The sequence below is a fragment of the Sander lucioperca genome, chromosome 5, assembly GCF_008315115.2.
Source record: "Sander lucioperca isolate FBNREF2018 chromosome 5, SLUC_FBN_1.2, whole genome shotgun sequence".
NCBI lineage: Eukaryota > Metazoa > Chordata > Actinopteri > Perciformes > Percidae > Sander > Sander lucioperca.
Genome location: NC_050177.1, coordinates 17167259 through 17289154, shown reverse-complemented (window position 1 = coordinate 17289154; position 121896 = coordinate 17167259). Strand labels below are relative to the sequence as shown.

General features: G+C 42.1%; 4 protein-coding genes and 1 pseudogene across 6 annotated transcripts in view; 3 read left to right on the top strand and 2 right to left on the bottom strand.

The window, feature by feature from the left end:
• Positions 1 to 4604: 4604 nt before the first annotated feature.
• Positions 4605 to 22866, top strand: LOC116067523 (myosin-16). Its single transcript, XM_031324002.2, has 18 exons — positions 4605 to 4712; positions 6306 to 6362; positions 11249 to 11335; positions 11925 to 12170; positions 12265 to 12382; positions 13216 to 13343; positions 13452 to 13648; positions 13731 to 13863; positions 13941 to 14157; positions 14248 to 14384; positions 14506 to 14609; positions 17120 to 17312; positions 17391 to 17594; positions 17687 to 17812; positions 17924 to 18094; positions 19340 to 19540; positions 19911 to 20057; positions 20874 to 22866. Exons 1-18 carry the CDS (start codon positions 4677 to 4679, stop codon positions 21021 to 21023), a joined length of 2652 nt encoding a protein of 883 aa, XP_031179862.1. The 5' UTR covers positions 4605 to 4676; the 3' UTR covers positions 21024 to 22866.
• Positions 22867 to 26532: 3666 nt separating this feature from the next.
• On the bottom strand, positions 26533 to 86539 carry LOC116067528 (growth arrest-specific protein 7-like). The gene is made up of 14 exons (XM_031324012.2): positions 86024 to 86539; positions 61737 to 61854; positions 52116 to 52193; positions 51405 to 51493; positions 47847 to 47900; positions 45935 to 46024; positions 41202 to 41317; positions 40935 to 41009; positions 37849 to 37927; positions 35945 to 36073; positions 35231 to 35354; positions 29718 to 29797; positions 28826 to 28924; positions 26533 to 27918 (listed from the first exon to the last, which is right to left on the bottom strand). Exons 1-14 carry the CDS (start codon positions 86201 to 86203, stop codon positions 27805 to 27807), a joined length of 1425 nt encoding a protein of 474 aa, XP_031179872.1. The 5' UTR covers positions 86204 to 86539; the 3' UTR covers positions 26533 to 27804.
• An 8151-nt stretch (positions 86540 to 94690) lies between these two features.
• Positions 94691 to 103101, bottom strand: LOC116067453 (annotated as a pseudogene).
• Positions 103102 to 109639: 6538 nt separating this feature from the next.
• On the top strand, positions 109640 to 117498 carry rsph1 (radial spoke head component 1). 2 transcript variants are annotated; one of them, XM_031324020.2, is made up of 8 exons: positions 109640 to 109791; positions 109878 to 109991; positions 112513 to 112618; positions 112719 to 112809; positions 113354 to 113489; positions 114842 to 114913; positions 117082 to 117190; positions 117357 to 117498. In XM_031324020.2, the coding sequence occupies exons 1-8, from the start codon at positions 109741 to 109743 to the stop codon at positions 117389 to 117391; spliced, it is 714 nt and encodes a 237-aa protein (XP_031179880.1). In that variant the 5' UTR covers positions 109640 to 109740; the 3' UTR covers positions 117392 to 117498. The 2 variants fall into 2 exon arrangements, with proteins under 2 accessions (XP_031179880.1, XP_031179881.1); XM_031324021.2 differs by having other exon boundaries at positions 117082 to 117249.
• A 1108-nt stretch (positions 117499 to 118606) lies between these two features.
• The window catches only part of adprm (ADP-ribose/CDP-alcohol diphosphatase, manganese-dependent), a 9442-nt gene continuing 6152 nt past the window's right edge, over positions 118607 to 121896 (top strand). Inside the window, exons 1-3 of one of the 2 annotated variants that reach the window (XM_036000991.1) lie at positions 118607 to 119218; positions 119252 to 119459; positions 120734 to 120856. In XM_036000991.1, coding sequence (XP_035856884.1) covers positions 118802 to 119218; positions 119252 to 119459; positions 120734 to 120856 — 748 coding nt within the window. In that variant the 5' untranslated portion in view covers positions 118607 to 118801. Of the gene's footprint in view, positions 119460 to 120733; positions 120857 to 121896 lie in introns of both variants that reach the window. The other variant, XM_031324018.2, reaches the window with a different exon arrangement.

Here is a 121896-nt window from a genome sequence, read left to right as displayed (position 1 = left end):
GATGTACGTTGCACTTGACACACCACTACAAGACGACTCGACAGATTCGGCGGCATTCTGCATTCATTCACGGAAAATCATTGCGTCTTGATGGTGGTAACGTTAGCACATAGTAGTATGGATGGCGACATGATTGAAAATGAAGAAATCGGCAGACAAGCAGCAAGACATCCATGGCCTTATCTGAGAGAGATGTTTGAGATAATAGGCATCAAGAATTACTCCTGGCCAATGTGCTGCACAGCTATGGGGAACTTCTTAATTAATGTATGTTTAGTAATTCATATTTTAGCCTTTATTTTCTTTCCAGAAGCCATATTTGAGCACACACACACACACATACATGTAGATTCCTTTAAATGTTAAGGGGAAGATTAAAAAAGAGAAACTGGATCTGTGAATTCTCACAGAATCACAACTGAATTAATATCTTGCTACTCAGTCAGAATCTTATTAACCTGAAGTCCCAGTCTCTGTCACAATAATCATATATGTGATGTTTTAGGCATATTGGCAGACACAAGTGTTGGCAGACATCCATTTAAAATGTAGGCATTGGCATATAGAGAGCCTTTTTTCCATGTCCACTGAAGTTTCTCAGCTTGCACTCTAGTAACATTTGTGTGGTCCAGGTATCTTTGCATAAAAAAATGGTTGTCATTCGCAAAGCTACTTTTACTTTTATACTTTAAGTAAATTTCCAAGCCTGTACTTTGTTACTTTTACTTGAGTAAATAAGTTAAATCAGTACTTCTACTTTTACCAGAGTATTTTTTAACACAAGTATCTGTACTTCTACTTGAGTACGGGAAGTGAGTACTTTTGCCATCTCTGGTGAACAGCACATTTTTGGTTGTTTATCCTCACACTTAAGCACTGACCTGACCGGCCATCTGAGAGCACTTTCAAAAAATAGTTTCCGCCATAGTTGTTTTGAACGAACAGTCTTGGCCGCCACACACAGCTAAACCACGCTGTAGCTGCCGTAGCTACTTACCGGACCCTGATTGGTTCAGTAAGCTGCTGTTCGGACACAAACGCTAATACAAGCCTGACAGGATGGATTTTTATGTGATATGTCATCTCGCGATTCTCACATGATCTTGTGATGCACAGTATGTTACATATGTAATGTAAAAGACTTAATTTCCTGCATTCTGGTTATTTTTATTGCACCAACTTATGTTAGAAATGTCTTTAATTATTTAAAGGAAAACACTAAATTCAGATGGCAGGTGACAACTCAAATGCAGAAAGACTCTCAGCCATTCTGTATTACTATTAAATATGTATCCTGTATATGTAGCAGGGATGACTTTGGTGTTATCTCTGCTGAGTCAGTACACATGTACTACTCTTCCCTCCTCTTTTGAGTCTTTTTTTGGAAAAGTAACCTCTATAATGTACATGTGGCACCTGTTCATGTCAATGATACATTAGTTAATTTTAATTAAATTATTATTATTGCTCAGCTGATATGGTAGGATCCCCTTCAGACTGTCTGACAGACAAAGAACCCGGTTGGGACTCAAGAAAAGATGACACAGTAACTACAATATTCCAGACCATTCAACAAAATAGTAACAAAACAGACAATAACCCATAAACCAAATCAACATATGTATAAATTAGGGCTGTCAAACGATTCATTTTTGTAATCGCAATTAATCACCAAATTTCTATAGTTAATCATAATTAATCGCATGTTTTATCACATTAATAAAATTCTATTATTTTGCATTTCAGAACTGTTTTTATGTACATATTAACAATGGAAAGCCATTCTTACTGGTGTATCTTAATTGGGAATCAAATGAATGCAAAGAAAGTTACTTTATGAACTTGACTTTAAGACTTTAACACTAACACTTTGCTTATACAGTACAAACAAAATGATCCAAAAACCGGATGCCACAGCAGGACATTTGTAACCTTTACGTTTTTCTAATAAGGAATGTAAGGGGGTGGACAATGTCCCAAATGACAAAAACAGTCAAAAAAACAATACAAACAACACAGTCCTAAAACCGTATGCAGATATACATAGTCAATATAGTGTGCAGTAACTTCTAAATAATTTTGGTTACTCACTGATGTCCAGTGATCACCGGTTAATGAGACAGCGTTTGCAGCACTTTGCAGCAGTTCCAGTTGGGCTGCTTTCTCCGTGTCATACAGGCTGTGTATGCATGAAACTACTGTCCCCCTCCTCGACAACGTTTTAAAAGTAAACTTTGCATTCAGAATCTTATTGGCATCCATTTCGACGTCTTGCGCTCGCCATCCACTCAAAACATAACGTTAGCCTACTACTCTTTGGCCGGCTCGCAAGTCCAAACAAGTGTGTGCGGTGTGCCTGTTGTTTTGTTTCCGGTCTAGCTAGATCCGGTGTGGTGTTGTAGTTTTTCTAACGTTACTAGTTGTTGCAACAGCATGTGAAAAAAACTACAAGGTTTGCTAGGCCAAAAAGAACGTTAATCTCGCGATAAAAAAACTGACGCCGTTAAAATGGGTTTGCGCTAACGCTGTTAATAACGCGTTTAACTGACAGCACTCGTATAAATGACAACACCATAAGCCTATCATACAGTCTCTCCTCAGCACAAAGCTTCTTAGGAGCCCTCCAAAAAGTACTTTCCCCATTTTCTAGTGTAGACATCCAACCTGACAAACTGTTTATATGACAGCTACCGTACCTGTTGGAATTCTTGACGGACAGAGCTAGGCTAGCTGTTTCCCCCTGCTTCTAAACTTAGCACAAAAAGTAAGGAAATTTGTGTTTGGTAGATTATTTCTCTGTGGTAACAATGCTTTTTGGCAATACATCTTATTTTGTTGGAAAGCCTGTTTAGTTCCCCAACCAGCATTTGTCGCAAGTCAGCCAACGTGGTTGTGTTGGTCACTCTGGCACGAATAGCACGCCCAAGCTGATCCCACAAGTGTTCAATGGGGTTGAGGTCAGGACTGCTGGTTGAAGAATGGGACACCATCCCACGGCAGAGTGTGACCAGGCTGGTGACCAACATGAGGAGGAGGTGCCAGGCTGTTGTGGCTGTGTATAGTTCTTCCATATGCTGCTGAGGCTCCTGTTTGTAAAATGAATAAATTGTTCAATTGCCAATATGTCTTGTTTCTTCACTTCAATCATCCAATCCACCAAACACCAAACGAGTCAATGGCAGAATAAGCTGTTTGGCATTGGGAGAGAAGATTTGGCAAATTTTTCATGGGCCACATACTCAGAGCTGCTGCTCATCCCACAAATGCATGTTCCTTATAAATGGGGCACCATTTGAAAGGGAACTAAACAGGCTTTCCAACGGTATAAGATGTATTGCCAAAAAGCATTGTTACCACAGAGAAATAATCTACCAAACACAAATTTCCTTTTTTTTTTCTACTTTTTGTGCTAAGTTTAGTATCTATGCTAAGCTAAGCTAATTTACTCCTGACACCAACGCCGTCCTTAACGCACAGAAATGAGTAGTATCTAAAAGCGTGTCTACACAGAATGCTTTTTCCGTCTCATACGTCTGACAGAACAGATATGCTAATATTAATATCAGTCCACACAGGCTGCGTAAAGGCTCATGTTTCGTATCGCGATGAAACTTATTTTTACGCTCCCAATCTATTTTCTTGGGTTTTAAAACTCCTCTGTGTACAATGCACTACAGTGACCTGGGAGGAAACTTTGGCGACAGCATTGAGATCCGTCAAAAATCAGGGAGTGTATTGTATTTCCTGCAGTTTGCCTGAAAGAGTTTTGAAAACTTGAATTCCTATAATATAGTCTTCGTCAAAAAGGACCCAGCTCATGTTGCAGGGTCACGTTATTCTCATTCAAATGTCTTTATCTCTCTCGTACAATGAGCACCTGTCACGTCATGTTTAATGCCCCTGATGACCTGTGTCGTCCAGGCTTGGACCAGGTCAACAGGATCTGCTAGCACCCGGCCCATCAAACAGCCATGTTAAAGCAACTTTTGGAGGCTGAGCACTGCCATCTCAATGATGTGATCATGTGTGGACAAACTGACATCAGCAGGGGGTCCATAACGCTGTGTCTGTGCAGAGGCGGGACCTGGAACTCTTCCAACTGACCTGAGGGGATCTCACAGGATAGAACTGCCCACGCTGCTGAAAAGCCCCTCAGACTAAAGCAAGGAGACATGAATCCACATCTGATTGCAATTTAAGGACAATTATTATGGTTTCAGGGTGCAGCGGGGAAAAAGAAAGCTAAAACTTTAAGCACATACAATTATGGAGATCAAACCGTGCAACCAGTCTCAGCAATGATGGGCTAATTTTGTTATTTCCCTACGTGATTCAAAGAGTGCTTCTCAGCAGAGACGCTAGTGTGGGATCATTTAGAATATAATACATTTCATTTAGAAAACTACACAAAATCAATGTCTTTCTACCATAGAGAAGTAGTTTATCCATGCAGCCTGGCTCAGGCATCTTAACACTGTTAGTACACTATGTTTTCCTCAATTGTATTAGAGCCACAGTATTTATTTAGAGGCTTAGCAAAGTAGGAATTTAACAAGAAACAGATCTGTGAGTGGGAGCTGTGAGAGACAGAAAAAGGGGGTGTGGACAGTGAAGTGCTGGAGGGTGTGTGTGTGTGTGTGACAGTCAGTCAGTCAGTTGGCTGCTGCTGCCTCACCATGGCTGTTCTCTCTGCAGAAGTCCTATGCTGGCATGTGAGTTTTTATTTCCCTTTTTAGTCTTTCTGTTTGTTTTTCACTTTAAAATGACTGTGGATAAAGTATGAAGTTATGTGTTATTTTTAGTATAAGGCTATGGCATGCCTGAACACACGTTTGTGACGTTTTGGAGAAAATGTAGACAAAGTGCATCAATAATAAATTAAAGACAGTACAAGTGTCAATACGTGTTCATTTAAACGTGTTTGGGAGCTTTGTTAGCCGTGAAGCCGTGATCACCACATCAGTGAGTTATGGCTGTGTGGCTTTGGGCTACATGCCATGTCAGACACACATCCTGACACTGAGACATTGATAGATGCTGGAGATAGAGCAGAACATGACACAACTTGGAAGGATGCACCCATGTTAGGACACTAGCAGTACATTTTTATTAGCAGTACAAACCACAGCTTTGACACCACATTAGTGGAACAGAAATGTACTGTGGGTGATATATTCATCTCAGATCATTCTTGTAGTTTTGGCTGTTAGAATGATATTAGGAGTATTTAAACATATGTACGAATACTGTGACCACCGCAGTATTCACATCAATTACTTTAAAGTAGAAGTACTGCTAAATATACTCCAATAGAAGTCAAAGTCCTGCATGTTAGTTACAGAGTACTATGTTTAATTATTCTTACCATTACTAATGTGTAAGCAAAATTTTAAAAAATGTTATTATGTATTGTATTTTGATTATATTTAACTACTTTATATCCTGTGGGGTAACTACCCAACAGGATATAAAGTAGTTAAATATAAGTTAAATATATGTTATAAACTTATAACATTGCATCATATTTCAGGAACTGATCATATATTTTATATGTCACTTTTTAATCTGTAAAAGTAACTACATCACCTCATCATGACTGTAAGCAGCACTGGTGTGTTTTTGAAAATAATGGCTTTCTTATTTGGTTTACAGAAATATGATCTGTCATATTATATTTATTCATGCATTCATATATAATGCTATGACGAGGGTTGTATGGATGTATTTTTTCAACAACTCTGACTGTGAAAGATCTTTAATTGTGTATAAACAGTGATTAACACATTAGTAGCTGATTGGAACAGCTGTAGGATACAGTAGGCCCTCGCTGAGCTCCAGAATCTTTTACAGGAGTGGCAATGTTAGCAACACCACATAGAACATTTAAAATATGTAATGCCTGATGCTGCTTGGGAAAAACATCTCTGACTTTCAAACCAAAAACCTTTTCAAACTTGAAACCAAGAGAAAGCACAAACATAACACAAATTCCTGGAATGTCATGAAAATGGCATGATGCATTTTGGTCTCTCTGAGCGGACACAGCAGAGCCAGTCCTGGCTCACAATGCAGATCATCATGGTGGCTATGCACATTCTTGCTTTAAATTGCTACTTGAGGAAAAAGCCAGAGGCATGCTGAATCTCCAGAGAAAGCAGGCTGTCTAAAAGTGCTGCCCTGAAAAACCAAACAATCTGCAGAGGTGCCACCCCATTGCTTCTCCGTCATAATCTTACAGCCACTGGGAAACCATATTTAACAATTTCTCTGAAATCCATTTTAACATCAGCTTTTTCTGTCTGTAGGCTCGCATTGAGGAGCTGGAGGAGGAGCTGGAAGCAGAGCGGGCCATCAGAGCCAAGGTATGGTGCTATAAAAGCTATATGAAACAAAGAGCACAAGCTGTCTGTCAGAGAAGTGACAAGCTGCTCTGCTGTAAGTCAGGCCGGAGGTTTGAAGAGAGGAAAAAAGAAAAAAGATTGCTGATCTGATGGTACGTGTGCTGCTGCTGCACCTCAGGTCACCCCAAACTATCTGCACCTGTGATAATAAACCGGGGGGGCACCCCAACATCCTTTTAAAGCGTAACTCTCACACTCCAAATGCAAATGAAATGAATGGACTCCATAGGAGGAAATGTCATTCTTATATGAGGCTCCTTTTTCAACTTCAATATTGTTTTTCACTAACGACAAAACAACAAATTATCCGTGCATTTATATGGAATTAAGCTTTAGGAGCTTTCCATCTTTACTCTCCTCCCTGTTACGTTGCATTCGGAAATCGACACTTTTTGACTGACAAGATGGTGGATATTGTAAACAACAACTGCTAAAGCAAGTCGTTCAAAACCTTCTTTTTAGTAAACTCTGTGTACACAATGTTCTCAATGCTCGATTTCATGTCTAGAGCCCCTGCTGATACTTCGAGCAAAGTTTCATGTTGTGTCGAGCCTTCTTAGTGTTTTAAAAATAGTGATTTTGATGCTATCATAGTAGTGCCCCTAGCACTCCCATTCAAAAGGCCATTTGACCGAAAACGAGGATACGGTGAATCTTAAAAGTGGCGTTTCCATCCTAATTATGCTTTTAAATGAAAGTTTGACTCACAAAAAGACCCTTGGTTGCATTTTGGCGAGAGTTACGCTTTAACTCTTCTTTTACAATCATTCTCTATGCCACACACACACACACACACACACACACACACACACACACACACACACACACACACACACCCTTCGCCTTGCTCCTCGAAGCAAATCAGAAGAACAGGACTTTTTTCCATCACAGCAAAGTTTTCCAGACATCTTGTCAAAATGTTTCTTTCTGTTCCATAACAGTATACCTGGTTCATATGACGCTAATCTACCAAGGTGGGTGCTTTAAGTGCTTGTTGTTTTCAAACCAGACGCTCTTAAAGCGCTGTGTATTTAAGCTACAGAACCTATCTGCCCCTCTTAAGACCTGCCTACAGTGTCCCTGTTACAGTATAGGTGAAGGCAGAAATGTAAAGGTACATATTTTTGAGTGTTGAATAGAGTGACAGCGGGCCCCGAGGGTGTGTTTTGCACACTTCTCCCCACTCTGGGTGGCATTCCTAATGGTGTTAGCTGGGTCTTCCCCCACCCCAGGAGTCTCCAGAGCCACAGAGCAATGAAAAAGGCAGGCAGAGGCAGGCAGAGACCTGCAGGTCTTTATCTGTTCCCTGCATCTTCAATACAACATACCTCTGCTGCAGACAGGCGCGCTGTTGTTAACTCGACTGCTCGGCTTGCACAGGGGAGATAGCATCAGGACAGACAGCACGCTTTCCATCGGATCTTTCCCCAACTGGAATGCCAGCCGCTCACACACACACACACACACACACACACACACACACACACACACACACACACACACACACACACACACAGTATGCATTCTTTAATTTAATTATTTCATTGTTACACCCATGTTTGCTCTGCAGTGAGAATCCCCACCCTGTCAGGAGCAGTGGGCATACAACTTGCATTCTATGAACCGTGGGTAATGTGACAGAGATCATAGCAGTGACACCCCACAGAGAATGATCACTCAGCTCTGCTGAGCTTCTTTAGCTTCTTAGCTCATTGTTTTGGATTTTCCAGCTGAAACTGAACTCTTTGGATAGTCTCTTCAGCATGGTTTTCAACAGCAGCTATGCTAAGTCAAGCAGCAGACAGTAGACAAAGTTAGCAACTAGCTGGGAAGGCTTGGATAAAGTGAAGTGGAGCATCTAGTTAGCGAAGAGACAGACCTTTCCCTCAGGAGCTGCTGGAGAGCTAAGAGAGAGACAATGTTGGACTGCCATTCATCAGGCGGACACTAACACAACTCTGATTGCTTGCTAATGTTGCTTTCTGTCTACTGATGTGTAAACAGCCAACTGTTTGCTAACCTGTTCGCCATATCGGGAAGATTCACCCCAGAATGAAATGTTGTCATTAAGACTCCTTTTAACCAGATTAATAATAAAAAAACACATTCTCACACTAACCTCACTACAAGAGTATGGTGATGCAGATAGTTTTTTTTTTTTTTGCGTGTCTGCGATGCCTAGCTCCCCCCCTGTTCGATAAAGATGAATGCCATTTTATTTGAAATATGTTTGTTGGGAAGCAATGTCCTGGTTACTCTGAGAATCAGTTTTCGGTTCCAGAACAGCTAATTTGAGTTAGTTCAATCAACTCAGACTAGGTTCACTCAGAGTTAAGCGTGTGCACCACCACTATAAAAAGGCAGCATGAATGGAGCCATGATACTACGATTCACCACATACAGCGAGTTTGAACATATATTTTGTTAAAAAAGCAACACGGCTGCTACTGCAAAAGAGAGAGAATTGGTGTGGGAGAAAATTGCTGCTAGAGTCAATGCGTAAGTTCCAATATAGTGTATTAATTTCATATTTAATCACAGGTATAATATTACTGGTGAAAACTGGAATGGTATTAATTCAATTCAATTCAATTTTATTTATAGTATCAAATCATAACAAGAGTTATCTCGAGACACTTTACAGATAGAGTAGATCTAGACCACACTCTATAATTTATAAAGTCCCAACAATTCTAGTAATTCCCCCAAGAGCAAGCATAGTGCGACAGTGCGACAGTGGCGAGGAAAAACTCGGCCAGACCCAGGGTCTTGGTAGGCGGTGTCTGACGGTGCCGGTTGGGTATGTGATGAACAGTGGCAATAATAGTCACAATAAAGATAATGGAACAGTGACTAGAAAATGGTAGTCGTTCATGTCATAGCAGGGCACTGCAGGGCGTTACAGTATGTAGTGTGACACAGAGTAAATTCCGCCGGGCTAGGTTAGTAACAAGCATTGCTGTTTCTCCTCACTCCCTAACTATATGCTTTATCAAAGATGATGGTTTTCAGTTTATTCTTAAATGTGGTGACAGTGTCTGCCCCCCGAACCCAGACTGGGAGCTGGTTCCACAGGAAAGGAGCCTGGTAGCTGAAGGCTCTGGCTCCCATCCTACTTTTAGAGACTCTAGGAACCACAAGTAGCTCTGAATTCTGGGAGCGTAGTGCTCTAGTGGGACAATAAGGTACTAAGAGCTCTTCTAGATATGATGGTGCTAGACCATTTAGAGCTTTGTAGGTCAGGAGAAGGATTTTAAATTCAATACTGGATTTTACAGGAAGCCAATGCAGAGAAGCTAATACAGGAGAAATATGATCTCTTTTCTTAGTTCTTGTCAGAACACGTGCTGCAGCATTCTGGATCAGCTGGAGAGTCTTAAGGGACTTATTTGGGCAACCTGATTACACCTATAATTTCATTTAGGTGCAATTCTGTGGGCGAAAAAGTAAGCTAATCCCATTCTGAGGTTGCAGCACACATTAACAGAATTATCATTTATAATATATATTTTTTTAATGACTCTTACTGGTTTGTGTCCAGGGAACTCTACAAAAACGTTTAAAAAACGTTTCAGAGCGAGTCACATTCTTCTGATGGTGCTTTGCTACAGTGGCTTTACTTATATGCTCCACATCACCAATGTTGTAAAAAAAAACTGCTGTTTGCAAAAAAACATAATGTGACACAAAGAATGTGCTGGGATAAGAGCATGTCCACGATGGGTGACCTTAGTGATATGAAGATGGATAATGTAGGCTACATAACTGATAGACTGGGAAGAAAAATGAAGATGGAACTGCTGGTGTGGCTGCGCTATAAACTGTCTCAATGTCAGAGCGTGAGAAGGGAGTTTATCATTCAAACATTTCTGAAGTTTTATGTATTTTATTTGTTCTGCATTTCTATGAAACAAATGCAGTTTGTAATTCTTTTGAAGGCATCACATTATCCTGCATAATATTATACTGTAGGATACTAGATCAGCCAGTGTGGATTCTGCGTGTGACCCAGATGTCTATGACGCTGCTGATTTTTCTATTTATTTATTATATTCATGAGATATTGAAACCTTGACTACATTGTTACATTGAGTCACTTAAAGTGAGACTAATAATATGTATACAAAAATATGGTACATATTTAAAGCTGCACTATTGTTTTCATACTATCAATGGATTAAATGTGTACTGTGAAAGAGCGCTGTGGCATCTTTCAGCCATAGTTTTTCATTCTCAGTGCTCTCATCATCCCTGTTTCCAGCAGCAGCAGAAAAGTGAGGGTAACGCCAGTGCACCACCTGCTCAGCTAGCTGGTGAACACAGTGGAGCATTCAGCAGCTGAACTGAGGAGACAGATACGTTTCTCAGGAGCTGGTAGAGACAAAAAACAGCTAAAAAAGAGAATATGGGGCAGACATTCATCAGGACACAAATATGCATTCATAATAGTGTCTGCTTCATGTAGAGTAGGAAACTGTTTGCTAACATAGTTAACCATAACAACCTTATAAGGTGATACATGTGGTGTTAACAGCTTGTGAAGCTGCCTCCACTAGTAAAACAAGTCAATGAATGCAGCTGTCAGGAGGAGTTCACAGATAAGACTTGGACGTATTGCTCTGACTGGATACCTCTGACCTCTGAAAGTTCACTTCCCCTTATAGGCTGTCAATCATCCTGATCCCCTGCTGGCTGAATATCCTGTCCTGCTGCAGGGCAGAACAGTGGAAGTCTGCCTGAGCTTTAATACAGTGGAGCTGTTCATCAACCAGGACAGAAAAGACTTATTACAATGCTATAATAAAATGGTGTAATATAGAATCCCAACGAAATGTGTTTGTTGGCAGGTGGAGAAGCAGAGAGCAGATCTAAGCAGAGAGCTGGAGGATCTCACTGACCGGCTGGAGGAAGCAGGAGGTGTCACCGCCTCACAGGTAAACTACATGACACACTTTGGACCGTTACTGGTTATAAAACTGCACAGATTAGGATTATACACTGCTTGCTTTCCTCAAAAAAGTTAGATAACAAGATTTATAGCATTCTCAGCTTAGCATAAAGAATTGAGAGGGGAGAAACAGCTAACAAAGTGTACAAAACCCACCAATCAGCACTTTTGAACCTCTTTGCAGTCTTTATGCTAAGCTAAGATAACTGTCTCCTGGCTCCAGCTTCATATGTAACACACAGTGTTTATCTCTCAGCAAGAAAACAATTGAGCATATACAATATATGTGCATTATATGAATTATTGAATCTGTGAAGCTGGTGAAGACTCGCTGTCTGGACTGGGCCCATGGACTCTAGCATGGACCATTCCTATAATAATATCTAGCCAAATGTGTCCAGTTTGAGTGCGTGAGGGAATTGGGGCTTTACCATAATTTTGGTTTTCAACAAGCTAGCAATATTCATTTATGTTGAATTTAGAAATCCAAAGAAAGGAAATACATGTACATTACAATTTGTGGAGGATACAAGTCGAAATACAGACGTTGACATGCAGCCTGCGTGTGATTACAGATGGAGGTGAACAAGAAGCGAGAAGCTGAGCTGCAGCGCCTGAGGCGAGACTTGGAGGAGACCTCTGTCCAGTCAGAAGCGCTGGCTGCGTCTCTGAGGAAACGGCACAGTGATGCCATGGCAGAGCTGAGCGAGCAGTGTGAGGCTCTGCAGCGGAGCCGGGCCAAACTGGAGAAGGACAAGCAGAACCTGAGGATGGAGGTGGACGAGCTGGCTGCTTCTCTGGACAGTCTGCAGAAAGCCAAGGTCCGGACGTTAGCCCTCAGGACGTTAGCTCACATGTTTTGAGGTTGACAGTTTTGAACATGTTTAACTTGTGAGTGTAACCTGTGTGCTGCAGACATCCTCAGAAAGCCAGATGAAGAAGCTGGAGGAGCAGCTGTCAGAAGCCAACAGGAGAGCCGAGGACCTACAGAGGGCCCAGGCCGAGCTCAGTGTGGCCAGGAACAGACTCTCAGGTGCTACACACCTCTGACATGTCATGACATGTCTCCTCAGTTGCACTTAAAGCAACACTAAAGAACTTTTCCGCTTTGGTCCCCCTACAGGTTGGAGGCGGAATTGTCCATTACATTACATTGTCCAGTTCATTCGAACTACAGATCCGCTACCCGATCTGGCAAACTTGCATAATGTAATGTAATGGACAATTCCGCTTCCAACCTGTAGGGGGAACGAAGCGGGAAAAGTTCTTTAGTGTTGCTTTAAGATCATCACACATTCACGTACAGTTTCTCCCCAGGACACCTCTAAAGAACATGTCAAAGATTTATTTTGTGACTTGCAAGTGACAGATGTAAAAGAGAAGGGTCACAATCAATGCTCCGTTCTCTACACTACCCATAATGCAACTCAATAGTGTCTTTACGTTGCCCAATTCTTTAAAACTCTAAGTATAAACCAAGATTAGTCAAGTGGTGTCCGTCAGTATTTTCAGAAACTTGAAGCAGCTCTTCTAGATCAGGGAAGGCAACTGCATTCAGTGGCTAATATAAAATGAGTGGTGTGCCCCTTTAACAGAAGAACATGACTTTACCTTGTTTACAATTGCATGCAAATGTGTTGATTTTATTTATTTCCCACAGAGCTCAGACACAGATATCAGTGCTGCTTTCTATTGATGCTCCATTTCATCCGTGCTACTTAATTTATGTATGGCTACAGAAGCTGGCATATGTACGCCTTCTGTAAGCTACTGTATGATAACCAGTGTCCCTGTGTGTCCCCTTGTGTCACTGTGTGTCCCTGTGTGTCCCTGTGTGTTCCTGTGTGTTCCTGCGTGTCCTATCAGCTGATAATGCAGACGTGAATCGACAGAAGGAAGAGGCAGAGAGCAGAGCCAGCCAGCTGAGCCGCTCCAAGACTCTACTCACATCGCAGCTGGAAGAAGTGAAGAAACAACTGGACGAGGAGGCCAAGGTGTGTGTGTGTGTGTAGAACTCAGAATGGAAGTCTTAAAAATAAAACATCCCCTATGCAAAAACATTTAAAAAACGTTCCCACGTGTCTGTGTGACGTGGCGGCCAGTGTAAGCAGGCGGTCAACAGCAGTCTGAGCTCGGTGCAGCAGGAGTGCGAGGCGCTAAGGGAGCAGCTGGAGGAGGAGCAGGAGAGCAAGCAGGAGCTGCAGCGGCTCGTCTCCAAACTCAACAGCGAGGTGACACACTGGAGGAGCAAACACGAGGCGGACACCATCCAGCACGCTGATGAGCTGGAGGACACCAGGTCCGTTGTGATACCAGCGGTCATCCGTCACATTTTGCGCTCTGAATGTACCTTAAAGGTCCAAATAATGTGTGTGTCACAGGAAGAAGCTGGCCATCAGGCTTCAGGAGGCCGAGGAGGCTGTGGAAGCCACCCAGGCCAAATGTTCCTCGCTGGAGAAAAGCAAACAAAGGCTGCAGGGAGAGGTGGAGGAACTCTGCATGGACCTGGACAAGGTAGGAGAGGACACGGTAGCGCTGCAGTGCCATGAACTTGTTTCTGGGTGTCTTTGAGCATGTGTTCCCTGTCCCAGGCCAGCAGCTGTGCTCAGGCTCTGGATAAGAAGCAGCGCATCCTGGAGAAGTACCTCGTAGACTGGAAGCACAAGTGTGAGGAGCTGGTGGCGGAGGTGGAAGGCTGCCAGAAGGAGGGCAGGCAACACGCCAGCGAGCTCTCCAAAGTCAGGACGGCCCATGAAGAGTCTGTGGAGCAGCTGGAGGCCCTGCGCAGGGACAACAAGGCCTATCAGGGTTGGAGAGTACACGCCATGCCTCTTGCAGGTTTGAAGGAATAGTTGAATAGTAACCATGGTTTCATGAATGAATGTGTTTGTTTGACAGAGGAGGTAGCGGACCTCACAGAGCAGCTCTCAGACGGAGGCAAAAGTGTCCATGAGCTTCAGAAGGCAAAGAAGAAGATTGAGATGGAGAAAGAAGAGCTACAGGGCTCACTGGAAGAGTCTGAGGCAGCTTTGGAGGTACAGAGCTGCAGTTAGCTGTAAGCTGTTAGCAGGCTATCTGCAGCTGCTGTGTGTCAGTGTCTGCTACATGCTTACTCTTCTTTCTTTCTTTCTTTCTTTCTCTGCTTCTCCCCCCCAGGCTGAGGAGACCAAGGTGCTGAGGCTGCAGCTGGACGTGTCTCAGGCTAGAGGGGAGCTGGAGCGCAAACTTCAGGAGAAGGAGGAAGAGATGGAAGCTGCTAGGTAGCTCAGCTTCCTCTCAATCCTTCATTTTTATCATCTTCCTCCACATGCCTTTTTCAGTGCTATGCAGACATACCTGTGATTCTAACACACCTCATTGCATACAGTGAGGGAAAAAAGTATTTGATCCACTGCTGATTTTGTACGTTTGCCCACTGACAAAGAAATTATCAGTCTATAATTTTAATGGTAGGTTCATTTGAACAGTGAGAGACAGAATAACAACACAAAAATCCAGATAAACACATGTCAAAAACATTATAAATTGATTTGCATTTTAATGAGAGAAATAAGTATTTGACCCCTCTCAATCAGAAAGATTTCTGGCTCCTCCCAGGTGTCTTTTCTACAGATAGCGAGCTGAGATTAGGACCACATTCGTAAAGGGAGTGCTCCTAATCTCAGTTTGTTACCTGTATAAAAGACACCTGTCCACAGAAGCAATCCATCAGATTCCAAACTCTCCACCATGGCCAAGACCAAAGAGCTGTCCAGAACTACACGGGAGCATCTTGTCAATGATCTCAAGGCAGCTGGGACCAGTCACCAAGAAAACAATTGGTAACATACTACGCCGTGAAGGGCTGAAATCCTGCAGCGCCCACAAGGTCCCCCTGCTCAACAAAGCACATGTACATGCCTGTCTGAAGTTTGCCAATGAACATAAGAATGATTCAGAGGAGAACTGGGTGAAAGTGTTGTGGTCAGATGAGACCAAAATCAAGCTCTTTGGTATCAACTCAACTCGCCGTGTATGGAGGAAGAGGAATGCTGCCAAGACACCACCCCCACCGTCAAACATTGAGGTGGAAACATTATGCTTTGGGGGTGTTTTTCTGCTAAGGGGACAGGACAACTTCACCGCATCAAAGGGACAATGGATGGGGGCCATGTATCGTCAAATCTTGGGTGAGAACCTCCTTCCCTAAGCTAGGGCATTGAAAATGGGTCGTGGATGGGTATTCCAGCATGACAATGACCCAAAACACACGGTTGATTTGCCAAAAGTCAGCCTCGAAACCTTAATGACTTAGAGAACATCTGCAAAGAGGAGTGGGACAAAATCCCTCCTGAGATGTGTGCAAACCTGGTGTCCAACTACAAGTAATGTCTGACCTCTGTGATTGCCAACAAGGGTTTTGCCACCAAGTACTAAGTCATGTTTTGCAGAGGGGTCAAATATTTATTTCCTTTTATGAAAATGCAAATCAATTTATAACGTGTTTGACCTGTGTTTGTCTGGATATTTTTGTCGTTATTCTGTCTCTCACTGTTCAAATGAACCTACCATTAAAATTATAGACTGATCATTTCTTTGTCTGTGGGCAAACATACAAAATCAGCAGGGGATCAAATACTTTTTTCCCTAACTGTAGCTGCTTCGATCACATAGAAGACTGGAAGTCCTATAACTTTCAATCTAACAAGACCGAGGTCCTGATCATCTGCCCTTAACCTCTAAACATCTGGAAATGGCTTTATGAAGTAAAAGTCTAGTCCTGTTATTATCAACTGAGGACTATCTCCAATAAAAAAATCCAAGATCAATGCTGTCATTGTAGAAACACAGAGATGATTATGAATGCCTTATATCCTAACAACATTGAGTCTATTTACTGTTGCTGAGTCCAAGTTTAAAACCTCTTAACATGAGGTCAGCTAAAACTGTCTCTGCTTTGAAATATTGTCTTAAAGGAATAATGTGACATTTTGGGAAATAGGTATATTTGCTTTTTGCCGAGAGTTAGATGAGAAGATTGCTAGCACTCTAATATTTTCTGTTCAATGTATATCTACAGCCATAGCTTATTTTATCTTTAAACACCTCTAAAGCTCAATAATTAACAAGTTGTTTCTTGTTTGTTTCATCTGTACATAAAAAGATGGAAAGAAATCCTAAATTGTGTTTTAATGTGTGTGACGATTTGTGCCAATGAATCTCCAGGAGATCCCGGCACCCAAACAAGAAAAGACTCCTGCAGAGATAAAACAAACCAGATATGAAATGCTAATTAGTGAGCTCACTTTTGGTCAGAAGCAGGCTATCTGCTTCCAGTCTCTATGCTAAGCTAAGCTAACCAGCTGCTGACTGTAACTTATTATTTAACGGACAGTATATTTGATTGGTATCGATCCTCTCATCTAACTCTGAGAAAGAAAGCAAATGAGTGTATTTCCCAAAAAAAAATTGCTTGAATGTGACTTTAATATTGGTTGCATGGTTTACTGCTGCGTATGCCTCATTATCTTACTTTCCTACTTCTGGAAACCATTTTGTGTCTTGCCTGGAAAGTGCTCTATCATTATTACCTATGGCACTTATGATCTGTTGTTCTCTAACTCTAACTGTATTCATCCTGTCCTTTGTCTCCCCTTATTCCTTCAACAATGTGATGGTAGATTGTCTTTGGAGGTGAGGCCTGTCCCATTTAACCCATCTGACTGGCTCTGCAGTGATACATGCATAGTTCACCCTCTTCTTTACAACCATCCCTCCCCTCCTCTGTCAGAAAAAGCCACCAGAGGGCGCTGGAGACCCTGCAGGCCAGTCTGGATGTGGAGGTCAAAGGAAAAATAGAGGGGCTGAAGCTGAAGAAGAAACTGGAGGCGGCCATTAGCGAGCTGGAGCTGCAGGTGGACCTGCTCACCAAGAACAATGACGAGCTAAGCAAGAGCAGCAAGAAGATGCAGCAGCAGATTAAGGTGTGATCACTGGAGACAGTGTGTTTTTTACTCTGCTGTCCTCCGAGGCTTACTGACAGAATGACTGCCCTGTCCCAGGAGCTGCAGGCCCAGCTGGAGGAGGAGGTCCGGAGCCACGAGGAATGCAGGGAGGTCCAGGGGGCCGTGGAACGACGCTGCATGCTGTTAGTCAGCGAGGTCGAGGAGACCCTTGCATCCCTGGAGAGCGCCGAGCGGGCCCGACGGGTCTGTGAGACGAAGCTGCAGGAGGCCAGCGAGAAGCACAGCCACCTCAACAACCAGGTGATCACTGCCGGGGTCCTGCAGAGGCTGCAGCTAAAGTTCTAACTGCCATAGACTAATGACTTACTCAATATTTTCTCTTGTGTGTTCAGTTCCAGTTGGCTGTGAGTGGGAGAAGGAAGCTGGAGGGGGATCTCCAGACTCTGCAGCAGGAGCACGAGGAGCTGCAGGCAGAGCTGAGAGCATCCACAGACAAGTCCAAGAAGGCCACCTGCGAGGTACAACACAGACAAGACCATTGGTGTCGAGATATTAATGGCAGCAGAGACAGGCCACATGTTCATTTATTTGGAGTATAATTGAAATGTGTGTGGGTGTATTTGTTTCAGTTGGAGCGAGTGGGGGAGGAGCTGCGTCTGGAGCAGGAGCACACACTCCACCTAGAGAGAGTGAAGAAAGGCCTGGAGGCTCAAGTCAGAGACATGAGCAGCAGGCTGGACCAGGCCGAGCAGATGGCTCTGAAAGGAGGCAAGAAGATCATCCAGAAGTTAGAGGGAAAGGTACGCAATCATGCGTGTCAGTCCGCTGTGTCAGGACTTTGGTCCAGAGCAAGACATTTTGACATCTACTGGCTGTGAAAGCTGTGATGAATATTCATGACTCCTACAGGATGATGTGTTGGACTCCTCTGACCTTTCCAACAAATGGCCAACATTTCTACTTGTACACAAACAATATTAAAATGTGGGAAAAGCAATGCTTGTAAAGCAACAAGCATTTCTTGTTGTAATTTATTTTGAGTAAACAACTAGTATATTGAGCATCAACATCCATTGGGAAGAAAAAAATACGTCCCAGGAAATGGTCCACGTGTGTGACGTTGTGTTGTGTTCTTTAACCCCCCCCCCATTATAGCACAAGTAGACTTTATATTTCACAGTTCCTGTTTTCCGCCAGGTCGTTTATAGATCTGGCCGTTTCCAAGCGCACTTGAAAGCAGCTTCATTTCCCGGAGAAAGAGAAAGAAAAGAGACGGAGGGATGGAGGAAACAGTCAGCTGTTCCACAAACTCCCGGGCAGTTCAGAGCTTGTGTTTAGAAACTTTCTTGTGGCAGCGATAGAGGCAGTGAAGTTTCCTGTTTCCTGTACGGGACTCTCACACTGCCTTAAAACCCAACGATTGCTCTCAACTTTTCGCCGCAGGCCTGCTGCATTTCTTTCCCTGTGTTCCCCCTGTGGCAACTTCCACCGCAGCCTAAACACACTACCCCTATTCAAAACGAATGGAAAGACCTGCGTTTTTGCTGGAGCGTCTGACAGCAGACGCAGGCTGTGTCAATGCAGACTGAAAGGAAACCTGTGGTTTTTTACATATTGTGTTTTCTTTTTGTAGTTCTAGCCATCTCTACAGTATGTTATGATAACATTACCTAGTTATTGCTGGGATCCGGAAATGCAGAAACATCACTAAAATAGATTAGATGAGGCAAGAAACACGAGCCGTGAGACAATCAGACAGTTTAGGAGAGACAGTAAAGGCAAATAGTACAAGTAAAACTGTCCTTCACACTTTACAGACTTTGTAATCAAGCGTACTTTCTTTAGTTGAGGGTTAGGGTTAGCACAGTTTTCCTGTGCAATGAGGTATTATTAGCAACATTACAGCTGTTCTCACTTTCGGGTTAACTACAACTTTGGCAAATACAGAAGAGCGTGTACTAGTTTACCCTTTGAATACCAACTAGGTCAGCTGGAATACTTGCTGAACACTTGGAGTGAAGTCACTGTTGCATGTCTGTGTGCAGGTGAAGGAGATGGAGCTGGAGTTGGACTCGGAGCAGAAGCGGCACACTGAGACGGTGAAGGCTCTGCGGAAGAACGAGCGTCGGCTGAAGGAGCTGCTGTTTGAGTCCGAGGAGGAGCAGAAGAACCAGCAGAGGATGCAGGAGCTGGTGGAGAGGCTGCAGAACAAGATGAGGGCCTACAAGAGACAAGTGGAGGAGGCTGTATGTCACGCAGAGCCCTTTTTTTATTTTATCTTTTTATTGCAAGACAGAAGACACAACATTAACAGAGCAGCAAAAATCACACAAACAAGAAACATCACACAGCCAGTTGTGTGCGTGTGTGTATGTGTGTGTGTGTGTGTGTGTGTGTGAATATATGTGTGTGTGTGTGTGTGTGTGTGTGTGTGTGTGTGTGTGTCTACATGATCAATCTGGGATATAGTAGGATGGATGGGTGGGGGTGATGGGCTTGAGAGGAATCACAGGAGAGCAAGAAAAAATAAATAGGGCTCTGCGTGAGCCCTGACATGTGACCTGACATGTGACTGCAGTGCACGTCACTGTGCTGATATTCTGTCCGTCATTGCAGGAGGAACAAGCTACCATGAACCTGGCGAAGTACAGGAAGACGGTCCATGAACTGGATGACGCTGAGGAGCGAGCGGACATTGCTGAGTCAGCACTCACCAAGATCAGGACCAAGAGGAGAGGCAGCTTGGGACAGGGCTACTCCTCTGTAAGTACTTCCTGTTTCCTTCTGCAGCAGCCAGGTGATAGGCCGACGACTCAGGCGTCCTCTGCGTCAAGGGTTTTTAGGATTGTGTTGTGACAAATATGGTGTGTACTAGATTTAGTTGTTATTCAGAGTTAGAATGTAATGGTAATTGTATGATAATATAATATTGTATTATAATATTATCAAGGTTGTGACGGTTATGACCCCCCCACCCTCCGTTACAAAGACACAAACTAATGCTGATAATAATTAGCTAAGGATTAAAAAGTGGTTTCAGTAACATTACATCTTTTTAGTGATGTATAAAAGAGATGATTTTTGATTATTTCTGCCTTGATAAATTTAAGTTTATAGCTGATTTACAAAGTATTTCTTAACCATTAACAATGTATTCCAATCATCAGCTTTATAATAACCATCCTAAAATAATTTAGTAATCATTAATATATATTTTTTGATGTATGCAACATAAAATTAAATTAAATAACATCAAGCATAGCATTACTAATTATTAGTAACAACAACCAAGTTTACCATTTATTAGTGATGGTTATTATAAAGTGTTACCTTAATGCCAACAAAACATCAATGTTGTGTCTATTATCAGCAGGCCAGTAATGGCCTGCGTTACCTTTCACACATCTTGTTACAGTCTGTGTGCAGAAATGTTTGCATGTGATTACTCCCACTTTAGGAAAATTGTTTGATTGACTTAGATGTTTCCTTAAAAATCTTTTGTGGTAGTGCTAAAAACAATGTGTAATTGTGGCGGGCTTTCTCTGAATGTGACTGTGAACGGTGTGTGTGCTCCCCCAGGGTTACAGTACCCCGTACCCCGGCCTGATCCGCTCCCCCAGCTCAGTGGGGTCAGAGGGCAGAGGGGAGAAGATCCTCAATGATGACGAGTCTGTCAGCTCCCTCATCCCAGCGTATCTCAACTCGCTCAAGAAGCTCATGGTGGATTAGAAACCCAGCGGGGCGTCATCACGGGCCGAATGTCAGAGCTCCAAATGTCTCCAGCCGCTACGGCACTCACGCTCTGACTGGACAAGTGCTACAGTATGACGTCTCAACACATACAGGTCGTTAACAAATCATTCAATGTGTGTCACCTGTGTGTGTATACTCTACATTCCCATTGAACTTTTCTATAATGTACTCGTTCCTTCCTCTCTTTGTAAGGACTGCAGTCTGTAAGATCACAGCTTTGATGACACACTTCCAACACACGTTTGTATACACTTCATAATGTTATGTTTGTATGTTAAAAACTGATTAAATATGGAAACTGTACTGTAATTTTGTTCTAAAATCCCAAAAGGTAGCACTTTATTACAAGCAGTAATCCATATAATCTAGTGTATGTGTAAGTATAAACTATTCACCATTTATAAATGGTGTACTATGGTAAACTGTCCACTTAATGTTGTCTCTTCTCACAAAAATGAAACCGTATAGTCACTACTGCCTCGGCTTCCCTAGATGATGGAAAATCTAAAACTGCAGTGAATGCAGGCTTACCTTATTTGTAAACTAGTTAAAAGTTTCCCAACTGCTAGGAACTGGGGGGAGGGCACAAAGCAGAGACTGTAATAACGGCAGTGGACTGCCGTTCTGAAGCCTCGATCTTGGCCATTTGGCCGTCGCCATCTTAGTATTTTGAAACCAGATCTGACCATATTTGGACAAGTGGGTGGAGCTGGAGATGCTGGCTAAGCGCTAAGCTAAACGCTAAGCTAAATATAAAGAGCAAATCCAGTGGAGTTTTTCCAGCGGGTAAACACAGACCTCTGGGCACTGGCGCCATTCATCTGCATTTAGCATTTAGCTTTGGTTGGCTAATGAACGCTAAACAAAACATTTTTAGCCAACCAAAATGTTCAAGTGAACTTTGCTGAAGTGAGAACACACAGTGAGAGGATAAAAGTTTAAGACGAAAAACATGCATATCAGCTAAAAACAAGTTGAGGTTTATTTTAATGTCCCCAGTGTTAGCATGATTAGCGTTGCTAAGCCGCTGTCCTGATTGACAGGTCCTAAAGCATCCACTGCTTTATTGTGTATTTTAAAATAAATGGGAGCATCATTAACAAAACATCACACTGTGTTGAAGAAGACTTAGAACTAGCGATTGAGATCATAAACTAATTATGAAAATGTTTACGGAGTGTCTATTTGCACCCCTGGTACGAATAGCCTAGGCCACACAGCTGAGCTATTCACACCCTGTGTGCCACGCAAGTGTATGTATCATCTCTCTGAAGTGTGCAAAATATTGGACACTGCAACGATTTTATTTAGGCCACAGAGCAATATTCTAAAAAGGTGTAATACATGAGTAGTATGGATAACTGTGTGTTAGCCAGGGTACAAATATCATCCACTTCTAATTTATACACTGGTACGAATAGCATACATTGATAATCATACCCTGTAACAACAAACACGTTGCGCATGCCCAGAAAATTGGCAGACAGACGCTTTTATCCAAAGTGACATACATATAAAAACACCAATTTATGTAAAATTATAATTACTTAAGTAATGAATAGATGTGAGTACAAATAAAGATGTTAATTTGAAATTTATATAAAACCCTCTGTTGCTGCGGCAACAGTTAAAGATACAGTCTGTGAGACTGTGACAAACGGCAATCATAAAAATAAGATGATCTTATGATATTTCTGTCTGGATGAAACTGTCCTTGGAACTAGCCTGCCTTTGAGCAAGCTACCACATGACCATGTGTTTTGTACGATACAGTTTAACAGCTGTATCGCCATGTATTAGGCTATTATGTACTATTAGGCATTAGCCCATACATGGCGATACAGCTGTTAAACTGTTAAAAACGGTTTCAAAACTAAATTACTGTACAGCTGGTAAATAAACCCATGCACTATGATAAGCATCAGAACAGGACAAGTGTGAGATTTAAAATCTGTGTGTTTTACAATGCTTCTTTAACCTGTTGAGTACGGTCACAAATATGTGATCAGCTGCTTCTGGGCCCCTGGGAGTACAGTCACAAATATGTGATTAGAACATTAGCGCATTATTATTATGTCATAAGGAAAAATTTTGAGAGATTTCCACATTTTTCTTTTTTTTATTACATTGTGTAATCAATATGCTAGGGTAAATGCACAGGGGTGCAAATAGCATATATTGATATTTGTAACAGATGTGTGCACTGGGATAGCATTCACTTCTAATTGCACCAGGGTACGAATAGCATACACTGCTAATTGTACCAGGGGTGCAAATAGCCTCACCCAAATGTTTACTGAGGTAAAGCAGGTACCCCTGCTGGAAGTTAGAGAGAATGCAGCTTTAAGGAGCTTCAGCTTTGGCTTCACTTCTTAGACCTTAAAGCTTCGTCCAGTATTTTTTACTGTCTATTTTACAAAGACAGCACCATATTCTGTAAATTTAAATGGCTAACTAGTAACTTTTATAACACTTTCTACTAGCTAGTACAGCAGAAAAGTGAGGCTAGACAAATACAAGACTAGGCTAGCATGTTAACGTTAGCCCAGAAGTCTCGGCTGGCAAGTTAACTTTTGTTGATTCCTTATAGTGCTAATCTGAAGAACACAATGTTAAACATTTCAAGCTATAATGTACAGGTCTACGTGCTAAATACTGTATTAAGCCAATACTTCCTCCCTGCCAGAGAGATATATAAAAACCTTTGGATTTTTACAGTTAGCTACAAGAGCAGCTATGTGTCCAGTCAAACCTGTTCTAACTGTTGAAGCTTGCAGCATACACCAATCACATGTGAGTGTCTACAGTACTGTGTAGTGTGCTGTGGTATATCAACAAAGGACAAACATAAATGATTAGTTTTTCATTAACTAATGGCTTTTAAATGACTTTTTGCCAATCATTATAGTGTTACCAAAGAAGATATGCAACACGGTGCTATTAATACATGAGTTATTTTAGGTAATAAGAAAAAAAAAATTATTTTACATAAACTATCTGATGAAGTCCAAGTATATCTTTGTCTGAACTTGTAACCGCATCTTTATTATCGCTGCCTAAACCTGTAACATGGCTTGGTCAAACCATTTTATTGTTGAATCTGAAAATGTGTTTTTTAAGAAAATAAAATTCTTTTTTCAATTATATATGCCTTTTCCAATTTTGTACTCATACAAAAACATCACACAGAAAGCAAAAACCAACCCGGAAAGAAGCATGCTATGAGATAAGATACATATTTTGCTTTTATTGATGAAAAATGTCAACCTTTAGCTGTTAATGTACAAAAGCATCTGAGTCCTCTTCTCCAATAGTCAAGTAATACTAAGCACTAATACTGGACAAGACATGGGTGTAAAAGAGCATTTTGTACAACATTTAGCTTCGGCAGACAGCGGCACTGACACTGAATCCAACTGAAGCAATTGACTTATATTTTCAAAACATAATAAGAGGGCTGTTATTTGTATTGCATAAAAAACACTTTGTATGTTCCATATATTTTCAGTACCAAAACACAATACTGTATTTTACATCCTTCCCAGGCAGTAGAGCCTTCTTTCATTGCAAATCAAATCACACATCCCATGTATTTACACTTTAGTAATAAAATGGGTAAGTAAGTTCTCTTTAAAATACTTTTCATATGAACAGTAACTTACAGTATATCTTCTAAAATCATTTGGGTATAAAGTGCAATTGGCTGATTCTTAATTCTTATTAGGAATGAAGTAAAACACAGGTGGAAATCAAGTTCCATAGTGTTACATGTGTCCCTCCCCCAAGAGAAAGCAACGTTTGCTAAACCTCGGCGGAGACCAACGTTAGCTTAGCAACCGTAGCTAGGTGAGGCAGGCCTGCCAAACTTTGGATTTCGCAAACACACAAAAAAAAACAATACTATCAAATACAATAGTATCAAAACCGCTTGGAGGGTGGAGTCTTTTTTCAAGAACCAAGAACTCAAAAGAGCATAATTGTAATGAATGTTTTATGTGCTCTAAAGTAAGCTGCACATGTTAGCCTGTACTAGCTAATGTTTGCTTTATGACCTTCAGTAGTAACTTGGCAAAATTACAAAAGACAATGGGCATGTCATTAGATAATTATATTATTTGATTTTACAGGTTACATGAGAAAGAAACCTGCTCAGGACTTAAACATCCACTGGGTGGGGGGTCGATGGTGCCATATCAGAGTTTTAAGGGAATGTTTATGGCCGTGTCCTGCTCTTTATATGTTTTGGAAAGGTTTACACTCCAAAAAAATCCAGCGAAACCTATGTTTGATAGTGTTACGAACTCAGATTATTTCTCATTCGTACATCCTTTTCTCTCATGAAAGTGAAGCATACTGTTAAAATAATTTCTATAGTAAGCATCCAGACCAAAGTTACATTAGATCAAATACCATTTGAATTGCATTTTGAATTATTATACTAGGGTTAACTAGCTCTACCCTTCAATACAAGAACAGTTGTTTCTTTATTTCCATGTCTTCTTCATAAATCATCAGCTGGGGGAGGATGCTTACTTTTGGTGGGACTTGTTAGCTTTAGTCTCAGTCTTTGAGCATCATGTATGTGCATATTTAAGTCTCGTTTACAGGCTTCTCGTTTTAAAACAAATTGGAAACTTTTAAAAGTCAGCTGACACAAGCTAATTAAAGCCCTTAGTCTGCCATCAACAGTTGTCATTTCAGCCAACAAAATCCAGAAATGAAAAGCTGATGTTTACTTCTGTGTGAAATCAAAGACCTATAGTTTCAAAAACATAATATTTTTTTTGTAAATGGCAGCATGGTACGCTTGACAGGTGTAGCAACAATAATGGTGCGTTCACATCAAGGGGGTTTGCCATAATTTGACGGCGCGATTACACAAAAAGTAAATGCAAAGACGCAAATGGACATGACACGATTGGCGCTGCGAGAATGATGCAGAATTAGCGCCAACGCCGCAAATTCACGAGTTGAAATATTTGAACTTGCGCGAAAAATTTGTGTGACATGAAAGCCAATCAGTGTTTAGATCGTCCTGAGGTCCTGACGCTGAATCAGAAATGGAGGAACAGACGATTGTAGCTCTGCAGCTCCTCGTTATCTACAGACAGCGGACGGAAAGATGATTTCTTACAAAAAGTAAGAGAGGAAGTTGGACTACCAATTCAATTCAATTAGTTTTATTGGCATGCATGTATCAAAAACAATATTGCCAAAGCATCACGCAAAATTAAAACAGATACAAATTCAATTCAACAATATAAATAATCAAATCAAAACCAAAGTAACAATACTACCTGGTAAGGTCTAGAACAGGGGTCTTTAACGTTTTTCAAACCAAGGGCCCCTGAACTGATAGAGAAACAAATCAGGGACCCCCTACTACATATATTGTATTAAATGAAGTTGCATATTAAACTGGGCCTACAATATGGTGTCGGGCGGCCTAAAGCCTTTATACATACCTTGTTTTGCATAGAATACTACTATTAAAATAATAATTGTTGGTATGATTTTATAAATTATGTTTTAGTGTTAAACATACATGTGGAACAGTGAATCCTTAGACTTAGCTGTCTCTGTGGCTCTTAGTGACTACCTTACCTATAGGCCAATAAGTCCACATCAGTGGGGATTTATATTTGCTAATAATATGTTGGATTCATGTTAAGACTTCAATTTTTGAAAAAACTTTCAAAAATTAACAATAATTTGGAGGCCACCCTGCAGTGACTTTGAGGACTCCCTGTTGAAGATCTCTGTTCTAGATTTATGTCTGGTGTTGTGTTGATGGAGCAGCTTTAATGTTAGCATAGCGCTGATAAATCCAAACTTGTATACTGTAAATTAACTTACAAAAAAGCAAAATTTTAACCTCAGGTAGCGCTGGAATTGGCAGTCATCCAGAACATTTACTTCCTTGAAAAAGGCGGTGAAATTTGTTATCTGGACATGACGCCGTTTGAATTTCTGACGTAGCCTACCTGGGACTTCCACAGCAGGAACAAAGCAGCCACAGGGGTTATTCGGCCATATTAATGACAGAAAAAACATTGTTGGTGCCTGCAGCTCTACACCGACGGGTAACGCGAGGAAACACAAATGATCAATACGACCAAACTCCTGCGATTAAAGCGGTGTGAATATTCGCTCCGCCTCTGTGTGAACGCGCCATTGTGTGGGCACAATCAATCAATCAAACAATCAATACCTGCACAGGGGGATAGCAGTATTTAAATACCTTAGTCTTATTCTGGGACACGGTAATATCACTCTTATGTCAGAATGCATTTTGCTTAGCAACATCTGTTAATCATTTTTGCCAACAACTTGCAGAAGTGAATCAGAGAATTACCTCACAGAGCAAAAGCACAAGCAAACTGCCGCACTACACTGCTGCTTGACACAAAGCTATTAAAGATTTACAGGTGTTAAATGTTCATGTTGGTGCTACTTGATCATTCGCCTCACCTTTTGCCTCACCATTCACACTACTTGATCCCATTTCCCTGTGCCGTCTCAGCTGGCCATCAGCTTGCATAACAGAAAATTACGACCTGTCACTATCTGACATCTTCATTCATCGCTTAGGTTTCTCACAATACTCCCCAAATACTGACAACATCCTCAGCAGGCTGCTGTCGGGCGGTGAAGAGCCAGTGAGCGCTGACTGATCCTCCCTCGATCTGTTAGGAGTCAGTCCTGAGCCATGCAGCCTCAGGTGTTCCTGAGTGTGAGCATAAGCACAGCACTGAGGTCAGATCTCTATGTCCACTGGCCTAATCTCTCCGGTCTGATTCTCCCGCACCCACAGCTCTCTGTCTCTGGCCGGGTCCACCCCTTGCAGCAGCTGGTCCACCGGCTCCATCGTCTGGACAAACAAAGGACAGCTGATGTTAATGCTGACAGTGGTCAGTGGATTTTTGGTTCCCTCTGCTGGGATAGCTGGGGTAACCATGGGATGGATTCAACTCCAATGTTGTGGTGTTTTTCCGTTGCCACTTTTGGCCGTGCCGAGTGAAACTGAGCCAAGCCAAGTCAAGCCAGCACGTGAATGGAACAGCCATTATGAAAGGCACAATAGTGTGCAACAGAAAAAGTCAGTTGAATGTGCAAAAAACTTTTCTCCAGCCAGCCAGGCATAAGACACTGTATCACTTCGAAGTGTATGCAGCAAATGTAGCAGCAGTTAATAATTTAGTCTCTTAGATTTTGCATCCAATGTATATATTCTATATAGATTTTTGAATATCACCTCTTTCCTCCTTTGTCTGTTATCTTGACTCTTGGCCTGTCTCTGTACTGCTGTGATCTGAATTTCCCCTCTGGATTACTAGTCTGTTTTAGTGCCTCCCGGACATTTTAATTGGTCCAAGGCTTTCACTTAGTCAAAGTGACATTTTCCTTGACTTTGACTTGCAAACGTATTTATCAAAATGTCTTTTGACTTAACACACCATAGTGGAATTTTAGAGAGCTCCAAATGTGTTAAGGTGTTTACCAGTGGCCTCTGAGGATCCTAGGTGTCTGCAGTGCAGAGCCAGAGGCGAGCACAGGCCTGTAGCATTGGCAGGGATGAACAATGCTTTAAGTCTAATGATATACATGTCTTAGTTAGGGAATGTTGGCTCTCTGTAAATGAAAGAGTGTGGTCTAGACCTGATCTATATGAAAAGTGTCCTGAGATAACTGGTATGATTTGACACTATAAATCAAATTAAATTCTCAAAGTTCAGCCCTAACCTTTTAGTTTTTTTAAGTAGTTAAGGTTTACTTACACTTTGGTTGAACATGTCTGTCTCATGTCGGAGGGTGGTGTACTGACACAGATGCTGTCTGATCATCTCCACCCGCTCCACCTCCAGCCGCTCCAGCTCCTGAGGAGAGAACTGGCTGAGTCACTTCCATCTGCCTACACCGTGCAGAAGACATGCTCTACAATGCTAACAGGGGACTTTCAATGACTTAAAAAGAATGACTGATACATTCCTTGTTTGGCAAACACTGTTCAGGGGATCAAACGTATGACTCTAAAGTGACCAAATGGAAATGAACTTTCAAGTTTTGTAAATACATGTAAAAATTCAGAGGGAACCCTATTGCATTGCTTCTGGGAATGTACATCCAGGCCCCTAAACATACATAATGGGTATTAGAGAGGAGTTTCCCATTTCTATCGCACTCTGTAGGTGTATTTTGTATGTGGATTAAAAGGTCCATTAATTACCTAAAAGGAAACAAAAATATGAAGCTTTTTGTACAAAGCTGGAAAGAAAATATGAAATCCTTTTTTTATTATTTGACCTGAGAAATCATAGACACTACATGTGGACTAAGAGTGAATAGATATAGTGTACATGGCTGTGTATATGAGCACATGGGCATGTACATTATTATTACAGGTGTAATAAATACAGTATGTTTGTGTGGAATAGCTGACTGTTATATTTCATGTTTATCCTTGTTTCTTATTTTTAATTTGTTGTTTGTTAATTATGTGTCAGACTATGAGTCTTTGAGCGACCCTAATCTTACACTAGCACACAAAATGAAAAGTCTGTTTGATATTTACATTTGCACACTGAAAATGAACTAACGCAAGACTAAAGAATGACATGTACCACCGCGGCACCGCTTCCAGTCACACACATGTGACACATTCTTTCTTACCAGGCTCGTAGTGACCATCTCCTCGAACCATTTGGACTGAGACTGGTTATAAAGGTCGACACAGCGCATCAGCTCGTCTCCTGTTAGAGAGAATCATGAGAATACATGTTCACTCAGGACTACATGAGACCTGACAGAATGCCTCTGCCAACTGGTATCTAGGTATCTGCACATCAAAATGTATATTGCACAATTTCTCCACTAGGTGGTGCTACTGGCCAACTATTCCCTCACAGCGGATATGTTGCCACAACGCTCATGCACCATATTTGTTCCAGCTCACTCAGCTGATGCTATCATCCTTAACAGTGCAGACAATCCGGACAGATGATAGATCATCTTTTATGATAGCATCAGCAATGATAAACAGAAAGGCTAATTCATTAATGTTACTGCCTGTATCCTGCTGACAAGAAAACAAACACCAATCATCTGTGAGATTAGATCAATGAGGAAATGATGTAGATTAATCCGTTTCCAGCAGATGACTCTCAATCTTCTGCAGTAAACATCTGCTTTTTTATTGTGTGAATGCTGCAAAACTTTGAACTATTCCCAAAACCTCTAGCTATTAAAAAAAGGTCAGCTTTTTGATATCTTTTACAGTTTTTGTGTTGTAACTGTATAAGTTTAGTGCTTTTCTGCATTTTTAATGGGTGTAAATGACGTGACGTAGACTTTTGGTGTTGAGTTTGCATGTTCTTCTAGACTCTCTTTGACAAACAATGCTACTAATTTTTATGACTTTTTGCAACTTACAATACCATGACTTTTTTATGCCTTTTATCAACATTGACTATTTACGACTTACCATACTATGACTTTTTCTTTAATTTATTTTTGGCTTTTAGTGCCTTTATTAATAGGATAGGAAATTCGGAGAGAGAGGGGAAATGCCATGCAGTAAATGGGCAAGGACTGAGCCTTATACATGGGGCGCACGCTTAACCAGGCACTATGACATAGTTTTCGATGTATATGGTGGCACGTTTTTCGACACACTATACTATGGCTTTTTTCACTTCTTTCAACATACTATATGTAACATATGCCTCTTGCATGTTACATTAAAACACAATTTGAGTTCTAATGAATTTTGTTAGTAATTTTACTTTTATTTGGTAGTTGTAACGTGTACATATTTATCATATTTTTGTTTTTTATACTGTTATTTCATATTTCACATTTAATAAGTTACTACAGGTTACAGCATACTATGACTTTTTTTTCGACATACTATACTATGACTTTTTAGTCACTTTTTTCGACATACTATACTATGGCTTTTTTTCGACATACTACACTTACTTCTTTTATAACTTTTTTCGATAATCTATACTACTAGCCTGGTAGTAGCTCAGTGTGTAGGGAGTTGGGTTGGGAACCGGAGGGTTGGCGCTTCAAGTCCTTGACGCAATTGTGGACTGGTAGCTGGAGAGTTGCTAGTTCACCTCTTGGGCACTGTGACATACTATACTTTGACTTTTTTTATAAATTTTTTTGACATGCTATACTATGACTTTTTTTCCCTTTTTTCGACATACAATAATATGACTTTTTATCACTTTTTTCGACATACTATACTATGACTTTTTATCACTTTTTCACAGTTTATAATAAACAGGGTCTTCGATACAGCTCAGAATATGCTTTTATGAATAGAGAGTTTAAAAAACAGGAAGAAATGCAAATGAGCTGCTGTTTATTCTGCAGATGAACACATAACAACCCTCCATCCCTTAAAAAACTAAATAAATACCAATACATTGATTTTAGAAACTCTGGACAGCAAAACATTTTGATCCAACTATGTTGGGAGGGTTTTGAAATGCGATAGATTCCATGCTTCAGCTTCCCTCACTCTGTAGTCATTAGGCTCGTTGAGCCAGGTCTGCGCAGAATCGATCACCGGCGAACGCCGCCCAATGCATGCCGGTTAGATTTGTGTCTGACTTGATCCCGACTTGCTTTGACGTCATGCACACGTGGGCAACGATAACCTCACGAGATCAAGACGGCCGCAGGTTTAAAACGCTGGCAGCTTTTCACCAACTGCAAGACCCAGGGGGACCCAGGGCATGCTGGGAAATGCTTGGCTCTTAGCTGATCTAACAGCTGATTAGCTCAGAATCGAACATGATGACGTTTTATATAAACTTTTTATTGTTTTTGAATTAGAGGGATTTTGATTGCTATTTGTCTGATTTAAAGGCTTATTCTGTACAGAACCCATGTTGTGTGGCTGATAGTTAAATTTAGAAATCAGAGAGACTAAATCTGTTGAGATTACGGATCATCTACAGTGTGTTGTTAATTAAATTCAGCAACAGATCACATGTAGAGCATTTTGAGAGCTACTCTGTCATAATTAAAACAACTGAGACTGTGTACAAGCTGATATATGGGTCTGATAACATTTTATTAAATCGGAATCGGACCTAACAGGATGTGAGTGTTTATGTGACTTCCTGAAGGCTGCTGGAAATGGCTGTAAACTGTCCGACTTGACAGCGGATTTTTGTCACCGCCCCCGGCTGCTGCCGCCTGCTCTCATCCACTTTACAGGTGAGGCGCAGCTCATCTTGAACAAGCCTATTGTGGCAGCCAGATGCCATTAGCAACGTCAACAACTACTGCTGTTTTTCTCCCTGGATTTGTGTGTGTGTTTGTAACTCTAGAGTCATAGTGAGAGACACAAAGTGTCTCCCGTTATTTCTGACCACGGTGGCAAATCTGTAGCAGGAAAAGTTAACCCTCTCCTTGATTTCATGTTGTTTATGGAGAAGGAGAACCAGGAAATGAGTCGGGGGGGGGGGGTTACGGTTAATAACTGGTTAAGGTTAATAGCCGATTGGTCAGGGGATAGGACCTCAAATGGGGTTACGTTACCTTGCGTAAACATGGACGCCTGGCCAATAAATGCTATTGAAGGGCGGGTCTTAGCGTGGCCATGGTGGGATTCGTAATATCGCTCGCCGCAACGTGTGGTTACATTTTCCGAGAGGTGACATCAGGCTACGGCGTAGGGTCGGTATCTCCACATACCTAAGTACATAGTTATGGCGTAGATTTAACACAGAAGCATAAATCATGCTTTACATCACATACTCCAGTCCAGCTGTATACCAGCAGACCTAATGTTTTGTAGCTATTGAATCTGTCATTGTACAGTAGGGAGATATAAATAAAGCTTATTTTATGATTGTTTCGCAGTGATAACGTTCTAACGCCCAAATAAATAACCAACATTTCTCAGATGATTTTGTCCAGAGTGATTCCTCCTCTGTATATTTATTGCAGCAACTGGAAAAGGAGGTAAGTTACTCAAGTAGTAGTTTTTGATAATTTTAAGGCGAGGGGAGAACATTTCTCTTTGTTTGATTTCATTTAAAGTAAAGTTGGGCTTTGCTGTTGGTTTCATGACTCAATTTTAAAAGACTGAGAAAAAAAGAGAGAGATTCGTGCTACCCTGCAGCCGCACTGAACTGCAGTTTGCAGACAGGTGCCTGACTTGAGTGAGACAATTAAACAAAACTTTTTTTTGCATACGTTAACGCTGGGTTTTTAACCCTTGTGTCATGTTTTGCCTGTTAAACTCCTACCTCCTACCACTTTGCAAAAGGAAGACTAGTGAACATCCGGGCACCCACTGCCAGCAGACCGAAATTAATTGAACCGCTCCTCCCTGCTGTTGTTGAAGCTGCCTGTGAACATCCTAGTTTAATACAGTATATAATGAAAACTCAGCGTAAAGCACAGTGGGACAAAATGTATGTTATTTTTTCAAAATGTGCGGCGAACAGAGCCATTGGTGTGAAAGGGGTATCATCAAAATATCTCTATAAAAGACTGAACTCATTTTAGTATGATGGATATATCTGCAGGCAGATTATTAATGTGCATGTATGTGTGTGTACCTGGAGTTAAGTCCATGCCCACGCAGAATGTTTCTGACCCCCCTTCCCCTTCTCTCCCATCCCTCTATTAAAAAACTCCCAGTCTGGCTCCAACTGCTGAAAGAGCTCACGACTCATACAAAAAGACAAACACAGCATCTCACTTCAAAGCCGATCTCAAGTGACCGCTTCAATGAAGGGCTGAAGAAACTGCCGAATTATGTCCATTAAGGTAACCATTTACTAAACTGTATGAGTTCTGCTGTCCGGTGAGGTCTGACTTCTGGCTGGAGTTAAAGCAGCACTGACACAAACCACTGCTGATCATCCTCAGATCATCTCTGATAAGGGAGAATCCTACATCTGGTGGGGAGCGACTTTTATAGGGTGAATGATGAAATCCAGATCCCCATATTCAGAGGACTGTATTGCCTGTTTGTGCAACATGATTTAAAAGGGAAGGCCAAACAAGCTAACTCTTTGGTCAAGAGTGACATATCATGTAACTGTTATGAAATTCGTTTTCCCCATAGGATGATTCCAATGGTTTTAGTGACATTCCAGGCACGGCGCCAGGATTTAAATTTTTGATGGGTCGAAGTAATTTTGTTTGCTGGTAGTCTCGCTAAAACAGAAGGTGAATGTCTGGTTGATTATGACAACTTTTAAAATCTTTTTCTAAAACATTTTCAATGTGGAGACAGCATACAATTTAGTCTTTATTGGAAGCAGCACACACGGGATATTGCTCACATTATGTGAAAATGAAAGAGTATCCTTTCTTTCATGTATGTTGTTTCATTGCAGGAGGAGAGAGAGAGGTCGACTGCTGCAGTTTGCACTCAAAAACCTGCCAAAGGACTACATATCCAACTGAGCATACTAAAGCTAAAGCCCGGCCCAACCCAACCTAGCTGGGAGCTACCCTTGACAAGAACATCTGAAAGGACAACAACCTGCTTGGTAAGCTTGTGGGCTCAAACTAGGGAGCAGCAGATGCTACACTGTGCACCTCGGCAATTCAATTCTGTTTTTAATTCAATTTTATTTATAGTGTTAAATGTTAACAGAAGTTATCTCAGGACACTTTACAGACAACACTGTAATTCACAGAGACACAAATCATATATTTTCCCCAGAGGGCTTTATAATCTGTAAACCCCCCGAAACCCTCCTTTCTGTCCTTTGACCCTTGCATCAGGACTCTGCATTCACTGAATAAAATGATAACTGTCAAATGGCTTGCTATCCATCACCAGCTCAGGGAAGTACAAATTACTTTTGCCTACAAGAATCCCATCACATTCTGGGTTTCACTGTACAGAAGAATTTTAGTGACAGTTTAATTGTATTTTAAGCGCCTTTCCCTTCTGTAGTAAATCTGGGGAAACACTTGAAAGCTTGAAATCTTTTGCCATGACAATTTAAAAAATGGAAATTCAAAAGCACTTAACATAATAACAAACTGTAAGCAGTGTTTGATCAGTATCAGCAGTCAACAGCTTCTTTTGGTCCCACCATATCTTTTACATTCACAGACATATAAGAGCTTGCTGGGCAGTGAGACTGTGAGCCCACAGTGACCCTGGAGTGTGACCTTTGACCCCTGGCTCTGACCTGCTTGTGTGGATTTTCGGCGGGCCTTCTTGATGTCTTCTTCGATCTTGTTGCTGAGTTTGATCTCCAGCTGCTGAGTCTTGACCTCCAGCTCTTTCTGTCTGTCAGCCAGAGCTTTACGGGCCTGATGAAGACAAGGACAGGAGTCAGAGGCACGCTCACATCGCACAGCTGCACATAGGAATTTATATTTATGCTAAAGACCTCCTATTATCCCTTTTTTATGTAAATGCTTTTACATTTCCAGCAGAGTTTCAGGCAGCAAATCTTTTCTAAAAATATATATGTAGTGTTCTGGGAACAAACATCATTCTAGTTCAAGTGATACAAGCTTTTAGAATGTTACAGTCTGCTTCCACTTATCACAGTGATAATGCATTCTGCCACACACTGTCTCAGTATCAACCATCGTCCAGTGACTTATGACAGCCAACATAGCCAGTATCTTATTTCCTGTCCTGCTTCAAATGCTCTATTCATCCATCAGATGAGTTTATCAGTGAGAAACTGGTTTGTCCCAGATTTGACAGATGGTGTGAGACAGATTTCCAGTTGCCTTCAGGCTTCAGCCAATTGCTTTTCATTGTACAAAAAGCAGAAAAACAGGCGTCTGCTTATGGAAGAGATGTGGAATTTTAATCACCAGTGATTGTGAAATCCTACATGGACAGAAGTAACACACTTCTGTGTCAGAGTTTGTGTGTTCGTGTGTACCTTCTCCACCGCTGCATAGCGACCAACCAGCTGCTTCCTCAGGTCGGCGATGTGATGGTCGAACCTCTTCATGTCCTTCTTAAAGTTCTCCCTGAAGGCCAGGAAAGGCTTTTCCACTTCACTCTGGAGCTGCTCAACACAAACACAAGCAATCATTCCACACCTCCCTCCTTTGGACTGAGTGAAGCACAGGGGCAACACGAGGGAGAGGCGTCACTCACCTCAGCAGACATTTTTCTTCCCAAGACATTTATTTAACAAGCTTGAACAACACCCACAAGGTGTAAACGACTTAAAGTGCCCATATTATGAAAAAAACACTTTTTCTGGGATTTGGGGTGTTATTTTGTGTCTCTGGTGCTTCCACACGCATACAAACTTGAAAAAAAAAAACATCCATGCTGTTTTGAGTGAGATACGGGTTTCTGAATGTAACCTGCCTTCAGTCTCCGGGTGAGCTGTTCAAAATCTGCAGGGTTTTCTACATCACTAGCCAAAACTAGGGGGCTAAACCATGCTAGCGCTAGCATGCTAGCGGTTAGCCCCCTCGTTCTCAATGGCAAAACACTGCTACAACACACACAAGTTCACCATAATCTACAAAAGAACTACTTACATCTCCCTATTCTGCAGGTATTCCACGCAAAGTTGGAAGTGCACCCTCGTTTAGAAGAAGTCTCCCGGCTAATCCTGCCTTGTACTGACTGCAGTTAGAGAAACAGCTAGCTAGCAATTGCAAGCCTTACGAATCCCAACAAAGATGGTACAGAAGTAGGATGTCTCACTCTGTAGCTAAAATAGAGACCTGAAGACGGGGTGAAAAGAGGAGCTGCAGCAGTATGCAGTGCAACAAAAATATGGGTTTTTTTGATAATTAAACCATGTAAACCTATTCTGGTACAACCTCAAAATACAATTATGAACCTGAAAATGAGCATAATATGGCCACTTTAAAGTACCGTTAACACTTGTGAGCCAGCTAAAAACAGCTTCTTCTAGTTTGTTAGTTAACTAGGTGTTTTGGCTGGAAAGGGTGGGCGCTGGGTGGGCGGAGGAGGCGCTGAGTGGGCTGGAGGAGGTGCTGAGTGAGGGGGGTGGGCGCTGAGTGGGCGGGCTAGGCGCTGGGTGGCGTAGGAGGCCGTGAGAAGGTTAAGCTACAGAAGGTTAATAAAAAAAAACAGCAAAGGAAGTGACACTTGCCTCCAAGGCCCGGGACTAAGGCAATGATGTGAGGCTATTGTAAAGTAGTGGCCACAGTTGAAATTGCATGTCACGTGACATTGCACACTTTTTTCTGCTGTCATAACACAAAAAATTCTGTAAAACAATGAATATCTGTTTGTGTCACAAACACAATTTGAACCATAGGTCCAATAACAATTGCCAAAAAGGCCCAATAATGTAAAAGCCTTAAAAACTTTACCCAGTTGTCTCTGGTGAGCAGCTTTTATTGGAATAAATGTGGCGGCATGTTGAAACACAATATCCAATACTCTAAATACATCCACACTTCACTCTGGAAACAGCGATGCTACGCTCTTCCCATTGGCTCGCGGGCCAAGTGTCCCCAAGAGACAGGTCTGCAGTTGGACTGTTTTGGCAACTGTAGACCAAAACTTTGCATTCTTTGGCAAACAGTATGTAAACAGCGCCAGTATGAGCTTGTTGGTCTGACCCCCTGATGCTAAAATAAAGAAGGCTCCTCAGCCACATTCACATTCAGTTGAACAGTCATGTGACGACAGCCAGACTACAACAAACAGACCAAACTCTATAAGTCACAGAGAATCCCAGGAGCAACAGGGGAAACTCTGCTTTAACGGGAAGAAAGCTCCAGCAGAACCAGACCCTGGGTGTGGGCATCAAGCAGCTGATTAAAGGTGGAGAAAAGTCGAAGGAATTACCTTCGAGGAGAACTTTAGGTGAACCTCAGCTTCGTCTGCCAGACTCTTCTTCAACTGGGCCCAGGCCTCCCCCAGAGTCCTGAGGACAGATAGGACACAGGCTGTTTAATACAGACACAAGACAGGACACACACACACACACACACACACACACACACACACACACAGGGTTCAGCAGAAGAGCTGGTGCAAAAGTTTACGGATACTAAAGTAGCCAGTAAATCTGTAGAGCAGTCCAGCAGATGATTAGGATGTATGGGACATGAGATATGGCTCTCAGTTTTGAACACAGCTGGGGACAGTAACACTGAGAAGGATTGTATTGTTTTGTAGATAAGCGTTAAAATGAAGTTAGCCGAAGCACATAACAATTTAACAAAACTTGTCTTTTAAATAGGTCACACGTGTGTTTTGATTTGGAGAAATTGAATGATTCATAATTAGCTGTGAGGAGAAAAGACTGCAGACAGGGTTTAGTCACCAGGTTTCAGGTCCAAGACTGAATGGAGACATGTGAGGAACACCTGAAACATTCCTGACACTGTCGGAGTAAAGTCACCTGCAACAATACGACATCCAAATAGGTCTAAAAGATTTGTAGTTTTTAACAATGAAACTGTGAAATATTTTCACATCCTATGGTTGATGATTACCTTCTATTTTACAATACAGTTAGAATACATCAAACCGGGCCGGTTATTCAGGCCGATATGGTTCTACTTGTATAGTCAGATTTAGTCATGGGACAGCCAGATGAGAGACCTGCATATGCATTCATATAACAATGAAAGCCTGAAAGTGGTGGTGTATGTTTTACGCAGGAGAGAGTTGTAAGCTTGAGCAGAAACAAAGACAAGAGTGCGCCTACAGAAACTTAAAGTGGAGTTTTCTGTTTACAGTCAGTGTTACTCACCAAAACACTGTGTGTATCCCTGGGGTCTAACACATGGTGAATGGATCTTCCGTATACAACATTTTCAATTTGATTCTTTGAATCACGTGAAGAGATCTATAATGTGGTTAACTCAGGCCAGCTCATACAGGTACGGCAATTTAAAACATAGGAGCTAGAGGAAATTTAAGCCTTTGTTCACTTCCCATGACTCCAAGCTCTTGCACCACTCTAACTGCTATTCACAGAGTAAATGACATCCGTCGTATCGCTACAGTCTCACAGTCCCAAGGGACAGACAATCGCTTGGCTACAAAATACTGTAACTCCCGCCATGCAGTCCCTCCATCCAACAGAAGTGACACAGAGCACGAATGGTAGCATTAAAAGTGGTCACATGCCTCACGGTCACATCTCTACCAAACAAATGGTAAATTCAGGAATAAATAGATGGTTCTGGGCTGGGCTGGTCGAATGCTAGGAACTGAGCAACAAAACAGTGATTGTCCTGTCTGACAACAGAGAAGAATGGAAGGATTGTGTCGCACTTTTCTGGGTGTGGGCAGACTGAGCTGGGTGGCATAATCTGGATTCTATATGGGACAACTCCATCCCACTCGAGTCTCTTTCACCATGCTAAAACCAAGAGGGCTTATTGTATATGCATGTAAACAGTGGTAGGGGGTGGGCAGCTAAACATGGCTTGCACCACGTTATGGTCTGATATAAATGTCTAGAAAGGGAAATCAACTAATCATTTCTATGAGGTCAAAGTGAGCCTATGTAACTTTTTCTGAATTCAGCAGCTAGCACCACAGTAGCCCATGTACAGAAGAGTCAGCTAAAGTTAGCAAACTGACTTTCTGTTAGCTAACATTAGCTAACCAGCCACCATACGCAGGCATAAGGTCTGTTTGATAAGGTAGTGTCATTAGAATTGTCCCACTCACCCTAAACTATTATATTATATTGATTTATTCTGAAACACCTATTTCTCCATGTATGCATGGCAGATAAATTGAATATCTCACTTGGCCTCTTGTTCTTTTTGAAGGTTATGTTGCAGCTTGTGATGCTGCAGTGATTCTGTCTCGTTGCTACACACTCTCATCCTTGGAATCTCTTAATAAAGAAGAGGTAAATAACGATGCTGAATCACAGCTTCTTCTCTTAGCGGGTGTCTTCAGTCGGCCGGGCCCCTTCTCAGCTGCCTGTTAGCTTCCTGTCCATGTTCCTGCATCCCCTCGGAGAATCAGACAAAGACTTGTCCTCAGCATGATGTCCCCTCTGCTGTCACACTACAGGAAACAGGAGTAGTAGCAAACTCTGTCTCGCTGCAGGGTTCCCCTAAAAGCCTCTACACACACAACTCAATGTCTGCCTCCTCAACTCAAATCTCACTTGGGAACCCTCCGGTTCCCAAGCAAAGTCCCATACAGACTGAGCTACTGCCACGGCTGGAATTGCTGGAGACTTTTCTTTAAATATTATATTATAATTTTGAATACATTTATGTTGGGGACATCAGTAAATCAATTTTTCACTTTGAACGCTGACATTATTTGGCAGTTTGCTAACTTTATGACTTCATGACTATGTTTCATCATGATCCTGTAACTGTCACGCGCACAGGCTGCACACGGCCCCTTTAAATGGAAAGTAGCAGCTACATCTGCTGAAACGCCTGCTGCCTTCTAGGACTGATCAATCATTCACTGTATTTCCAGATGAAGTGTTTTGTTGATAAAATGTCAAAAAAAGCAAAGAAAAATGGCCATCTCAAGCTTTCCACAGCTCAAGATTTCATATTTGACCAAAAACAGTCAAAACATATTCAATGTCCAATGATATAAAACATAGAAGGGCAGAACTCTGGAACCAGTGGATGTATGAAATTTGTTCTTTTCAGCCATTTATATATTTTTCCATATTGTCAATCATCAATACTGATCCTCTACAGCTTCATGGCTGAAATATGCCCTCTACGGTGCAATGAAGTATCACATTCATATTATTACACACTATACTGTGAAGGAAGAAGCCTTAAAACACAGAATTTACAGCCTCCTCATCTCCAAACAGCTGCATAGTGTGGATCCAAGTGTTGATGTGTAGTTTTTTCTAATTTTTAATGTTGATTCATATCTGTCAATCCGACCACGTGTGTGAGAGGCTACTGTCCTCCTTCACTCACCCTTCTTCCTGGCTTGCCAGAGGGTTCTGGGAGAGCTTGGAGAGGTTCTTGGCGTAGTCCTCTTCTATCTTTATCCTGAGAGGGAAGCAGAGAGTTTCATTACCACACAGCCTTTACGCAATCTGACTGCTTCCATGTGTGTTTCCTGTGTTGTGCAACACAGTGATGAGCATGAATGAGCACAGAAAGGGGAAACGGTTTGTTTTAATGACAACTGTATGGTTTTCATGGCAACCTGAGGCTGAAGTGTGAAAAAAATGCTAATACCTTTCTCGTATGAACTCTGCCATCTCTTTCTGCATTTGTTTCCCCTTCAGCTGTTTCTGCAGCAAAACCTCAAATCCTGTGACGCAGCCGTTACCCTGGGGATCCTTCTTATCGGTCTACGAGATAAACACAGCAAGCACACGAGAAACACATTGAACAAACAAACACTTAGCAATGAACACAAGAACATCACACCTTGACCAAATCAATCGCCTGTTGCATTCTGGGAGAGAAGTCATGCAGCAACATCAGATAAAAGATGCATTAGTGGGCATTCACACCAAAAAAAGTGATCCGGTGAATTTCTGCAGGGTGATGCGGCGGGGGGAAGGTCAATGAAACGAATAGTCGGACGGCCGACCCAGGCAGTCTAAACACAGCCTTAAACAGACATTTTGCTGATTATAAACCAGATTCCAAACCAAATCTATCCAACTACATTCAACAAGTCAGTAATCAGATTTACCCTACATATGACCTTATTTTTTTTAAAGCTGCACCAATCATCATTTTATGTCAACAGTGGATAAATAAATTTGGGTAATATGAGAGGTCTGCAGAGTGTTTTAGCTTATTTCAGCTTGTAGTTTTGGCTTCAAACTAAATGAAGGTGGTCCAGCAGAAGCAGGCCGCTCTGATACAACACTGTACACTACTAACCCTAACCCCTTACCCTAACCCCTTACTCTAACCCCTTACTCTAACCCCTTATCCTATCCCCTTACCCTAACCCCTTCCCAGGCCGAGACCAGCCGGGGAGCACAGTGCAGCGTTTAGTAGCTAGAGACAGAGATCTGCCCCAGGAGTTGGTGGTGACAGAAATGCAACATAAATGAATTATTAATTCTCAGCGTCTGGAAATTCTTTTCTAACATGTTAGCCGTAACAACTTTCACAGTCATTTTTATGTTTTCAATTTGCTCCAATGCCCCAAGTAGACCGAAATATGAACTCATTTAGCGCATATACTGTATACCTAAATTGTACTGTTTACCTGTGAACAACAACCCATGTAGAATCCTAGAATCAACTTTGTGTCAGGACCAGTTAAAGTTTGAATTAAATCATTTGGAATGCTAGGAGGATTCGCTACAAGTGTTAGCTGGTTGGGACTCCTAGCAAGAGCCTTCAAAAACCACGAAACATCCAAAACAGGGCAGCCCTGATTCTTATGAAGGCAGGTAAATATGACCACACCACACCCATCCTTCACTCCCTCCACTGGCTTTCTGTCTCATACAGGATCAATTACAAATTGCCACTACAAATTGCACTCATCAGTGCATCCACGGAAATGCTTTTCTAATCCCAATAATGTTTTTTTTGTTTCCATGATTTTTAAAACAATATGATCTGATTTAATGCAGAAAGGGAACAGCACACTGGTTATTTAAGAGCATGTGAACAGACTGATCATCATCGCATCAGTCCGAGTCCCAAAGCAGGAGGTTTGAGAGTGACTCTCCTGGCTCTGGTGTCCACTCTTTCCACTGGTTTGTCACCTCAGTGTGTATGACTACAGTGTGTTAGCCCCACACACCACACCTGGTAGAGATTACACTGCAGGGGTGGAGGAGCAGCAGAGGTCAGCTGGCTCATTGCACACCAGCGGCTTACATGTAATCTATTACATGTAAGCTCTAATCTATCTATCTATCTATCTATCTATCTATCTATCTATCTATCTATCTATATATATATATATATATATATATATATATATATATATTATATTATGCTACTGCGCTGTCTGTTGGATTTCATTAAAGTCTATACTGATTGTCAGCATGCAGCACAGGCAGTTTTAGATAAATATGGAGTCATGTTGAAAGACGAAAAGGGTCCGGTGACGTTTTCATTCATATTGACTCCAGATGTTCATTTAGTGATTTACTGGGGAGAGCAGCAGAGTCAATAGAGGTAGAATCGACTTTTAAAAGGATTTGTTAAAGCTACATTGTGTAAGAATTTCACCCATCAAGCGGTGAAATTGTATATGACAACCAAATGAATATTACTTTCTAGCCCATCCCATTCCGAGTGCGTTTTAACCATAGACTGTATATAAGAATGGACCAACAGATCCCGTTGCTCTGGACGGAGACCAGTGAAGGCCGTTAGAAGCACTTTTCCGGTGAGCGCTGAGCGTTACTGCGCAGCCTCCAACTGAGAGAGACGACGTAAATGTGCCGTGAGCAACGTGTCTGAAAGTTGTAAGTCTTCTGGTAGCTGTGCCAAGAGAAATCTCAATCATTCCCAATCTTGCAGAGACGGAGAGCATAGGTATATGTAAGGAGATAACATAGGCACAGGCTAATTAATGCTAACTAAAATGCTAGTTAACATTAGTAATTACACTTAAACAGCTAATGTGAGACGAAACTGCCTGCGCGCTTCTCCTGTACTATACGGTAATTCCTCTACTATGCGACAGTAAGTCGCGTGGTTATGACACAATCATTAGCATATTTTTACAAAAACGTCTGCTACGGAGCCATAACGTGAGGTACAAGGTAATGGAGCCTTTTATACATTGTCGTGTTTCTTTAGAAATAAACAACGGACAAATAGAGTCTTTAAACGCTTCAGATGTAAAGTTATTCGCTGTCAAAGTGACGTCAAAATGAATGGCAGTCAATGGAATGCTAACGGGGGGTGATCGCTTTGTAGCATTAAAATGGCTCCATAGGAGGTTCGCGGTCCGAGGAGAGGCTTACCCCCTTGGTTTTAACTCCTACGGTGGCCGTATTATTCCAAGAAGTACGACTTCGTCCGTGAGTTTTCCTTCCAGTGTAATAATAGTTTTACGTTTTTGTTATTTTGGTACCATTTCATTGCTAACATCAGCTATCAGGTTCCCAAACATATGCAAGCTAATGTTAGTTAAGTATCAGTGCTATCGTTATTCTGTATATTGTACGAGATTAATAGTTAAGGCAATGTTTACAGCGTAGGAAAGAAGCAACGGAGGTTTGTGTTTTTAATATTTTTCTCTGAGCAGAATGAACAATGTCAATAAAACCGAAATTAGCTCTTAGTATCTCCATCGTTTACACACAGCTGTTCTAGCTGTAGCTAGTCTGTGTTACAACTGCACATGACGTGAGCTGCCAGGGAAATCACGACACATATGATTACGTTTATGTTACAAGGTAGACAATTCTTTTTCATCATTGACGCAAAGAAACGTATCCTAGACGTCGTTCTAGCGTTATGCACAACCATGCTATAGTTAGCCAAGCAACTATAAAACTTTGAATTTACACAAATAGGCAGAATTACCTTTTGAGAAGAAAGCAGGCAACTTTGGTGTTCCTTTTTAAAATCCTTGCTCCTTATGAGCTCTTTCCATCTTGGAAAAACCACTCCAATATTAACTTTGGTCTTGTTGCTTTGCCTGTCGCGTTGTCGTTTTAATTCTCTTTTACATGTTACATGTCCTTGAGAATAGGTGTGATCCTCCATCTTCAACAGGCTTTCAAATCTGCATTCGCGACTAATCTTCTCCCCCTCCCTGGCATTCGTCACGGTGCCACTGAGTGTAAAAGCGCGAAAGGCGGAGGTATGTCCCTCTTTGGCTAATGTATTTTAAAGATGGAAGAGCAACATGGCGGCTGTCATTCGAGCAACTCGCTTGTATGTATTCTGAATGATTCTGAATGGCAGATTCTACGCTTACGAAAATACTTTGATTAGTTGGTGGAGCTAATTACACATGAATGAGCACATATTTGTGAAAGAACAAAGGGTTTTTTGCTAAGAATCAACTCAGAACATTACACAATGGAGCTTTAACACTTTCTCTGAAGGGGTGTGCATAACCATGACAAGGCACTGTCATAACTATTCAAATAAGGTAAAGTCCGCGCAACAGTTAAATGCTCCGAAAAATTATTTAATAGTGCAGAATCAGGCACACAACGTTTCGGCCCAAAATTGTCATAACTATGACATGACACCGTCATGTACATGAAGGAGTGTCAGAGTCTATGAATGTTTATGACTGTTGTCATTAGGTGTCATTTATTGGACAGAAAGCTTTATTTGTTGCTAAAGTAACCGCTAACTGTTGCTCATTGTAGTTAGCCGCTAGTTCGCTCTGTTAGCTGTACAGCTGTGCTATTAGCTGACTCAGCAACCTCCTCCGTCTAATGACAGTCCTGGTCTGGAGACTCTGGCTGTGTTCACTGGGAGCTCCCCGTCCGGGCAGAGTCAGCTAAACTGCTAGCCTGGCTGCTGAACATAATGCACATTTGGCGCTATAAGCTACTGTAAACGCCAATCAATATCCGCAACGCGACGAGTCCCTCTCTAGCTTCCTGTGTTTAAAGGAAGCTAGGAAGTATTTCTAGCTTATATTGTTTGCATAGACATAAATAAGATTGAATTGAATTTCAGCACTGACATAGTGCTGGAGTAGATAGTCTACTGTACACGGCTAATCTTCGCTGGGACAGGTGAAAGCGCTCTGGCTTGTTTGTATTTCTTTAAAACAATCCCAACCATCCTGGGCGGAGCTTAGCCCCCTGCAAAATAGATAGGAGAGATAGTGGAAGGGGAGGAAAATCCGGTGCGTCAGGCTTTACCCCAGCAATGTACATCCGTTAAGCCGAACTAGACAAGTTCCCTGAGAAGACACGTTACAATTGCTGGTCTTGATCTAACCCTCAGAAAAACCGCAACCAGTTTCACACAGCAAATTTACAGCCTCGTAAATGCTGAGGTGAATTTACCCAGAAGAAGTCACAGTAGCTCCATTCGTTTGGTTTCAGCAGCTGTTGCTCCGGCATGCATGCAGGAGTTGGGAATGTCACACAGTTAATCTGAGAGAGAGAGGAGAGAGAGAGGGGGGAAGAGGAGAGAGGGAGGGAGGGAGGGAGGGAGGGGGGGAGAGGGAAAGAGGGAGTGGGGAGAGAGAGAGAAGGGGAGAGAAGGAGAGGGAGAGAGAGAGAGAGAAGGAGAGGGGGTATAGGGAGAGAGGGAGGGGGGAGAGAGTTTTAATGGGGCACTTTAAAGTATCATGACAACTTTGCTTTGATGCAACTGTACAGCACACACACACACACACACACACACACACACACACACACACACACACACACACACACACACTTCAGCTTTGGTATTCAAGGCATTCTGCAGTCTGTACTCTCATCTCGGCAGCTCTGACAACACATTCAAGGAAGACATTTCCAATCAACCCAGAATCGTTGATTCACTTCTCTCTATCCGGCCCGTCCTTGGGGACATTTGGTTCACTGATTCTCAGCTTTTTGGGGTTTATGGTTCAGCTCTCTACCACAACACTCAGAATTTCTACTTTGGTTTACAGCAATCAGCAAAATGAATTCCCAAAAGATTGCCTTTAATTATCTTGGTGCTCAGATTCTTCAGCTGCCAATTCAATTGGTCATGACAAGAAAAGGAAGAAAGGAAAGCAAGAAACAAAAAAGGGAAAGAAAAGAAACACATCTCAAAAATCAAATGAATCAAAAGCAATATGTTCACAATAATGATACAGACACCAGTTTTAGTGAAGACTCCAAGACAAACAAAAGGAGCTTTGTCTTCTCTCACATTCATTCCAATTAACCTCAGGGGTGAACAGCCTGCAGAGAGGATGCACTTTTTTTAGTCAATAGTTTTTAGTTCAAAAACTTTAGTGGCACCAGAGAGCACCCTTGTCTAATGGTAAAGCCACAGCAAATCAACAAATATGACGACTTTTCCAGAGCTAATATTCAGATTAAAATACAGGAAGAAGAAGAAAAAGGCCTGTAATTCAACTTTATCTTGGCTTAAGAAGCTTATAATTAGTTTGTGGGATGGCTTCTTATTTAATCACTGCTTAGGTCCTGCTAGAAAGGCTTTAACTGACCCCCGCTTCCTTTGGTGGAGATGAGGGCAAGGCTACTTTCAACAGCCTCCAATGAAGGGCTTAGTTTGTTTGCATTGACACGCACACACTGGCACTTTCTTTCTGACCTTCCGTAACCTCGACCAGTTGATCATCCATTAAACCCCTCCTCCAAACGGTGAATGTCCAATCTCAGATTAACACTCGTAACAAGGCACGGCAGTGTCCAATCACAACAGTACACTGCTCAGAGCAAGTCTAGATCACACTCTATGATTTACATACACCCAACATCCTACCTAGCTAAAATGCATTACACAAATACTTCTTCATGACTTTTTGCCTTGTCCTGTAATTTTAGCCTCATTATTATAGCATTATAGCATGTATAGCTATACAGATTATTTAAGGCTAGCAAATGCAAACACATCAAGTTCTCACAGGAGTGAATGGATAGGAAACTCTGAAGAGGAAAATCAACTCATTTCCAGCTGTCACATAGTCAAGCTATAAATTGTATATTGTCCCAGTGTGTTTAATATGTGTATTCATGTATGTTATACCAACAACTGATGCAGCAAACATCAAACTAAATTAGTCCCATGGCCAATCTGACTTGACTGAAATTGCATTTTCCCTTTCAAACTTGGGTGACAATGTGTGTGTGTGTGGGGGGGGGTTACTCAAGCTCTCCTCTGCTGGTATTAAATGTGTTCCTTCAGGGCTACTGTAGAGAGCCAGGGGGAGTTCCCGGTTAGGTAAGAGTTCCCGTTAGTTGTCCCACTTACCGTGACCGTGGTCTCCTTGTTGTGTTTCCTGGTGGGTGACATTGATCCCGGGCTCTGCGGAGAGAAGAAGGACGCTCCGTCAAAATCTCCGTCCTCCATGTCAGACATGACTGCTCCACATACACACACTGTCACTCGCACGCACACAAACACAGTTGTTTTCTGGTGAGTGCTGTTACGTCTGTCTGGTTCTCTCTCTGCTGTTGCTGCTGCTGGTGTGTGTGTGTGTGTGTGTGTGTGTGTGTGTGTTTGTGTGTGTGTGTGTGTGTGTGTGTGTGTGTGTGTGTGTGTGTGTGTGTGTGTGTGAGTGAGTAGGGAGGATAGTTTTGCAGAGCAAAGCATGACTTTCTCTTTGTGTGCGAGAGTGGATGTATGCATGTGTGAGTTTTAACTCTTAAGCTTAGAATAGAGTCATAGTAAACCAACAGCGTGAATGGAGGGGACAGAGATTAAAAAGAAAATGAGAAAAACTAAATATGTATAGTATAATAATAATACATTTTATTTAAAGGCGCCTTTCTCGGCACTCAAGGACAACGTACATAAGACATTTAAAAGCAGCAAAAAAATATAAATAAAAATAAAAATAAAGAATAAAACAACAATAGAAACAACAGAAAGAGGCAGAGCAATTGACATCAAGTGGAATAGGCAGTTTTAAACAGATGTGTTTTGAGTTGCAATTTGAAATGGGGGAATGAATCGATGTTTCTGAGTTGGGGTGGCAATTAATTCCAGAGACGGGGAGCAGAGCGGCTGAATGCTCTGCTCCCCATGGTGGTGAGATGGGCGGAGGGGACAGACAGGTGTATGGACGAAGAGGATCTGAGGGAGCGGGAGGGAGTGGGAACCTGGAGGAGATCAGACAAATATGGGGGGGTGAGGTTGTGGATGGCCTTGAATGTAAACAGGAGGACTTTGAATTGGATACGGAACTGGACCGGGAGCCAGTGGAGCTGTTGGAGGACAGGAGTGATGTGGTGGATGGATAATGTATATACAGTTTATTTTTATATTTTTTTCGAATGATGGGTGTGTGTGCACAAGTGTAAGAGGCAGCAAAGGAGAGAAATGAGGAGACAGAGATATGTTGTGGGTGGATCCTGTATAACTGCACCCTGACTGCCTGGTTAATTATGACCAAGGGAGCAGATAGTGTAGGAGGGATTAATCTGCTCTAACTGCCATCAGCCTCTCCCTTAATGATGAGAGACCTAAAGAGAGAGATGTGAAATGTGGAAGACTATGTCATACATCGTTATTATCAAACACAGGCTGTGTTAAGATGCTAAAGCTGCACTACTCCTTATTTTTTGACCAATGGATTATATGACTACATGTCTTGTTTTTAGTCTTATGGCCAGCTGTTGCTATTGATTATATTCCAAGAATGCAAAAAATAGCTTTGAGGGAGAGTTTTTTCTTGTCAATTTTTTTACACATGTTGAACCAGAAGTCATTAATAATAGCACATTAAAAAATGCAGTGGAAATATGACCCTTCAGTAATTTTACCCTTATTACAGTACTCTGAAAGCACAGTACATTTCACTGGAGTAATTTGAAGCCTGTGTATAACCCTGAATTGCATTTTCCTGGCTTTTTAGTAAATCAGCAACCCGGTGGGGCCGGGCCCGGCCCGTAACAGCCCAAAAAAGCTACGTAGCATCCCCCTCTCCATCCCATGGGAGGAACCGCTGGGGTCGGGTGCGCTGCCACACAGGTAGCAGTGAAGGTCAGGGGCCTCAACAGCCCAGCCTTTTGACTAGAAGTTGAGTAAAATGTAATAACTTTCCGTCAACTAAAACTTTGAAGAGCCCCTATTATGCTTTTTGGATTTTTCCCATCTTTTAGTGTGTTACATCATTTTTTGTGTTAAAAAAAAACAACATATGACCCAAAATGGAGCTTTCTCTCCTGCCTAAAAACACTTAGCCCATATTCCGGTTTGAAATTCCTCAATAGTGATGCTCAGCGGCTTGTATAAATTTGGTTAGTCTATATCGACGACGATTCATTTAGGGGATTGCTCCGGTGCTGCCGGATGTCCCGCTGGATGTCCCTCATTTTCCTCTTTCTTTGTGTTGGCGTTCTAAACTCCGATGGATTTATGAGGACTATGGTTAACTGTTCCTCAGATCTCTGCAGGGTAAATCCAGACAGCTAGCTAGACTATCTGTCCAATCTGAGTTTTCTGTTGCACGACTAAAACAACCTTTGATTGTACACGTTCCACCAAAACAAGTTCCTTCCCAACACTATTTTGCAGAGGCACTGTGGCTCTGTCCGGCGCTTAGCACCGCCCAAGATGATTGTGATTGGTCTATAGAAATGCCAATAAACCAGAGCATGTTTTTCTCTGGCAATGCGAGACTAGAATTTGGTTCTCCAATCACAACAGAATGGGCCAGCTGACCAATCAGAGCCGACTGTTTTTTTTTAGGAAGGCGGGCCAAGAGCTGTTCTAGGAGACCCCAAGAGTACAAATATGATGAATCAGTTGGACCGGACAATAAAAACCTGTAAAAAAACAAACATCCAAGGGTAAATAAGAGTGGTTTATAGGAAGACGCTTGTGTCAGGAATGGTGCGTGTGCACTGTCAGCGTGATTTCCACGCTTCACATTCATTTCTATGGGAGCAGCCGTGCAATGCATTCTGGTACTGCGCAGGTAGAGAGAGGATCGACACCTCTCAAAAGCTGACGGAAATCTTTTAAACTGACCGTTGTCGATCTGAAATGAGCAACTGCGTGGCCTATTTTCGCTTACAACTGTGAACAATTTTTAAAAGATTGTATTCCAAATGATCTGCCACGTTAGTCGGTTTTGAAATCCGGGAGCAGCCAGCCCCACGTGACGCGTTCGTCCAATCAGCTGCAGCCATCACGGTTGTGGGAGGGTGTAGCCTGTTTTCTTTGCTTGTCATTGGTCAGTGAAAACTGGTGGCAAGCCCACTAGCGTGCAATGCTGGGAAGCGGGGCGATCCCTGCCGTGAAAACCAAATGTACCATAAGGGTTGATGCTGAAATCCTCAGACAAGGAATGGAAAGAGACTCGGTTGTTATTGACCAAATTAGGAAGCGGCTCTGTAACCGCGCTGTAATCTGCGTCATGCCCTGCCTCCTGCACGCTCTACCCAGGAGCAACCCCTCGCCTAACCAAACAGAGGATTTCCAGGGAGTGAGAACACGTTTGACACGGACAATCTCCTGTTGTGTGTTCGATGTGACGAAGGGAAACTCCGTACAATGTCCAGACCTAGTTCATCTGACATTGTCTGGAGTTAATATGAAAAAACGTCTCTCTCTCTCTCTCTCGCTCAGGATTATCCTGTTAGTTTGATGACATGATGTCTGTTTTAGTTCAAATGCAAATAAGGTGTACTGTGCCTGAGAAATGACATTGATATAAAAAAGGAAGTAGCATGACGTTGATATGGTTTAATGGAAACCTTTTTTTCAGCCAGAGTTTATGCTCACGCTACAAATGTCTTAGACTGCAGTGGGTGTGTAACATGTTGTACAGGAATAGGAATAACAATAGTCAGACAGCTTTACCTGTGGCTCTGTACTGCTCTTCCTAACCAGACTGCTGTGTGAATGTTCCACATGATGCAAGGGACTACCACCTGAGTGAAATCCATTCACTGGAGAGAAATAAGAGAAAGAGGGAGATGACAAGACAGAGAGAGAAATAGATGTAATTAGTTCTTTGGTGTTTGTAGATAAGGCTGTAAACCTGTACTGATCCACGGACAATTCACGTATCTTTATCAGTCAGAGTCAAACCAATCCAATGCTTAGGGCAAAAACAGAGATCTGGGGTTGGGTTACAATATATGTAAATCCATGACTAACTTTATCTACAAAGTCCTTCCTAAGATCTTAGTAACTGCTAGTTTCAAACTTACAAAATTGTCTTGCACCATTAAAACTCAATGAATGTCTTAGCTACTATGAGTTAGAGTGAGTGGGAAATGTCCAGTTATGCTAACCAACTTTATTGAGTGGAAACCAGCACACAAACCTTAGCCTGCTGGCTCTTTCTGTTCATCTGCCTTTAGAGATGGGCCAAAAGAAAGACAGAGAGCCTTAGTTCTGCAGTTGAGGCTAAAGATAAAATGAGTCACAGGAAGTGTGTTTGGTGTGCATGAGCGGGTGCTTCGTGCCACTGTGAAATTTTAGGAGAATTCACAGCCCCGGAGCACTGACACTTGAGGAGGTTGAAATGATAGAGAGTTCAGATGGAGTGAGATAGATTTGTAGTACCTGTCGGCAGGGAGTTCTTGTGTCGAAGAGAGGTCTTGGGGGTCCCAGGTGCACTGGACGGCCTCTCCCATGTCGTCTCTGGTGAAAGGGGGGGGGCAAATGACATTAGGAGAGCACTACAGGCTGTCATTCAGTGTTGGAACTTTAGTTCCATTTGGGCAACAAGAAGAAGAAGTGATTCTATCTGCGGGTGCAAACTTGGCACTTATTGTAGTCAGCAGTTAAACTAGCTTACAGTCTCTTACGGCACAGCTGCTGGGATGACTAGCCCAACACTTCCAAATGATATTCCTGTGTCAATTCCACTATGCATGCAGCATCTGAAGGCAGCAGGACCTGTTCGATGATCAGGACTGATGTGTTGATAAATCTGCAGGCTGTGAGAAGTGCCGCGCCCTAGCTCAGTGCCGTTATGCACGGCCATTCACTCAGTTAAACCTTTATTAAGTCACCTGGAAATGACGCAAGGCTGCTACAGTTTAACCATACAGACCTTTACACCAGGGGTCTTTTTTTAAGCCAAGGACCCCTTAACTGAAAGAGAGACGGAGCAGGGACCCCTTACTACATATATTGTATAAAATGAAGTTGCATATTAAACTGCATTTATAAAGGCCTAAAGCCTTTATAAATACCTTTTTTGCATGAAATACTAAGCTATTAAAATAGCCTAATAATTGTTGGCATGATTTTATAAATCATGTTTTAGTGTTAAACAAACATGTCGAACAGTGAATCCTTTGTATGAACTGGATCTGTGGATGTTAGTGACTACCTTACCCATAGGCCAGTTAGCCTATCATCAGTGGGGATTTATATTTGCTAATATGTTTTATCATTTTAGGACTTTTTAATTTTTGAAAAAACTTAACAAGCACCCCCTGCATTGACCCCCTGTTGAAGATCTCCGCTCTACACACATCAGACTGCTCGGGTATAACTCATTATTGTGCTTTTATATGAAGGTGACAGTGTATGAGCAGAGATACATGAAAGTTATTGCCAAAATAGCATCAATAAGATCTGACTGAACGAATCATTTTATTATTGTGACATGCACACAAAAAGTATGCCCTGCCCAAATGGGCTTACAAGACACCAATAAGTAGGGACCAGATACCAGAATAGCAACATAAATTAAACAAATAAACCTTCTTGTCTTCTTTGCCATGCTTTAGAAGCAAAAGTCGCCAACTTATATATTTTAAATCTAAACAACCACTCCATTTGCTCATCATCAGTACACCAGAACATTTCAGGATTTTGAACAGACATTTCATGTAAGATGGGTGTTCTTAACTCATGATAATAAGGACAATACAAAAGTAATTATATAGTAAACTACCTGCTCATAGGGCTGGGCGATATGGAGAAAATCAAATATCACGATATTTTTGACCAAATACCTCGATATCGATACCGCAACGATATTGTAGTGTTGGTGCTTTCACAAAATATTTACACAATAAGATTTTTGATAAATAATCATCAGTAATGTGGATATAATGACTAAGTGGGTAAAGGCAAATAATAGGACAGTTACAACATTGTGGTAAGTTCAGAAAATGACATAACCTTACTGTAATGCAGCCTTTAAAACCAGGAAAAGACACCACTTATGCCATATTACGATTTCCAAAATCTAAGACGATATCTAGTCTCATATCACGATATTGATATAATATCGATATATTGCCCAGCTCTACCTGCTCATACTCCCTTCAAATGGGTATTCACTACTTTTGTCATATCATGATCCGAATTGACAGCAATCCCATGGTGGAAAGCTTTGAAACACTAGTCGTTGGTTGGAGAGCCTGTCCACATGCCCCTCTTCCCCTCAGTCATTTTAAGTGACTCTGGATGAACTCAGCTTCTTTTCATCAGTCACCTGTTGTCTTTCAGGGTAATGCCAACTGAATATGACAAGTGCAAACTTTTCACAGTTAACTGAGCTCCATAGATGCATTGATACTCCTCCATCATCATTCTGCTGGTACAGATGCTGAGAACACAAGAACGACCGACACGGACCCTAATATAGAAGGGCTCTCTTTTATACTGTCCATTCTCAGCACAACACTGAGCTACATTAGCCATTTCCTGTCAGCATAGAAAGAAAAGGCACGGACATGTAAAGAGCTCTTATTTCATTTGGGTCTTTTTGGCTGCCTCTGCTCCGTTTGGCGCTGCTTAGCAGCGGAGACAAGTGTGCCAAGCCCATCGGCTCAAATGACACGCATGGAGGGGCTACTCGGCAGCAGGCTTATGGACAGAGGCTGGGCCTTCACGTCTGATGTTCAACATCAGCGCACAGCCTTTACTCACTGGCCCTAAATGCCTCAATTACTCTCTGTTAGCTTGTCATGCACAAATCAATACTGGGAGAAATATAGGATATTAATGCAGAAAAATACAGCATAATCTACTTACCGAAAGGACATTGTTATTGTTACTGTCTGCCTTTAAAAAACAAATGATTTATATTACATTAGACATGTGCATAATACCCAATTTGCCAGATTGAAAGCCAGGAAACTCAATTGAAAGGACAAATTAAGTTATACAGTATCAATATATCAAAATAATTGTTGCAGTCAAATGAAACATGTTTTTATATTTCTAGTGACTTTAGGCATGAGGTGTGATATTTACTTTGATGTTTGAAACCCGAGTGGAACAGGTTAAGTTTCTAGGCAACTGGCTCTTGAAATGCAGACTGCTGATCATTTCCAGTTTTATAACAGGTGAGTGATCAGACTTGGCCCCTGTCAGATTCAAAGCTCCGGATACAGTGATACATATACTGCAGCAGCAGCTGGAGGGATTCTTGTCACAGACCAGCTGGAGTCTAAAAAGTTATCAATCACTCTAAATTGCGTTCATAGTCTTGATTGTGGAATCAAAACCCAAGTCAGCGCAATTTACTCTCTTTGCCATTGGCGGAATAGTTCATCATCCCTTTTCAGGGCTGTCATGGATCCTCATGATGTCAATTCATGAGATCATATCAGATAGCGTGTAGCATCCAATGACGATGAGGGTCTTTTATTGAACATAGAAAAACATCAATTCATGCTTCTCTGATTCACCAAAGTCAGTCCTAACCACATTTCTATTCTGCAAACATCACTGGTTCAGAGTCCCTGGAGAGTCGCAGCATCTCAGTGGCTGACAGCGGACAACACTGTTGCAGTGTAGCAGATGTGTAGAAGTGAATGTATGAATGAAAACAGTCAACAGCAGGTCTAAAAGGCATCAGCTGACTGTTCGCCAGCCATCCCACCATCGATGCGCGACTTCCCTGATTCTGAGCGGGGAGAAGAAGAAATGGCCTAGTTAGCACTGCTATGTTTAATTCATAACCATATGACACCATATGGCCTTGATGAATTAGCTACCTCCTGTCTCTGGGTTTTATCAGTCAAAACAGCCCATTCACACTCACAAAGAGCAAAGACAGTGCTCAGCGGGATCTCCTCTCATGGAAATCAAACACACAAGGAAAAAGCAGAAGATACACTGTAGCTGTTGTGGAAAAAACGTTTCCAGTTGTCTAAGACTATGATGGGCCTGCTATGAGTTTGAATGACAGCTGAGCAGACATTGGCATTGAGACCCAACGTAAACACTCGTTCACCAGCCAAGAACAGACGGCATTTTGTTATCAGTGAAATTTAAGAATAAGGACCACCATTTAGTGTCTAAACTGAACAATGTTGACATTTGCAGGAAAGATAACTGAAAGTAAACCACAACGTCCAGGTTCTGTTGCCACATTTTTCATTTGTCAATGTAAATTGGTGAAGCAAGTTACTAAAAAAGGTGGAGAACAAAGCCATGTAAGCTACAAAGCTGCTGTTCAAAGTCTGAGGCTCTGTTTGAGTTGTGGGGCTATTTGGCTGGGCTAGGAAGTAACTGTGTTGCTTTATGCAAACAAAGGTGGAAATTAAATGATTTGTGAGTAACTTATTCAACCAGAGCATACCAAATGTGAGTCTCTTCTGAATAGTGTAATCTACAGGACAGACGTTTTTTTTTTATAGTTTATTATGAATCCCACTTCATTCAAAAATACCTGTAAAGCAAAGGGCTGGTCTGTGTGCTGTGGATCTACAGTATATATGTTGAGCAGCCCATTGGCCAGGCGGGGCGACGGCTGGTACAAACCGCAGCAGTATGTGCCGTTGCACACAGGAAGGAAAAGCTGGAGAAAAAAAAAAAAACTCCAGCCCTGACACAAGGACATGCAGCCCTTACCCACGCATACTGCTCTGTTACTATGGCAACGCAGAAACACAAACACACACATAAACACACACGCAGGACTGTATCTAATCTCGCTGAACTTTAGCGTAACAAAAGGGTTCAGCGAAAAATAGCAGAGATGGTATAAATAGCAATAGTTTGAGGAAAACAGTTATCAGATGGGTTTGTTAGGAAACAGTTGCCGGGGGGAGGACTGAAAAGAAGCACAGGCCTGTAGCACAGTGAGTGTGTGATGGGGCTGAGCACTCTCTTACCACTCTCTTAGTCACCGTGCAGCCAAGACACAGAAAAAAAGTTTTTTTGAAAAGAGGTTTTCTGCGGCATCCGAGGCCAGATTCACAATGCCACAGCAACAACGAGCCAGGATACACATGCTGCTGTTGGCTTTTTTTACACGCAGAAAGTTACGAAAAATGACTAATTTTCACAAAACTCACAGACCTAGGCACGGCATGGAAGAGAGTTCAAAATAGAGTTCAGAGTTTTAGTCTTAAAAATTTAAATATCCACCACTGAAGTAGAAAACAAAAGAACAGAATAGAATAGAAGAGAAGGGAGACCTTTTGATGCTGCTGCAGTGTTTATTGATGTATGTGTGCATACTGCTGATGTGGGTACTGATTTTAATATTTTTATCCTGCTACTTGCTGCTGAGTGCTGTGTGTGTTTGTGTGTCCTTCGCATATAGAGAACTGTTCATCCCATCTACTTCACACTTGGCCGGTGCGAAGAATGTGTTGTGTCGCATTCGGTGCAATTTGGACATGTTCAACATTAATAAACATTAAAGAAACAAGCAAACAGCCCTCTAAGAGGCAGTGGGGGCGGGGCTTCAGGGCTATGCGGAGTCGAGCATGTCATCAGCAGCCGGTTACTGCTGTAGTTTCCTCAGAAGTACAAGTACATCGTAAGTAAGTAGGATACAGTGGCGGCACTAGAACAAATATCCAAGGGGAAATGAACAGATAATTTTAATTTATACTGTTTATTTTTTCCCCAGTGGGGAAATTACAATTTACACTCTTTTGTGTAACTGTTTGTTAGAAATCACTACACACAGGCCTGAAATACACACACACGTGCTCAGGACCTATTCATGCACTAATGGAGAGATGTCAGAGTGAGGGGGCTGCCGGTGCTGGACCAGCGCCCTGAGCTGTTGGGGGGGGTATGGTGCCTTGCTCAAGAGCACCTGGCAGTGCCCAGGAGGTGAACTGGGATCTCTCCAGCTACCAATCCACACTCTGTACTTTTGGTCCGTACTGGGACTTGAACCAGCGACCCTCCGGTTCCCAACCCAACTACCTACGGACTGAGCTACTGCCACCCCTTCTTTATTTTGAACATGATGAACATATACTTATTATATATCTATATCTAGAAAACTAAAAAGAAGGTGTTTGGTGTTGTTGTTCCCGGAAACTCCCCCCTTTAGTCGCCAAGAGCCGCGGCCATTAACGTTGGTACTCTCCTCCGCAGCTGAAGTGACGCACCTGCATGGTGACCATATACAGCTCTTTGAGACAATGAATGGGACATAGAAACTCATTCAATATTCACTCACATGTACATATAATCACTTCTAAAAAAAAAAAGTACGTAGGCCCAGAGTATTCATCCTTTCATATGTGTAATGAAATAATGGCAAGTTGTGTGTAGACTGTTGAATTGAACGACATGGGAGAGATGGAGAGACAAAAAGAAATGCAGAGGGGGGCTTAATGTCGTTCATTCGTTAGTGTGATAATGTCATCATTTAGTTTACTTGCCAAAAGAAATTGCTGACATTGTTTACAGTGCTTCAGAATTAGTTTCATGCCTTTTAGGTTTATATGCTGCCTACAACTCAAACAGCATCAGGTTGTTCAGCTTATCAAAATTTTGACATACCACTTTGTGGCGTGACCAGGCCAGGGATACAAAAACACCTGCTGTCACGCTGTGTGACAGGTAAACACTGTGTCTGACAAACCTGCACTTTCTTACCTTCCTAACTTCCTGAACTCAAAGCAAGAACTGTTAAGACAAGATATTAGTAACATCAGTCAGGTTTTACAGTGAGTTCACTCAGGGATAGTAAAAGCAGTTGCTGTGTCTGCGGAACAGAGGAGGGTATTAAGCTGTCTCTATGCCAGTGTGTGTGTGTTCAGGGAGACACTGAGTGGTGATTGTGATGACAGAAACAAGGCCCTATCAGCAGTATTAGTTCTTCTACGCCCCGTGTCTCTCACTGGTACCATCACTGCCATAGAGACACAGTTTAACTCGACTACTGACAGATGAAATTCGCTCACGTATCATTTTTATGATAAATACAAGCTCCTGTGTGGAACATTTTTAATGAAAAATATTGTTTCATTTTTCAATTTAAAGTGTAGTTGGGGAGCAAGGCAGGGAATGTTTTTTGCGCAAAGTGACAGATGGGAGGAATTATCTCACGTGTCACCTCAGGAGTCATCTCACAGAAACATGTTTTAGTCTTATTTTAGTCGTTTGGGTCATCATCTCTATTAGTCTTTAGTTATCCTAACAGTAATATCAACCACTTCATTTAGAGCACCAACCAAATGTGCAGGGGGAGAGACGTGAGACAAAGGTTAAAAAAAGACCCTTCTCCACAGCGTTGTGGAGGAAGGTCTGGCTAGTCCACACAGCATTCTGGGTTTTGGGAAGAAAAAAAACATGCTCTGGTTTATTGGCATTTCTTTAAACCAATCACAATCGTCACGGACAGAGCCACGCTGCCTCTGCAAAATAGTCTCGGGAAGGAACTTGTTTTGGTGGAACACGTGTGCGTTCAAAAGTAGTTTTTAGTCGTGCAACAGAAAACTCAGATTGGACAGATAGTCTAGCTAGCTGTCTGGATTTACCCTGCAGAGATCTGAGGACCAGAACCATAGTCCTCATAAATCCACCAATGCCAACACAAAGACAGAGGAAGGGGACGGACATCCAGCCGAAAAGATGGACATCTGGCGGAATTTCCAGCAGCAACGGAGCAATGCCGGAAGTGGAATGTTGTTGTTGTTGTTGATATAGACTAGTCATTACCTTACCTTCTGGTAAATTAAAAAGTAGCCTAATAAACTAATAAGCAATGGAAACATTTTGGATTACAAGACGAGGAAAGAAGCGCATTAACTGGAGTCGCTGAACTCATTATGTTACGCTCCCTCATCAGTCTCACTTGCGAACGGCTGACTCAAGTTCGACACCTAGTGGTAACATTCCGTACACCGGTCCGGTCTGGTGTTTGGCTTGATATCAAACTGGTTTGAAAATGTTCACACCGGACCAAGCCTAGTCTGTAGACTGCTCTAACAAGTCCTTCAAAGCCCTTTGTTTGGTCTAGTTAAGTGCCAGCAGTCTTTTGAAAGCCTTCAAAATATCCTGTTGCACTCCTATCCTTTCTGCCCCAGATTTTCAAGCGACTTTGAGTCCATGAAAAGCGCTATACAAATTCAATTTATTATTATTTTTCCTTGCCTTTCACGTTGATGACTGCAGGTGAGTTGGGGGTAGTCTACCTGTTCCTTTTTCACACACAGGTAATTTTTGTCTAGATAGACCAGTTTTAGTGCTGGGGGCCAGCCCTGTATCATACTTGTTTTGTGACTCTCTAAACCTTTTGTTATGTTCGCAAAAGAAGCTGTTAAAAAAACACTTGACCTTTCACTTGTACTCTGGCTCTTACAAATCATTGATTGTCATGTTATTGCCTCGGTTTTCCCTCATATTTTCAAACGGGAATGTGACACTAATGATATCATTATATCTGATGACTATTGCGAATATACATGTGTCCATAAATCCAAATAAAAATCAAGTTATCTTCAGTAATCCAGTAATAGTTTTCTGTACATCAATGGGTACACTGCACCAGGAGCTGCATATAGATCATGCAGCAAACTTTTAATGCTGCCAATTTTCAAAAATGTAAGCAAATATTAGCTAAGAAAGGCGCACCTTGTAGCTTACATTTTACATATTGTGTACAAATGGAAAGAGGGGGGAACAGTTGTCTCAATTTTGTCGGACATGGGCCCCACAGGCCTGATGCCTTCTGAATGTGGGCAAAGCTGAAAACCCATTTCTGAAGCCTAGAGCTTAGGATTAGATACATTATATATACGTTACACATATACATACCTTTTCATTATAATAAACATTAAAAGGAGAAGTTCATGATTATGGGAAATGATTTGCTGGTGTTTTCTTTCTGAGAACCAGATGAGAAGATCAGCCTCATGTCCGTGCATTAAGTACGGAGCTGGAGTCAAGAAGCGATAAGCCTAGCTTATAGGGGTGGAACGGTACACTGAAGTCACGGTTCGGTTCATACCTCGGTTCAGACATCACGGTTCGGTTCAGTACAATGGAGGGAAAAGCATAACAAAAATGCAGAAGGCAATTGTTTTTATTGTGCATGTCTCAGGCTGTACCACCTAGTGTCATCTAGTCTCTCCCCTGAGCTAGCTGCAACAGCCTGAAGGGTATAAAGTAAGATAAGTAAACAGTAAACAATAAGTAGGCTACCCCACATCATCTCCAGACTCCATCTGGAACTTGTAAACAAAATAAGACAATCAGCTAGTAGTGTGATATGGGAGACAAGCGCTGCTCTCATATGTGAACGCACAGAGCAGGGGTGTTAAAAGAGCAGCTTCGGTTACACAGAGCAGTTGGCGAATTGTGGCGTTAGCTTCACACGCTAACAGCGGAGCTAGCAGCAAACAGCGAAGCTAACGGCGGAGCTAACAGCTAACGGCGGAGCTAAAAGCGGAGCTAACAGCGGAGCAAACAGCGAAGCAAATGGGCCTGGAAGCCATTTGTGGTCGAGGCAAGAAGGGATACAGCTACAGTACATCCGTGTTTGGTTGTATATGGAAGGAACTAGTTTGCTTCGTGTGGACCAGAGTGATAGAGAAAGACATGGCTCTGGTCTGGACTCACTGGACCGACTTGACATGTAGGCGGAGCTTGGGAGCGTCAGAGCTAAGGCGGGGCTACAGATTAGGTGTCCCTAAGAAACGCGTATGTAACAGTAGTTCCACATTACATGAATTCATTTGCACGCGAGTTTTATTTATTTTTATACGGTGTATTCTCCGTGTAATTTCATGTACCGAACCGAGACGCCCGTACCGTTTCGGTTCAATACGAATACATGTACCGTTCCACCCCTACTAGCTTAGCATATAGACTGGAAGCAGAAGAATAATAATTAACACGTATCTTTTTTACTTAACCCGTACATAAAAATAAATGTAGAAACTGCAGATTGTGGTTTTAGGGAGAGTTATGTTCTGGAACAATTTCTTCAAAATGTGTTTTCATTTCACTGGCTCTTACCGTTGCTTGTGGTGTTGACGTAATATTGCCGCCCTTGTGGAGACATGTAGCATCTCCACTGAGGAGGCAGGGGGTCTCGGAGGTCCTCGACAGGGAGCTGACTCAGAGATGCTGTCCTCTGTCAAAACACACAAAGCAAGTTGGTGTCACTAACCACAGACAGGCTCAGCTGCACAATGGAGGTGAATTGAAACTTCTTAAGGGTCTGTCATAGTTGAAATAATTGCTGGAGATAAACAGATAAAAAAGACCAAACAAAACCACTGAAGATCAGGCTTCACATGAGATGAAGACTACATGTACAGTATTCAGAGTTCAATGAGGTTCTCATTTCCTCAAGTATTTCACAACCGGCAACCAATGACATCATAGCAGAGCAGGCTGCGCTACCACCGCTGCCACACAAAGAACAAAAAACTGCCTGAGCGCCTGAGCTCCAGAGGCAGAGTGTGTGCACACAGCATACAGCTGAGCAACACAAGAGAGTGCACACATCTGCTACTGATTAGCAGGAAAACAACAGACTGAGACCACTGTTACACATTGGGGAGATGCTGTTTGGAGACTTGAGAGAGCCAAATGAAACTCCATATCAGCTACAGTTTGGTTATTGGGGTCCACCTTGGTGGTGGCAAGTCTGACAAATCTCAGAGCCAGCATGTATAGGCATACGCAACGTTAAATAATGCACCATTCCAGATGGTTAACCTTCTAAAGCCCAGGCTGCCTTTGGCTGCACATTGACAGCATGCCAGAAAAGCCCCTGGCAGAGAACACAAGGACCATCTAGGACTGAGGAGCATCCACAACACTCTCAGCATGTCTATGAGCTCTGCAGATGCTCTCAGCATGTCTGTGAGCTCTGCAGACTGAAAGGTGACCTTTCAGTTGAACCTGTATTAGTCATTTGAGAATAATGAAGATAACAGTTTTAGTTTAGTCTGAGCGCTCTCAGGCAGACAAACTCCCATAAACCCACTCTACCCTACCCAGGGCCAAACAGCAGACAAAGTAATCAACTGGTTAGTTGAACTAGTTTTAACTAGCAAAGTCAGCGACTAGTTAGTAGGGGTGTGAAATTTCACTGGTCTCGTGATTTGATTCCATTACAATTATCCTGTCGACGATTTCAATCGATTCAATATGACGATGTGTCACGATGCTTCACCTCCTCAATATTATTATATATTGCTACACATGGTTTTCATCAACAAATTCAAGCAGTCAGATATGTATCAACTCCCCTTTTAATTGTATCTGCGTGAAGTTGATTTAGCAGCCAGAGCCGGATAACCAATTAACCAAAGCCGAGCTGAAAGGAGAGTGAGTACTGGACGGTCAGAAACACGACTCCAGACCAATGATAGTCTGCTCTGCTAGATGTGGAAACTGGGAACTGCTGGCTAACAAGCCATATAAGGTGATAATATGCCACTGTTGTGTTTACAGCTTGTTGCGCTGCCCCTAAAAAATGTTACAGCAAGTTTAAGGATTATAACTTTAAAATAAAATTCAAAAAATGCTTACTAAATTTGCTTAAAGTGCTGATATTATGCTTTTTGGCTTTTTCCCTTTCCTTCATAGTGTTATATTTTTGTGCACGTTATAGGTTTACAAAGTGAAAAAGCCCAAAGTCCATCCCAAAGGGATTTACCATCTCCAACAGAAAACACTGTTCACAAACTGCTCCAAACAGCTCTATTGTAGTCCAGCCTTTTCTTCCGTGAAAACGTGCGTCACTTTGTAACACACGTTACAATGCTCGCCTAGCTGCTAGCGTGGCACGCCCTCATACTCTGCTTCTGACTGGCTAGTAGTCCTTACCTAGATACTGAGCATGTGCAACTCCCAACAAAGTTGGAACAGAAGTGTGATGCCTCACTCTGTAGCTAAAACAGAGAGCTCAACACACAGGGTGAAAAGAGGAGCTGCAGCAATGTGCAGTACAACAAAAATATGGTGTTGTTTGAAAGATTTTACTTGAAAATGAGCACTTTAATACACCTAAAATATAAATTGACATGTTTCAAAGATAAAAAAAACTTTTAGATAGATAGATGGATAGATAGATAGACACACATATATCTCACATACATAAAAATCACTCACAGAAATGTAAAGAGTTATAAAAAGTTATAAAAAAATCACTCACAGAAATTTAAAAAGTTAAAGGTGCTATGGTAGACTGTGTGCAATGGTGGTAGTGCAAAAGAGAACAGTGCAGGGATTGAACAGTGCAATAGCTTATTATTAAATATTAACTATGACTATGAAAAGAATGTAAACATAATCAAATTAGAATTGCTTGACAAATACAGTATATATACCCTAAGAACAATATTTAACAGGGAATAAGTTATAAGATGTTGATGTTATGACCACAGTCCAGATTGTGTCATCCAAAGGTTGATAAAACAGTCTCAAATCACTGGTTTTTACAGTGGTAAAATTCCTATTTCCTAATTTATAAAAGTCTTTAGGGTACTTGGACCCTTCCTTTAATCAAAGTTAACTTGGCTTTAAAATGTTGTGGCAGAAGAGGAGCTGTATATGTCAAATGTTTATGATGGTATTACATCATAAACAGACCCCCCCCTCCCCCAAACATAGACAGCTTATCATGGCAAAGAAATTACCTCACGCTCTCTCTATTTTAGTGACACAGGCTCCCTGCCTGGAAACCCAGGATCATTTTTTAGCTTCCCTAGGAAAATGCCTCTACAGTAAATAGTCAATCTTGTGTTGAGGTCACCTTCACCTGGATCTGAACAGCCTCCTCTGAGACCTGCAGAAAGGATTCTGCCTGTTTCCTCTTATAGACATTACAGGCAGTTCAAACCCAGGGCATTATCTAACTTCTAGGGAAAATTTGGGCATAATTTAGATAATTTACATTATAATAGGGAACAGAAGAGAGAAGCTCACTTTAAAAATTGATGTCAGTTAAAGGTCGGAAAAGGGGGGGAAATTACTCTGTAAAGGGGTAAAAGGGTCCATACATAAACATAACTTGTGAGTAACTATCATGTTATTTGAAGAAATGCATTGTATTATAGAATTTATCACCAGCGCGGCTCACTGTAACACAGAATAACCTCATTAAGTTCATTCCTCCCCTGATCGTTTCTAGTAGGGCTGTTCCCTCTTAGTCGATTAGTCGACTAAACGGTCGTTTTGGTCTTAGTCAACTAAGATTTCTTTAGTCGATTAGTCATGTTTTATGCTTTTTTCATGCTGAATGACTTATTTCCAACATACGAGCACATCTCTGGTAAACACAAGAATTAAAGTGGTGCTTTTGCATGACTCTTTGCGGAGAAACTCAGATTTACAGATCTGTCGATTAAATCAACTAATCGATTAGTCGATACAATTGAATGAGTGTTAGTCGACTAAGAATTTCTTCAATCGAGCACAGCCCTAGTTTCTAGCTGTAAAGATTGGGAGCAGTTTCCACCGTTGAGCAACAACTGACTCACAATCCCTCCGTCAGCTTATAGAAGGTTAGCAGCGTTAAAACACACACACACACACACACACACACACACACACAAAACACACACACACACACACACACACTGATGGTCCAGAAAAGGTGAGTCATAAGATGCAACTATCGCTGTCTGAGATCCCTTGATTGGTGAGAGCTGTGTGGAGTGAGTGGGCCAGAGTTTCAACACGCTGGATTACTGGACACCACCAACTGCAGCTGTCCTCACACAAGCCTCACACAAGTGACTCAGCACCCCGTGACTGTGACAGGGCGTGTGTGTGTGTGCGTGCATGCGTGTATGCTGAAGCTGAAGATGACCTCTGGTGACTCTGTGGAAACAAGTGGATTTGGGAAGAGGAGAGTCTGTAAGGTTAGGGTCTGTCAGAGCAGCGCTCCAGTTTCCAGAGGTTCCTGAACATGACCCTGCGGATGTGGAAAACAGGATCCATGTAAAAAAAAAAAAAAAAAAAAAAAAAGGTCTTTATACTGTTTTGGTGACTGGGAAGGATTATAGTTTTATACTCTAGGTAAAATATCAAATACTGGCTTCCTGCAGGCTTTAAAGGTCACAGAAAGAAACATTTCAAAACATCTGCAGAAACGTTGCCAATAAATCTCTAAATACACTTGTTCAGAGCCACTCTATCCCTTTAAAGGACCACGCCACCGTTTGTTGAAATAGGGTTATTCACCTCTCCGTCCCTCCTCTATATTTATATAGGTGGGCAAATGCATTTTTGTCGCAGTGCATGCATTGTCTTACTCCGGCAGCGACGCCGCTAGCTTAACTTAGCGTAATGAATGGAATCCTTAGTTGCCGGTTAGCATGTCGTGAGTAAAAGTGAACAAAAAACAACCTAATTACTTCTTGTGGCCTGCGTATTCACAACGAGTACAAATAGCAATGCAGATTAAGACTAGACGATTTCCTAGGCAGATACTGACTTGGGACTATATTGGGTGGAAGCACAGGCGAAGCACTGCTACTTGGGCACAGAGATATCACGCAGCACCTGAAACCCCCCAACTTCCGTCAACATACCGGCGTGAATAGCTGGCTATTTTTTTCTACAGTAGACAGTGAATGGCAATGAACATGGCAAATTTTGTGAGAGACGAAGAGGATGACTTCTCAGACAGTCAAGATCCAGAAGCATACCTCTATGAACCAGAGTTTTCAGAAGAGGAGCTGTGTGCTTTGGAAATAGAACAACTGGAGGAGGACAACAGCCTGAAGATGTGAGGATGAGAGCCGACACATGCTGACTGAAATAGAGTCTGTGCTGTGGCGAGTGGGACAAGGTAGAGCCATCGATGACCAGGCTCAACGTGTCAGATGAAGATGAGCGTGCCCGCAGTTGTGTCACAGCTACCGAGGATTTCTCGACGTTGATCCACCCTGCAGTCCTCGACTTTTTTTTCCGGTGCGATAAAGTCAACTGGAAAAAACGGCGAATGGACCCACTAAACAGCTGTCCACAGAGTAAGTGATTATTGTAAACATCACGCTGGCTGAGGTGGGATCCCGGTCCCTTGGGGTCGGGCACACCACCGGCCCGTCTCGCCCGCACCCTCGGGGAGGTGGAGCGTGAGCGCGTGCAATAGGACCGGAAAGATGGTGAACTATGCCTGGGCAGGGTGAAGCCAGAGAAAACTCTTGTGGAGGCCCATAGCGGTCCTGACGTGCAAATCGGTCGTCCAGTCACACAGACCTCTGTAGTGACTGAAAAATGTAGTGAACCTCCATAACCTCCCTAACTTTAGTGCAACAGTGTGCTGCGTCTGATGTCATTGTTATTGTTCTTTTGCGCATGTGGGTCAGTTTGAAACCGCAAACATTTCACACTGATATCTGATATAGGCTACATTTTAAAAGTTAATGTGAACAGCCAAACAAAAAATCGGATCTGAGCAAAAAAAAATCTGAATTAGGCATTAAGACTTGCGGTGTGAACGTAGCTAAAGAGCTAGCCATCTTTCAAACTCGAACGAATTAAAACTTAACTGTCATTCCTTTAAATAAATCTGAATTCAGCCCACAAAGCCTTATCCTAAACTATGTTGAAGACTTTCCATAGTGCTGAGCTAGCATTACGGAAAGGGAGTAAACAGCTTTACCTTTAGCCAACAAATATGATGTTGAATCCAAAATGCCTCTAGGTAATTCAATGAAATGAATGAAAGGTTGCTCCCTTTATTACCAACCGGTGTGGCCCCTATTGTTAGGGTTAGGGTTGATCATATTCTGTCAGTACCTGAGATGAAACATTTCAAATGAGGCTGTAGGGGAAAGCTGCAAGATGATCTTAGTGCAAACCTAATCATTTCTTCATTGCATTAGTCCTACCTGAAAAAAATGGAGTATGCTTGTCTACTTGACTGTTTCCTCCTGTATACAGGCATGCATGTCTTGAAGAGCAACCAAACTCAAATTCCAGCTGTATACATACTGGAGCAGAGCTGTAAACAGCCACAAAGCCTTTCATGATGGGATGCAGACGGAGAGCGTCTCCAGTATGGAGTGTCTGTTAGAATAGTAGTGAGGTACACAGTGTGCTGAGATGTTGTATTCCCTGACTCTCCTCCCTCGCCGTGTCAGCGGAGCTCAGGAACAGAGGTGTGACACGGAGGGGAAGTGTCTGTTTCCTATTATTCACTCCTAAATGCATCAACTTTCCTTTCTGGGGCAAAGCTATCATATGTGCACTATGGGGGAAGTGGACACATAAATGCTGATTAGGGCTGTCACGATAACTCCTTTTTGTTGTGCGATATATTGTCCCAAAATGAATTGCAATAAACGATATTATTGTCATTTTAAGACCATTTTATGCCACGGATTACATAATGACAATATGACAATATTATAGCAAAAATAATGCAAGCACACTCTTTCCAAGATCAAAGAACGTTTAATTCTTAAAGTGCTCATATTATGCTTTTTGGCTTTTCCCCTTTCCTTTATTGTGTTATATATCTTTTTGTGCACGTTATAGGTTAACAAAGTGAAAAAGCCCAAAGTCCACCCCAAAGGGACTTACCATCTCCAACAGAAAACACTGTTCACAAACTGCTCCAAACAGCTCTATTGTAGTCCAGCCTTTACTTCAGAGACAAACGTGGTCACTTTGTAACACACGTTATAATGCTCGCCTAGCTGCTAGCATGGCACTCCCTCATACTCTGCAACTGACAAGCTAGCAGTACTTACTGCGCATGTGCGACTCCCAACAAAGATGGTACAGAAGTGAGAGGTCTCACTCTGCAGCTAAAACAGAGAGCTCAACACACAGGTTGAAAAGAGGAGCTGCAGCAATGTGCAGTACAACAAATATATGGTGTTTTCTGAAAATTAAACCACATACACCTATTCTGGTACAACCTCTAAATACAATTATGAACCTGAAAATGAGCATAATATGAGCACTCTAAGAATATTTAGACATTGGAATCGGAATGTCAAAAAATATATCCTAAATAAATAAAACATAAATAAATAATAAATACACCTTTGTTAACAAAAAGTGCTGTAGTGGCAGAGTAAAGGGAGATGTCTTTTATCTCCTTCAGAATGTCATCTTTTACTTTGTTGTACAAAGATGGAATGGCAGCTTGGGAGATGTATGTTTTCTTTGGCAATTCGTACTGTTTGTCAAAAGTTTACAGCATATTTTTAAAGGCTGGATTTTCGACCGTGTTTAATGGCTGCATCTCTTTGGCTATATAGCGAGTTATGCAATCTGTGAGAGTGTGCCATTTCGTGCTGTCACGTTTATATTTGCACTGCCGGGAAAAAGCATTTGTAACAGATAACTGTCTGGAGGTTGAAAACTGGGTGGGATGGTTACGTTTTAGGTGAGATTTTAGGTTAGTTATGTTGCCTCTTTTCGCTGCCACTGTTTTTAAACAAAGTCGACATACCGGCTCGTCCATGTTAATTGGCTCTCCTCTCTCATTCGGCTTAAAGCCAAAATTTTCCCACACCGGAACTGAAGATTGCGGCTTTGTAACAAAGTCCATTGGGACTTATTCTTCCTAACTGGCTGCAGATGTCACGAAACACTATAGGACCTATAAGGCAGTGGGTTCACGTCTTCTCTTGACCTGTCGCTATCCGCTCTGTGTGTGTGTGGGTGGAGACGCTGCCTGAGCCCCGCCTCTGCCTCCGACACAGAAAGCAGACGAGATGACAGAGGCGGCGCGATCGACTAACTAACTAACTAACTAACTAACTAAAACGTTGGTAACATTCATTTGTATGTCAAAATGAATATACTCTTTATTTTCAATTATAAAAATTAGCAATTGCAATATATTGCGTCACCAAAAGCTACCGAGCTCATTTTCATATATCGTGCAATAAGCCCATATATTGACTATCGCGACAGGCCTAATGCTGCTGTCTGTGCAAGAAGAGACACATCTTCCCCATCAACACTGGACTCAACCATCTGCTGTTGCTGCGGATACAGATCTGAGGCCTGTTGAATCTCCAGTTATCAGGGAAGCATGGAGCTCCACGTGGATTACTCTGAAATTAGGATTTTATATATTTCAAAACTATTTTATTTCGGAATACATGAAGGAAGTTAGACTTAGACATTTCCAGAGACAACCTCATTGGTGACCCTGACTAGGTTTCCCATGCACATTCGACTCCGTTTTGGATAGTTCCAAATTGTAAAATTGTCTTTAAAGTGAGACTATGTACAGTCCGGGGTAGGGCTGGGCGATATGGACCAAAAGTCATATCCCGATATATTTAAGCTGAATATCGATATAATATATATCCCGATATTTTTTCCGCAAAGTGAGAGCAAATGTTCAGTCAAAGTCAAAGCCAAATATGACATGTACAGGATGGGAAATTTGCCTTGTATACCAGCCACAGTGGCGGGTGGATTGTAAAACATTCCTTGTAACGGATTGGACAGCTTTTGTCAAAGAATGCTGTTGCTAAGAAACAATGCACAATGCTTATAGGAGTCACGTTACGTTACTGCTAAGGAATCCACAACATTTCCGGATGTTGCTGCTTCATAATAAAAACATTCAAATACCAAAATAACGGAGGACTTTTATTGTGAAGAACTTATAGGAAATGAAACCGTTCACAGCCGGCTTTGACCACGCATATTTCAGGCTTCTGCAGCGCACAGGTCCACACTCTTCGTATTGCAGTTTGTGCCGCTGTTTTAGGTAGTGAAAAAGATTTGTAGTGCTTCCACCCCTGGCTGTAACTTGTTCATGGCACTCCCTACATATAACGTGATTTTGTTGCTCATCTGATACTTTGAATCCGAACCATCTCCAAATTACTGAGCCACTGCTTTTTCTTTTACTAACCAATTCCTCCTCCGCACACTCCGCAGACGTTGTTGCTTTATGTTTGTTATAGAGTGGCTGAGTGTCTGTTCCTGCCCCTCCCCCCTCTGTGCATGAACGAGAAGGGGCGGGGAGCGGGGAGCAGTGCAGAGAGCTCCGCCGGGGTCAGCAGCTTGCTTGGAGCAAGGATCACAGCGCAAATTTCAATTTTATATCGATATATGCGATATGGTCTAATTCCATATCACGTTTAAAAATATATCGATATAATTGTTAATATCGATATATCGCCCAGCCCTAGTCCGGGGTTCTGCTGCGTCAGTCTTACATGGTCGGGTGTGGAGGTCTCATTGAAATCCCGCGGGACCCAACACAATTCTCAAAAGAGCGGGCACTTTTTACTTTGCTGCGTGGGAGCGTGCAGCCTGGGATTTAGCTAGCACCAATGAAGGGTAAAAGAAGATTAAAGCATGTCATGAACCGCTTGCAGGCTGCACCTGCAAAAACGGTCCGGACCAAACAAGAGTAGCATGGGGAGAAGAGGATTCAGCTGGGAAAAACTGCGACACCAAACAGGGCGCACTGAGGTAAAAGCGCAGACTGCCTGTTGCGGGAACTGAAAATGGCAAATTGCGCTTTTCCGTGTCATGCATATGCATTCACGGGTGGGTCAAGGGGGAAGTGGGAGTTTCCCATAAAGAGATGGGAGGGGAAGCATAAAGTGCGCCTAATTATGTATTCCGCGGTATGTACAAAAAACGCCGTGACAGTGCGCCTCTATATTGCAGTGAAAGTTGTCCGCCTCTTAAAAGCAGGTGTAAACCAGCCGCAAGTTGGTTTCCTCGCATATGCCTCCTGGTGAAATGGCAGCAGTAATCCGAGCAAGATGAAGGAACATAGGTCAAGGAAGGAAGAACATAGGTCAAGGAGACGAGCTGAAAGGATTTTTGCCACAAGGATCACACTTTTTCAGTTGAGTGAACATGAAATCATTAAGCGTTACAGATTAAGCAGCCATGCAATATTACAGTTACTGGAAGAAATCAAAGACGACATTGAATCTCCGACTCAGCGTTCACATTCCATTCCAGCAGTTGTTAAACTCCTCGCTACATTACAAATATTGGCATCAGGATCATGTCATAGCATCAGCAGCGGGAATATCGCAGTCTGCACTCAGCCGTCTCATTGCACAAGTACTTAACGTTTTGATACAGCGCAATTTACAGTATAGTGGGCGGAGAAGAGGCGCTGATTACCCGATGAACTGCAAGTTTGGTAAATACGACGTAAGCTGAAGTATCACAGCGTGCGCTTTCCGCGGGTTGGCCATGACGCTGATAATGCTACATTCGCAAATGTACGTATATCTGGTCCAGAAAGTCTTGAGAGCAGCCTAACTACATGTCATCTACAAGCCCAGTGGACACTGCCGGGGAGAAGTTTCTCACATGTATGCTTGGGCGCTGACTACATGACCTAGAGAGAAGAATGTGTCAAGATAAGACTGAGTGAAGGTAGGAGGAGTGAAAGACTGAAAGAGGAGGGACACAGTGAGTGGAGATGGAGAGACAGCTGTGGGGGCTGTGGATTGGTCTTTATTTGAGAGACATTGTTTGGGTTGGGCAGATGTGGAGCCTGAAGCGCAGCCACATTCTCAGAAGTAGAGACGCTTCAGACACTGGGAGAGGACGAGGGATGCACATACTGTATATACTGTACATGCACACATACTGTACGCTGACACAAACTGTAATGATTGTGTGCTCAATGCCTCAGCACCGGGCACATGTGTGTTTGTGTGAGTGTGTCTGTTCACTACAGCTAACAAAGCCTGTTTTGTAACACAGTTCATGTGCATTTCTCATTCTTTGTTGGTCTCACTGCCTCTCCTCCAAGCTTGGACTTGAGACGTGCACACGCCCTGTTTGTGACGGGAGCATCATGACGCACACTGTGCACTGCTGTGAACGCGCTGCCTTTCCAGTGGGCACATCCTATCTGTACACGCCTGTTTCTGTTCTCAGGATCAGATATGGCAGCATGTCAATCCACTGTTCTGCTTTCCACACAAGTACTAAACTCACTGAGCCAAAGAGAGCAGTCAACAGCCACTGCAGGACAGCTAAGCAGCACGTAAAGGCTTTTCACAGCCCGACTGCTTCACTCCGCTGCTAAGGCAAAGTGTTGCAGCTCCATACGTCCTGGTTGTATCCACCTGAGTCAGTTCAGTGTTAACCATAGTGCACACTGTCCAACCCAAAACATGTCCCCCCCCTCTTTTAAACAGATGCTGTCTAATTCTTGAGTGTGCGTGCCAGTGATTAAGACTTCTGTGCTTACACTGATCTGGGTTTCCCCTCCAAACGGCCCACGTGGTCCCCATTCTTCTGTAAACATAAAGCTTGTTGTAAGTTATGAATCACATGCTTTAATGTATTAAATATTCTGATAAGTGTTCATTGTAGGGCTGGGGGGGCGTGGCCTAAAATGTATATCACAGTATAATTTGAAGCACAGATGGATATGGTATATATCCCCGTATATATGTTTTTCCTAAAATTCAATAGCAATGCTTGTGAAGGGTAAAAACACTGGTATGCGGGGCGCCCTGGTAGCTCACCTGGTTGAGCGTGCACCCCATGTATGAAGACTCAGTCCTTACCGCATGGCCCGGGCTCGATTCCAACCTGCAGCCCATTCCTGCTTTCCTGTCTACAGCTGTCCTATCAATTAAAGCCCAAAAACAACACTGGTAGGCAAAGCAGTACAGTGGAAACACATATTAAACGCTGCAGTGCTATCCCGTCCATCCCCTTCTCCATCGGAGAAATGTCTGGCTAAGTGGAGTTCTAACCGAGCAGTCTGATGTGTGTAGACGTCTGATTGGCTACTGTAGCAGCCTGGTGTCCTTTTCAGGCGATTTAATGAAAGTGAACTAAGTGAACGGTCGTGCGTAATGCCCTTGCACTCAGCTGCGGCACCGGCTGGCTGAGTCATTCCCGACTCAACAAAAAATGAGGGCTCTAACAGTCAGCACCGTATAGTCAAAATTCATATACTAGGACAAATTCCTACAGGTGTGCTTTCTGCACCGTCTGTACGGTCCAGCCCTAGTTCATCAAGATCTCACACATGAGTATCCAGGCGATGTAGCTCTGCTTGTTTCACCGACGTGTGACCTCCAAGGCGCACTGGAGCAGTTCACAGCTGGGTGTGAAGCAGCTGGAATGAGTCTGAGGCCAGGGGGCTCTGCCAGGAATGGTGCATTGCTCCCTTCACATTAGGAACTGTGTTGGTCTTGTTCCAGTTATGTTAAGCTGGCGCATCAGACTGAAAGGCAGATGGGTTCAATAAGGTCGGCATTAGTGCAGGACTGCTACTGGACTATCACGGTGGACATGGGAGCTAATCACGCAGGCAAAGTTCTTCATTTGATCCGTCGTTATACACTCCAACCCTTAACTCTGGTCTTAGAGACAGAATGAAATCTTTGATACAAGAAACTCAGTGGGCTTCTTGTATCAATGGATGTCTGAGCTTACCCTTAAGTTGTCATGCTTTAAAAAAGAACCAGTGTACCAACCAGTGTCTCAACTCCCTCCTCCCACACCTCGCAAACATTGGAATTGGGAAAGAGGGGCTGCAATTTCTATAATGTTCAAAACCAACAATCCAACAAGCACACCCACTTCACACAGCCATTGCAGTGTAGAGGTGAGACCACCATGACCCAGCAAAATAAGCAGCAGATAACAGATGGATGGGTGGACATGTGTTCCAGATGTGGCAATCACAAATTGCAAAAGACCCTCTAAATGTGCCCCAAGTGCTTGTTTTAACATCTGGAGGAAAATCTAAACGTATAGGAAGGGCTGATGCTAATCTGCGTCCTAAACTCCAGCACCTGTCTTCTATTCTGACATGACCACATGACTTCTCGACGTGCACTTAACTTAAACATCAAACCACACATCAAAGATTGAAGACAAACACTTGATAAAAGCACTACCACCAACAGCACCCAAGCCATGTGGCCATCTTCCTAAATTGGCAGGCTCGATCATTAGCTCAGATCCTGTGTACTTGTAGGTAGAGCTGCAAAGATCAATCGATTACTGGATTAGTTGTCAACTACTAAGTTAATCGCCAACTATTTTGATAATCGATAAATCGGTTTGAGTCAACTTTATTATGAAAGAAAACAGTCAAACTTCTCTGATGTCAGCTTGTTAAATGGGAATATTGTTCTAGTTTCTTCTCTCCTCTGTGACAGTAAACTGAATATCTTTGAGTTGTGGACAAAACAAGACATTTGAGGACGTCATCTTGGGCTTTGGGAAACACCGGTCTACATTTTTCACCATTTTCTGACATTTTAGAGACCAAACTAATCCATTTTCATCCAGAAAATAATCAACACATAAATCCACCAAGGAAATAATCGCTAGTTGCAGCCCTACTGCAAAGTTCTTGAATCCACAGGAGGTCCTCAGCATACATGGGGGATCCAGACTAAGGGCAAGAACTGATCCATCAATTTTGCCCCTCTGAACCATATTTCAGTCCAGTGATCCCAGCAAGTAATGATTTACAGAGCACTATGGAGGAGTATTTCACTAGATTTTGGCCAACGTCCATTGGTATGAGGGAAACAAAACTGGGTAAATGAGACCCAAGTTGAAAGTAACTGTTATTACTCTTAAACTGAGCTAATGTTTTTCAAGCTATAACTCAAAATAGCTACACTGGTGTAGACTACGACCAAAGAGATTAAGGTTACAAATAGTTCTCTCTGCCACCATAACCTGAATTTGGTAATAAATGGCCCTTATTATATTCATCATACTGACTTTAAAGGTTCCTTGCTGCCACATACCACCAGTCATTTTTAAAGCATTTCTCCTTTCCTTTGCCTGTTGCTATGTACTGAGGCATTACATCTACTGAGCTGATGTTTCCAACAGCCCTCTATGACAGCTAGGGTGCTGGATGTGTGAAAACCTCAAACATATTCTTCAGTGTCGAAACTAACACATTGGGGCTTATTTGGGCTTACCAGAGGTGCTTCCCATTTAGTCAGCTGATATTTCACAGCTCTAGTATGCACACGCACTTTCTAAGGCAAGAAGAAGAAATGACTGTTTTGGTGTGACGTGAGCACAGGAGGGCTGGTGTGCAGGGGAAGCACCTGGCTGTCTGCTATGACTCCAGCCATTCCACTACAGGGGTTACGCCAGGCTAAATCACCATCCAAAGCTCTCAGCTCTACAGTTACATAAGAAACACAGCTGACAGCATTAGGTTCTCCTTATGTACAGATAGTTGCTTACAGTGGTTCCCCTGGCTACAGAGAGGCATTATGGCACATGGCAATTCACACCCATGAGAAACAATGCATGATGCTATAATAATAATAATAATAATAATAATAATAATAATAATAATAATGTGAGCCTAACATTAAAATTAGAGGAATTGACTTCAAATTACTGACCTCTTCAAAGTCACACTTTACTGTATAGTGCGTGGCAACTAGGGGTGGAACGGTACACAGAAGTCACGGTTCGGTTCATACCTAGGTTCAGACATCACGGTTCGGTTCGGTACAATGGAGGGAAAAGCATAACAAAAATGCAGAAGGCAATTTTTTTTATTATGCATCTCTCAGGCTGTCCACTGAGCTAGCTGTAACAGCTTGAAGTGTATAAAGTAAGATGTAAACAGTAAACAATAAGTACCCTGGATCATCTCCAGACTCCATCTGTAACTTGTAAACAAAATAAGACAATCAGCTAGTAGTGTGATATGGGAGACAAGCGCTGCTTTCATATGTGAACACACAGAGCAGGGGTGTTAAAAGAGCAGCTTCGGTTACACAGAGCAGTTGACGAGTTTTAGTGTTAGCTTCACACGCTAACGGCGAAGCTAACAGCTAACGGCGGAGCTAACAGCTAATAGCGGAGCTAACAGCTAACGGCGGAGCTAACAGTTAACAGCGGAGCTAAGAGCTAACGGCGGAGCTAACAGCTAATACCGGAGCAAACAGCAAAGCAAACGGGCCTGGAGGCCATCTGTGGTCGAGGCGAGAAGGGATACAGCTACGTCCGTGTTTGGTTGTATATGGAAGGGACTAGTTTGCTTCGTGTGGACTCACTGGACCGACTGACTCGACATGTAGGCGGAGCTCGGGAGCGTCAGAGCCATAGACTGTATATAAGAATGGACCAACAGATCCCGTTGCTCTGGACGGAGACCAGTGAAGGCCGTTAGAAGCACTTTTCCGGTGAGCGCTGAGCGTTACTGCGCAGCCTCCAACTGAGAGAGACGACGTAAATGTGACGTGAGCAACCTGTCTGAAAGTTGTAAGTCTTCTGGTAGCTGTGCCAAGAGAAATCTCAATCATTCCCAATCTTGCAGAGACGGAGAGCGTAGGTATATGTAAGGAGATAACATAGGCACAGGCTAATTATTGATCACTAAAATGATAGTTAACATTAGTAACAGCTAATGTGAGACGAAACTGCCTGCGCGCTTCTCCTGTACTATACGGTAATTCCTCTACTATGCGACAGTAAGTGCGACAGTAAGTCGCGTGGTTATGACACAATCGTTAGCCTATTTTTACAAAAACGTCTGCTACGGAGCCATAACGTGAGGTACAAGGTAATGGAGCCTTTTATACATTGTTGTGTTTCTTTAGAAATAAACAATGGACAAATAGAGTCTTTAAACTCTTCAGATTAGGTGTCCCTAAAGAACCGCATGTCTAACAGTAGTTCCGCATTACATTAATTAATTTGCACGCAAGTTTTATTTATTTTTATACCGTGTATTCTCCGTGTAAATTCATGTACCGAACCGAGACGCCCGTACCGTTTCGGTTCAATACGAATACATGTACTGTTCCACCCCTAGTGGCAACCTGCACTCAACATCAAGTCAATTAGAACTTTATTTGTCTCCAAAGGGGCAATTGGTTTCGCAGCAGTGATAAGTACACAAGATGAATACAAATACAACAATAAATAGCAAAAATGTGAGAACAAAAAAACAACATATTTATCATGCTTGGTTGTGGTCAAGCTGATATTACCTGATCCTATTTGAGTTTAGCAGTGAGATGGCTGAGGGTATGAATGAGTGTTTGTATCTGTTGGTTTTGACTAGCGGTATTTGAAGCGGGAACGAGAAGGCAGGGTCTGAAACTCTAGGTGCAGGGGATGGGTGCTGTCAGACAGAATTGATTCTGCTTTCTTTAACAACTGTTTGCTATACAAATCAGACAGACTTTTCTGTTGAGTACCCGTGATCCAGCTACAGACCTCGATTACCTTTGTCAATGCATTTTTTTTTTGTTTTAGATTGAGAATGCATACCAGCAGATAAAAGAAAAAAGGTAAAAACCACTCGATAAAAGATCTATAAAACAAAGTCATCAGGGACCTGTCAACCTCGAACTTTGCCAGCTTCCTCAGACAGAAATATATAACATGAGACTTCCACATGAAGGCGTCAAGGGGGAGGGCCCCTCCAGATGGCCCCTGGCAGGCCCAGCTGCACCGCTACTTTTGGGGGAGTCCTGATTTGTTATGGAAATGTCATATTCAGCCTCAGAGTAACCAGAGTGTGAAACTGCCTCCGGCAGGTCGTTGAAGGCTAGAACGCAGTGCGAGTCACCAATGAATTCCACTGGTTTTACTATGGGCCACCAACATGGCACCAGCAGCTGACGCAAAGTCTTATGAGAAGCTCTACAGTATCTGTTTGTATGGTAACCAGGGATGCAACTGGTGTTTTTATTATCAGTCTTTTTCAGTAAAATAAAGAAAAATGCTCATTACCATATCCCAACCTGACATAGTCCAGTCCCTCCAGAAAAACGTGATTATGCGATCGCATAATTCAATGCATAATCAGCCAAAGTCCGCATATTTATGCGGGGGCCGCATTTTTTCAAATACGCCGCACTTTCGCCCCATAAATTGCCGATTTCCGCGCAAAATACGCGGGGCTTGCACGATTTCATAATCCCCGCATTTCCGTTGCAAAAAAGTCACATATATCTTAGCAGAAAGTTGAAAAATGTTGCGTTTACTTCACATAAGAGCCATTTTCCCCTGTTGCCATGGGAACATTATGAAGTGACGTAATTACGCGACGTGAACATAATCGAAAATCTGCAAACCCCGCGATGAAGCCATGATGAAACCGCAGTTTTTGCAAGTTCCCGAAATTTTTGCAAGTTCCCGCAATTTCATCGCATAAAATTGCATAAATATCCGCCATATTCCATCGCATTTTTTAAGAAAACGTGCCGCATAATCAAGGATTTTTGCCCGCAACAATCACAAAAAACTCTCAAAAAGCATTTTTCTGGATCATTTCATCTTTAATGGAAGCCTTTTCCCAGCCCTTTCATCAGAAATAAAAAGGTGAGAAAGGTTAATGGTACAGGTGATTAAAATGAATACACGAATAGTGAAGTGGACTTTCCAAGTCAACACTCTTTCAGCTCTCTTAGTGCCGTGCCATTTGAATGAACCTGCCACTTGTGCCCTCTGAGGTAGGCTATCACAAAGACCAGGTCAGGAAAGTATCATATACTTATATATAAGAGCTAGGCCTGTCACGATAACAAATTTTGCTGGACGATAAATTGTCCCGGAAATTATTGCGATAAACGATAATATTGTCGTTCTGAGACCATTTTCATCTAATATAATGATAATGACATAATAATGCAGGTACACCTTTTCAAAGATCAATAAACTTTTATTTCTAAAGAATATTTAACACTGGAACTGGAAGACATTTTAAATATCCACAATATGTCTTTGATCTCCTTTAGTATGTCGTCTTTCACGGTGTTGTACAGTTGTGGAATTGCCGTTTGTGACACGTATGTTCTCCCAAGTAATTCATACTGGCTATCAAATGTTTGCAGCATTAGTTGAGTGTTTGTGATAGACTACAGACTCTGTACTGCATTTAACAATTATTTATTAAACACTAAATATTAAATTTAAATAATACATTATATCTATTTCTATGTGACTATCTGCCACATGGCGAGTAAATGTTTGTACCAAAATAGTTGTTTTTCAGTCTTCTGTAATGGAGTCTCAGTTCACTGTCCGGGAGCCTCTGACACACTAACAGCTGTAGGCTTGTACCGGTTAATGTTCTGTGCATTGTCGGACACATACAGCAACTTTCCTGAAACCGCTTGCAAGACTGAAGTCCACAGCGGCGTTTATGTCCGTGCCTGTCTCCATCACCTCCACCTGCAGGTTGTCAACTGCGTGGTTTGGAATGAAAGGGAGAAAACCGGACGCCGAGTAACACGGCGGATATCGCTCATATAAGTCTTCTTTTTTTGACGGCGCCTTAACGGCAAAGTGCTGCGGAAAACCCCGCTCCAACTACTCGCATTTTCTGTCTCTCTCTCTCTCTCTCTCTCCGCCAGGAGTCCCGCCTCCACACAAAGACCATGCGACTCACAAGAGGGTTAACTCCTCGTTACGCTAAGGAACCGAGAGTGGTCCTCCAATCTCTTTGGTAGAGAGAGAGAGAGAGAGAGAGAGAAAGAGAGAGAGAGAGAGCGAGAGAGAGAGACAAGCAAAACAAACAAGCATGCAAATGGAAATTATCGGCGGCCGGAAAAATTATCGAGCTAATTTTTTTTATCGTGCGATTAATTGATAAATTGACTATCGCGACAGGCCTAGTCAGAGCGCTGCTTGTACTGGTCATTGTGCTGCCACAAAGAAAGGGCCCAGTAATGACAGTTCATGACATGACAGATCATTAACATTATCCATCATTAGATAATCCAGATTAAATAAAACTAAATCTTGAACTCAGCAAAGAAGTAGTATTGCTAAGAATTGACCTTTTAGTTTGCTAGATGATGAATGTATTGTGTATTACTTTATGCCCCATTAAAGTTATGTAGTAAATGAAGCGAGGGTTGTAAAACAAAGACACAATACTGAAGATGACAACAGTTCCAGAGGGATAGACCGATTATCGGGCCGTTTTTTTTTTTGTCATTTTGCAGATTATCTGTGTCAGCGTTTTATTTGCCTAATAACTGGTAAACGTTAATTATTAAAAAGTGTTCTACTTTGGCTCGCTCAGCTACAGCTCTGAGTCTGTCCCTCTGCTTCGGTTTCACTCACCACTGAGTCTGACTTAATGTCCCCCCCCACAACACTATCTGACTCTCTTTTACTGGGTGTTATGTCCAAAGTTTCTAATTCATTAAATAATTGCATTTAAACTAAGTTTTGTGTTGGTGTTTTTAACATTCCAAAATCTTAATTTTGACTTAAAGGTCCCATGACATGGTGCTCTTTGGATGCTTTTATATAGACCTTAGTGGCCCCCTAATACTGTATCTGAAGTCTCTTTTATATAGACCTTAGTGGTCCCCTAATACTGTATCTGAAGTCTCTTTTATATAGACCTTAGTGGTCCCCTAATACTGTATCTGAAGTCTCTTTTATATAGACCTTAGTGGTCCCCTAATACTGTATCTGAAGTCTCTTTTATATAGACCTTAGTGGTCCCTAATACTGTATCTGAAGTCTCTTTTATATAGACCTTAGTGGTCCCCTAGTACTGTATCTGAAGTCTCTTTTATATAGACCTTAGTGGTCCCCTAATACTGTATCTGAAGTCTCTTTTATATAGACCTTAGTGGTCCCTAATACTGTATCTGAAGTCTCTTTTATATAGACCTTAGTGGTCCCCTAGTACTGTATCTGAAGTCTCTTTTATATAGACCTTAGTGGTCCCCTAATACTGTATCTGAAGTCTCTTTTATATAGACCTTAGTGGTCCCTAATACTGTATCTGAAGTCTCTTTTATATAGACCTTAGTGGTCCCTAATACTGTATCTGAAGTCTCTTTTATATAGACCTTAGTGGTCCCCTAATACTGTATCTGAAGTCTCTTTTATATAGACCTTAGTGGCCCCCTAATACTGTATCTGAACTCTCTTTTATATAGACCTTAGTGGCCCCCTAATACTGTATCTGAAGTCTCTTTTATATAGACCTTAGTGGTCCCCTAATACTGTATCTGAAGTCTCTTTTATATAGACCTTAGTGGTCCCTAATACTGTATCTGAAGTCTCTTTTATATAGACCTTAGTGGTCCCCTAATACTGTATCTGAAGTCTCTTTTATATAGACCTTAGTGGCCCCCTAATACTGTATCTGAACTCTCTTTTATATAGACCTTAGTGGCACCCTAATACTGTATCTGAAGTCTCTTTTATATAGACCTTAGTGGTCCCCTATTACTGTATCTGAAGTCTCTTTTATATAGACCTTAGTGGTCCCCTAATACTGTATCTGAAGTCTCTTTCCCGAAATTCAGAGAAAGGGGAGGTAACCTTTCTCCTTATGAGCTCAATTTTCATGCCATGGGACCTTTAAAGATTTTCATTTTCACTGTAAATGCATATCGGTTCCAAATATCTGTTATCAGGTTCATTAACTACTAATAATCGGTATCGGAAGTGGCCCTGAAAAACCAGTATCGCTCGATCCCTAATACAAATCCCAGTAGCACAAGGGGTGAGCATGACACCTCTTCCTGGCATACAGCGAGGGAGCGTACTGTGGCAAATGGAACGTATGTTTCTTTTCCTCCAGATATACTAAGAGCAATTGTGTCCTACCACAAGGGAATGAGATTTTTTTCCCCGTTGTGACCTTTAGCCAACACTTTAGTCACCTACAGCCACGGAGAGACTCACAGTAGCCTAATTGAAGGAGTGAAGGTACATATAACCCAACGTTTGCTCTTACGGTCCCAACCCAGAGCCCTTTAGTCAACAACAATGCTCTTTTTCAGTCAACTACGGTCACAGAGAAAGCCTGTCAACATCGCCCTTCACTGCTGTGTGTTCCTCTGAAACTCAGCTAGGTCTGCACTTTACTATGGTTTGGCTAACAAGCAGCCAAGGTAAGTTACCTTTTGTCCGCCTTGTTTCTATATAGTTGGAGGGCAGGATCAGTGTTCATTTTGACCAATGAAGTAGTAAGAGTAAGTGTGTGAAATCTCCGCAAAAAAAGAGCCAGGGTGAGCGGTTTTTCAAACAGGCCACCCATCGCTTAGCCTGTTCTCTGACACACAGAGCAGGTTAGGACTGAAACAATCCTAAACATTCATTCAAGATTCCATCATGTGCATGACCAGTGCCAGTCTATGCACACCCCTTCAAATAAAGTGTTAGCAACAATCCCTGCCTGGGTGATAACACACATCAGCCTCAGTTTCTGATCATTTAGCAATGGCGGTAGCTCCTCTGTGTTTAGTGTAAGTGTGTGTGTGTAAGTTCCAGAATGATAAAATAGAGAAGTGTTTCAGTGTCACCATCAGTCATTTCATCGCCATGCGTCAACATTGGAGGAGAACTGGGGGAAACCTCCAGTTTCATTATGTGGAGTTCAGCTTACCTAACGTAGTTGATAAATCTCTTTGTTCCAGATGAACTACTGTATTGCTTTGGCTACATTGCATGTATAACGTGTATGGACCGTTCGTGGAGCGGAAGTGCCACGGAATGTATCTTCTACCTGGGTACACCTGCCAGGGTTAGGGTTAGGGTCACAGGCGAGGCGGTCAGCTTTTCCTTTGGGATTGTAGTTGCAGTTTTTGGAGCCAGCACAGTGCTGCTATTGTCAGCTGTTATCAGAGGACGCAGGTGACAGGAAACAGTAATACAAATAGAAACTCTCTAAACCAAACTGCCAACACGGTCACTGACAGTCATTAAGTCATTTCCTGTGTATCAGTAGTTTGGTTTAAAAGAAATATAGACACTTTATGATCCATTTCTGTGTGAAAGGGCAGCACACACCTCATGTGATAAAAAAGAAAAATAGCAGACTGTCCAGTTTTAATGCTTGTAAAGCGGATCTCTGCCGTGCACACGCACCAATTACGTGCTGCTCTCATGCAAGCTGTAGCCAGTTTCCCCGATTATGTTGGAGCCGCAGCGCTGGAGCACGCTCTGCAGACGTTACACTAGTCTCGCTTTGCCAGACTTTCCTCCACAGCGCTGCGGAGGAGGGTCTGGCTAGTCCACACAGCATTCTGGGATGGGAGAAAAAAACGTGCTCTGGTTTATTGGCATTTTTTTTAAACCAATCACAATCGTCTTGGGCAGTCCTAAGCACCAGACGGAGCCACGGTGCTTCTGCAAAACAGCCTTGGGATGGAACTTGTTTTGGTGAAACGTGTGTACGTTTTAGTCGTGCAACAGAAAACTCAGATTAGACAGATAGTCTAGCTAGCTGTCTGGATTTACCCTGCAGAGATCTGAGGAGCAGTTAACCATAGTCCTCATAAATCCCCGGAGTTTAGAATGCCAACACAAAAAAAGAGGAAGGGGACGGACATCAGGCCGAAAATGAGGGACATCTGGCGGGATTTCCGGCGACACCGGAGCAATCCTGGAAGTTGAACGTTACACTGACGCTGAAGCCCAGATATTATAAACACACATGACAGTCATTTCTGTAACCCTAAAACCATAACCCTGAAGAAGGCTGCTTTGTGCCGATACGCGTGGGTTGCTGCCCAGCTCTACTTTTAATGTAAGATTTCGATATGAAATAGCCATCTAAATAAAGGCTTTTTATAATAATTTTCCTGCCTTGGATCTTTTTTTCTTTGAAACTGTCATTTCTGTATTGGCAACTATTTTCTTAAGCTTTAAATTCATTTTTTTTTTCTGAAATCAAGTCTAAGAAAGTAGTTTGAGGAAATAATCTTAACTCAAGGCCATCTTACTAGCTATTTCCGGAGCTTTCACTTTGCTTATTAGGACACAGTCAAACAAAGCCAGTAAAGAGGACCTTGAGTTAAGATTATTTTCTCAAACTAGTAATTTTCAGTCACATTTCAAAGAGTTTTGGTACATGGATTATAATAAGGAATAATTCATATTCATATCAAAACGGCTCGCTGACGAGGACAGTCGGTCCAGGACTGAATTCTTCCTCAGACCAGTTCAGATGTGCAGAGCACACTTTCTCCCCGGGAAACAGAGAATAATCTACCTGAGATAAGTCCGCCAACATCAGATAAGCATGTTGTTGTTGCTTCATTCAGCCTAGCTTAAAGGCTGAGCCTTTATCTAGCTGGGCATCAGTTTTATAAAGCTAGGTCACAGTCTAAGTTAGACGTCTTAGGACGGTGATATCAATATCGATTCTTTCTTTTTCTTCAAGTTTGTTTTTAAGATTTAAGACTTACTGAGCGGAACATTCTTCACTGGAAAAATAAAAATGACCCAAGACGATGGCCCACATACCCGCCAATATCCTTCTAACACTGGCCAACGGCTTGACCTCTTCTTTAAATGTTAAAGGATATTTAATTCCCAGCTTAATTAAATCAGAGAAAAATGCACATTCTTAGAAATGACAAGATGGAGCCAGCAAATGTTTGGTTTGAAAATGAATTGTTGTGAAATGGTTATTGATGTACTTTCTGCTGTTTGAGTTAATCTAAGCTGACCAGTGCTGGGTTTTAAGGACAATAATGGAAGTTATAAATATCCAATGATGATATTTCGGCTAATACCTATTTTTTCTCTAGAATTAGTTTTGCTAATGATCCCATAGATTTTATTTTTAATGAGGAAGACTGCAACCAGTGAAGGTTTGGTTCAGTTCTCCTTTCTCCTCTCAGAGTTGAACACTGCAGGGTGGAGGATCTGTCTGCTGCGGCCCCACCCCTCACCTCCATGTTGTGCTGAACTTCTGCAGGTGAATGTGGTCCTGTCTGAATCAGCACACGCCCACAATCCCTTTTACTCTCTTTCTATCTTCTCACATTCAGAGTGAAGACAGAAGTGATGAAAACGGCTAGTGCCATAGCTCAGAGCTCTGGGGTCACCCACTCAACCACAAACTCAATCAGTTTAATCACAGAGCCACACAAGTAAAAAAAAAAGAAAAAAGAAAGAAGGAAAAAAAAGTGGGAGATCTTTTCAAAGTTGCAACAGAGAGGGCGGCATGGGGGGGGGGGGGGGGGGGAGGGGCTGACAATGAGAGAGAGAGAGAGAGAGAGAGAGAGAGAGTTGACCTGAGGATTTCACTGAGGAATGTGTGGAATGAGGAAGTGTGCAGCCAGTCAAGGTTCCAGTTAATGTGATGAGCACAGCACGGGAAAACCATTTATTAGTACTGTCAATGCTGTCTTTATCCTCAAGTGTGTGTGTGTGTGTGTGTGTGTGTGTGTGTGTGTGTGTGTGTGTGTGTGTGTGTGTGTGACAGAGAAAGAGAGAGAGAAAGAGAGAGAGAGAGAGAGAGAAAGAGAGAGAGAGAAAAGAAAATTAAAAAGTGATAAAAAGTCAAAGTCTGACTGACAGCCAGATCCATTGAGACTTGACTGTGTTAAGTTCAAATAAGAAGTAAAGACGAAGTTGGACTCTGTTCTTACCTCCAGGACGTGCACGTAGCTGGAGGGGAACCATCCTCGGACTCCATCCCTCTCTCCCTCCCACCAGCCTCCAGGCAGAGCCTGGACCACCCTGATAATGTCCCCGGCCTGGAAGCTCAGTCCCTGTCGGTGCTGCTCCCCGCTGAACGGGTACAAACTTTTACAGAACGAACCCGACATGGCGACCTGAGTGCCGCTGAATATCTCCCGCTTCTCGGGGACAGATAGAATGCGTGTGCTGCTCGGTGTCCTCCCCCCGCTCCGCTGCTCCAGCCTGCTCGGCTTGGCTTGGCTCGGCACTGCACGGCACGGCACGCTCTGTCTATAAGAGGTTACAGACCAGCGTCCATACACTCTATACTCTGTACAGTGTCAAGCCGCACAGAGCGAGACGTGGGCACCGGAAGTTGAACAAATCTGACTTCAAAATTAAAGCACAACGTGTTTCAAAGTTAGTAAACAAGTGACAAGCTATCTTGTAAACGATCTCCATGGCAAACTCATTCTGCCGGGGAAATGCGGTTGAAAGCTTGGAAAAATGAGTAAGTGGGCCTTTAGTTAAGTAGTTGTTTGTTTTTAGCCAAGCTCTTTCCACTGGCGCAGTTACGCAGCCTCAGTGTGCTGAGCGGTAGGCTCCACAGTTAGTAAAATAATCATGAAGGACGAAAACTGACAACTCCCATACCCTGCCTATGTACACACTTTTTATAATGATGTACGTATAAAGATCTGGATTTTGCTTGGTATTTGCTTTTTATGCAAGTGGTTTTTAAGTTTTAGTTTGAAAGGTTTTAGCAGACATCCGGTCTGTGATTGAGGAGGACCTGACTCTCCTCCAGCTCTTGTTTACTTCTCACACACTCATTTTATATGATCCTGGTCATTTAATGCAGAAACATTTGTCCATTTTATAATTCATGATTCATTGTAATACTTAATTCATCATTCTGGTGATTTCATCTTTATTTATTTCCTTAGTTTTTGTTATTATATCTGTTTTTACCCTTTTATGAGGGGCTCCCTGACTGTTTGACTGCATATATAAAGTGGATTACAGTAGGACAACAGTGATGCTGCTGCTGATGATGATGATGATGATTAGATTATGATGATGATGATGATGATGATAATGATGATGATTAGAGTGGTTGTAGTAAAGCAGTAGAGAGCATTGAATATAATGAATTATCAGACATCTTTAAAGCCTCTCTTGCAAGGGCGCGGGAATGGTGGTACTGAGGGGGCTGCAGCACCCCCTGCTGGCAGGAGCTGGGTTTTTTTATTTTTTATTTTTTAAATAATTACTAATTCACTGACATTATTTATATTTTTGTATATCAAATAATGAGGCAAATAGCAAAAAAGGGTTATGGATAAGTTCGAATATAGCCTACTAAAAATTAACTGTTATAGCTGCTATAGAGTTCAAAGTGAAAGTGAGTCAAGTGACGTGGCTGAGAAGCGAGCAGGCTGATGCTAGTTGACTGGAACTTAGTTGTAGAGAAGAATATGTCACAGAAAAGGATACGAGATAAGATTTTTTTTTCCGGCATAGTAATACAGCTAAAATTAGCAAGATTTCATATGTTACAGTTGATGTTTACTCGGGGCAAACTCTGTTGGGACAGCTGAAGAGCCTGAGTCTGAAATAACGTTAGCAAGCAACTCGGCTAACGTTAGCAGCACCATCATAGCATCTAACGATAACTTTACAGAAGGATTCGAAAAGCTCTGTCAGCCAAGCAACTTCAGCTATCCTGGATGGAGGTTCGGGACAGAAACTTTTCATCGGTCTTTTCAGCTGAGATGAGAATGAATGATAAGCCGTTTCTTGTCTTGTGTCATTTGTTGTGTTAGAGTGCCATCAACTGGGCACAATTGGTAATTATCCTGAAATACGGGAATATGTTCAGCCTACTTCCTGTTCATGTGTGGAAAAGAACTAGCCTACGTTTTACACGCTGGTTCAGTGTCTCCAGAAACTTTGGTTATTCTGCAAAACAATAAGTTGCTTTAAAGATAATTCCGTTCCCTGTGAGGGCAATGCCTGTAAGTACGATTGTTTTCATTGCATATGTTTTGTGTAACAGAAACCACTGTGACGTGGTTAAGACACATTTGCTGTGGATAAGGCACAAGTTAGGCTATTCAGAAACTGTTGGTGAGGTCATTGCAGCCTGATTATTAGCATATATTTTCAAGAGTGTAAAGCCCACATTCACTTGGTGATTCAATCCACTACTTTTAAATGACGCACAATTTCTCCAAAACACATCCAGCTTAATCACAGATTATCTTTCTCACAACGACACCTCTGAAGTGACTGACTCAACTATATGGGAAGCCTTCAAGGCTGTTATGCGCGGAAATATTATTGCCTACGAGGCCAAACTGAATAAAGACAAAAAGAAGAAGCTAACTGAAATTACCACACAACTTTCAAAGCTTGAACAGGATTATAGAATCACTCCTTCGCCAACCAAACTAAATGATATTATGAAACTGAAATTTAAATATAATTCTATCCTTTCCAATCAGGTAAGCCTGATGCTTTTAAAGATAAAACAAAAACATTTTGAGATCGCTGACAAACCAGATAAACTACTGGCTCGCCAGCTCAAAGGCCTACAGGCTAGGAGGATGATTCACAAAATAAAAACCAAAGCGGGAACCGTTTCCACGTGCCCAAAAGAAATAAATGAAACCTTCCGTAAGACCTTTACACCTCCAAAACCTCAGCTGACACCGCTCAAATATCCGACTTCCTTCAAGCCCTTCACCTACCTAAAATAAGCTCTTCTGCACAGAAAGAGCTGAATGCAAATATAACACTAGAGGAAGTCAAAGAAGCAATACAGTCCTTCCCCAATGGGAAAACCCCTGGCCCAGACGGATTTAGCATTGAGTTTTATAAAGCATACTCAGACAAAGTTGCTCCAATTATGTTAAGGATGTTTAATCACTCTATTGTAACTCGTCATCTACCTGAATCTTTATATTCTGCTAATATCTCCCTGATACTGAAAAAATATAAAGAAGAGACTGATCCCGCCTCATATCGCCCCATCGCCTTACTAGGCTGCGATCTTAAGGTGTTCACTAAAATACTCGCAAACAGACTCAATAAACATATCGCAAACATAATCCACCATGACCAAACAGGATTTATTCCAGGAAGATTTTCTTTTTTTAATGTCAGACGGCTCATGAATATTATGTACTCCAGATACGACAACGATTCTAAAATTGCTATTTTAGCGCTGGACGCCCAGAAAGCCTTTGACCAGATAGAATGGCGATACGTCCTAACAGTAATAAAGGAGTTTGGTCTAGGTGATGGCTTTGCTTCCTGGGTCGAAATGTTATATGCTGCTCCAATGGCCTCTGTCATCACTAACTATAATAGGTCCCCCATTTTCCCACTACAACGTTCCTGTCGTCAAGGCTGCCCTCTGAGCCCATTATTGTTTGCGATTGCGATGGAACCCCTTGCCATCAGTATAAGAAATCATCTCTCTATCACCCCATTAATCTTAGGCAGAGTAGACCACCGCATCTCACTATATGTGGATGATGTGGTTTTGTTCCTGTCCCACCCCGAAAATTCCCTACCCCCGCTGCTAGAACTTATTAAAACATTTGGTGGATTTTCTGTTTACACCATAAACTGGGAGAAAAGTGAACTCATGCCTCTTGTTGGAGACATGGATCCTGATTTTCTTAACAACTTGCCCTTCCATATCACTGAAGACAAGATTAAATATCTAAGAGTCGTCATTCCCAAAAATCCTACTCTTCTTTATAAATTGAATTATTTGAACTTGCTAGGAAAACTTAAGAGCAACATTGAGACCTGGAGACTACTACCTCTGTCAATGATAGGTCGCGTTAACGCAATTAAAATGGTTGCACTCCCCAGGTTCCTTTACCTCTTCCAAAACCTGCCTATATTTTTACCTAAAGCATTCTTCAAGCAATTAGATTCAATTATCTTACCATTTGTTTGAGGATTTAAAGCTCACCATATTTCTAAAAAGAACATAACTAAGCCCAAATCTGCCGGGGGCCTCAGCTTACCTGTTTTAAGACACTACTACTGGGCTGCAAATGCTAGAGCACTAATGTACTGGCAAGACGCATACCCAGGTAACATTACTGCCTCTACTCCACCATGGCTTACCATTGAGCAGGATATTTCTAAGAGCTCTCTTCCTGCTCTTCTCTTCTCATCAGCCAAACCTCTCTCAACCATATCAGGTAATAACTTCATGGTAAAAAGTTCTTTAAGAATCTGGTATCAAATAAGGAAATCATTTAATTCACCTGAAACCTCCACTGCCACGCCTGTTTTCTATAATCACGCCTTCCCCCCTTCGCTCACTGACGCTGCTTTTAAGATCTGGAAAAATAGAGCCCCTATTGAACTTTATACTTTAATGAATCAGCCCCCTGACTCCAAAAAATGTGTCTCTCGATTTGTTGACCTGTTTACAGCATTTAACCCAACTCTTACACAGAATTTGAAGGAAGCATGGGAAAGGGACCTGGGTGTGATAATTACTGATGAAAACTGGTTTTCTCATCTTAAAGACATCCACAAATGCGCTATAAATTCTAGACACCAGCTAATCCAATTCAAAGTGCTCCATAGACTTCACTACTCCTATACTAAACTACATTCTTTCTATCCTTCTGTCTCCCCATACTGTCTGAAATGTAAGTCTGCTGAGGGCACCCTGGGTCAGCTCTTTTGGTCCTGCCCTAAGCTGAACAGATATTGGTCAGATATCTCTACCTGCCTCTCCATTGTTTATGACTGTGACATTGTACTAGACCCGTGTACTGCGGTTTTCGGCAGGACCAGTCATCTAAAAATGTTGCACCACCTACATTGCAAGACTGTTCAATATGGCATGATTATTGCCAAACGGAACATTTTGACATTGTGGAAAAGCGAGGATGGATATGGAGAAAGTATGATACAATGTCTCCCTCAACTCGGTAACCTTTGACGAAATTTGGCAACCATTTTTATCTTATCTATCAAGAATGTCTTAAAATGCCTGATTTTCACTTGGTGACTGTGTCAACTGGTTTTACTGTTTCTCAGAAGAGCATCATTTGCATCATTTCTTTCTTTTACTTTATTTCTTTCATTTGATCCTGTGTTTGTACATGTATAATGTATACTTACTTTGTTACAATATTTTCTTTTTCATTTAGCTACCTAATTGTTAATTGTTATTGTCTATTTTTTGCTTGTCTATGGACGGGTCGCTTTGTTATGTTCTACTGTGCTTTTTCTTGTTTGTTAAACAGAAAAGCTATAAATAGAATATATAAAAAAAAAGAAAAGTAATTTACCTTAGCTATACTGAAACAGGCTAATGACGTAAAGTGCGCTTCTGTGATGTTAGGGTCCTCGCAGTGGAGTCGGAGTGGCGAGGGCTGTTGCATAATTGTGGAACAGTGGAATTTGTGACTGCCCAGGCCTTTTCTAAAACTTCTCACTCTCACCCATACACGGCCACACGTACCAAAACGATCTTTTTTTTCGCGCTAACGTTAGCTCTGCTAACTAGCTAACATCGGCAGTCAAACAAACATCAATGATCCAATGTCTTTTTGATAATCTACACGTTTTTCTTACAGTAGCCTTTCTACAATAAGCCGTGCTAAAAGTTACTATAATCCGTTCAAGGAGTTGCTAAGCAGACAGATTAGCTAGCTAGTTGATAAGTTGTCTACTTCCACTTTATAAACAGCTAACCATAGCAGCTAACGTTAACGTAACGTAGCTGCTTTAGCGATGTTTAACGTTAGCTACATAACGTTAACAATATATCTTGTGTAGAATCCAGGACCAGCAGAGCAGAGGGAAGTGTCAGGGAGCAGAGACAAACTATTTAGCTAGATGAAGTGAGCTGGTTTGACCATTGAGATGGGATATGCTCGCTTAGCTTCACCGCAGTGAGTGAAGTCGTGTGTGGCCGTGCACTAGAGGTCGAGGGGTGTGGCGATGACATCATCGATACGAACGTATTCGTATTCGCCATCCAAACGAAGCCAAAAGAGAGCCATTTTCTAAATTTTTTCACCCTGGGACCCGGGTTCAAAAAAGTGCGTTTTCAGGCAGTGCGTTTACTGGATCCGTGTGGACGACGGGCCCAAACGATGCAAAACATGTGCATTTGCATCAAAAAGTGTCTCCGCGTGGATGGCCTCTAAAAGGACGTATTTAGCTGTCAAAATCCGAAACATTTCCTGGGGGGAGAAATCGTCAGACATCCATTATTTTGTTTTATTCAGCACCCCTGGTCAAAAATAGGTTACCGCGCGCCTGCTCTCTTGTGATTGTATTTAACAACTGAAGACTTTTTGATGGTATCATATAACTTAACTCGAAGCATTTCATTTCAAAGAAGCAGCTTTGAGCCAGAGTTGACTGAATTTGACCAAAAAGGCAAAAAACTTGTGAGTTCCTCATTTGCACTGTTGCTTGGTATTACGACACATCCAAGTTTATTTTTGGCCTTCAGATATGACAGCCGCAGACACACATCAGGAACCGTTTATTAATGTGGTTGTAATTAAGCTTATACATACTGATTCTACATGTTCTTTCTTTTGACCTGGAATCAATACATGCTGAAATAAACCAAAAAGCTGTCATTAAACGTTGCTGTTTTACACCCTGAACCACAAGGTGGCGCTATCATCTTACACCATGTTTAATGAAAATGTCTTCTGTTTTCTGTCTGGGAGACATGGACAAGTATATACATGGTCAGTAGTCAAACAGACAATGAATGCACTAAAAATATCCGCTGGATAGAAACAATGTATAAGCTGTATTGCACACGCTCACTTTATTGTCTCTTATGTTCCAATGCACATTGGCACAATCTCACCTGCACTGCTGTCATATTTGTTTAATATCTGTTTAATGCTTTTTTTCACTATTCCATTTGCACACACTGTATGCAGATTCTGTACTACACTCAGTATTTATATTTGATCCGTATTTTTGTAACTTTATGTTGTCTCGCACGTTTTATGCCCTGTCTTGTCCAAGAAGGATGAATGAAGATACACAATACACAAAAAATACTCTAACATACACACATTCACAGTCATCCCAGTCAATAAATATATGAACAAGCATTTTAAAAGCATGGAAACAGTATTGCACAGGTTGTATTATTGCACATCTAGTTCATGACACCAAGGTAGGGAAATGTTTGATTTTGATTTAGTTCAGTTCAGTGATGGCTCTTGGATGAAAACTGTCCTTCAGTCTGGAGGTGCGAGCTTTGAGTGCTTTGTAGCGCCTGCCGGAGGGTAACAGACAGAACAGGTGATGATGGGGGTGTGTCGCATCCTCTTTGCAAATGAGAATTTGTTCTCAATCTGCTAACCTGGTTAAACAAAGGTTCTCCACACTGGAGATGTGAACGCTTGCAGTTACATAACACACTGTGGATGAAGACTGTGTGCTGAGGATTAAAGAGAGAGCCAGAGCCAGTCCATCCTTCCTGCACCATCGGTCCACGGACAGACACACATCGTTACAGATAATAACCAAAATAACATGTAGGAATAAGTTAAAGGATATAGTGAGGCATCCATCCATGGACTACTAATTGAAGGGCTAGAAATGTAGTACTTGTTTCAAATCAAAGCAGCAGTTGGTATTGTATGTAGATGAGTGACAGTGCTATTTTAACTCAGAATGTTAATGTTAGCAGGCATTCTGCTGCCATCTGCCCATGATCCCTGCAAACAGACGCTCAAATGAGACTCAAACTGCACACGCTCCTTCTACCAAACTGATTATCTGCTACAGGGACTTTTCTGACTGCCCCATTAGCACTGCTCATACACCAAGAACTATGATTAAATACCAGAATCCATTCGTGTGTGTTGACATTCAGAAACAAGGTTATGTTTTGCTGCTGTACAGTATATCTAATGAAAGACAATAATGACAAGGCTTGTGCTTCACACACTTTATTCTGCTACAATCTGGCAGTAAAACAACTGTGGTGAGTGTGGAGTTGTACTAACCGTGGATTTCCACAGGATGCAGAACGTCTGCGGACCGGCTCCGCTGCGGAACGGCTACGTGCTCCGCCGTCCGTCAATACCCACCAGGTCCGGATTTGTTGCGTAACGGCAGGGGCCAGCCGACCATCTGATCTCAGAGTTCACGTATGTTCGCGCGATATAACAGGATGTAGTTTCTATAAACAGAACCACAAAACCAACAACAGTTTGTTTCCATCCAGAGGAGTAGAGGGGAAACAACTCTGTGCTGTGTTTTCAAGGTGTAGTGCAGGAAAATATGACCCGCCGTGAGCACGGTGAATTTTATTTTGAAAAGTAACTTTCTTTCTAGTAAGTTTCTGTGCTCGACTTCCTGTCCCGCACAATCTGAATTGTGCTGAATTGCTGCGGAGCTCTCCGTCGTCCGTCAAAAATAGAAGCTCTGCGTATCTGCTCCGGAGGACTGCGGACTGACGGAGCTGGGACGGAGTAGGGACGCAGACGTTCTGCAGTCAGTGGAAATACACACATTGACTTTAATGGAAACCTAATGACTCCGCCGACGTTCCGGAGACGTTCCGCAGACGTTCCGCAGACGTTCCGCAGACGTTCCGCATCCAGTGGAAATTGCCGGTAAGAGCTTGCAGAGAGGATGTCTTCTTTGTCATCGCTGAGAGGTCTACTCAGATTCAGCAGCCTGAGACAGGGAAGGTATGGTGCCAAGGAAAGGCAAGAAAAGGTAAGGAAAAAAAGCAAAGGAGAAGAATTCTTAGGCACACTGCTTCAAGTGTTACAGAGTGATGTCATAAGGAGAGGGACTGTTGAATAGGATGTCAAAGGTACTTTGTATACAAGACAGGAAAGGGTGTTGTTGTTGATGTGTTCTTTGTTTTAATAATTGATAGACATTTCTTTTTACCTATGTGATGCATTTTTTGTTTTATTTTTGATTAATGAGCAATATTTTAGACCCGGGAAGCCAATAAGGTTTCAAACTCAACTATAAAAGTATCAAGTGTTACCTTTCCAAACTCTCTGCTCTTGCTGACCTGGGACTCAGCGACGTCTGCCCGCTCCTGTGCCTCCTCCAGCTCATGCTGCACCTTCCTCAGCTTAGCAAGATGAGCATTGGCCCGCTCCTCCTGAAGCAAGAAAACATAGGAAGCTATAATCATAATGGGAAAAAAAACAACAATGGTTCTTGTTTTCCTGGCAGCCAAAAAAGATCTTACAGCCTCTTCATTCTGCCATTTGTATGACTTGACTTTGAGTTGCAGCTTGTCTACCAGGTCCTGCAGTCTCAAAACCGTCTTCTTGTCCTCCTCAGTCTGGTATGTGAGCTCCTTCACTCGCCTCTCATATTTGCGGATCCCCTTGATGCTATCAGCAGCTCTTCTCTGTTCACTCTCCACTTGCGCCTCCAGGTCGCGCACCTATAAGAGAAAGTCCAAACCCAACATCAGCAGTCATTCCTCCTCTCAGTAATGCTACATAACTCTCATCTGGACAGGCGTGATACCCGAGCTTCCAGTTTGTGGAGCTGTTTCTTGCCCCCCTTCAGAGCCAGGTTCTCTGCCTCATCCAGACGGTGCTGCAGTTCCTTCACAGAGACCTCCAGCTTCTTTTTCATCCTCTCCAGGTGACCGCTGCTGTCCTGCTCTTTCTTCAGCTCCTCTGCCATCATGGCTGCCTACCAGAACACAGCCAGTTCAACTGGTGTTTGATTTATAATTCATGACAAATATCAAATAAAAGCTGGACCTGACAACAACAGCATCCATAGAGACAAGCAGGCATCACTGTTTCTTAAAGTTATTAATCACACCATATAAATCTGTACGTTCTAGATATGATTAAAGATCAAGTGCATAATATTTACATCAGTGATTGCCTTCTTGGCTTTTCCTCTGCAGAGCGAGCTTCTTCGATTGCATCCTCCACCTGGCCCTGCAGCTGGCTGACATCTGCATCCAGCTTCCTCTTGGAGTTGAGGATACTGGTGTTCTGTAGCCAAAGGACAATCAAAGGTCTTTGTACTTCACAAAGTTATTGTAACCCAGGTTAAAAAAAAAACTAAATAATAATGCAACCAGTCCCACATCACTTCAACCGTATAAATATCTGGGTCAAGTGAGGTAACTTCCTGCAACATTAGCATTCACTTGGAGTTTGGTGTTTCTGCCGACCTAACAAATTCACATTTCAAATTCTTATATTCACTCTCTTTTCACTCTGTTTTGGTCTCCACCAACTGCTAGCCTTGATTCCATTGGCCCTCACTGATGCATTGTTAAAATGCTGCTCACCTGGGAGTGCAGCAGCCCTGCTCTCTCACAGGCATCAGCTGCTTCCCATTCAGGTAATTTACGGCTTCTTTCCGACTGTTCCAGACCAGCTGTGAGCTGCACCACCTCTGCCTGCATCAGGTTGCTCCTGCGCTCCACAACGGCCACCTGCTCCTTCAGGTCCTCCTGGCTCCACAGCGCCTCATCCAGCTGAAGGGTTTGCTCCTGCAGAGAGACCCGCAGGTTAAAGTGGATTTAACCAAAATGGCTTTTAAAAGCTTATATGCTTGTGCGTTATATCTAGGGTTGGGCATCGAGAACCGATTCCTACTTGGAATCGTTTCAAAAATTACTATTCCAGTGGAATCGTTTCTTCATTGGAATCGTTTGGAGGATTTGGTTTGAAATCTGATCATGGGTTCCAAATTTAACATGCGCAAGTTTTAGTTTCCGTAGCGGCCAGGCGCTTGTTGTGTTGCAGCGATGGAGCACAGTAAGCAGCGCTCCAGTGTGGCTTTATTTTACGTTGAAAAAGCTCAGTAAAACTGCAACCCACCATTGAATCAAAATAAAACTTTCCTCTTATTTGTGAAATAAGCATGTGACCCGTTTCAACTCCACCCCTCAAAGAATTGGAATCGAGAATCGATAAGAACCGGAATCGAAAGGAAGAATCGGAATTGGAATCAAAAAAAAGAAAACGATGCCCAACCCTAGTTATATCTTACTTTAAGGTGGGCTTGCATTTTCCTCAGCTGCTTCTGGGCTTCAGCTGCCTGTCGATTGGCGTGGCTCAGCTGCACCTCCATCTCATTCAGGTCAGTCTCCATCTTCTTTCTGATTCTCATGGCATCGCTCCTGCTGCATGTCTCAGCGTCTAAGGCCGACTGCATGGTTTCCACAATGCGCTGGTGATTGGGTTTCATCTGCTCGACCTCCTCATCCTTCTCTGCCAGCCTGCGATCAATCTCTCCTTTGACTTGAGCAAACTCCAGCTGGATACGCAGACTTTTGGATTCCTTATGTTCCAGTGAAACCTTGAATACATACAGATACAAAAAAAGAATACATTGATAAACATAAGAATGTGCCCATGAAATGATATAGATATAATCTCTTTATATTACGTGAAGTTACCTCAGCTCCTTCCAAAGCAGTCTGGATCTATGTCTTCTCCGTCTCACTTTGTTTCTTAAGTCTTCTCCAGCTCGGATGGCTTTGCCATTCTCTCCAAGTTGTTCAGTCAAATCAGAGATTTCCTCTAAAAATGTAACACATTTCTTCAATTAACAACCACACAGAAACAAACAATAATTATCCACATCATGTCCACTATTGGGAGTATGCACCGCTGTCTAGTCTTTCCTTCTGAGGCCTGTAGGCTACTACGAATCAAGATCAACATGCCCTGGATTTATTTTAGTTACCCGGCTTCACTAACCCTAACAACCGCGGTCCCGCATAAGCTGTGTCACGACGGTGGTTAACAACTAGTTCAACCAACCCAGGGTTTCCCAATCCAGCGGCGCGTTCACATAAAAGAGGCGGTGTTTGCACAGCACGACCAATCGCAAACATCTACCAGAGCCGCATATTGTATATAAGAAGAGCAAACTATAATTCTACATAAATATGAAGAACACAGACACGGTTTTGCAGGCAAAACGCAATCCAGTCGCTGCTTCCTAAAACAGGAGGAAAGCTGTCAAAAAAATAGCCGACGCTGTAAATGCGTAAATCACAACGCTTATCAAGATCTTCCCCATCAGTCAGGCACAAGATCTGACCATAATTACACTTACAAGTTACCACGGCGATTGAACCCGGTAACAAGTGATCCACCTTCGTGGTACAGAAAACCCTGGGTTGCCAAATAAATTACTATGTAAACACAACATTCATATAAAAACGTCCTTGTCTATTAGTGCATTAATGCATGTTCAAAATCGTCTGATTCACTGTCAACCATGTTCCAGATGAAACTTCCTTTTAAGAAAGCAGTATTATTTGACAGTGATATGCGTAAGTTGCAGTTTTTTTTATCTCGTTTGAGGACCTCGAGGTGCTCCAAAGCTTTGTGATGGTTGGGGTCGGCTGGCTGTGAGTTTTTGTTTATTTTCTCGTTCTTTTTTGTTCTCCACGGTTAGTTTCTCTGTTGGCCCTGCCTCTCTCTGTGCCTCCTCTGTTTTTTCTCCCCCCTCCCCTCCGGTCTACTGCTGCCAGCTGACGACGCGCACCTGTTTGCCATCCCATCATCGCCTCTCCTGCTGTACACACAGTCATCTACAATCAAGCTCAGTATATGAACCCCGGTCCAACTCACCCTCTTCGCTTGATCGTTGTCTCAGCCACACTGGTGACTTTCGCTCTGAGCTCCAGAGGAAGATTCTGTACTTACCGGTCTCAGCTTGTTGTTGTTGCCTGTACCTTACCCCTTCTTTGTGTTTGTTTCTCCGCAGTCATCTTCCACCTTCATGCTGTCTCCAGTCAGCTGGCTCTGCCATCCAGTCCCCCCCCTCACGGCTCCCTGCTCCGTTCCACCTCCAACCTCGCTTCCAGCTCCAGCTCCTCAGCTCCCTCCTCCAACCTCGCTTCCAGCTCCAGCTCCTCGGCTCCCTGGATTCCAGTGCCTTTCCCTCTGCTTCCTCGGCCCCGGTTTCCCCGCGCTCCCCTGTGTTCCCTCGCCATCCTACCTCTGCCCTCTTGCCCTAGCTCCTGTCCCTGGCGTCCGCCTTGTGTTCCCTCGCCATCCTACCCTGACTATCAGTCCCTCGCCATCCTACCTCTGCCCTCTTGCCCTAGCGCCTGTCCCTGGCGTCCGCCTCCCCACGTCCTTCCCTTTGAATTATTTAAATAAAACTTTGTTTTGTGAAGCCTTGCATTTGGGTCTGTTCTGTCTACATCATAACAAGCTTCTTCATGAGAGTTTTTTATTTTGAAGAGCTCAGTGCTGAGGGAGTGATACTCTTTCTGTAATCCATCCAGCCCTGCATGACTCTCTTCATACTTCTGCTTCCACTCAGACAGAATCTAGAAGACACACAGTTTGCCCCATGACAAAAAATCTAATTGGGCCCCCTCTGCGCAGCTGTTGTCACCACATCTCTAGGACCTAACTGTCCCATCAAAAGCTTTACATAACTCTAATTAAAGGTGTGCAACTGTCTTGCTTCTTGTAGATCAATACAGTTAATATTGTCTGTATCTTACATGCAGGCTCAGGTAAGCTACTCACTGTTTCCAACTGTCCAGCATCCAGTACAGACAGTAGGTTGTTTTTTTTATTTCATGATCATTATGTGAGAAAATAATTATTGTGTTTGAATTTCTGTCAAATATTTCATTATCTTTTTTGTAATGGTAAAAAGAGCAAGAGAGACAGAGAAATCCCCACAGACTCCCTGCTATGATGCTAACTGGCATGTCATTGAACACAACGTTGCTCACCTTCTTCACTGGGACAGGGAGGGGCACAGTTAGGGGGAGACTGGGGTGCTGCTGACTCATCTGTTGTTAAGTCTGCTAAAAGGGGCAGGGACAATGATTTAATATGAATATCTTGCTAAACGTTTCCCTGCACTGATTAAATGGTGATTAAATGTAGGCTAACACTAGTCTGTAGCTAGCTAGCTTATTTCACTATGGACATTAAGCCAACAGGTTAAAGTGCCCATATTATGAAAAAAATCACTTTTTCTGGGATTTAGGGTGTTCTTTTGTGTCTCTGGTGCTTCCACACACATACAAACTTTGAAAAAAATCCTTCCATGCTGTTTAGAGTGAGATACAGTTTCTGAATGTGTCCTGCCTTCAGTCTCTGGGTGAGCTGTTCAAAATCGACACGGCTTGTGACGTCACAAGCCGAAACGAGCAGGCTAACCGCAACCATTAGCTCGTAGCGTTAGCATGCTAACGCTAATGCTAACGCTAGCATGCTAACGCTAGCATGCTACCTCGTTCTCAATAGCAAAGCACTGCTACAACACACACAAGTTCACCATAATCTACAAAAGAACTACTTACATGTGCGCCCTCATTTAGAAGTCTCCCAGCTAATCCTGCCTTGTAACTGACCAAAGTTGTAGAAACAGCCTTTCTTTTACTGTCTATGGAGCTAGCTAGCTGACATGATCTACATCTGAGCTACTGGGCATGTGCAGTGCAATCAGAGATAGTACAGAAGAAGAAGAAGAAGAAAAGAGGTCTCACTCTGTAGCTAAAACAGAGACCAGGTGAAAAGAGGATCTGCAGCAGTGAGAGAGAGCACTGCAGTACAACAAAAATATGGTGTTTTTTGAAAATTAAACCATGTAAACCTATTCTGGTACAACCTTAAAATACAATATGAACCTGAAAATGAGCATAATATGGCTGCTTTAATACCACTCACAGACTATAGGCTACCCACCTTTCTTTTACAGTTACAGTTTGACACCCTTTCCTTTGTCTTTCCTCTCTCTCTTTCCTTTTTGAAAACCAGATTTTGATTTAACGTTACTTGGTAACATCGTGGTCACTGTAGTTCTGGTGCATCTTGTCGGTACACGATCCGTTCTGCCTGCACGATCCGTTCTGCACATGCGCAAAATGTTCGCGCATGCGCGGTTGTACGAGGATTTACGACACTGCACGATCTGTTCCACGCTTCCGGTCGACAGCCAAGCTAACGTTAGTTTAGCTAACAGCTAATTCGTCTAACTGCTAGCCGATTGTAGCGGTCTGCGGTTAGCCTCCACAGGCAAGCTAACGTTAGTTTAGCTAACAGCTAATTTGGCTAACTGCTAGCTGAGACAGCATGTAATAACTTTAAAAGACCCTCAAAATAAAACTTGAAAATAAACGTTGACATATATAACAAACACCTAACATATATAACAGCTGTTACGTCAGTTCTACTTTACTTGTGCTCATTTAAAATACAATCACTCAATACTTGTCTTTATTGTTATTCTGTGAAGTCTTAATTTAGCTGTAGCCTGCTTTTCCCATTACGTTTGAGTTAACGTTATTTTAGACTGAATCTGAAGCGGTTAGCCGAATTAGCTGTTAGTTAAACTAACGTTAGCTTCCCGGTGGAGGCTAACCATAGGCTAGCGTGGAACAGATCGTGCAGGTCGTATCCTCGGTAAAACAGTATTATCTTGCGCATGTGCAGAACGGATCGTGCAGGCAGAACGGATCGTGTACCGACACATCTACTGACTGCAACTAAACACCGTCACTGAGTGCGCTAAGGCAGGACCAAACCATTTCATGCAGATACAGGGGGGTGATCGGTCAATATGGGTGTTTACTTTTTGGTCAATGGGGATATTTAACTTTTACTGCCAAAAACAAGTAAAAACAAAGAGATCATTCATTTTATTATTATATTTGAAATATATATATATATATATATATATATATATATATATATATATATATATATATATATATATATATATATACTGAATGATGATGGTTTAATCATTTTATATTAGTTTTTACCTATTTTTTGGGGCCTCTGTCAGTCATGGGCCCTTGGAATTGTCCTAACTTTTCCCCCCTATATGGCGCCCCTGCACACAGTATTGGTTTGGATAAGGATGGTTCGTCCGATTTTTAAGATTTTAACTTTTTGCGCTAATTGCTGTATCCTTTGTTGGATGATTACAGTAATCGCTGCTCGTGCTAATAACCCAGTTCATCTATATTCCAAATAAACTCCTGTTGCCACATAACAGGTGTTTACAGCACCAAATGTAAAGGCTTTCATTAACTGGCTATGGGTAGAGTCACTGGTATGTTAGCCTATATAAATCAACAATCACGACAAGCAAAATATTCCGAATGACAATGTTACAGACTGTTGGCATTTGTAGCTTGTTGTGATTTATCAGCATAATTCACTTGCAGGGTGTCTCTGTTACCTTATCAAAGCTTCTTTGCTTTTTATCCAGGCCAGCTGGTGAGCGTTTGCCCTCTCCACATCAGCCATGAGGTCCTCCGCCTCTCCGTGCAGCCGCTGCTTTGTCTTCCCCAGAGACCAGCACTTAGCATTCACAAACTCAATGGCCTCCTCAGCCTCCTGCAAGCGTTGGGCAAGCTTTTTCCTGAGCAAAACCAAATGAAGTAGTAGCCATGATTGTCATTTTCTGACATTGCACATATCCCATTTCTAGTGTTTATTCATGTATTTGTTATCTATGTGTAGAAGAACAACTCTCACTTGGCCTCCTCCAGTTCATCATTGCGCTGGATGGCATCCATCTCATATTTGCTCTATATCTTCTCCAGCTTCTCTTTGATTATCTGTAGGTGGTCGATCTGCTCTCCCGGCTCAGCCACACAGCGCGTTTCTTTCTTAAAACTGCAGCGGTGGCCTCATGGTGGAGGGTCGACTCTTCCAGGTCTCGTCTCAGATTCTGAAACTCGACCTCTCGCTTCTTGTTGATGTCAATGTGAGCGGCGCTGGCACTCATCTCCTCCAGCTCCATGCAGAGATCACACCTTTGTTTTTTTATCTTAGCCCTGGCAACACGCTCCACTTCAATCTCCTCTTCCAGCTTTTCAATGTGGGCCTGAGTAAAGCACCAAAAACCTGAGATCTTTCACTGGCTCGTAGCAAATCTTCAGCTAGCCCTCGAGGTTTCGAAGTACCTGAAGCTCCTTGATCCTCTTCTGAGATTGGACAGCCACGATCCGCTCATCCTCAACTTTGGATACAAGTTGGCTGAATTCAAAGTTTGTCCTGTCATGCAAAACCATATCATATGATAAGAGCATGCGTTAATTAATTATCAATATGCTCAAGACGCTGCACCAGTAGGCTACATATCTTTTAAGGCGCTCCTCCAGCCGTTGCTTGTCATTTTCTTTTTTGTCATTCACATTTTTATTGCCTTTTATAGAAACAGAGAACAATAGTGATCTCTCTTTCTAAGCAAAAACGAAAAAGATAACAACAAATGAGCGAAAAAAAAAAAAAAAAAGATAAATAAAATAAGAAATATACATACACAGGGTAAACATTGGTCTAACTCGTCTCCATACCTTTCACATATCATCACACCAGTAGCACAAATGATGAGTATTCTACCAATATCATACAATACCCGTCCTCTCTCACACATCTTAGCAGTGACTTATACATACATTAAAATCATTTAGTCAAATTCTCCCCTATTAAGTATGCAATATTGCATTCATGTAGGGGCCCCATATTTTCCAAAATACCTCCTGTCTGTTGTTCAAGTTAAAAAGTAATTGTTCATAGCTGGCAATTTTGTCATTTCTCCACACCATTCATTGAAAGGGATAATGTGTTTTGTTTTCCAATGTCTTAGCACAATTCTACAACCTGTGGTAAGGGCCATTCTGCACCATAGAGTCTGTTGAACTGACAGGCCCACCCTTGCTGGTATTATGCCTAATATACAACGTGCCGGGTTCTGTATCAAGTCTGCTCGTAGTACTTTGTTAATGAATGTTATAATAGCTTCCCATAAGTTTGTCGTCATTTGACATTCATATAACATATGCATCAATGTGCCTCTGCTTCTTTCGCATCTCCAGCATATATCTGAATCCAGTAATTTTAGTCTCGCCATCTTACAGGGAGTCCAGTAACCCCTATGAATGATCCTATAAGTAATCAATTGAGTCTGAACTTCCCTTGACGTCTTATACCAGGACCCCACAACATCCTCCCATGTCTCATCAGCTATCCCAACCTTCAAATCCTCCTCCCATGCTCTCTTGAGGCCACTGAGATGGACGGTGGATGAGCCTGTCGCATAAGACCATCAAATCTAGATGCGCCGCCCCCAACCAGCTAGCCGCCCTGAAATTTCCTGTATCACAGTATAAGATGTTAGGGGAAATTTTCTTTGTATAGACATTATACAGCTTCTCAGCTGAAGATATTTCCAAAACTCTTTCTTAGTTTCTTAGCCTACTTTCAATAGTTTGTTATGCCAGATTGATGATTTTTTTGTGAAGGAGGGCCTTAATCGTGTCACCTGATGTGAAACTCTCCAAGTTTCTCTCGCAAATGCCAACAGTGGATTCCTAAATTGGATTTCTCCACCTGTTTGCGATATAAAAGCCTGTATGGGGAACGGATCTGTGAGTTCCCTTTCCATTGAGACCCATGCAGGAGCTTGGTCTTCTACCATATATATTTTGGACAGCTGGTTAAGGGAGAAAGCTTAGTGGTACCAATCCACTCTTGGTAAACCGAGACCCCCCCACTTCTTTAGCTGCATATAGTTTTATTCTGTTAAGGGACTGTTCGTTATTTGATTAAGGGGCCACCGGAGGAGTTTTGTGACCTCTAACCTAAAAAGACTTGACCCTCCCCTCATCAGTAATAATTTTCCTATGACCCTCCAAAATGATTTGAAAAAGAGGCATGACCCTCCCCTTGCGTGCAACTTTGCACTTAGCAAAGAAGTACAGATACCATTTGAATTTTACAACCATGACGTACAGGAGTTAACCTCTGCATTGTCATCTTACACATCCCACTCCTCTGTTATGGTGTGGTGGCCATTTCAGTAGATTTACTCACTAACATTGTTGTGGAAACACAATAAGCACTGGAAACTAAATGCACACTTCATGCATTACTGCATTACTTCAAATACTAAGTTCCTCCTCTAGTAAACTACATATGAAATAAAGCAATAAAACATTGAGACCATTCAGCAAAGGACACTGGGATATAACCAATTCAACACTGGTTGCTATGGACTTGTCACTAGGCTTCGTCATTGTATATTTTAGCACATAGGTAAAGCTGCCGATGCTGAACATTATATTCCAAAACATATATGTTTATTTTTAAAGCAGATTTTAAGTTACATTGTAACAATTTAACAATTCGCCCTTATGAAATCCAATCGCGGCACGGCTGTTTTGGAACGCAATAGACAGATGCTTAAATTCAACTAAAAAGTAACAGTGAACAATCAGTGTTGGACCTACAGTCTGTTGAGATGCCTCTCCAAACTCACCATAAAACGTTAAGACACGTTGAGAAAAAAAGATCCCTATTTTGCCGTAATCCAATGACACGAAAAAAAAGTAATCTACAGCGATCAGTAGATCCACAAAAAGGTAAATGACACGGTGTATCCAGCAAGGCATCACCTTCACCAGCCAGCTCCAAACAGGTGAACGAGGCCTCTCCACTTCGCCGTTTAAACAAAGTGGAATAAACGTATAAAAGTCCAAATCTACACAAAACCCGCAATCAATTAGTAAGCTGACATCACATTCATATACATGGCATTTAGGAAACCTTTATTGCAAGGTTGGCACGGCAAGATGTCCAGACTAGTGCAACAGTAACTTTCGTTTTTTGTGTCCTGCTGCTCCCATTGTCAGCCAGGTAATATTTTTTTTACTAAAGCAGTATATGAAATCAGATGTATTACCTATCACCATTTAGTTGTTTTGTGTTATTTAAGATATTTATAAAATATCTGGTCATGCCAGATGTAATTATTCCACTCATTTTTTAAACAATGCAATTACCCGTTTGAGCCACCAGGGGGGCTGCCCCCCCAGCAAACTCTGCGTATGTGGTCAGACCCATCTGCTAGGGGGCCGAGACTGACAGCTACATGGATAAATATGCACCAAACAAGCCACTTTGAAATTTTGCTCTTTTCATGAATAAAAAAGTTGGGTGACCCCCCCACCCAGACTAAAAAATGTTGGATGACCCTCCCCTCAGCATAAAATAAAAAGACATGACCCTCCCCTATTTTCCTCCAGTGGTCCATTCCATAAATACCGAACGGTCCCTAAAAGAAGGTCTTTTGCCTGCCCACAAAAAAAGAATTTACTGCCTTGTTAAACTTTGTTAGTAACGAGTAGGGGAAGCTTACATGTAGTAGATAAGTAATATAATTGATTTGTGGGACTGTGATCATTTTTAGGATGTTTATCTTACCCAGCAGGGATAAGCCCAGTTTAGTCCAGTTTTGCAAAGTGCTCTCAATTTTCTGTATGAGGGGGAGGAGGTTTTCTTTCATGATGTTTTTCAAACCTGGGGTGATCTTAATGCCCAAATACACCAGGCCAGAAGGTAGCCATCTAAACTGCCAATTTTTCCTTATAGATGGGGGACACACCCCTGATAAAGGCATTGCCTCTGATTTCCCCCAATTTATCTTGTATCCAGATATATGGGGAAAAGATTATATCTGAGATAACATATGGGGTACTGCTGTTTCTGGGTTTATGGTCAGTAACAATATGTCATCCGCATTCAATAGTAACTTATCATCTGTTTTTCCTGCCTGGATTCCCTTAACATTCACATTGTTTCTAATGGCAGCAGCTAACGGCTCTAGCGCCAATGCAAAAATCAATGGGCTCAGGGGACAACCCTGCCTCGTACCCCTATAGAGGGGGAAACTTAAGGATTTCTTCCCGTTTGTTAATACTGAGGCCCTAGGATTGGAATACAGCAGTTTGACCCAATTTATAAATGGGGTGCCCAATCCAAACTTGTGTAGCACCTGAAATAAATACCCCCATTCTACTTTATCGAACGCTTTTTCAGCGTCGAGAGAAAAAGCTACCTTAGGTTCAGCACTATTCCTTGTCTGCCATACCAAGTGTAATAACCTACGAACATTGTCTGCTGAAGACCTTCCTTTGATAAAACCGACCTGATCCGGGTGAATAAGACTAGGCAAATGTTTCTCTAGCCTTGTAGCCAAAATGTTAGCCAATATTTTAGCATCCACATTTATCAAAGAGACTGGTCGGTAGCTAGGCCTACCGCACTGCTGAGGGTTCTTGCCTTTTTTATGTATAAGTGTTATTACAGCAGATTGCATACTCTCTGGCATATTACCAGTTTTAAGTGCCTCCCGAAAAACCTTAAGTAGTCTTGGGGCTAACATGTCAGAGAATGCCTTAGAAAAAGTCTGTAGGAAAACCATCTTCCCCTGGGGACTTACCAGAACTTTCTCTTTATAGCCTGTTGGACCTCTACTAAAGTAACATTCCCTCCAATTTCTTTTTGTGATTCTTCTGACAAGGATGGCAGATGGGCCTGTGACAAGAACTCATCCACCAGGTCCCGGTCTTCAGTGCTCTGGGATGTATATAATGATTGGTAAAAAATGTTTCATTGATCTCTCCAGGGTCTGTTACTAAAACCCCCTCCTCATTCTCCACAGAGGTTATTAGTGTCCGATTATATTGTTGTTTAACCCTCTGGGCCAAGAACCCCCCCGCCGTTTCCCCGCTCGTAGTTCTTCTGTCTGCACTGGAACAGTGCAAACGCTGCTTTCTTTAGCAATATAGAGTTCAATTCAAGCTTAACATTACAGGAACAAGCTCAGCATCGTTCAAACATTGCTAGCTATGTATGCTAAGTACTTACTGATAAATATAACGTTTTTAGTTAATAACGATTTTAGTTAGTTCACACAGGAATGCTTTAATGAGAGCGAAAAGATTTCTTAGATGTAATGAAATAATAAAGAGAAAAATAAAATGAGAATTCATTGATCAATTCTGTGGCGGTGTCTTTTACTTAAGGTGCATATTTATTGAAGTGATCTAAGAGTAATCCTAAAGTAATCAGATTACGTTACATGTTTTGGTTAATCCAACTGATTACGTTACTGATTACGCAAATTGCCATGTAATTTGTAGTCAGTAATGGATTACATTTCAAAGTAATCTGACCCAACCCTGGTAGTTCCCCCCCCCCCCCCCCCCCAGGCCCATTTTCAGGACATCAGACTGAGTGCGCAGAGCGCTTCAATCCGTCACTGCTTTGTCATTCTGGTTTCATCAGAGGGAGAGTAGATGGCTGTAAACTGACAAGAAGGGTGCTAAATCCTGAACAAGCAGCCAATGAACCTAGGGCTTACACTGCCTCCATCTTTGACATGAGCTACTCTAGGGAACCAATCAACAATGAGATATGCTTTGGGTGTCCTCAAAGGGACAATGCTACGCAGTGTGAGGACAATGTCTGCAGCCACAGACTATAACTGCCATGTGTGTTTCTGTTGATTGGATAGGTGCTTCAGACGTTTTGAATGTGCGATTCTCAGAAGGCCAACGTGAATGTCATTCTGATCCTTAATGTAACAGATGGCAACATCTCGGGGCTTATGAGTTAATGTCAAGTCAAGTTCAAGTTGTCTAAATAAAGGGCTGCTGAATAGAGTTTACACCGTCTATTATCTTCCAGAGATGCACTTTGATGGACAGTTGATGGCTTATTGCTCCTCACTGAGCAGGAACTTATTCACAACATCCTACATTATTACATCATACATCCAAGCAATACATTTCCATATGTTGATATGTAAACAATAATTTTAGACATCCCTTAGTATCCAATAAGAGATTAGTCAAGAGTTTCATGCATATTGTCAATTTTTGTTGGACACTGGATGGTCTTAAGTATTTAGTGCTTTTTCTTGAGCAAAGTTAAAAGAACAAAAGTGACTACAAGTTCGAGGGATGGGAGTCAATACAGACATGGCAGCCATGTTGAAGTCCCTGTGGGACCATAGACTGTTAATATGTACAGTCTATGTGTGGGACATGAATGGAGCATTACAAGAAAGGCAGACCACAGCGCCCTCCAGTGTCACTGCTGACCAACCTCAAGCTCTGTGTTTTCGTCCTTAAAGATTTACATACCACATACACATACCAACTGCTCGTTTGATGTTGTTGAAACTTTATTAAAAAAAGGAGTTAAGAGTATTTTCAGTGTCGTACTAATTGTATTACTACATTTCTTAGACTATACTATTGCCATATTTTGGTGTGTTTGAGAAGTCAGAGGTCTGACATGTAGCGCTAAGCTACATTTGAAAATGACTGATTGAAATGAAATATAATACATTGTGATAATGAGCTTGTTACTAACTAAGTGAACGTCAAGATTCAAATGTTTATTTTAAATTAATGAAATATTATTATTTAAATGTTAGAAATATCTTTCTCTGTGTGTTCAGGTCCAATAATTGATTGATTGGAAACAGATATTATATTTAAGTTTTATATAAGCATCATAAAATATTTTGATGTTGAAATATATTAACGTGACTGATGTTACGGGCTGTTTTTTGTTTGCTAGAGTGGATCTTGTGTAAAATGTGTAAAAAGAACAGACTGTCAGTGTTTTCAGCCAGGTTCAAGATGACAGAAAATCAGCGGAGAATCTCCAACGGTAATGTGTAAAAGTATAATGTATATTTATGGATAGGCGTGTATGATACTGCTCAGCTGGCCGGAAGTCAACTAACCATTATGTCGACTCTTGGTCACGTGGGACTGACCGTTGTCACGGTAACCGTAAACTACCAGAGAGCGCACAGTTAGTTTACAGTGTAAAAGTTGAGACGAGAGAGAACAATGTCGGACGTAGGGTCGGATGAGTTTGACGATGAGCGCAGTAAAGTCGGGGTGAGAGAATAGCATGTGTTGTGAAGCTAGCGTTAGCTGCTAGCGGTAGCATGTGCTGACCTGTTGTGTTTGTTTGAGTGGAGCAGGAATATGAAGGAGACAGAAATGAAGCAGGAGAGAGACACGGAGTCGGGAAAGCTGTCCTGCCCAACGGAGACGTTTATCAGGGACAGTACGAGCACGGCACGAGGCACGGACAGGTAACGTTAGGACCGTTAAAGTCACCCCCAGGACATGCCCAGAGCAGTGCAGGTGGTTCGGTTTAAAGAGCGACCCTGTTACCTGGAGACTTTCAGCCAAATGCGTCTGTGGTTGTCGTAGTGACGACAGCTGTTGAAAACGGGAAGAGAATACGCAGCTATCCTCGTGAATGCCTCTTTGTTTAGTTTTTCATTCAAATGTTAAAACATAAACGTTACCTATCTGGTCTTTGGAGTCTTGTTTGAGGAAACTTGTCAGTCACGTTTTGAACGTTGCTTGCTGCTACGGAAAAGCGGAGGAGTGAAAGTTGCTCTTCCTGTGACAGTCTAACGTTATCTCTTTAAGGTTAGGCCTACTTATATTTGATTTAGTCTCGCCATTGCCAGACCTTCCCAAGACTCGGACCTTCCTGCACAGCGCTGCGGAGGAGGGTCTGGCTAGTCCAAACAGCATTCTAGGATGGGAGAAAAACGTGCTCTGGTTTATTGGCATTTCTTTAAACCAATCACAATCGTCTTGGCCGGTGCTAAGCACCACACCCATGGTGCTTCTGCAAAATAGCCTTGGGAAGGAACTTGTTTTGGTGGAAGATGTGTACGTTCAAAAGATTGGACAGATAGTCTAACTAGCTGCCTGGATTTACCCTGCAGAGATCTGAGGAGCAGTTAACCAATCCTCATAAATCCACTGGAGTTTAGAACGTCAAAACAAAGAAAGAGGAAGGTTCAGCACGGACAAAACGTAGCAACAAGTTTTTTTAAACTGAAACGGGGTGCGTTGAACACCCCGTTGTTTGCGCAAGCCTGTGCCTTATTATTACCACGAGTTTACGGGCACGTCTCTGCTGATTGGGTATCACCTGTGACACAGCCAGTAAACAAGAGACACACCCACCGTTGAACACCATTTAACACCGTTCCGAGGGAACATGTCGTTCAACCAGGAAACCGTAGCAAAACGGTGCACAGATTGAGATTGAACGTGCCCCTGAACAATCCTGGAAATGAAACATTGCGGATATATAGACTACATTTTATTTAATAGACTATACCTATTTGTCTTTAGAGCCTGTTTGAGTACACATGTATCCCGTAGAAGAGCTATATTCAGCCCTAAAGTTAAAATAAATAAATAAATAAACATGCATTCATTGGATTTAAACTCATGCCACTGTGGTAAAATCAAGGGGGTAAGCGAGCCTCTGCAAAACGTACCTCCTATGGAGCCATTTTGTTGCTAATAAGCCATCACCTGCCGTTAGCATCCCATTGACTGCCATTCATTTTGATGTCACTTTGACAGCGAATAACTTTACATCTGAAGCGTTTAAAGACTCTATTTGTCCATTGTTTATTTCTAAAGAAACACGACAATGTATAAAAGGCTCCATTACCTTGTATCTCACGTTATGGCTCCGTAGCAGACGTTTTTTGTAAAAATAGGCTAACGATTGTGTCATAACTACACGACTTTCTGTCGCATAGTAGACAAATTACCGTATAGTACAGGAGAAGCTCGCAGGCAGTTTCGACTTACTCATTAGCTGTTTAAGTTTAATTGCTAATGTTAACTAGCATTTTAGTTAGCAACAATTAGCCTGTGTCTATGTTATCTCCTTACATATACATACGCTCTCCGTCTCTGCAAGATTGGGACTGATTGAGATTTCTCTTGGCACAGCTACCAGAAGACTTCCAACTTTCAGACAGGTTGCTCACGTCACCTCTACGTCGTCAAGCTCAGTTGGAGGCTGCGCTGTAACGCTCAGCCATCACCGGAAAAGTGCTTTTAATAGACTTCACTGGTCTACGTGGAAATCTACGGCGTAGCATTGTCCATTAATTCCACTGTCTACAGGTAAAATAAATGAAAGTCAGTAGACTAACCCAGTGCACCATTACATCACATTGATTAATCGTGGGCATGTCATTAAATTAACTCATTAAAATAACTTATACATCATACAGAGTCTTAAACAGGAGGCAGCCAGATCAAGTTGTGACCACACAGCATGCAAATAAGACCATTTATGGTATTTTACTAGTTTCCAACGCAACTGACAGTTTTCTTCAGACAAGACTCCAAAGACCAGATAGGTAATGTTATGTTCTAACATTTGAATGAAAAACTTAACAAAGAGGCATTCACGAGGACAGCTGCATGTTCTCTTCCCGTTTTCAACAGCTGTCGTCACTACGACAACCACAGACACATTTAGCTGAAAGTCTCCAGGTAACAGGGTCGCTTGTTAAACCAAAACACCTGTCCGACAGGGGCTGAGTGAAGGTCTACAGTAGATAGACCCTCACATGCATGCTAATAATAGTACTATAATGGCAGTAATAATAGCACATATGTGCACTTTGAATTACAGAAATGTTGTTAATGTTTCTAGATCCATATTCAATCTGTGATTAAACAATTGTTCTATCCATCGCCATCCAGGTTTCCGTTACATTAACTGGAAAATAATTGTCTGTTTGACTAATGTATATGTATCTTTGACTGTTTTGTCTAAAGGGGACATATCGCTTCAAGAATGGGGCGAGATATGTGGGAGACTATCACAAGAACATGAAACATGGACAGGGCACCTTCTACTATCCAGATGGCTCTAAATATGAAGGTGTAATATGAGTTCATCAGTGTGTGAGGTTTTCAGCTGACAAGGGTCCAGCTGAAGCTTCAGGAACTAACTCTCATTGCTGTCTCTCTGGGTGTGTCAGGGTCCTGGGTGGAGGACCTGAGACAGGGCCACGGGGTCTACACCTACCCCAACAGAGACACGTATGACGGAGAGTGGCAGCATCACATCAGGTACACTATATCTATAGTTTGAAAAGTCCAAGTGCATGTCACTGATGTGTTTTCAGTTCTGAAAGCACACATTGCTGTGCCTTCTCCATTCAAAGCCTGCTGGAGTTCTATATACTAAACTCAGTGATTCAATTCAATTTCAATTCAATTTTATTTATAGTGTCAAATCACAACAGGAGTTATCTCAGGACACTTTAGCGACAGAGTAGGTCTAGACCACACTCTGTAATTTACAAAGACCCAACAATTTAAATTTCCCACGAGCAACAGTGGTGATACAGTGATACGGACAAATGCATGAGAATGTGATTTCTGCTGGAAATCAATGCTGGTGAAAATAGAAATATGTTATTTTAGATATCTAGGAGCAATAAATGTTATTTCAATATACAGCAGGACCTATTTACATATTAACAGTTATATATGTTGAGCCTAGTTTCAACATCAACATCGTTTTACCTGCACATTCCCAAATCCATTCTAATTCGATACAGAAAATGGACATTTTAAACTGGCTGGCATCCTTGGTGTTATGTGATTGCAGGCACGGCCAGGGCGTTTACCACTACCAGCAGACGGGCTCCCAGTACCGGGGCTCCTGGCTGAACGGCAAGATGGAGGCAGCTGGAGAGTACATCCACTCTAACGCTAGATACAAGGGCAACTTTGTCAACAATAATGTGAGTTCTACTTTGATGACTCCTTCTGATGACTGATTACTGACGACATGTGATATGTTTCCCTGTGGGAGAGGGGTGTCAGGGGACAGTAATACTTTGATTCACTAATGCTCGGCAGGATCCATATCTGTCAGGGAAGAAACAGTGTAGATGGGTTGGAATAATACAGAATAAAAGTACTTCTCAGCCTTTACTTAAAGGTACACTGTGTAGTGTTTTAAGTATTTTATTAGCTAAAATAGCACTAGCCTACCTGTCTAGCTAATCCACAACACGTTTTTGTTCAGAGCCAGCGTCACGTGACTGAAACCAGCTGAAACGGAGAAGGAGATCAGTGAGAGGCGCTTGTCACTGTCCCGGCAAATTTGAAAGCCTGCACTGCACTTTAGTTCATAACGGAGGATCATACTTACGCCGAGCCACAGGAGAAGGAATCCTCGTCGCCAAAAAAACGAAAATTGGAAGACATGTAGTCATAGCTTCTTGATACATAACGGCTACTGTAGTTGCAACACGCATTTGAAAAAGCGAGGCGCTAGAGAGCACTATTTGTTTGAATGCAAAATACAATTTCACCGCTAGATGGGAGAAATTCCTACACAGCGTACCTTTAAGGTAAATATTCGCCTGTAAAATCTCTAAATTCAGTTCTTCTACATGCCGCCTGCGACCAAGAGCGAATCCAAGTTGTAATAAACCGTAGTTTGACTTGATATGATGGCTGTCTTAGTATCATTGTGATCTGTCACATTTGGAGCTGTAACAATTCCAAATGTCGCTGTACTATTAAGTGTCTCAGAAATAATTGCGATTAACAATAAAATTGTTTCTTTCAGTCAAATTTAAAAAAGATGTATTTATTTATTACTTTTTAGACAAATTCAAGTTTTGAATGAATTCCAGGATACATCTTTTGGTTATATCTGTAATGTGACCCAGATAATGTAGTAACACAGGTACACAGTCTATGAAAACCCCTTTTTATTATCATAAAACATTGTTTCTAACTGTATCCCCCCCCTTGTCATTTGTGTTGTTATGAACGTGTATAGGGCCAAGTGCCAACAACAAAAAATTGAAATAATAATATATATAGTCCAACCAATAATTACTTATATAATTACAATTTGGCATATCTGAACAAAACCAACAATTACCAGTCATACGCCTTAAGACCTTAGCTAATGTTAGCAATTAATTGTGGTTATACAAAGAAACCGCCATTATTTAAAACCATTGACAATTAGACAATTATGTCATAATTGTTACAGGCCTAGTCACATTGTCATTATGAAAGCAGGTTGCTTCTCCAGTGTTGGAGCGGTCTCTGTCATCCCTCTGTTCTGTTGCAGCCATGCGGCCCAGGGAAGTATGTGTTCGACATCGGCTGTGAGCAGCATGGGGAATACCAGCAGGCAGAGCAGGTAGTTCAACATCAACACCATACTCTTTGTTAGAGCACACTGAAGGAACAGCAGCCATGATATGTTAATTAGCCATGATATACGCACAACTGGCGCAACGTCATAGAATGTCTCTGAACAGATTCACGCCCACTTTTAGGGGAAAACAATCCCGCGTTCCCCATAGACAACAACAGCGTAACGACAGAGGAAATGTAAATCGCTCCAAACTTACTTTAAACAAACCGTTTTGAATTAATAAATATGCCGAAAGGTTGCTGAGTAGTTTGTTGCACCAACAATACATCCAAAAACCCTGGTCTTCGATTTGTCCTCTTGCCATGTCCTAAAATAGATCCTGATAGATGGGCTTTGGCTCCAGGCTATAGACCAGACCGGCATCACCGAGGCTCCCTATGAGAGGGAAGAATCGCGCTGTCACATCAGGAGAGAAACAGCTGTTGTGTAGCGGGTTAATGGAGACTTTCACACTGATATATGAGGCTCATAAGAAAAGTGAATATTGTCAGTCAGTGTGGTAAATGATGCTGGTGACAGTTACTACTGATGGATAGCTAACGTTAGCTTTAGTGGGAAGCTGCTAACAGTTTAGCAGCATCAGACTGTCGTCCCCAACTAAATCTCAGCTTATAGATCGAACAGTTGGTTATTAATAACAGGTTGATTAATTACAGACGACACACTTAACAATAGTGATTTAATCAGATATGTATTTCTACATTTAACAGTATGCGGCCACCGTTTTGGGTCGTTGATCTACTGATACAGGGGAAGACAGGGGACATGTCGGCAATCGACCTTAGTTTATTAAGGTATCATGAATGCTCAGGTTCAGGCAAGGTTATACAATAAACATTAGACGTGTATAAAACAAACCATCTGCTTAACAAGAAAAAAATCCACACTCATTTGTCAAAATTATGATCCAAACACACGTCAAATTGCATTGACTTCTATGGGACCGTCTGTTTTCTATCCCCCAAAACGGGGCGCGGCCTTGAGTTTTAGCGAAGTACCCGTATGTGCCGGTTGTGCGTATGACACCCAGGGAATTTAGACACAACGTAACCATGGCAACTCTCTTAACTGAATGTGCAGCCAGCAACGGACAAGGAGAGCGGTAAACATTTAGAGAGACAGAAGTGGCCCTACCTGGACTCCAGAGAGGGGGGAGCAGAGGAGGTGCTCTTCAGCTTCTTGCATGACAATCTTAGTCTTCATCTTTTCATGCACAAGAATGCATTTATTGTTGCATATCCTGTTTCTTCTTTGTCAGTATGCACACGTGCCTGTTCTAAGTGCATGTTTGACTTTGTATGCATGATGTGATGGACTCCATACAGACCTCAGGATGCATGTTGATTAAGTACAGTATGTTGCAGGCTGCAGTGTGTGTCATCTTTAGAGAGCCTGGAGTTCTCACCACACAGTTAGGCCGCGGCACTGTAACACATACTTACAGTGCTGGAAGAAGTATTCAGATCCTTTACTTAAGTAAAAGTACTAACACCACACTGTAAAAAAAATACTCTGTTACAAGTAAAAGTCCTGCATTCAAATGTTCTTAAGTTAAAGTATGTAAGTTTCATCAGGAAAATATACTTAAAGTATTAAAAGTAAAAGTACTCAATGCAGAAAAAAAACTCACATTTTAGAAACTGTAAACGATCCAAACAGTTCTGTCATTCAACTAAGTGTGTAATGGTCTAATCATTTCAGCTGGACTTGTAGGTCATTATATTGTTGGCTAGTATAATTTATAATAAAAACATCAGATTTTATAAACTACATGTGTTTTGTGTGCAGAAATCTTAATGTGTAAAGTAACTAGTAAGTAAAGCTGTCAGACTAATGTAGTGGAGTTAAAAGTACAATATTTCTCTCTGAAATGTAGCGGAGTAGAAGTAGAAAGTGGCATGAAAAGAAAAGACTCAAGTAAATTACAAGTACCTCAACAGTTGGACTGAAGTACAGTACTGGAGTAAATGTACTTAGTTACATTCCACCGCTGCTTACTGATCGCAGTGAGGCCCTCAGGCATTTGTGAAAACATAAAGATGGAAATGTATGTGTGTTTTCGTTGCAAAATAAACCAGAGTCATGTGTCACAGTGATACACAGTATTTTAGAGCATTTCATTCAGTTAATTATGTACTCATTGTTTGCAGGAGCGAGCTGAGGGCGAGTGGGGCGAGTTGGCCTCCACTGCTGTCCTCAAGTGGATTCCCAAGTGTGTCACTGGCCTGACGCTGTGGACTCCAGGCAAAGACACTTCAGGTGCACTTGATGAAAACTACTGATACAAACAGACATACCTTATCATACCATAATCTGCTGTAAGTCTTTGTTGTTGTGGTTTCGGAGGTATAAATTCAACTTGATGGCTGTGTTGGTGACTGTAGTGTGAGTCCTGGAGTCCTGAACCTGTGTTTTCTTTTGTCAGGCGGGGAAAAGGAAGCGGCTGTAGCAGAGAACTAAGCTGTGTGACCAATCCACAATCCTGCGTCTCTCAACCTGTTTACAAAGCAAAATAACGTGTTCCTAATATATGAAAATAAATCTGTTAAGTTTGTTTCTTCACTGTTTTCTTATGAATGCATATGGTCGGTTCCATTGCTTCTCTAGTTCTTATTATGAATGTATTGTATAGTGCCCGTACAGTGCAGTACCCCTCTGACTCTGGACAGAGTCAACAACTTCCTGAGCTCTGCATCAGTCTCAGTGCTAAGGTGTTCTGCCACTGGGACAAACAGCATTGCATTGTGCTCTGGTCTTTTGTTTTTGCTTTGATCGAGTCTCTCCAATGTGTCAATGTTCTTCCTGTTTTCTCATAATGTGCTTCAGTGTGATGGGGGTAATGTGTCTGGGGGCTCTGCTTGGGTTTGTGAACCAGCTGACTGAGGCTGAGGGGATGTCTCTCTGTAGGTGAGGGCTTCCTTACTGTGTCACTTCTTTTTAGGTGTTTATAAGACTTATATGCTCTCTTTTGAGTTTTGATGAGAAGTGGGTGGCGTACTAATTCTGCTCTGCGTGCATTAGTTGGTATTTACGTTGGATTTGCAAAATTCTGCATGCAGAGTCTCAATTGGGTGTTTGTCCCATTTAGTAAATTCTTGGTTGGCAAGTGGACCAGACCTCACAACCATAAAGGGAAATCTATCAAATATATGCTCTATTGTTTCAGCCAAAGAGAAATAACCTGAGAATCTGAAGGAGTGATATTTGTGACATTCATTTCTCGGCATGTAGGTAAAAAAAACATCTCAATACCCGGTCTTTCTTTTCAACCTTTTAACATCTTCATTTAGAACACAAATGAAGATTATTACAGTGACAAACTCAATGTTTGACAATTCAAGTAGAAATCTTCACAAACAGTCACACCTCTTCAACAGAATATTTTTTTTTTCTTTTTTATTTTAACAATATTCATAAGTATCCACTAGAGGAACTAACACGTAAGTGAATGATGACCATAGTAAATAAAAAATAAGGTTGAAGTATCGAAATAAAGTACATTAAAGAATATCAGAGCAAAAGATGGGGAGAGAGAGCGAGCGAGAGAGAGAGAGAGAGAGAGAGAGAGAGAGAGAGAAGAGCAAGGGGCTATAAGATAAAAAAGTGGGGGAGTTTTTGAATATCCGGTCTTTCTAACAGCATTATTTTGAAGGATACAACCGGAAGTCATTGCTTTTATTGTTCGTTGGTTACTTGTCAGAAGCAGTAGTACAGAGTAGGCCTACTACAGACTACGTTGTTTTACTGGACCAAACGGCCTTCCCGGTTCCATTATGTGTGGCGGTTGACAGGGTCCCGGTCCCCGGTTAGTGTCTCCGCTCGGTCGGCACACGCACTCAGACATCAGTTCCTCCGAAGACAACATCGAGGATGGACGACTGTCCTCAACAAACGCCGCTGTTTACATTCGGCGTGATAGCGGACATTCAGTACGCAGATATCGACGACGGGTACAATTTCACCCGGACGAGGAGGCGGTACTACCGGAGCAGTCTGAAGCTGCTCAGAAATGCCCGGGAAAGTTGGTCGGAGACGGCTGTAAAACCAGAGTTTATCCTTCAGCTGGGGGACATTATCGACGGCTTCAACAAGGGCCAGGGCGCCTCTGACCGAGCGCTGCACACCGTGCTGAGGGAGTTCAGTTCCGGCCCCGCGGAGCTCCACCATGTGTGGGGCAATCACGAGTTTTATAACTTCAGCAGGAGCTCGCTGCTGCGTTCACAGCTCAACAGCAGCCTCCACCATGGTAGCCTCCACCCGGACAGTCTCTACCCTGACAGCAGCAGCCCTGACAGCCTCCACCCATACAGCCTCCACCCTGGCAGCAGCAGCCGGGGACTTGGAGCCCAGGCTCCTGGCAGTGATATCTATGCGTACTCCTTCAGCCCGTGTCCTGGCTTCACCTTTGTGGTGCTGGATGCCTATGATGTGAGCCTGTTGGGCAGACAGGAGTCCAGTGAACAGTACAGCCAGGCTATGGATTTGATCAAACAGTACAACACCAACGAGGACCTCAACTGTCCCCCATGTATGCTGGCCTGCTAACTAGTCACACTTTAATTTTTACACAGACAAAAATAATGGACGGAACTCAAACTTCCCGGTCTGAAAAGTAAAGCCAATGCGGAAGGGCTGGCTCCAAAAACAAGTCTATGAGAAAATGAGCCTACTTCTCACTTCATTTATTACCTCAGTCAGCAGTTAAAATGTATGTTATTATTTGAAGGACACATTGCCAGTCGCTGAGCAGCCCAACCGGGGCAGTTTAATGTCAAGTGCCTTGCTTAAAGGCGCTGTCAGCTGGCAGTAGTTGTAGAAAGGAGACACTATTACTCGATTTCCCCATGTAGTTTGTGGATTTAGACTTTTGAATTCATCAATGTAGGCAACATGTTTTATTACACTTTAGCCATTTAACATTTAACAGACACCAAGGTGACTGATAGTGAAGAGCATGTAAATTATGTAGGGCTGTCAATTGATTAAAAAATGTAATCTAATTAATTATACTCTGTGATTAATTAATTTAAATTAATCGCATACATCATTTTTGCTGTGAAAGTATTTCAAATATTTCAATTCAAATGAATCAATGAATAATCAGCATTAGTGACATTAAAGTAAAAAAAAAAAAACCCTCTTATTTTTGGCTTGTTTGTTGCTAAGGCCATATGGTCAAATTAAATAATGTAATAATAATGTAATAACTATAACAATAACTTATTTCACTAGTAAATTGCTGTTGAACGACAAAAACAACCACCAGATGGGAAAGGGCATTTAACAATAACTTTGAATGCACCACGAGGCTGTAGATTACCAGTTTCATTGAACGCACCGTCTGCTGCAGATTGTCATGACATCCCGGTGTTGGAATCATCTACAGTGAAATACAGTCAAACTTTACACCGTTTAGCATTAGCTGTCAGCATTTTCAACGTGTTTAATCCAGCTCCTAGTTAGCGGTAGGCTAACGTTAGCTGCTGTCGAGTATAAAGTTAACTAGTGTCACATGCAGCGATGTTTCTGTTGCCTGTAACTGTTTCAGAGAATCCAAGAGAAGCGCAGACATATCAGTGGCACCGAAATGAAGCGCCGAAATCCGCGTTGCTATTCGGTCCGGTAGATACAGGTCGTTAAGGCACCGGTGCCGTATTAGCACCGGATTTCGGTACCCAACCAACCAACCAAAGATTTAGTAGTGTTAGTTTTTTAACGCGTTATTATTATTATTATTATTATAATTATTATTATTTGACAGCCCAAAGATTATGATTTTCATAATTAGTGTTCCTGTTTCAGTGATCGAGGGCCTGCAGCAGAGGTTTACGATGTTCAACGGGGGCTTCAGTAAGGAGCAGCTGGACTGGCTGGATTCGATTCTGTCCTCAGCCGATGAGAAACAGGAAAGAGTCACAATTGTCAGTAAGTAAAATCTGTCCCTTTTTACAAAGTGTCAATTTGTCTGATTGGGGCTAGCTACTGTATATCAGTGCTGTACATAGATGCAGTCCATTTAGCGTTGCTTTTTTTATTCCTGGCATCTTTTAAGTGGAGTCAGTAACACACACACACACACACACACACACACACACACACACACACACACACAGGCTCCAGCGTGCTCTGCTGTGACTATAAATCAGACTTTAGAGTACTGCTATTTACCCTCAGTGGGGAACAGGACCCCGACATATCATTAGTCTCAAATATGATTATGATTATTATGGTTTTTATATCAACTAGTGCAGTGCCCGTTGTAAATGTGCCTGTTTGGAACGGGCGATTGCTTGGCCTGTGGTATTGCTGCTTGTAGAATTCTTCAAAAACCAAATTGTACCCCAAAATTACTTACAGAAGGGCCCCAAACCACTTAATGTGCAGCTCCACTGGATAGCCTACTACTGACTTACAGTCTACGTCTACATCAGAGGAAGACATTGTAGCCTACTACTATATTTACCTGACAGAGAACGCGACAGATTCAGAATTTAATCACAAAATATCACAATGACAGTGTGGAGAAATCAGGCATAAGCCTCATGGACTCATGGCAATGCGCTACCCACCCGGCCCGTTATGAGAGCTAATCAGCACATATCTGCGTTCATCAACCACCAGGACTGTGTGTGTGTGTGTGTGTGTGTGTGTGTGTGTGTGTGTGTGGCAATAGTATCTCTGACAGGTTTAGTAGCTTGACTGTTGAAGTAGGGGATTTGATTCGCGGGGTATTTTGGCGGTGTTGTAAGTTAGCAGTAAAACTTAATTAACCCGACCCAGGGTTAGTCTGATGAAAACTGATGTGTCTGCCCGGTTCAACTCTGAGATTTTCTCACATTGCACGGCACTGTGAAGGAATAATCTCAGAGATTATGTTATGTTCTGACAGCTCACAGCAATTTAATACAATAGCAGGAAAAGAGTCCTCCCCGCCCGCTGTTGTAAAGCGTTCTGCATGTGGCGTC

Coding starts and splice junctions, on each gene's coding strand:
- rsph1 (XM_031324020.2), top strand. CDS start 109,741: ATGTCGGACGTAGGGTCGGATGAGTTTGACGATGAGCGCAGTAAAGTC. Junction 109,792..109,877: donor ATGAGCGCAGTAAAGTCGGG/GTGAGAGAATAG, acceptor TGAGTGGAGCAG/GAATATGAAGGAGACAGAAA. Junction 112,619..112,718: donor AGATGGCTCTAAATATGAAG/GTGTAATATGAG, acceptor TGGGTGTGTCAG/GGTCCTGGGTGGAGGACCTG.
- LOC116067523 (XM_031324002.2), top strand. CDS start 4,677: ATGGCTGTTCTCTCTGCAGAAGTCCTATGCTGGCAT. Junction 13,344..13,451: donor AACTGGACGAGGAGGCCAAG/GTGTGTGTGTGT, acceptor CGTGGCGGCCAG/TGTAAGCAGGCGGTCAACAG. Junction 17,813..17,923: donor CCAAGAAGGCCACCTGCGAG/GTACAACACAGA, acceptor TATTTGTTTCAG/TTGGAGCGAGTGGGGGAGGA.
- LOC116067528 (XM_031324012.2), bottom strand. CDS start 86,203: ATGTCGGGTTCGTTCTGTAAAAGTTTGTACCCGTTCAGCGGGGAGCAG. Junction 41,318..45,934: donor GCTACTGTGACTTCTTCTGG/GTAAATTCACCT, acceptor TTTATCTCGTAG/ACCGATAAGAAGGATCCCCA. Junction 35,355..35,944: donor GCTATGCAGCGGTGGAGAAG/GTACACACGAAC, acceptor TGTCTTCATCAG/GCCCGTAAAGCTCTGGCTGA.